Source organism: Gadus morhua, chromosome 2 (genome assembly GCF_902167405.1).
Source record: "Gadus morhua chromosome 2, gadMor3.0, whole genome shotgun sequence".
NCBI lineage: Eukaryota > Metazoa > Chordata > Actinopteri > Gadiformes > Gadidae > Gadus > Gadus morhua.
This window is the reverse complement of record NC_044049.1, coordinates 10920004-11038602: the sequence shown is the minus strand read 5'-3', so window position 1 is coordinate 11038602 and position 118599 is coordinate 10920004. Positions and strand designations below refer to the sequence as shown.

Genomic DNA, 118599 nt, shown 5'->3' with positions numbered 1-118599 from the left:
AGTCAGTGAAGGAAACAGTGGAGAGGCAGTGCAGGAGGAGAAAGCAGGAAGCTTTTAGTAGAACAGCCTCCTATGGGTTTACTTTTAAAAGTGAGTGCTCAACCAGGTGTCCATTCATCACTCACTCACGCACGCACACAGGTACTCACACACACACACGCGCGCGCGCGCACACACACGCACACACACACACACACACACACACACACACACACACACACACACACACACACACACACACACACAAAAACACACACAGACTAGCTGAAAAAGGGCTGATTTGATTTATTCCTTAACCCCCTCCAATTTGTCTTGTATTATCAGATTCCATTATCACATTACATTTTTTACTAATCAATTATGAACAATATGTAAAATTGCAGGACACTGTTCAGGTTTCAACAATAATTGTTTGGGGTGAAGGTTTTCTTTTTGGGTCAATTGATTTTGAAACATGATTTGGTGAAGCTTCTCAAATGTCATGTCTTTCGAACCTATTCATTCTCATATGAACAGGGCAGGCAAAGGGATCCCGTGCCTACCTGCGTCCACTAAACACACTAGGGGAAGCTCAAGCAACCTTGGGTAGTCCACTAGCTAGCCAGGGCCAGAGCCTTTAAGAAAGGCTCGAGATCTCGAGCCTACCCTGCGTAGTATGTGATATCCACTCATTGACCTATAAGAATTTTACTGTCAATCATTGCACCTCTCGAAAATGTTTATTTCAGCACTTGAAATTGTTGAAAAATGTAACTTAACTTCTGTTACTTTTTAGACCTCATATTTGATATATTGCAGGGTAGGCTGTGCTTGATAGACATCACTGATTGTATCATAATGTGTTGTTTGCAGGTCGTTGTTAAACCCAATGGAATGAGGCCTGCAAGCCTGTGTCTCTAGTCTAGAGCCACACCCCATTGTGTTATCTGAGTGTATGTGTCTGTGTGCATGCGTATGCGTGTGTGCATTTATGTATGCCTCAGTTGATGTAGGTTTGTCTTTGGGTTGTTATTGGATACCTATTCTGATCAGGCTGGGTTACATCACCACAAACTTTGTCTGGTTTGTGTGTTTCCGACCTTTTCCGACACCACCATCGTCCCCCACCATGTAAGAATAAGAGATTTTAGGCCATATATGCATATGAACTCTGTAGTGGGATGGTTTAAATAAAGTAAGAATGTAAATGGAAGAAAACAGAACCTCTTTTAAGATTCTTTACCTACTGAAAAACGATTTGCTGAAAAAACCAAACTAGTTTCCTTGAATAACCAAGATTGACAATGCGTGTCAACACCTTAGCCTGAAGGATCACTTTAATAAAATGTTTAATTAAACTGGGGAAAAAAAGGACATAGCAAACTTTCGCATTAAAATAGGGTGGAGGAGTGTTCTAAAAGGAAAAAAAAAGCTATTTCAAAGTGCAAGCTTCACGCTGTGGTTTTATTTCCCACTAGGACACCGTAAATAGCATTACCTCTCTTACGCTCTCTCTCTAAGTGTGCAGGCCCTGCGGTGTTGATTTGCCGTGCTACGTTTCTGGTTGGCCGTGTATACTGTGCTATAGAAATAACTAAGGCCGGCCAGGAAGCGCTCGTGACAATCTGCATTTCAGCGATTTTATCCAACATGTCGCGTTCTTCATTACCCCTTTGTCTCTTTGCTTCAGTTTTTTTTTAGGATTTTATGCACACACAAACACCCACATGCACACACACAAGAAACACCCACATACAAACACACAAACACTGTGAAACAGTGGGGGAGCCATGTAGGAGAGAGAGATAGAGAGGTGGTGGCGATACCAAACGATATACATTGAAAAGCCAGGAAAGACAAAAAAGCAATACGGCAAGTCTTTGTAGATAAAAGGGAGTGCACAACATGTCAGCACAGCCGACATAAGCATATTCCCAACTTCCTCTCTCCTAACTAAGGACAACCTTTAACTAGGAACAACAAAAGATCAAAGAATATTTTTGTGTTATTTATTTTAATCATTTCACTTTCGTTCCACTTTATTATTCAATGAATGCAAATATTGCTGCAAACAAATGCCTTACAAATTTGAGAAATGTCTTGTGTTTGAATCAATACAAACTTGTTTGAAGGAAATTGTACACTTACAGAAGGCTATGTATGTACATGAAGTGGCATAGCAAATTAGCAAGAACATCAACAAAATAGATTAAGGCAGAAAGCATCTTAAATTGAGTATTCCCAAAGTCAAACAAGGTTGAGTCAATGCCAACCTTTGAAGCGTTTGCTGGCCCATCACAGTGAATATGTGCTTGATATCTGCTGAATGGTTAAAACTAAAACTCACTTAAAGTAAAAGAAACGTCAGAGAAGAAAAAATCCTGAAGTTCAATCAACTTTAATTTGCTTACAGAGAGGCGTAGCACAATTACTATTTTTGAGTGTTCACATCCTGATAAGAGTGAGAGTGTGTTAGACTATGGCCCCTCGACTGCGAGCAACAGTGACCTTATCGAGCTGTTACTTGTTTAACTAAATTATCTTAGAATTTCTTTAACTTGTTGGCTTGCATCGAGTGCAATGTTGAGACAAAAAGGATAGAGAAAGAAAAAAGAAAAGAAAAAATCTTGCCAACTAGAAACGAGCATAGTTCCCTGGATAAGCTAGGTTGGTACAACATTAGCTGCATGAATTGGGCTCCGGCCAATAAGCCTTTGATGTAGAGGAGGAGCTAGAACCTAGATTTATACTTGAAAATGTTTGTGATTATTTTCAGTTCCATGAAACCCTGGTTTGTTCCAGAAAACGACCAACAACCTCAAATCCACCCATGTATGCATTTACAGATGATCCAAAACGGCATGTTTAACTTGGTGAGAGACACAACTTTGTATAGCACAGAAAATAGCAACAAACGATTATTTGTTTTTCACAGATTAGTCCTAAATACAATACATTATAGTATACCAATATTTCTACAGTGCATTTTCATCCATCTATATAGGCATCTACTCTCTATATAACACAATTCACAACCACAAGGATTTGTTTAAGTTTCGCAAACTCAGTGAGATTGCATCATGTAAGGCCATTGTGAGAGGATAGTCCATGGAGAACACATTGGCAAAAGTACTGATGCAGTACAAGAACAGACATTGTCTAGATTATTACAATACATACGAATTAAGTGTTTTACAAAAATACAGCATGGGTAAAACGCCATATATACCCTCCTTTGCTATCTCTATTTTTGTATGGGGTGTGTGTGGGCATGTCGTGTGTGTGTAACTTAATGACACATGCGTGCGCATGCACACACACACACACACACACACACACACACACACACACACACACACACACACACACACACACACACACGCACACACACACACACAGTGAAACCACAAATCTGGTGGTAAAAATAAGCAGCACCCTATCAACATAAAATATTTATTTGTATTTTACAGCATGCACCATTCTGTGTAAGATTTAAGTTCATGAACGAAAACCCTATTGTGCTATTTTTTCTTTATTTTTTTACATTCAGGAGAATTAAATTGCATAATCAGTAATAATTAAGTAAGACCATGAGCTTTAAATGATGGCATGCTAAAAATATATTCTGGCTGCAAAAGCTTGATGCTCATAAAACGAAATCCTTCTGCTTCACAAAGAATTAACTTTGCGGTCATTTTAATCATCGGGATAATTTACCAAAATGCAAACGAATAAGCATGAAAAAAACAAATGATACATATGATCAAAAGTTTTGCAGGTTAATAACTTAGTAAATGAATGTATCAAATTATAAAAGGTCTCTCGCTAAATTTGATTCCTTTCCATAATACGTTTGTAATTATGTATTGTTTGTGATACATTCACTGTTAATGAAGATAAAATACAACACAAGTTAAACACAGAGTTTTCCACTCTTATGGCTTATGGCTACATTGTAAAACTGCACTGGTGTGACTGTGGCAGCTATTTTCAACAACCCAGTATTGATACCCCATGAACCCATTGAGGACTTTGGTGTTCTCCTTTGTAAACTTTGTGTGTTAAAGCTGTTTGACGTCATTTGATTGACAGTGGGAGGAAAGTGCAAATAGGCTGAAATATATCAAGCCTCCACAACCAGTCCGTTAGGGAGCATTTGTGGATAACAAACCAACTGATAAGAGTCCTAAATGTAGATTATCAATCGATAGCTGAGTTAAACACGAAAATTGGACTTATAATCACACAGACCACACATCCTGTCTGCATTTAAAACTTGCCAAGGATAAGGCCTTGTCTTAGGCAATCATCAAGAGTGCTGACGCTGCTGCATTTCTAACAAGATGAGCTGTTTTTTCCTGAAAGGAAATTAGAAAAGGTTAATGGCGCTGTATTGAAATGTCTGAATGTGACCTGAAGTTTTGGGGCCCTTTCAAACTCCAACATGAATCATTTCTGTAAAGTCACTACTAATTAATCTGATTAAGGACCGTAGAACCTGCCTGAAAAGTATTGTCAGACATTGCATAATCGAGTGCATGATATTGCTTTACTGAAAGGTACAGACCAACTATTGTGATTCAACGTTTTATATTCTCCTGCATGTGTTCCTGTACAGAAGACCTGAAAAAGGACTGTCCATATATGGGCGGTACTCCATAAGTGATGGCAGTGGAACCATTCTGACTTCTGCTAGAAACAAACTAGTGAGATACGTTTACATAGAATGGTTGCATAGTTTTGCACTCCTCAATTTTGGGAATTAAGATTTACAGTTATAATAGGACAAGAAACAGGTCCAACTTGAACTTTATACAGTAGGAAAATATGTAATTTGACTTACTTTCTGTATGAGACACAAATCATTAACATTGATTGGCCGAGATGATTGACAACACAGCGAATCACAGGCCTTCTCCGAGGACCCCATTGACTGTTGCAAGTGCTGCTCCCTTACAAGCATGAATCCCATCCCATCTGCAGGTCTGAGATGTTGAGGAAATCTGCGGAGAAGACGCTTACGGGCGTGGGCGGGGCCAACGGAGCCAAGTCGGTTGGGAGCGTGTCCTCGCTAAGCCCCTCCCCCGTGCCCATTGTGAGATCCAGCCACTCCATCACGTCCACCATCTGACCCCCGGGGGCCTCGAAGCGAGTCGGGCCAGGGTGGGGGTCGGCCAGGCAGCCGTGCAGGTCAAAGGTGTCCATGGGGGAGGGCGGGTGCTCCAGGAGGCTGGAGGAGCTCAGCAGTTGGCTGTGGAGGTCGTCAATCAAGGTCAACGGGCTGCCAGGCTCCGCCCCCAGCAGGGGGGTCCCCGTGGCGCTCTCCAGGAAGTCCTCCAAGCGCCCGCTGCTGTGGAAGGCTCCCCGCACCTCCTCCTCCTCCTCCTCTTCTTCCACCAGTGTTTCCTCTTTGATGGTGATGGAGGAGGGGATGGGGGTTGTGTTAGAGGCCGGTCCAGGCACCTCTTGGGGACATAAGGTCGGATGTTGCCGAGTGTTAAGATAAGATAACACTTTGTTTATCGCATGTGGGAAATGAAGGTGGTCGAAGGGTGGTGTTGAGGCAGGTGAGGACAGCTCCCGCTGTAGGGGGGAGAGAGGAGGAGGAATAGGGGGAAGGGGGGGGCTGGTGTGCAGGCCATCCAGGGAGGGGTCTGGAGAGGGTTTGAAGGAGGATGATATTTCTGAAAAAATAAATTAATAATAATAAATAGCAAACAATATCCAGAATTAGACTTCACTTCTTTTTGTTTCGAGCTACAAAATTGTATTCACTCTCACCTCCGGTTTGAAACAGGATGTCGAAGAGGTCGTCTGGGTTTTCCTACAACGCAGGAATCAACGTGTGAGTGCGGGATACATGATAAAAGGTATGGGCTGGTAGGATCAGCAGAGAGATGGACACCTACTCTGTAACCAGGAGAGGAGGCTGGCGTCCTCAGAGAGGCTGGAGACAGAGGGCTGAACAGGAGGCTGTGGTCCAGGACTGAGAACACCTCCTCCTCCTCCTCCTGGAGGGGATCAGATCAGTGAGGACCAGACGAGACGAGAGGATACGAGAGGAGAGGAGTTTAGAGAAGATTATAGGAGAGGAGAGAAGATTAGAGGAAAGGCGAGGAGAGGCGAGGCGAGGAGAGGAGAGAATATGCGAGAAGGGGGGAGGAGAGGAGATTATAGGAGAGGGGGGTAGGGGAGGAGAGGAGAAGAGAGACGAGAGGAGAGGAGAGGAGAGGGTAGGGGAGGGGAGGAGAGGAGAGGAAAGGAGAGGGTAGGGGAGGGGAGGAGAGGAGAGGAGAGGGTAGGGGAGGAGAAAAGGAAAGGAAAGGAAAGGAGAGGAGAGACGATGACAGAAAACAGAGAGGAGACTAATCAAATAAGTAGAACAGCTGCTTTGAATATCAAACCATCCTGGTATGTAAGGCCTTTAAACAGTGTTTCCTCATTGTGGTAATCATTGTTTTTGGAACTGTGGAACGCATACCGTTTTTACCGAGGGTAACAACGCGTCTTTCTCCAAAGTCTCATTGTCAAAGAATGATGACAGGGAATGGATGCCCTCCTGCTGGGATTGGTCGATTGCAACTTCAGGTCCCACGTCCTATTTAAAACAAACCAATCATAACAGATAATGAGTTACAATACAAGGCAAAGTTACCTTGGAAGGAGCATATACAAGAAAGAGTTGTTTTCAGACAAAAGAAAAGTAATCAACCTTTCTGTTTGGTACTTTTAAGGACCCTGGGTATGTCCTGTCTTCTGATTGGTTGTGAGGACAATCTGGCTGAGGAGCTAACTGGCCAGGGAGCCAAGGTGTAGCTTGGAGTCCCTAAAAAAAGGATAAAAATTGCTGTAAGACAATCACCTCCCCAATTATATAAAAGTAAGTACACAAACAGTAAGTATGTGTACCTTTGGAGTGTTTTGTGTGGTTGCAATGTTTTCTGATGGGCTGGTCTTTTGTAACTCGGACACATGATTGGTCAGTGCAACCAGGAAGTGGTTTCCGTTGCCGTCGGTAAGCAGGGCCGGGGATACGACCGTATTCAGGTAGTCCAGGTTGAAGGAGGTGGCGGAGCCATTCTGCTGGTTGAGGAGAAGTTGAGAACCCTTGAGAGGAAACACAATTTTCTGTTACGGCATCCATGTTTCTCCAATATACACGATTTAAGCGTTGACGGTTGTCGTTCTCTTATCTTTGTTTTCGATAAATTAAATTATTGGGAAGGTAGGTTAAGTATCTTGTTCAAGGATGACTACAGGAATACTTTGGGGTACAGACCCAGAACCATTCTTCCAGTTTGGGAATTCAACACCCTAACCACTAGAATAGCCTGCTCCAAGTGTTAGAACAATACTCTCAAATCGACCACAGTCACAAAACCCGGGTAATGGATCTGTTTTTGAGGTGTGGGGGAGCCTCAGCGGACCTGATTCTCCTGCTGTGGTGTCTGTTGCACCAGCGTTTGCTGCTGCTTGGCGTGCAGCAACTGTTGAACCTTGGCCTGAATGGGGCTCTGGTGGCACCGCGGCGCCGCTGTCTGCTGCATCGGCTGCTGCTGCTGCTGCTGGGTGCAACTCTGCAGCCTCACTGACTGCTGCGGCCTCAGCGGCACCTGTTGCTTGGGCTGGGTTTGGCTCTGCCTGGGCTGTGGCTGCTGCTGCTGCTGCTGTGGCTGTGATTGAGAAAGTAGCTGTTGTTGTTGTTGTTGTTGTTGTTGTTGTTGCTGTTGTTTGAGCTGCTGCTTGTGGGACTTCTTCTTCCTCTGCTGGGAGCGTTGCTGGAGGTTCTGCTGGTTCTGTTGGCCGGGGCTCTGAAGCAAGTGCTGCTGGGTCTGTTGGTTCTTTGGCTGTAGGAGGAGCTTCTGAATAGCCCTCTGCTGGGCCAGCTGGAGCGCCGCCTGCTGCAGACGTGTCTGCTGCTCGGGCCCGTTGGCGTGGTTTCCCGACCCGTCCGGAGGGCCTCCAGGTCCCGGGGGACCCCCAGGACCCAGGGTGGGGAAGGCAGCGAGGGACGGCCCCCCCGCGGGACACGGCGGCAGCTGCGTCTCCATGACGTCCGTCGCCGCCGCGCTTTCCTGCTTGACCGCCACGCGGTGCGGCGTCGCGTGGGGAGGCCCCGACCTCAGGGGCTGGTGGTCTGGCGGGGAAGCGAGGCAGACTGGGGAGGTCTCGCCGGGCTCCTTCTTGATATGGAGGAGGACCTTGGCTTCTGGAACCTTTGCCCTACCGCCACCCCCACCACCACCTAGCCGGCCTCCTCGGTTGCCCTGCTCCAGCTGCATCCGGAGCAGCTCCACCAGCCTCTGCTTCTGGTTCAGCATCCGGGTCAGCATTTCAATCTGCCGGTCCTTGTCCCGCAGCATCCTGTCCCGGTCCCCGCAGGGCGAGGCGGTCGCCCCGCTCCCCGTCGCACTCTGAGCGCCCGCACCACTGCGGGCGCTCAGAGTAGGAGTGCTGATCGACGCGGGGATAGTGGCGGCCGCCATGGTACTGCTGGGAGGAGAGAACGCTGCATTGGAGTCGGTGGGGGAGTACACAAAGAGTTTCTGGGTGGAGTAGGCCGTAGGGAGACAGGAAGTGGGTTCTTCTTTGATGGTGGCGACGGGAGCATGGGTGTGGAGGCACCGCTGCACTGGAGGGGACCTCGACTAAAGGGGGGGGGGATGGCAAAGAGAGAGACAGAAGGGATTGGGAGGAAATAAAAGGGGGAGGAAATAAGATAGTTGGAAGTGATATGAGGGTCTAAAAGTCAGTTTCAATTCGGTTTGCAAGAGATGAAAATTTTAACTTTATTCATTCCTGAGGGGAACTCCAGGATGATGAAATAGAGGCCCACAGCTTTGTATGTGAGAGGTAAAATGTTAAGGAAATCTTATGCCCGTGCTTTGACAATTACAAGGAAAGACAAACGTCGACAGAGGATTCACTGGACCAGCATCTAAGCAAGATGTCAGTTTTGTTAAATGAGGTTGAAAATATGAACATGGAGGAGGATGAAGGGAAAATGACTTAATGGGCCATTCAGTTTAACAGGCTACACGCTGGTGTAAGTGTCTAATAATGACGTACCGACGCACTGATCCATGACTATGGAGTGAAATGAATCAAATGTCCTCTGTGTTGCAACGAAAAAAACTTAAAACTTAAAACACAAACACACAAGCACAAACTGCAAACACAAGTTTGGCACTGCAGTTGATTGATTGGACACCATTTTTCAAGTTCAAAAAGCTGATTTCACTCCATGCAATTTTTAATTGAATGGATGTATCTACCAGACCCAATATCCACTAACCATCTCGTCCAGCCCATTGGTGGTGGTGTTGGTGTAGTCGTTCTCTGGACTCATGGCAGACGGAGAGCCGGCGTGAGGTGATGGAGAAACAGGAGAGGAGGGGTGGAGGCAGCCAAAGGTCATGACTTGCTGTGGTGGTGGTGGTGGTGGTGGTGGTGGTGGTGGTGGTGGTAGTGGGGTCGCAGTGTGGCTGAGGGAGGGGCTGGTGCTAGAGCCTGGGACAGTCCAATGAGCTGGGTAAATGAGAACGTCATCAGAGCGTAACAACGGAGATAGCATGAAGCTAGCTAGCATGGCAATGGGTTGTACATTTGTTTGACTGCTGCATTTGGAGCTCAAGTTTTCTACAAAGTACATTTTGGACGGTAAATTCAAAAACATTATGTTACGTCCCTCCTGACGCAACCTTGTGTTTTGGGGTTAAGGTTTTTGGTACAAAAAAATAAATGTAAGTGTAAAGTAAAAAATGGAATTGCTATGCTTGATAGATAGGTGAACAGCACTATGGTCAGAGCAGAATCTCCTTCTAAACCAGCCTGGAAACATGTGATAACCAGGCCACCTCTCAAGCCATTATACTGCTGTGGTTATAACTCTGGTAAATGGTTTAACATTACAGAAGCAAAGATATTACAACTTAACCAAAAATATCAATTATAACTTAACCAGATAAGCAGGCCCATATCAGCACGGTTGGGTTTAATTGGATGATTACACTCGGGGAGAGTTACACGCACCAGGTAGCAACAATGTAATTAGACACCTAAATGAGGTCTAATCTTCTGCAATTATACCTGCAGCAGGAGATGGATGGATGTGTCCCTGCTGGGATGGGGGTGGTGGTGGTGTAGGGTTACCGAGAGCTCCTCCACCCACGCCCCGGGCCTCTGGCTCTGCGGCTCCCCCTGCTGGCAGGAGTGAGGAGGGGGAGGGGACGGTGAGGGTGATGGTGGCGGAGGGGGTGCCCGGGACAATGCCCCCGCCCATGCCTGCCGCGGCGTGCAGCTCCTGATAGGCCTTGAGACGCTCGATGAGGTCGCTCTTGGTGCCCGAGACGGTCAGGTGACGCTGCTTCAGCTCCGCTTTCAGCTCCGCCACCTGAGACAGAAAGACAGACAGACAGACAGACAGACAGAGAGACGGACAGACAGAAAGACAGACAGACAGAAAGAGAGAGAGAGAGAAAGATTTAGAGAGAGAGGAAATAAATAGCGAGAGAGGAAATAAAAGGAGGGAGAGAGGTGACGAGAGAGGGAGAGGGATGGAGAAAAAAAGGAGAAAGCGGGTTGAACACAAAGCATAGGCAACAATGGGTAAAGGGAAGTGGAGGAGGAGCGAATAAAAATATCTTTAAATACAGAAAGGAAGGAAAAGGAAGCAAACTCTAGGCAGAGCAACAACACAGATAATCCATCAACCTTTCCATGTGTCAGCTCTGGGTAGACAGGCCATTTCTCAATGTGCGCACAACTCAGTGGAGTGGCAGCTCTGGTATCAAACAGTCAAGTCCTAGCCACCAATGAAATAAAGGCAGGGTTCTAACCTCGCCCACTTATTAGAGCATTGAGATTTATATTCAGATGTATCAAGGGGAACAGATCCCTCTGACCCAATGAAATTTGTTGCCTCACAAATGTCCACAAGCAGCCATTCGATTTGCTTGGTGTCTGAATAATCCCCGCCATTGCGGAATTTAAGTCATCTTCAATCTCCCTGAGAGATATATCCTTTGTCATTAAGTATGACAACACCATGCGCTGTGTCTCTGCCATTTGAAATGCAGATCATCACCTCGAATATCAACAAGTCATCAACTGACAAGTCTGCACTCTGATGTTCGATTTCTGGAGAAAATCGATCTAGTAAAAAGCACTTCCATTTGGTTGCTCCAATATCAACAGTTTACTTTGATTGTCCTCAGCCTCATTTATAAATTGCTTTGGTTAAAATAATATGCTAAATTAAATCAAATGTCGAATGAAATAAATTGCATTTATAAATATAAATGTGCATTTCAGAGAGAGGACAGTCTGGCTGGATGATGTCATCTCACAAACTTTGGCAACACATAAGGAGAAAATGGCATAAAGACCGGTGGATAACTAGAGGAGAACTGCCGACCTTCATCTCATCCAGGTTGGAGGGCAGAGTCTGGGGCATGGTCTCCCCAGCCGAGGCAGCCCTCAGGTGGGTCAGAGTGCTCTGGCTGGCAGGGGGAGCACTGGGGTTTCTGGGTGGGGAGGAGGGGGCGGTAGCAGAGGTGGGGATGATGGCGGAGGAGGAAGAGGAGGAGGAAGAGGAGGTGGCCGGGGGTGACTGGTGATCCCTGCACGGAGACAGATTAAAGGGGAGACGATATTGTCAGTGCTTCTGTGCTATGACATATGTGTGCCCACACAGATACATAAACACCACCACCTGCCCTCCAAAAAAGGCATCCAGGTATCAAGAACATACCTGTACATCCCCAGTCCCCTGCACTCACTTTCCCTTCCACTTCAATCACCATTGAATACACTCCCCTTACCCCCTGCCATCCATCCCCTCACCCCAATCCACTCCACTCACCCTGCCATCCACTCCACTCACCCTGCCATCCACTCCTCTCACCCTGCCATCCACTCCTCTCACCCTGCCATCCACTCCTCTCACCCTGCCATCCACTCCACTCACCCTGCCATCCATTCTCCTCCTCCCTCATCGACTACCCTCGCCCAGCCATCCAATCCACTAGAAAGACTAATGCAGGATAGTGTAATGGCTCTGGTGTTGGACTCCAAGTCAAATTAGCTGGGTTTGCCCCCCCCCCCCCCCCCCCCATGTCTGAATTTACCTGTAAGAAGCCCCATCCCACCAAATTCTTGTTAATGACATGCATCTAAAACTGATACCCTAATGTGCGTCGCGTTGCATCACTTGTACGTCAACTTGCCTGTACATGCGCTTAAAATGATCAGACAGAAAATGACATCATCCTTTAGGAGGGAAAGTGTTTGCGATGGTGTTCGCTATTGAAATTTGATGCTGACTGATGTTTTGGTTTGGACAGAGAAAACTAAAAAAAAAAAAAGACAAAGACAAGTTTAGACGCATTAGACTTAGCCGAGGTCCCTTTGGATAGAACGGTGTCAATAACTCCATGGTAAATAACAAACTAGGGACTGACTTGGGCCTGGCAGGGAGGATGGTGGCGTAGTTGACGCTGTTGGTGTTATGGTTCTGCTGCTGCTGTAGTTTCTGCTGGAGCTTCTGCTGGCTGAGAATCTGCAGCTGTAGGAAGAGCTGCTGTTGCTGGAGCAGCTTGGCGTAGGACGAGTCCAGCTGGGGGGTAGCGGGGGGCTCCTTGCCGCCCCTCTGGTCCGGCGGGACGTACTGGTGGTACTTCAGCTTCCTGATCTGGAGACGAGTGAAGGTCAAATGAACGTCATTAATTCCGGATGGTACACTCAGGAGGTTTACAGAAGAGAACTTTAGTCGATTGTAAATCTTCCCCGACGGCGGACTTTGGTGGGGGGGGGGGGATATTTTGGGTGGTGGGGGAAGTTTTCTCTGTGTCTTATTGATTGGCATCTGGTCATGTTTTCTGAAGGATGAAAATGCCTATATTTTACTTTAGTCTATAAAATAAAGATGAAACATAGGGGACACAAGACTCCTAAGGCTCTTTATTGGCCCAGGCATTGGGAGACATGGAAGCGACCTTGGGCTGGTCCTTGAGCTTCTTGGGTCTGTAGGCCAAAGAGGTCATCTTATGCTGGGACTGGAGGAGAAGAGAGGGATGAAGACAATGGGTTTATTGCATCGTATTGATATCTGTCTTGCTATAAAAAGAACAGAACAACAGCCCTAGGTCCACAGCGCACACTTGCTGATTAAGCTTTGGCTACATTTGAAACGTGGTGCTTAAACTCTTGCAGCAAGGGAAATCATATTTTTGGAAACAAACCCAAGGCTATGGGTAGGTCATTCTGTCAAAATCTCATTAGAAACTCTTGACAGGCTTGCCATGATGTGATTGGATGGCTGACCTTCATTGATGTTGGACTGGGATCTCTGTGAGGAGGCAGCGCTGCCGTTTCATTGGTCAGATTCGTGGTGGAGGCGGGTTTGGTCGGGATAGAAGAGGCTGATGGCGGGACCTGATTGAGGAACTGGAAAGGACATTTTGGATGAATGGATCCAGAATGGATGAAGCCCACTTTAAATATTCAGTCTCACAAAATAAGCTCATCAATAAGAATAAAAAAGTAGTAGTATTAGAAGAGGCATTCTTAGTATTGCCAGTGGTAGTAAAAGTAGTAACAACTATAAATAGTATTATTAATAGTTATTAATATTATTAATAGTTATAAATAAAACAAAATAAACGCCCTATTGGGATCGTTCTGTGTCAAATTACCTCCACCCAGCATAACAAACTATGAGTGGCCTACATACTTGCTGCTGGCTAACAGTGGGCTCTAGCTCGGCCAGGGTGGTAGGCCTGTGTCTTGGCTGGCGGATGTGGTACCTGCGTGGGGGAGGGTGTAAGGCTTCCCAGGGGAGACAGCAGAGGTCCCGGAGCCTCGGGGAGTTCCTGGGAGCAGAGCGGCTCCGGGGAGAGACTGCCACTACTGTCCTCGTCGAAGGATGAGCTCTCGCCCGACGCCTTGGGGAAGTCTGTCCGCCATGGAGGAAGGAAGCAGCGGAGGGAGAGGAAGGAGAGGAAGGAGAGGAGGGAGAGGAAGGAGAGGACGGAGAGGAGGGAGAGGAAGGAGAGGAAGGAGAGGATGAGAGGTGGACAAAAGGTGAGGAACACTTTAACTCGTAGTCACAACATAAATGCATTTTTTTTAACCCTAAACTAGTGAGTACCCTCATGTATAACACCCACAAACGCACACGAACACCACACACACTGACACAAGCACAGACACACACACACACACAGACACACACACACACACACACACACACACACACAGACACACTTATCTTTATCTTTGTCATTACCAGGACACCTATAAGTTATTACCTGGATCTCTTTATCACTCACAACATGTCACTCATTACCTTTAGTAGTGATGATTACCATAACATTAAACCATCATTACTATTTTCCATTCACTATTTGATCGTTTACCAGACACTTTAATACAAAGCTGCTTGCCGTGAATCAAGATAAAAAGTCATTAAGGAACAGGTAAGGTTTTGGGAGCTCATGTTCCAAGGAAGCCTACAGGTAGACTGCGGACAAGGGGTAATTGAACACAGATCCTTTTTTGACTAGGAGTGTCAGTTGAACAACATGGCCACTGCCCCATCCCCTAACCCCTCCCTCCTCACAAGAACATCTAACGTTCATTAGCAGGACCTTCAGTCCCCCTGAGAGGAAACTATAGCAGCCACCTCACACATGAATTCCTGCCTTACCTGTGGAGTGTGAACTGTGGCACCTGTTTCTAGCATTTATTTCTGTATGTGTGTCTGTGTGAGTTACTGCTGGCCGGTAATCTGCCATCAGCAGGAGATGATGAACACACAACATGGGGCTGATTAAACATCCTCCCCACCCATAACGTGGAGCCGCTCCACCACTGAGCCAGGCCGCTCTGGGCCCCGGCCCACGTGTCAAGGTCTTAATTCTGTGTGTGCACACACACACACACACACACACACACACACACACACACACACACACACATTAGCCTTGCCTCTGTCGGGGTTTGCCTGCTTATCTATTTCTTAATTCTGCATAGTCAAACACACAAACACACACACACACACACACACATACACCTGCAAACACACACACTCGCACACCCCTCCAAAACACACACACAAATAAAAAGGGTTTTATATTTATTGTGCATGCAAACAGTTCAAAGCATGTGTACATTACAAGTCTGCATGGGTGTTATTTATACCTTTTTGACTTCCGGAAATAATATATTATTATTATTTGTATGTGTTGCCTACTATTGTATGCCTCTATGCCATGCCCGTGTTCATGCGTATAAATCTATATACATGTACATGTAAATATTTATAAACATACTATAAAAACACATATGAATATACAAACATATACATATATGTATACATTCATGTACATAAAAATATGCACACATGTATTGTATTGCCACTAGAGATCACACAGTGCCATAATGAATTCTCTGAGGCTTTAATGAAATTGCTGTTATTATTGTTGGCCAGGAAATGATCCTCCTCAGACACTGTACCTTTATTGAATCTGAGCTTTCACACCTCTACACATCAATCAAGCAGGCAGACCTCTTGTCTCTAAAGTCATAATCTTACATCTGAGGGGAAGGGGCGGCAAAAATAAACAAATCATTGTTCATGGTAAGATGACCACCAGGCTTGGTATTTTGCCAGTCTCTTCCTTAATCCTCTCCTTCCCCATCTCCCGCCCACTGCTTAGGGAAATATATTTTATCCATTTGACATTTGCCCGTTCATTTGAAGGACATAATGGGGTTTTAATGAAATTACAAGCACACATCCCCCGGTGAGGACGTGGGGGTCAATTCTAATATCTGGGTTATGAGGCCAACTGGCATTTCTACTAAAAGACACCTGAATATTTCAGAACTTGGTTCTCCATAGCAATTATTATCTAATCCTTTCGACACATTAAACCTTTATAATGTTTATGGTGTCAGTTCAGGATGTAAATGAGATCTAAGATGCAGTCAGAAGAAGCATATTGCACGACGTGAAATATTAAAACACTGCTTCTTGTTGCTGCAAGCTTGTTGTGGTGGCAATATCAAAAGGATTGACAACGCTAGCAATAACAATGTCAGCAGGAAGAGGATGATGTAGTGGGCTGGGGTTTTCGACTCCCAACCGAAACGTACTGGATTCAATAATCCAGGACAATAGTCTATCTGTAGGCATCCTTGAGAAAGATAACCCGAATGGCTGCTCCTAAATAATGTATATGACTTCAAAGCCTGCTTAAATGAATACAATAGCAGAATAGCAATAACAAAAATCAAAACACGCTCACATAGCGTGAAACAGTACGCTAACGGCTGTTAGCATTCCCCCAGGTTCCCCCATCTCCTCCGCCGGGGTGTCAGTACTCGCCTATGATGGCCCGCTTGATGCTGGAGTGGACGGGGAGGATGTTCTTGTGGATGAGCTCCATAGGCCCGGGACGGTGGGAGAGCTTGACGTTGAGGTCATCGGCCAGGCGCGCCCTTTTCAGCTGCAGCTGCGTGGCTTGCAGGCAGGGCTCCGCACGTGTCTCTGCATTGGAGAACATGGAGACGGCGGGCATGTTAAAGGGCCCCTCGTTTACCCTAGCAGGTGTGACGTTGAGCCATTTTGAACAGCTACGCTAGGCTGACGTCCCGCGTTGGGGTGTTACCTGTTTCACGGTTGAGGATGCCTGAAATTCAAGCTTTTCGGTCACTCATGACTGTGAGATGTCTACTCATCCTCTGAATCCCATGATCAATTTGAAAGCTATCCACCTAGAACAGCCTACACATTGGAACTGTCCATTAGCTAGGCTTGTCTATCCTACTGTTACGCCTGAGTAGACTCCCCCATGAGATCCCATGGGACCAGCAAAAGAAAGCGACTATGATATCTGTAGCTCTAAGTGGAGAGGGGAGTTGTGGCGTCATTTGGGATCGCTAATGAAGTGTTTAGCAGACACTTCTTTCCCAAGCGACTTACAGGCAAGGCTGAGAACAATTAAAAAGGCATACAATGGAGTATGAGATGCACATTGTCCAACGAAAGGGGTTGATGTAGTGGCCCATTGTGGAGGATAGAGGGCACTGTGTGTGCGTGCGCGTGTGCGCGCACGCGTGCGTGTGTGCGTGTGTGCGTGCATGCGTGCGTGTGTGTGTGTGTGTGTGTGTGTGTGCGTGTGTGTGAGACTTACGCTCCAGGATGTGCATCCTGATTAGCTCCGATCGCTCTGGACGGCAGCGGAACTTGGTCTTCAGGAAGTCCTCCGTCTGTTGACCAGATCCAGGATTGGCAGTTATCATTCGATATTCATTGCATCAAAAAGCAGTAAATTCAAACAGAATCTCAACGGGTCAGTAGAAAACAGATTCTGCAAATTCTGCAGTTTCAACGTCATTAACACATTTTATCACGATTTTGTGATGCATCTGTAAGCAAATACACACAAACACGCTTTTCCAGTCATGTGGGGAATCAGCATCATTCCCATGATGATGATAAAATGGTACACTAATGCCATACCAGGGCTTGTCCTATGCCAAGCCTACCAAACCCAGACCTTTTATGGATTCAAAATATGTTGTTGCAATAAATACCAACGCACTGAGACTCCTTGGAATCGGTTGGTTTAGTTCCATGAAATCTTTTGATCCACTGAGATGGTCAAGCATCTCATACATTAGTATGCCAATATCGTCAACGGCAAAAAAGGAAGCAATTTCCTGTTTCAAGGGGCGATTTCTGGCCACATTGAACTCACACATAATGACTTATATTATAAATGGCTTTATTTCAAAGATCTCTTCCATCCCGGCACTCTCGCTTTCATTATAAGATGTGAGAGATTAACATCTAAGATTTGTCTGCTGAAGAATATTAATGAAGAATATTGAAGAATATCTGAAGAAGGTATATATTATACCATATATGGATTGTTTGATTCCACACATGATATATGCTAAGAATGCACCATACATGTGTTACATGTTTGATGTCTTCTAATCATGGTTAATATTGGGGGGGGTGGGGGGAGATAGGTTTTGGGGGAGGTCGCTGGCGTGGTTAGAGTACTCACGCGGGCTCGCTCCAGGCTTCTCCTGTGATCATGGAAGGCTGCTGAACCTTTTAATGCTGGAAGACATGAAGTCGGAACACACTGAGGTTAAAATACAGAATATGATATTTTGATAGATGGTCCGATAGAGAGAGAGAGAGAGAGAGAGAGAGAGACAGAGACAGAGACAGAGACAGAGACAGAGACAGAGACAGAGACAGAGACAGAGACAGAGAGAGAGAGAGAGAGAGCGCGAGAGAGAGAGAGAGAGAGAGAGAGAGAGAGAGAGAGAGAGAGAGAGAGAGAGAGAGAGGACAGAGATGGAGAGTGAGAGATATTCAGAGGTCAGCAACACAAAATAAAACCGACCTCCCCTTAACGTTTGCATGTGTACGTGTGATTATGTGAACGAGTGTGTGGTAGGAGGGAAGGGGATAGGGGCTTCTGCACTCCAGCTTTCTGTATTCTAGCATAACAAAAAGACAAGCTAGTATTTGTTTGTTTGTGTGATTGTTGTGTTTTTTATGTGTTTTTTTGCGTGTATGACAGAACAAGACGGCTTGGAAAAACACTAGGAGCCAAGAGAGGGCTGAGGAGAGGAAATAAGGACACACTGGCATGATAAATGTGCTCCAATTAAACCTGCTGTCAGAGTGTATTTTTTGTTTCAGCCTGGCTGTATTTCCTTAGTGTCGTCCAGGTTCACACAAGGTCCCGTCATCGCTGGTCTCATTGTTCTCTCAGTGTTTGTTCCGGTCCCAGAGCTGTGAGGCCACAGGAACATCACTCACTCTCTGGATGTTGTCACTTCCTATTCATTTGCATAATGACAAACATCCCAATGTTCTTGCCTGCTTTGAATCATTCTATTGTCTATACTTTACACAACTCTGAATCCACAACCGAGGTGTGGATTGTCTGTCTGTCCGCGCTTCCCCCAAACTGTCTCAACTCATACCTTCTTTTATGTTCAGGTCCACTGATGTCTGGGTGACACGATAGTTATATGTCATCATTTTCAAAAATAGATGTTTTTCCCACCCCAAAGCAGCAACATCAGAAAGAAATGTCAGGGCACGGCCAGCAAAATGTATCATTGGTCTCTCACACACACAAGAATACATGTTGCAGTTGTCCTATATTCAATAGCTAGCCTGAGTGTTTGAAGTAAACTGGCATTCATAGCAAGGAATGAGGACTAGAGTTACCAGTTTTCACAAGCAAGAAATACATGCATACACATGTGGTTAAACCTATGTAACTTTTTCACTGCAGCTATGGTCTTTGTTCTAACTTATTTCCAAATAATTTCTAAAATAATAAGAATAAAACCAGTGCTTTGTTCACAATTAGTCAATTTGTTTTGTGGAATTCTCTCATTCAAATTTTGAATGAGAGATGTTAAAAATATGTTTAAAGCAGGTCTCTTTCAAATAGAGAGGCTCCATTATATGGTTGACAGACAGGGATATCTTTTTAACTTGCTCTGCTTTACGTCTCTGCTCTTGGTTGAGCTTCTACAACTGATTTAACACATAATTATCCTGGGGATTTGGGAGTTTAAGTGTCTTATTAACTGATTGGATCGCTCACTCCCTTGTTCAACAGTGCCGCTCTGTACTCAAAGCTTTGCTTATCACGGCGAATGGATATAAAGTGAACAGAAAGAAGTACATGGGGTTGAAGGGAAACAGCAGGATATTATTTTAGAACATTGCATTCAAATACACTCTTTCTATTTTAAGCTCTCTAATTTTCTCGTTCTCCCCATATCCAGATCTCTTTTCTGCCCATCTTCAAGCCCATGATTCAGATCAGTGTTGCGTTCCCATAAAAGGGGGACATTTCCAATTTTGGGTTTCCTCATTAAAAAGCCCTACAGTGTATAATCCATATTATAAATCCTAGTTGCAACAATACAAAGCTCTAGTCAATATCAACAACTTGTAAGCTATAAGGCTGGTAGAACATAGGTATTACAAGTTGCAAATCCATACTCTCTACTGGCTCTGAATGCAGCATTGCCAGTTGCCTGGAATATGAAGATCATTCTCTATCCAGCAGGCCTAAGGTTAACATACATTACTGATATCAATAGACAGCTCCTTCCCTTTAGCCTTGCACTGAAAGGAAAGAGCACATCTTTAGCTTACAATAAAGGTCATGCTTTAATCCTAAAGGATAGCAAGAGACTATAGCTCTGGCAAAGCAGAATAGGTAGCTTTAGCTTCAGTGACCTAGCACTGTTGGCATTAGTGGAGAACAAGACAAAGGCTGGGTATATGAATTGGGTTGCATTTTACGTCTATAAAATTAATTGTGCTTCTCAATAAATAATAATTGACTCAACATTTGACCAATACTGTTGAGTACTGAGTACTGTGATCCATGCATTAGCCCAAAAATAGAATAGTTCACTGTTTGAAGGTCAGGGTCAACAGGAAACAAGACCAGTGAGGGAATCAGACAACTCGTGTCTCATGTCAGAAAATCAACACCCTGTCAATAGATGCTTCTTGCTCCTTCATCAGCTTGGGGTAAGCCAGAAACTGATGAAATGGATGGAAAACCAATACGTCTTCATCATCTGTCAGTGTGTGTCAGAATGCTTAAAATATTTCTACCTGTATACCTCTGTAAATATACTATGGTTCTGAATTCAACTTAAAAATCTGTTTTTGAACAGTGTTATAGATAATGGCATTAGCTCTATCTATGTTTTCATGGGCTTTTATGCTATACTGGACAGGAACCTGTAGAGAAACAGCAAAGTGGGTCAAAATAGGTTCATTAAGATACTTTGCAAGGGACTTCCGGATGGAATCAAACCTGGGTTATTACAACAGATTTCCTACATGGTTAGCGCAGTACCGAGTTGAGCCACCGATTCGCACCCCCTGAATCTGTTTTCGATTTGAAGGATGCAAAATCTGCTTTATCTCTGCTTGGCCACAAATTGTGGTTTTGAGAATAGACGCGAGTACACATGCCAGAGTGACACATTTATTTACTAACAGCCTCGGTGCAAAACAGCTGAGACGTTGCGACCGCGGGGCTGAGAGCTGAGAAGCTGAGAGGGGGGAGGAGGAAGGACAGCAGAAGGCGATTCAGGAGCCAATGGGAGGAGGTGTTAAGAACAACAGGAGATGTCAGTTGCCCTAGTAATCAGAGCAGCAGAGTTTTCACAGTTACGGTTGTAACCATCAACCCTTATTGTTTTCATGGTGGCGAAGGACACATAAACACACACTCACAGAAACAGCTCATCTCAACATCCAATCTAATAAATATCACTTAGATTGGCTACATAATGGCAGCATAGTTGTAAAAGAGATACAATTCAGTTGAAGGACATTACAAGCGTCAAGCGTTTAAAAAAAAAAACGTCCCTCAAGCACAAACCAAATTCTAAAGAGACTTTACACGGCCAGTTTTGGTTAGGCTTTGCGGCTATAAAACTCTAGGCCAGTGGCGCTACAAGGTGATGGAAAAAATACAGTTGTGAGGCTATAGGGCTCTGAGGCCATAGGGCTATGGGGCTATAAGGCAATGGGGCTATATGGCTATGGGGCTGAGAGGCTATATGGCTGAGAGGCTATCAGGCTATGAAGCTATGGGGCTAGAGGATATTGGGCTAAGAGGCTAAAGGGCAATGGGTCTTATGGTGTCTACTTACGAGGCATGATCCCCTGGTTGATCAGCTCCTGTCTGGACCTCCTCTGCTGAAGCTTCAGCTGGAGGACTGTGGAGAAGAGAGAGGAGGGAGAGACATCAGGAGGGTGGAGGAGAGAGAGAGAGAGAGAGAGAGAGAGAGAGAGAGAGAGAGAGAGAGAGAGAGAGAGAGAGAGAGAGAGAGAGAGAGAGAGAGAGACATCAGGAGGTTGGACATAGAGAGATATCAAGAGGTTGGACATATCAGGAGGTTGGAGAGAACGAGAAATCAAATGGGTGGAGTGAGAGAGAGAGACATCAGGAGAGTAGAGTGAGAAAGAGAGACTTCAGGTGGGTGGAGAGAGAAAGAGAGACTTGAGGTGGGTGGAGAGAGAGACATCAGCAGGGAGGAGAGAGAGCCATCAGGAGGGAGGAGAGAGAGACATCAGGAGGGAGGAGAGAGAGACATCAGGAGGGAGGAGAGAGAGAAAGCAGGAGGGAGGAGAGAGAGACATCAGGAGGGAGGAGAGAGAGACATCAGGAGGGATGAGAGAGAGACATCAGGAGGGAGGAGAGAGAGACATCAGGAGGGAGGAGAGAGAGACATCAGGAGGGAGGAGAGACAGACATCAGGAGGGAGGAGAGAGAGACATCAGGAGGGAGGAGAGAGAGACATCAGGAGGGAGGAGAGAGAGACATCAGGAGGGAGGAGAGAGAGAGAAAACAGTGGATTGAGGCAGACATCAGGAGGTTAGTGTGTGAGAGAGAGATATTGAAACCACACGTCTTGTTTTTTACCAGCTCTGAGATCTTTTTCCCCTGAGCACAAGTCACACACTTTCACAGCCTCAAAAGTGAATGCTTGAAAACCTCCTCCAGTGAGATAATTCATACACATCCTAACAGACAGCCAACAGGAATGCTTTGCCGTACATTTCCATGCAACTGAATTGAAACCTTTTAATTAAAAAACTATTTGCAAAAAAGTCAAAAGTAGGCCTATTCTATGCAGGGGTTTCAATTATTTTCATACATTATACATTACAGTTTGCAAATAATCACCAAGGAATTGCTCCAAAGCTCTACTAAAGCTAAGAGTAATCAGTGACAGCTCACAGAGGGATTACACACACAAATAAACCAACATTTCTCAACAGTGTTATACTTTTAGAGCTAAATCAGAACCGGCTGAGAGAAGGAACAATTCTGTTGATGCCTTTTCCATTATGAAATACGAAAAGGTTCCAGGCGCCACCTACTGTTAACTATGGAGCATAGTAGGCGTAAAAATCTATTATTTTATGGTCAGTGTAGGGAAAAATAAAGTCTTGTTGATTACATTTCCCGTTTGTCCTAGTATCTCTTGTGGATTCTAACAAGGTAACAAAGATGAGATCTCACTTGATTGGAGAAAGAATACAAAAAATATAAACATTACCAGCGTTGTTTCGAAACAAATAATAATTAATAGCAGGGTGAATAATTTTAAAGGACCTACCAGAAGCTAAGAGAGAAAAAAAAAACGTAATATACATTATGCGGTTAGTAAGCTAACCGCATTTTCTCCAAAATAAAACAAATATTTAATTTTAATTTAATCATATTAATACAATCATATTGTGAAAATATCCGTACAACAGTAGGAGATTTTCTGGGCCATTGTGGCACAGAACCTAGGCCTGAAGTCTCCATACGAAAAGGGGCAAAATGACGCCTTCCTTCCTGTTTTGATTTGGAGAATTGAATTGAAGCTGTACCCTTGTCTACCGCAATAAAACACAATTTCCGTTCTCAAACTTTCTATGAGCTGTGGTTGGCCGTTAACAGTCCGGGAGTGAGAAGATTAACAACAAGACAAGGAAAACCACAACAAAGTCATGCATAATAATTATTTGTTTTATTTATGACAAAGAATTGGACAAAGTAATATCAAAAATATGTCATGGAGACAGATATCCCTCTACCAGAAGTCCCTCCCTTTCTCTCGTCCACCAAAACCAAGTGACTAAAACAGATATCGCTCACTCCGACCTCCCACCCTCTCTCGGCAATAATGCATATTGTGTGTGTATGTGTAACACTCCCAATTCAAAAAAATCTCTTTCTCTCTCTTGCCCTATCCGTCTCTGTCTCTCTCTCTCTCACTCTCTGCTGACATCTTGCTCTTTCGCCCTCTCTTGCCTGCTTCTATTTGTATCCATGCTGTAACAGTCTGGAACCCTATCCCTCTGGATCCCTCTGGAGTTATAGGAGGTACTACTGTAATAAACACACACAGGGCCACACTGGCACACACAAACACACACAGGGGCACCCATGCACTGTTCATGCACAAACATACATACACACACACACAAACACACACACACACTTAGATACACGTTTTCACAAACCCATACACACTCACTCACTCACACACACACACACACACACACACACACACACACACACACACACACACACACACACACACACACACACACACACACACACACACACACACACACACACACACACACCACCTTGTAATGAGATAATGTAATTTAAAGGAAAAAGATGATATAAAAACAAATCACTCACATACACATACTCAAAGACAAACCCACACTTGCACACAGACAGCAGCAATATACCATTTGATAATTTTCTAGGTTGCATTTACTGATCGCTTTATTCTATACTTCATATGAATTCAGCTGCTCTAAGAACAACGGCTGGGAAAAAAAAGGGTCAATAACTGATGTATGGCAGACAACAGTTGTCTGCCTATACTGGAGCATAGGCAGACAACTGTCGATAAGTGGATGGAAACAGACCAAAGACGATAGAATAATTTCCGCGGTGGACTGGTTTGTTTGGTTTGGCAAACTCAAACAAGTTGATTTGAGTTTTCCACTTGCAACGACTTCTAATCCATTACTGCAGTCAATACATTGCATGTGTAATATCTAACAAGCCTCTGTTTACAGTTGAAAAAGAAACAGAAACAGAAACGGAAACAGTAAACCACCAGTGAACCGCAAATCTGACTACAGTGGAGTCGTCATTCCGAGTTGATGTATGGTAATGAAGACTACCGTACCCAACATCCATAGGCTCCTACTCTGATAACACTATGTCTTGAATAGAGAGCTTCTACACATCATAAATTGTTCTAAAAAACAGCCAATCTAATCTACAGCCATCTAATGCCTTTATAGATATATTATAGTCAAACTACACAGTCAGACTCCAAAGGAAGACTCTATAGTCAAGTCAAACTCTAGTCAAACTCTACGGACAAACTAGTCAAATTATAAAGGCAAACTGCAAACAAACGGCAGACAAACTCTACAGTCAAATTCTACAGACAAACAACAGTCAAACCCTACAGCCAAACTCAACAATACACTCACTCTTGTCATGCTGGTTATTGGGTTCATGGGGGGGGTGTTGAGGACTGAGTGTGACCGTGGTAGACGCTGGCTAAGCTCCAGCCACTCTCCATCTGATATCCTGTAGGACCCCTTGGCCCAGAATAAACCAGACCTGGATGACATCCTGCATGGGAGGCCTAGAAAGACCCCAAAGAGCTGGGTATTTTTCTACCTTCATAAAGTGAACTAAATTCAAGGACTAATGTTAACTGACAATAAGTTGTCTGACATTTAGTTAGCAGATGTATTAATAACTTACAATTTGTACAAATGGATCAACATTAATTTGGCATTAAATGAGCTCTGTAAAAAAAAAGGACAGTGGATAGTGCAAATGCCATAGGAAAAAGTTGAATTCAATGCTTAACAACAATCAGAAAGACTATGACAGTGACCATACTTGTCCGTAAACACAATAAAGCTATTTCTGTTTTATGAGCAGAGAGAGAACTAAGAAATCACGCTGGATAATCGCTTTATTAACACACCCATGGGTGCTTGTTACTGAGAATATGGTTCTCTAGCGGGCCCTAATGGGGCGAGATGTACCAGAGTTTCCATAAACACCCAAAAGAAGGCTTTGAAGATATTACAATACATTGCTTAGCAATAAGAGTCTCATTAATTTCTTCCAGAGGGATATACTTCTATACAGTGGTTGTTCAGTTGCGCAAACAGTGGACATATACACCATGTTAATGTGGACATGGTGGGACCAATAAGAAGATCATCAAATCAATCCAACAAATGTTTTTGCTTCCCTTCCTTCATGACAATAAAATACCAATCAAACATGTGTAAAGGGAGGGTAAGAATCACATGGTAGAGAGGGTACTGTGCATGTTAAACTGGTTCCAACCTGGACTGTTTGGGAAAGAGGATTCCCAGGGCTTCCAATGGAGTCTTACAGGGGGAAATAAAGGAGGATGAGACGGAGGAACAGTTGTTGTGGCATTTAAAAACAAATGGTTGATTACAGCTTACGTGTGCTCAGGCTCTATGATTGACCCTCTATCTGTGTTCTACCCTCAATGTATACAAACTGTGTGCTTTAACTACTGTCTTTATCATCAAACCAACCGCTATTAAATACAATGTGATTGAGAATGTATATACTTTTTTACACTGTTTACAGTTTTAGAATTTACTTATATATTTTAATATCTATGCAAATTCATCTTTAGTAAACAGAAACACCTTAAACGTTTAGGAGAAGGTAAGAAGGCACGTCAAAGTACCATTCCCTCAGGACCTTTTTCACTATATTTAAGTCTAGTTGGATTGGGATGTATCTGGGTTTCCTGCCCCCGTTAATAAATTACTGATTTCACGGCACACTTGTATCAAGCATAACACAGGTATACATACAGGTGTCTCAAACCAAGAGTCTCACCTTGTCTGATGCTCTGACAGGCCTGCCGTATGGCTCGTTTATCCATACCGTTCCCCATTGGTTGAGCCCTAAAGGGGGCGGGGTCAACACAAAGGTGTGCTGGAGGCTCCAACATGGCGAACCGCAATCAGAGCTGATGAAGTGATTAAAGTTCTCAGAATTGGCAGCAATGGCTGATACAGATGAGAGAGGAGATGGCTATAAAGTCCCCTCAAAAAACATTACTCAATTGTAACTCGATTAAGTGTAGGCTTAATCGGAAAAATAACACCTCCCTCAGGTTCCACTTCACAAATACAGCCTGCCAAGTAAGAATTTGGTTGTTAAAAGTGGGTTTAAAAAAATTCTTTGTTCAAGGCTCAAACAGCAATTTAGTCCACCAGCCATAACAGCAATTGGAAAAAGCGGGTGGAAACACAGAAAAAAAAATTGAAATGTCTCACTGGTTTACATGGAAAGGAAAAGAGGACTGACGTACAACTCAGTAGGAACAGCTCTGATGCATCTACAGCAGAGAGAGAACTGGCTCCCCGGGAAATCTGTGTGTGTGTGTGTGTGTGTGTGTGTGTGTGTGTGTGTCTGTGTGTGTGTGTGTGTGTGTGTGTGTGTGTGTGTGTGTGTGTGTGTGTGTGTGTGTGTGTGTGTGTGTGTGTGTGTGTGTGTGTGTGTGAGTGTGTGTGTATGCTCATACGCCTGTGCGTGTCGGATGCCAACTAATACCTTGTTCAAGCAGTTTGTCGCAGCTGTTGCTGTGCTCAGTCATTTCTTCTGGTTGACGGACACAAGCATAGGGGGACATGCGCACACACACACAGACACACACAAACACACCGCTCGCTAGATTCCTCCCACTTTGCACCTATGATCTCAGCCCTGCTGGTGTCAAAAGGGTGCTGTTGCACCTGCAGGCGGACCTTACAGCTTTGAACCGTTAGCCTAGTTGCTAGGCTTACGGTGTGAGCTGTTGGGCCACCTTTAGCCTAGCGACTAGGTTAAAGGGGTTGGCTGGTAGGCCATCTAGCTTCTAAGCTAAAGGTGTGAAGTGGTTTGCCATCTTTAGCCTAGCAGCTAGGCTGAAGGGTTAAGATGGTATGAAAACTAGCTGCTAGGCTAAAGGTGTGAGCTGGTTGGCCAACTTTAGCTTAGTGGCCGGGCTAAAGGAGTGTGCTTGTGGACCACCTAGCTGCTAGTCTAAAGCTGTGCGATGCCGGGCCACCATTAGCCTAGGCTAATGGTGGGTTCGAGATGCATCGTACACCACCCGCACAAATTAGTAAGTGTAGTATCGCTACACAACGAGTTAGGTAAGAACAGTCATTGGCTAGACATTGTTATTGTTAGCTAAATTACCCACTTTAGCAAACCAGCTCGAAAACAAACAACAAAACTTGGCATTGTGTTGCAAAAACAGCAAAATGTGTGCAATGCATAAATTGGTGGCCAGATTAAAGCAGCAATGTAATGAAATGTGTAGGAGCATTTCAAATCGACATTAAAACGATCAACGTGATACAAATACAAAAACAACTCGTCACGATATTCGTTTGTCGAGTCGTACGGTCAACCTCACTGAACTCGTTGGACTCTCAGAAGGACGAGTGGGACAGGTAAAAAGGGGGCGTGCTTCGATGAAATTTCACATGAAAGCTGGGAGATTTCAGATTTCCCATCTGCCACTAGTGCGGGTGGTGTACGATGCATCTCGAACACACCATTAATGTGTGAGTCAGTATGCCAGGCTATGTATACACTAGGCCCTAGCACATACATAGCACCTGGCACATACATCATTTCCAACCAACATAATACATCCATCTGACATCTGTGTTGTGTACGTTGAACCGTTTTGAATCTGGCTATTCAGTATTTGTAGTATTTGTAGTAATTTTGTGCAGTCTAGTATTTATTATACCTCTTAACCCACATAATAAACACTTTATAGCAATGCAGTACATATATCAGATTCCACTGACGGTTTTTAATATTTGCAAAGCATTCCTACCTACAAATAAAATGTGGGTTCCCGTCGTAGACCTAAATGACAAATCTAAACTATTTCAGGATCAAATTACAATTCTGCATTGGTTTATTGCCTCATTGTTTTTGTAGGTCACACCACCTGTCTCTCTTCATCTACCGAGAAGCCGCACAATCTGTCTCTCTGTCTATCTGTCTGTCTATCCATCTATTCCTTTGGCATGATCCTGGCTTTAACATGACAACCTGCTCCAAATCGCTGACCATTTGCAGTCTCGTCCCCATGACCAGACATTCTGTCAGGGAGAGACAGAATAACATGATGTGAAAGAATAACAAAATAGGACATGGAACTATGCTCCTCTCCCTGTCCGTCAGCTATGTGTTGAGTATTGTGTTGACAGGGAAATGTGTGCGTGTGTGTGTGTGTGTGCGTGCGTGCGTGCGTGCGTGTTGTGTTTCGGGGGTACCAATAACGGAGCATAAATACTTTGTCATAATGCAGTTACTATTGATTATTTTCATAGTCCATTTATCAATTGATTCATCAGAATTAAAGCCTAAAATTATATTTAGACAAAGTGCTTGCATTTCAGAAACTATTAAACTATTAACAGGGAATGTTGTGTCATTTTACTAGATCAATTGCTAAAAACAATTGTTGCTATCTAAGAACATAGTCCTTTATCTGTAGATTGATTCAGCATTCCATATTTTAACGAATGATAATCTTCGTGATCTTGATACACATCTAAACCACCCTTTCTAATGGTTCTTAACCAAATTCATATCATTTCACACTTGACTTTATTTAGCCTCAGGACAGGAAACACTGCGGCGTATCCTTTCAACTTTCTGCAGAAGTTGAAGATCAGAGGTGTCTCTGTGTAGTTTTCATAGTACCCCTTAGAAGCCTGTCTCCATGGCTGTTGACAAAAGCAATAGCCCTGATGATGTCAGCCTAACTTATAGGCATCCTTAAGCAAGATGCCCTTTACCCCCTAACTGCTCCTTGAAGGGGAATCGTCACGCTTGCTACTTTCTAATTTAAGAGTGTTGCTTCAAGCGTGTTGTCCAAAGAAATCTGCAACATGAGTCTGAAATATCAACACCATTTTCTCTCAGGGATCATAGTAAAGTTGGACTATTGGTACCATTGGTCCAGAATATGCGTTCTCGATTGGTTTGATACAGAAAAATTACAGAAGATGTTGCAGTCTGACACATTTTCACAGCATGGGTAGAAAACGGTAGTGTCCTTTATTAGAAATTAGCAGAGGGTGAGGGTTCCCCTTTAATGAAATGTATCTGAATTCACTGTATGTATCTTTGGATAAAAGCATCTGCTCAACAACTAGTAAATAGTGTTATGCATATCATGTTCCATCTTGTTTAAAAAAAACATGCATACATGACAGGTTGCTACTGGGTTCAATCCTCCAAGTCCGCAATTTAAGGTCCCCCTGTAGGTATCCTATAGGGGGATTATTTGTTTATTAACACGGTGGATGCGCACGTAGAAAGATGGCAAAAATGGTTAATTTGCAGTTGCGGTGTTAATTAGCAATTTTGTCAGCTTACTGTTACATTAAACTGTAATCAGAAAACGCGGTTATAGACCCTATAGTATCTGTGGTATGAAGGCTGGAACGAATTTCGAATTATGAATATGTACACTTTATGTTGAAAGTATTGACCGTTGTGATTTCCATTGAAACAAATGGCGAGGTGATTATTCTTCAAACGAGAGCTGGTAAATTGTGAAAAATTAATTAAACTGTAATCAGACAACGTGGTTATATACTCTAGGCTGGGACGAATTTCGAATTATAAATATGTACAATCAATAACGTTAGCTCTCTGGCTCGTAGCTCAATGGACTAGGATACCTCCCGTTGCCAAGTCGTAGCTACGGTCCGTCCTATTTATGTGAAAAACATTATATTTGGATTGTAAGACGCATGAAAATATAAATGAATGATCTTAATTTCTTTTCCTTGGCAAGTGACCATGGTATAAGCGGGATAATGCCCTTCGAGGTGTCAAAAACATGTTTGATCGATCGCAATTAAAGGGGACTACTTTTTGAGGGAGATATACTCAGACAGAGTATACATTTAATAAGCATGCAATACGAATAAGGAAAAGCATTATTATTTATGTATTTTAATTGTTTTATTGTTGGCAAGCAAGAAGTAGAAAATGGGATAATCAGTCTTATTAAAAGAGTTTGTGCAACCAACCGCACAACAAGACATGATTGCGGCTCTTGTCGCTCTGGTCTCTTTCTGCCAACGACATGCGCGTAGAGCGGGGAGTGGCGTAGAGTGACGTAGACTGATTATCCCTCTATAGCAAGATGCCCTTACCCCTACCCGCTGCTTAATGTCATGTATCAGACTTTAAAGTAAGTCTTTCGATAACAACATCAACTTAATACATTCCAACAACATATAACTTTGAAAGAGTGGCAGGAGCGCTAAGGATAACACCACAGGTCAAAGGCCATTGTCAAAAACAGCAGCTGCTGTGTGTGTGTGTGTGTGTGTGTGTGTGTGTGTGTGTGTGTGTGTGTGTGTGTGTGTGTGTGTGTGTGTGTGTGTGTGTGTGTGTGTGTGTGTGTGTGTGTGTGTGTTTGAGCGAGAGACAGCATGTTTGGCCCTGCATTAGTAAAAAACCAGACTCAGCAACGTGACCTTGTCATTGGCTGATCGCACTGAGCTTAACCATTCAGTTCTGCATGTCAGTAGTCCTGCACTGGTGGAGATGGAAAATAAATAAGTAATAAAATAAATAATAATCCATCAAAGGCTTAATGTCTTACAAAGATTTGATGGGCCACTTGGTCATTAAAAGCTTTGATTTATGTGAAGACATCAGAATCCAAAATTGTCTTTGTGATGGTCGAATAAAATGAAAATACTTTGGCACAGGAAAAACATTTCGATTGATTCAAAGAAGATATAGAAGAAGACCAGTACTTAGTTTGAATGTTATATAAATTCTTTGACGGAGCTAGACCTTCCCTCAATTAAAGAAAACCTGAAATGAAAACACCTCTCTCTTCCTTGGTAGCTAAATGCCCTAGTCATTTTATGCATCTGTCTAAAAGCGCTGTTATTATTAGGCTGCATGTGATGCTCTGCTGACAGGTTACCATCTGAGCAGACTTCCCAGCCAGAAGCAATTGGCCTGCGGTTCATCACAGGTAGCCTAATACTCAATGGGCAGAAAATAGTGCAGAATTATCTGCGCCTGTATCTCATTTTGAATAAGCGCCTATCCGGAACACATTAGACATCTTTGGGAAGTAATTTAAAGTTTATTCCCCTCACATGAACAGGAACTAGGGAAACATATCTCTGCATGACAAAGGAAGTGGCTAACAGAAAGGAAATGCTAACCCAGCAACATCCCATATTCTGGATGCATAATGATGAATTTAGACTTGTCTGAATCTGAGATATCTTGGAATAGCCCATTAATTATCAACACATTGAGTCCAAATGGGGACAGACATAACATTCCAACAAATTATAATGCAATGTGCATGATTTCATCATCTGAGTCAACCGATGACCAAGTATCAAAAGGTCATAGCCTGGCCTGCCCAAAATTCAACGTCTTTAAAAAGTAACCTTGTGTCGTCGCCAACCATGGGTTTCCATGAACTGTTGTTCTGTTTCTAAATTAACTTCCCGGGCGCAGCCCCTTCTGTGCAGCACCTTCACCTCAATGTAGCCTCCCCCTCCTCTCCCTTCTATCCATCTTTTAATGTTAACTATTTAGGGGTAGGGGCATCTTGCTCAAAGGTTGCCTTCAGACAGACATTTGGGATCAAACCCAGTACCTTTCAGCTTGGACTCAAACACCCAGACAACTGCCCTCTCCTGATCCCTTCACCTGCTCCTTACACTGCAGATGATCTCAATCTAACTTTCCGGCTTTTGCCCTAGCAATCTTCGTCTTAGTAGTAGCTGCAACTCTAAACACGAGGTTTCACGCTGCACCTTTCACTTATACTAAAATATACTAACACCACTCACACACACACACACACACTACTCCCCTGCCCCCTAAGTCATAAAACTGATGGCATTTCAATACCCCTCCTCCTCTACAGTATTCCCTCCCTCTGGTTTAAATGGCAGACCCAGCTGGTCGCACGGCTAAATCTAGGACCTCCTCCCGGGTGCAAACTGGGGCTAAGGTTACTAGCAGCGGATAGCCTAGCCAGTAGAGACACACATTCACTCACACACACACACACACACACACACACACACACACACACACATATATAAAACACACACACACACACACACACACACACACACACACCCGCACACATACATATACACACAAACACACACTACCACACACACGCACACAAACACACATACATACAAACACACGCAAACACACAAACACATACAAACACACACACACACACGCGTGTACAAACACACACACACACTCACACACACACACACACACACACACACAGACACACACACACACACACACACACACACACACACACAAACACACACACACACACATACACAAACACACGCTACCACACACACACCCGCACACATACATATACACAAAAACACACACACACACACTACCACACACACAAACAAATAAAACAAAATAAATAACTTAATAAGGAATAATAAGGAATTTGTTAAATTCATGAATGAGCTAAGCTAGCCAGCCACGCTAGCTTGTTCCCTAATTAACACCTGATCCATCTGCCTTTGGTCTTAACTAGCAATGAGCCAAACACCTGCTGGTATTAGGTATCAGTCGACTAGTCACCAAATTAGTGTCTGTGTGACTATCCCAGAAACAAATCATGGCATCCCCCTTTATTTATTATTATTGTTCACAGAATTATTGTTATGATTATTATTCAATATATTCAAGATGGAATTCATATTTAGTTTAGTTTTGAAACACTGACTGTATGTGTTGAGAAAGCGTTTATAATTATCATTTTTCTGAATGTCCATGAATAGCTACTGTTCAAACAACTACTGTATACTACATCTATGTTATATTTGCATTGTACATTGTATTCTATTGTAATTGTATAATTGTAAGTACTGACTTTTATTCTTAAATCAATACTTTTTCTCTGCGTCTTTATTACGGAGGCATGTTGCGATGCTCACATCGGCCAAAGGGTGGCGGCAAACCTCTGGTGAAATCAACGTTAACAGCTTGTCAAATTATTTAATTTAATACCCTTGTTATAACGTTAAAATACGCTCTTTGAGTTGTGATGCTTAATCGTTAATATCAGGTACAATTTCAATGGGATGTTACAAGTAATTGTTTGGTTTGAAAACCTTTTGATTTGTTAATGGACTGCGATAAGACACAGAAAAGGCACATAGCGACCCACGTTTATCTCACTGAACAATGAAAACATTCACACCTGCTCACAAAGAAGCCCCAATTTGGTCCATTTCAAGGGCAGCTGTACTGTAAAGTTTCTCTCCCTAAAGAGACTACTTGGTTCATTATACACATTCAATTGACATGCTTACCACACACACACACACACACACACACACACACACACACACACACACACACACACACACACACACACACACACACACACACACACACACACACACACACATGATGAACACTCAGACACACAGGCCCTGAGTCATCTTTGTCATTTAACCAGCTGTTCAATAAACCCTGAAAAGTGAAGTGTTTACAATAACATACAGACTGTATGCCTTAGAGTTTGGTATGTTTGAGAGTGAGATCTAGAGAAAGACAGTTGCTTAAGTGCTACTACAAAAGATACACACACACACGCACACACCTATTTATCCGTTGGCACTATTTGTAATTCGCTGATAGCAAGGTCCACCTGGTAAGTAACACAGTGCTCATGTATTTGTGTGACAGTCTTTTCTGCTGAGCATGAGGTAATGCAGGGAGCAGTCGAGGTATGCCTGCTATGTAAACACAATGTGATGGCCATGGTACTATGACAACCCACTGGTTGTAAACACCTATTCTCTCTGTCTACGTCTCTCTCTTTCTTTCTCCCTCTCATTTCTTCCGCAGGAAGAGATGTAGAGAAAAACAAAACACACATGTCCTCCAATGAAATAGACTCATTTCCATTGGACGTTTGTCGTGGGTTTTATTTGCATGTGCTCTACGATAATTATCTCACAGATAATAAACGGTTCACACCTAATTTTATCAACACTGTATCCAATGTTTAACCAAATGTCTGTCATGTTTGAAACGTTTGTAAAGTGTGTAACGTGTGCTCGACACCAAAACAACCCGATTTTTCACACGGTTCTGCAGCTGTATCTTTCCCAGCACGGGTGAGGAGTATAATTGCTAGAGTTAATGCTAGCCTGCACTGCTTTGCTTCAAATTCAACATAGTAGAGTTTGAAAATAATAATAAATAAACAACAAACCAAATTGAGAACTGCACAACTGTCAACAAATTCATGACAGCATCATCTATTTGATCTTTAAAGTGTGGAAAAGGTAAAAATATTTCTAAAATTGTCAAAACAAATTCCAGGGATTTATCTGAATTTCATTTTAATTCATAGAATTTCAATGTGGGCTGTCACTCACTGTTCTTCCTCTCTCTGATTGGCAGAAGCTTGTTTGCAGGTTGAAGGGTCAACTCCTGCAGTTCATTGACTACTGCCTCGCTCTTCGGGCTTGCAACTCCAGCCCCTGAGGTGGTCATCGCCATGGTTACAGACACAGAGTCAGAACTATAGAAGAGCAAAACACACACACAATTACTTTATTTAACTTTAAATAAAGTATATACAATGTAGAATATAAATAATAGCATAAATGGAACTATGTTTAAAATATATTATGCCTGCTATCCCCTTCCCTCCGAAACATTACCCTAAGAACGGAATGTAGGTTTTTAGTTAGTTAAAATCGTTATCTGCAAAGTAGAGGAGGGTGAGTGAGCTGACAGAGAAAACATGCATTGGGCTGTTGTAGAGGTATGTGTGTTTGGAGGGGTTATTCGGTCATTGATGGGTCGATCTCAAAGCAGTCCATTTCTGACCCATGCGTTCTCTGCAGCCTTTCACTCTCTCTCAAGTGACACACTGCAGAACAGTCACAGGCCTCTACATAAAGTCAATTACATGCAGAGAAGGAGTTTGTGAAGTAAAATAATATACTTTTTCCATGGTTGGAAGTTCCTGGAAGAGTGGAGTCTTCATATGTTTTTTGTAACATGGAATGGTTAAAAAATGACAAAGGTGTAGCTTGACCTGTTTGTCAACCCCATTTGTTATATCAATGCCAAGACAACAGCAGGAAAAGATAAATTATAGAAACGCTTCAAAGTAATTGAAAACAATATCTTAATTGAAAACAACGCTTCAAAGTAGGGATGTCCGATATTGGCTTTTTTGCCGATATCCGATATGCGATATTGTCCAACTCTAAATTTTCGATTCCGATATCAGCCGATACCGATGTCGATATTTGGGTTATTTATTTTTCCTCAAACCTAATTTAGGTAACATTACATATCTCCTGTTGTGGAATTAACACAACATGCTTAATGTTATTGTGATGCCCCACTGGATGCATTCTTGAATGCAACAAGGCTTTCCAAATGTTAACATTGTCTGTGCAAAATAAGAAAAATACTTCAACTTAATTTAAGGGAAAAGTGCCATGTTTATTTTTATTTTTTTAATGGTCTCAGACAACAGTTTGGATTACACTCTCCCTGAGATAATCTTGACAATGCCCACAACAAATAGGGCAAACTTGACTTCACAAATGATAAAACATTGTACCTGAACAACTATGTGCAACATAGCAGTATGTTTCTTTAACTAAAACTCAATAACCTTAATTGAATAAATGCACAAATATGAGTCAATTACAATGTGCACTGTACTGCACAATTTTGAAAACATTTATTTGAGCTATAAATAAAAAAAAAAAAAAAAAAAAAAAAAAAAAAAATCGGTTTTAAGGCAAAAAAAATCCAATACCGATATTGACCGATATTACATTTTTATGCTAATATCGGGCCGATAATATCGGTGGGCCGATAATATCGGACATCTCTACTTCGAAGTAATTGAAAACAAACAAAGTAATGATTCAACATGCTCTGTTGAATTAGGTTGGCTCCTCTATAATAACTTTCCCTAAGACTATTTGGATTCTCCAAGGGATGATGTCATTGCTGCCAGACACAATGTCATCATGGCACCATCACAAGAGGCATTAACGTGCAAAAATATGACAGCAATTTGATTAATCACATGCCAACAACTTTCGGACCATGTAGCATTGAGGGATTGGACCACTTCTGAGGGTGGTGAGGTTAAATCAAGGCCCCTTTACACAGAAAAGTTATTTTTAGGCACTGGTCTAAGCCAATGCTAATATTTAAAAATAAATAGCAACGTAGTTTGCAGTGCATGAGGAATGGGAAACATCTCTTTATTTATGGCTGAGAAAGTATCCAAGGAAAACGGCTTTGTCTATATTAACATTACGGTTTTCCCTTTTGGATGGGACCTAATATACAAAGAGTAAAAGAGTAATTTATTTTAGGACACTAAGGTTAATTTTGACATGAACTCCTTTGAGCATGAGTCATGTAATGTTTGAAGAAAACCCTCCCAGATAAATAGGGTAAAAGTTTATTTTATGTATCAACAAAACCACAGTGGAAAATTAGTGATGAATTTCTGGATAACCACTAAAGGTTAACAAACTCCTATGCATTTCCTTTTACTATTTACTACTATCATTTACACTTTAATCTAAAGCAAATTACAGAGAATTCTGATGCATGTGTTGCATGGAAAGGTTAGGGCATCCAAGAAGGTATACAGGTTAAGGTTAGGATGCAGATGTTGGAGATCCAACCACCTTAGGGGTAGGAGTTGAACCGCATACCACACAATGTAAAACAACAACTAACTCATTTAGCTTTCCAGATATGGTCAATTCCATCCTAAACTTAGACCACCCCAATTTTCTACTGCTATCAACAGATCCTTTATGTATGACCTTAGATCGAATCGCCTAAGCAATCCGTGTTTGGCAGTGTTAAAGTAAATGAATGTACCGTTTTAATCGAGCTCTATGATTTTTCATTTTTTTCTATATTTATTAACTCTCAATTCAATATATTCAGTGAATGAACTTCTTGGTTAATCGTTGTGTATAAGAATTAGCATAACTGATGCTTAAACTAAGTTATCCTCGACTTATAATAGCCATCAAGTAGGCCCTATTACTATTGTTTCATATAATAAAGATGCTTTTGTAGTTTTCTTCTCGACATGGTCTGTTATGTATGCTGTAAGGGTCTATCTACCTATTAACTACCTATCTGAAAAATACTTATTTGGGAATTAATCCAGATATCTGGTTCACACATTTAACTAACGTTAACCACTTTTCTTGGACTCAACGGGAATTCACACAGTATCAAACCGGAGAAAAATCCTACGATGAAGAAGGAAAATAAACGTTATAGGCCTACCTTATTATGCCGTTGCCCACTTGATGTCGTGATCAAAACCAATTCCTATTCATTGTTAACAACTAAACACGAGTTTACTGGTCCTTTATATATTTTGACAGCCCGCTTTGCCAACGGTCGCTTCGCCTTCTTCGACCCTGCCATTTATCAATCGGTAAACTCCCTGCAGTTTCCAGCTTTACCTTGTGTTGGTAACACCATTTTATGCCATTATTATTTGAACGATAGTGTCCGTTCCAATGCATGGCAGCGGAACTTCAATCACCTGGGTGCTGATCAGTGACGGACTGGGATAAAAAAACGGCCATGGCATTTGTACCCGCGGGGCGCGCGCGCAACTCGCAGTAGCAGATACAACCTTTCACGAACGGAAATAGAAACGCACTTTTGATAGTCCCAGTGATGGTGACCTTCACTTGAGCATAAACAATGCACCAACTGCATAAAAAATGAATAGATCATCAGAGCCAGCTGCTCCATAATAAAAACATGTCTTACCGTCATGCAGTTAAAGTACAAATGAGCTCGCTCTTCTCCGCAACCCTGTCTATCACGTCAATAGAATCCAAGTTAACACGGACCTCTTTCTCTGTCGCCATCACTGATGGCGACAGAGTATAGCTTCCAACTTCCAAAGTAGGCCTATAGCTTCAAACTTCCAACAACCCCAAACACGCAGAGGCGGTCTATCCTACTCGATTCGGTCTTGAAATCCCCACAAGTCATTGCTTCATTTAAACTTTTGCAAACAAATAATCAAGGTTTCAGGGACTTGGAGAAATGTGGCTTTCAGATGGCCATAGAAAATTATTGTCGCTTGAAAGTGGGCCGAGATGTTATGGGGCCGCCGATTGCGATGAAGGGGCCGCAAGGCTGTGACAATAATGCCGCTCTCTGATTGGCCGACCGACTCAAACGGCCCACGAGGGCCCACGAGAGCCCGCGGCCCCCCCGGCATTCGCCAGAATAAAGAACAGACCGCAAGAACGTCAGTGGTGCTGATACCGTCTAGTTCTTTCGTGTCGGGACTCTCCACGTTTGCGTGGAGTCGTACACATTACAATTGCTTCCTTCTATAGAAAATTGTAGAGCGACTAACTCGGTCACTCGTACAAGCTTTTTCATGCAAATAAAGCACATTTGCATTTGAGAAGGAGAAAAGAGACACTTGTTCACTTGTAAACAATACTTGAATCACCTTTTATTAAGACTGCTTTTCCTGCAAATAAAGCTAATTTAAATGAATATTTCAGCGAGAGAATGTCATTGATACACTACAGAAAGGTACACCATACATAATTATTACAGTCCTGGTCAAAGATTTACAACAGATGAAATATATAAAATGTTTTACAATGTTTGAATACCGTTCTGAATTATGAGTTCAACCAATGTGAACCTTTCTATTCTGTCATACACTCATCTCCATCTTTATTTTTACGCTGATACTCTTCGCCTTCTTCTTCTTCTTCTTCCTCCTCCTCCTCTTCTTCTTCCTCCTCACCATCATCATAGTCATCATCAAAGTACTTCTCCTCTGCATCTCTGCTCACTATGTCCAGGTTGTCATAGTCTGGGTTCTCGTCCACTTCACTGTAATGGGTAAGGAACATGCGTTTGCACCAGTACACATATGTGTGTACACACACACACACGCACGCACGCACGCACGCACGCACGCACACACACACACACACACACACACACACACACACACACACACACACACACACACACACACACACACACACACACACACACACACACACACACACACACACACACACACACACACACCAATTAAATTGTTTGGGGCAAAAACGCCCTATCAATGTACGTCCTCTAAAGGTTTTTGTCACTGACCACTTAGATTATAACATTCTGGAAAGGATCCCGACAGAGAAATACAACTTTTCTATAACAAACACACCGGGATCTAGTGATAGGTAACGAAAAGGCATCTTTTCAATAATGTTAGAATATATTCTGAGCCTTTCCGTGGCAAAGCAAGCACTTTGAGAGGAAATACATTGACAAGGCACTATTTCCTCAAAGGATTACATTACAGCTCGTTTTCCGCGGATAACGGCTGCACCCTTCTCGCTCAATATTTGTCGTCTGCATTAGACCCTAAATGATGGTAAAAGAGAGTCCATTTGGTAAATGTTTTCCTTTAATGCCATGTTTTCCCTGTTGAGCCAGACAGGATCCATTTTGAGACCATAGCAAAAATACTAACACCAATTCATCTGCAGACGGGCTCAGTCTGACCTGTAGTTGAAGTCCTTGTCTTGGCCGGATAGGAAGCGCTGGTGCATCTGTCCGATGAACTCCTCGCGGAGCAGGGCTTTCTCCTCCTGCGAGGGCCCTCCCTGCCGCTCCTCCTGCCCAGCGTCTGGATGGAGACAGAGACGTTGGTTTACTCGGTTACCGATATCCATGCCACACAGCATTTGTAGTTAGATTCATCTACATGAATCCCTTCCTGTTTGGATGTGATCCGGCATTCTGTATGCTCTACACCTGTTTTTTGTTTTTTTCAGAGTCAAATAGCAGCAGGGAAGTGGATTGCAAATTGGCCTGGCCACAATATGTATATAATACACACATTTCTTGTCTGTTTCATATGATTATTAGATGATGTTCAAAAGCATTTGCTTGTCCGAATTAGTAAATCTAATGTGTTTGTGTCTATACAATTTGATGGTAACTATACAAAAATATATATAAAAAAAAAAATAGAAAATTTGTTGTTTTTTCCGCATGGAATTTTAATTGCATACGTTTTCGTATCATGATATCGTGTTTGAAGTTTTATCGCCCTTTGAACAGCATGTGTGAGTGTGACGTATTTACCGTTGAGGTCTTCATCATCCTTACGTTCATCGTCTTCCTCCTCCTCTTCCTTGGCGCCGTCCTCCTTCTCCTGCTCCTCCTCCAGACGGCTCTGAAGGAGTCGCTCTTGGTAGGAGTTGAGGAGGATGTGGGCCAGCCCCCCGGAAGCACACCCCTCTGGCCCGTCCGACCTTCCCTGAGCAGCACCGTCCTGCATCAACTCCTGGGATCGCTCCAGTATCTACGCCGGCGGTGATGGCTTCAGATTACATTCAACACTAAAACATGCACTGTGTGACCCTTTGGTGTCACTGCAAGCAGACAGCATTTATTGATACAATTTCAAACCAGAGTGTCTAAAATAATTAAAGTCATACACGCTTCAGAAAATTCTGTCTTTGAACCCTGATGTTCATCATCTACCCGCAGACATCATTGGGACATCCTCATAAAGACCCCAGCAGGTAAGTTGCTTCGGATAAAAGAGTTTGCTAATTTACTAAATAGCTCAGTAGTACGTAGTAGTAGTAGTAGTAGTATACGAGGCTAATGAAGTTAAATTTAAGACCCTGACAAGCTGTGGCACCCTGGTCTCACCTCATCATCTGTCAGGTACTGGCCGATGTACTGCTCATACAGTAGCAGCTCCCTGTTTCTCATCTGCTCCTCGCTGAAGTACTGACCCTCTGGAGAACCGACACCAAACACACAAATAAAAGGGTACACAATAGAGTTTACTGCCAATGACTTTGCTGGGATTAGATCAACTTTCATTTTAGTCAGTCGCTTTGAGTCTATAAAAGCATCTGCAAAATAGTTAATAGGACGGAAGGAACGTATATGGACACAGAGCAACTTTCAAAGATATGTAACAGATTAACTAAACTGATTTCCACTTAACAGCAGGACAAATAAGTTTACCTCTCTGCAGGGCTCTAAGGGCCGCATAGCGATGATTTCGAACCCTCGTCCTGTCGGCATGCCCTCCAGGCCTTCTTTGTATCACCCGGCAGTAGTGCTTGGCCCTTGGGTCAGAACCGAGGTGGGAGAACGCAGCCAGATGCTGAGGCTTCAGATGGGCCTTGGAATAAGAGGATGTCAAAACAACTATGAACGCAATAATAGCGGTTACAGCAATGAGCAGTCAATTTGGAATAACATGATTATGTCATGTGAATGGTTATGCCGTGTGAGTAATGCACTGGCAGTTTCGATGACAACAATGTCTGCCAAAAATGACAAATCCTTTGACGATGAACGACTAAAAAATTACACAAAAAACATTACGACTAACAGAATAAATAACATTCCATTGCTCCTCAATGCTTCCACAATGGAGGCGGCCATTGCGAGGTCACGGTGGCATCCCACGCCTATCATTTAAGCATCTTTCAGCAAGATGCTTAACCCCTACTTGCTCCTTAATTACATGAATCCGAAGTTGACATGTTTATAGAGTCTGCTAAATGACCCCATGATGTAAAGTTAATTTAAACAGGCATTGGTTTATGCCGAATCACGCAACAGAAACATATCTTATATCTTATGGAGAAAAACGACGACAGCAAAGGCTTACCTGGTACCTTTCAAGGAAAACAAGCGGTTTGCTCTTGTACTGTTGTAACAGCTCCTCTCGACGCTGATCTAGAGTCAGGTCTGCTTCTCCTATTTGCTGGCTCTTGACCGGGCTCCCACTCAAAGCGACAGCCTCCAACATGGCATTCACACTGGGGGATAAGACCTGAAAATCCTTTATGGTAGAATAAAATAGGTAGAGGTATAAGTAAGCCAAGCATCACTTGTAAGAAGAAAAAATTGTCGAACAGAAGAAGTTCATAAAATGTATGGATCCGAACCTGTTTGTCCTGCGGGCTATCTTTGGGGCTCGTTGGCTTTTTCAACACAAATGCAGGGAACATTTGAGTCTCCAAATCCATGCGTGTGTTGTCAGGTGTTTCAGTTCTGTCATTTTTCTCAGAAGGACCTGGAATGGGTTTTGTTAATGGAGGATCTATTTCCCCCCACATGACGAATTAAAAAAATAGTTATAGATGTCCAGCAGATGTTTGTTTGTTAACAAGAGGTTTGCTGACCCGGGAAAAGGCAGATAGCACTTTACTCATGAAGTATATTTATTAATAACAATGTAATTCCGATGGAATAGAATAGTTTCTTGTTTCGGTATGGCATTTGCATTGAATTCAAACAAGACCGCCATATTGGTCCGTCATTGTTATTGGTCCCCTCCAGCATCAGACGAATATTCATTCCGTGTTCGTGCTTTGGTTTTCTCCAGGCCCCCAGGATAGGCGCATACTTCCGCAATCCACCAGTGCTCAGAGGCCAAGCCTGGTATTGCAACTGTTTGGGCTGGCTGTGGATGGGGGTCCGTCCTTTCATGTGGCCCAGAAGTAGATATCGCCGTCCACTCCAATACAAGTGGGGAACAGGATTGTGTCTCCGCAAAAAATCTCTGGATATCAATCAAAGGCTCATAATTATATTTCTACCCTGTTCTAAAAAAAAATAAGTTTTCTTCTTTTCAAAACGCCTCCTCACGCGTTTTATTAGCAGTTTATGTTGGGTGGGCAGCTGAAAGGAGTCGTACTGAAACAAACGGCTCCTTGCTATGGACCTATTTTGAAGTGCACGGCTCCATTAACTTCCGAATTAAATTAAATTCAGTCTGAGATTTGTCCTTTTACTTAACATGAATGGCGTATAACACGGATATATAACACACATATCATTGAAATAGCTGTAACAGGCACGGACGTATTGATTACCTGAATGATTATGGGTGACCTTCATCATTTGTGTAGGCTACTCCAACTTCGTTGCTGGTCGATATGTAAACATTTACTTTTATATAAATTATTGATTGCATTTTTCGTAAATAGTTAGTTGGAAGGAATCTGTTTCTTAAGCAATAACATTGAACTAAATTTGTTAGGCCTACATACGTTTACTATGTTACTATATGGAGCAATCTCACATATTTATGAAGTTTCCAGATCAATAAAGTTCTATCTCTTTTTATTTGAACTGCCTGTATGTCCTCTTGATTATAGTATTACAGTGTGTACCTTGGTTATCAGCTATCATAGAATGGTGTCAATGTGGTATTGGCATATATATTCCAGAATTTGAAAAAGGATATGGATATAGAGTGGGTGACTTTATGAGTATACTCAATCGAGATGGCCACAATAATAACCGCTCTTAGATGGGTTGTAGATACTAAGTTGGTGACAATGTGGTATTGGCATATATATTCCAGAATTTGAAAAAGGATACGAATATAGAGTGGGTGACTTTATCAGTATACTCAATCAAGATGGCCACAATAATAACCGCTCTTAGATGGGTTGTAGATACTAAGTTTTATAACAGATAATTCAATACGTGAAGATTTGGTGATAGAGGTAAAGCATCTTCTTTTAAATATTATAAGCCTTGGTTTAGTTATTCAGTTCTGTTGGATTCCAGCCCACCATGGAATATATGGCAATGCAATTGCTGATAAATTAGCTAAAAGATACTAACCTAATTAGAAGAATTTAACCTTAAGTATATATATATATATTATTTATTATTTATTTTTATTTATTCATTTCTTTTGTTAGTTTGTTTTATTTTGTTTATTTTGTTTCGTTAGTTTGGTTTTTTCTTTGAATTTATTTTTATGATTTAAAGTATCATTTGCCAACGTCCTTGTCACAAACTCCTGTATAGTAGTCCAGTAGGTGGGGGTATATGGGGAAAAACTATGATCCTCCACTAAACTAGAAGAAGAAGATCTCTGCATCCGGTACGTCACGGACTAGGCCCCATAACCTCCTTTACTATGTCCATGGTTTTCTCTCACTGGCATTTTTCATTATTTTTGTTCAGTATTTCCTCTGTAATTTAAGAAGCCCATCCGCCTGTAAAATAAAAAACGTAGCCTTGTTAATAAAAAATGTTTTTGTTAAATTACAATTATGAGATAATCCTATAAAGCCAGAATTATGAGATACAGTCAATATTTTTCTATGATAAAGTTTAATTTTGATTTTGTTTAATTGTGGATGTATGGGCTTACATATAATGCAAGTCTTGTGTTTGTGAAAACTCTTTCTTAAACTGCACTTTTGTCCTTATCCTTAATTTAATATTTTAACTTTCAACTTTGCTAGTATTCATGCCTATCAAGCACTTATTCCACTTCTTGAACTAAAATGATGCTCCTTGGATGAAAATATGCCTTCCCTTGGCTCATTCCTTGCAACAGATCCTAGGATAAAGCAGGACAAAGAATACATAGATAACACGAAAGCTTTGGGGCCTGTTGCTGCCTTCACATATATGGAAAAGATGATCCTTTCCATTTGTGCACTGGAAATTATGAGTGTGTTGTGTTCGAGTGCCTTTGTTGTTGTACTGAAATGAAACATGGCGGACCCACAGATCCTGAGCTGTTACTTGGGTAAAACAATTTTAGGCCCCGTTTACACGAAGGGAAAACGCTGATATTTCCAGGCGGTTTGGCCTCTCCTTTACAAAAAAACGCTGTTTTTGTCACAGAAAACTATCATTGCTAAAAACTCCGGCCAAAGTGGAGATTTCTGAAAACGCCGGTTATGAGTTGTCGTGTCAACGGGGAGAAACAGGGTTTTAGGTTCTGAAGCGTTACATTATGCGCCAGGAAATGCTTAACGTCATATGAGCGCCCTATGTTTACAGTTTGTTTGTTACAGGAAGACGCTCGTGTTATTCGTTGTTGTTGATTCTGAGGATTCTGATTGGCTTGCACGGCTTTATCCTTCACTCTACTTGAGTTTAGATTCTCTGCCCGAGATAATACATAGGTTATACACTATCCTCGGGCCGGGCCTTTGATCAAGGTTTTTTTTTGTTTGTTTTTTAGTCATTGGTTTATTGGCCTGATCTGAGGAAAAATCTATGCCATAAACAGAAATTTTATATGCCTTTATTACACGGGTCTTCTCGATGCCGTGGAACGCTCCGTTCATTTGCATGGGTAGTAGTCCGGTGACTTGTCAAGCCCAGCGTCTTCCGTTGCTAAGCGACGTCACCGTCTTTGCGGACAAATTATTTCTCTACTGATCAACACTAAGAATGGTGGTAACGAATAAATTGTAAAAAGACCATGTGAAGTTATTTTTTCGTTTTGGCAAGTAGCCGTGTAATAAGCGGGATAATGCATAGAACGTCGCCGGTTATTGTCGAAAATAAGCCCCTTCAGGGCGAAGCAAGACAACTTCGCTGCGCGACGGTCGGTGTACTGTTCGCCCTGTCGGGGCTTATTTTCCCGATAATGACCGGCGTTCTATGCATTATCCCTTACATATATATTTAGCAGAGTAGGCCTAGTAACAAATGTGTACAAAGTTACATGTGTATTAAAAAAAAAAGTTGGGTTGAAATCGGGCTCGGGCTCATAATTACGGTTAATGTGTCGGGTCGGTCCGGGCTCGGGCCCGGGCTCGTTTTGATGTAAACTACAACTTTGTTAAAAACGATGCTGTGTGCACAATGTTATTTTGGAAAACGGAGGGGGGGAAATATTTGTTTCTATAAATACCCTGCTACATATAAACGTGGCCTTAGACTGTCTATTTACGGCCACACCACCATAAACACGCCTGATCCCGTTCAGGTGCGCAATCAGGAAGTTGATGAGCAGAGAGAGCAGGTGGAGAGAGCAGGTGGACTTTTTTGTTTGTTGGTCAGTCTGTTTTTTTGTTTGGTTTTCAACATTTTGTATTGTGTCCCCCAATAGTATCTTACTGGTGGGGGGACGTACTTCCTTTTATTTTCGGGTTTGTCCCGTGTATGGACATTATGGCGAGACAAAGCCTCGGCAATGGTCTGAGAAAAAGGCAGTTGAACAAGGGACAGGAGGGAGACGGGATGGTGAAAGAAGGAAGAGAAAAAAAGGAGTTGAGTCTCATCGTCGAAATGGTTGGAGAGGAGAAGATATCGGCAATGGAGCTGATGAGAAATATTAAAGAAATGTGCGGAGCTCCTGGCGTGCCGTAGCGTCGGTGACAGGTCGTATGAGATCACAAGGAGTGTGCCTAGCGGGAAGGAAAAGGTGATGGATGGATTTACAATTAGGGAAGTGAGTATCATGGGGAAATAACAATCCAATGATGAGGTGAGGGTGTCATTTATGGGGCTACCGACTTACACCACGGAGGAGGAGATTAATGCAAAGCTTAATTTGTGGGGAGACTTGGCTGTATCGCCATTCAAAAGGAGGATGTGGCCGGGCACTCAAATTGCGGATGGGACGAGGTTTTTCAAGGTGAAATTCAATAATGCCGTGCAATCGTTACCCTACTCCACCCAATTTAATACTGTTACAGGGCCGGAGTACTTTCGGGTTATCCACGACAGACGGGTGAGAGTGTGCAGATTGTGCATTCAGCCCGGCCATATCCTGCGAGATTGCCCCGAGTTCACCTGCTTCAAAGGCCTTAAGCAGGGACATTATGCTAGGGAGTGCGTCAGGGGAGATTGAAGAGGAAGAGAGGAAGGTGGAGACGGGAGGGAGGATGACAGAGAGGCGGCGTGCGGTGACGAGCGGAGTGGCGGAAATTACGACGTGAGGGTTATTCATGTGCAACTTTCACGTCGGCTTTTGGTATTTACCATTATTTCCATGTGTTGCTAATGTGGAATTGTGATGCCCAAAGAGTTATGGCGCGCTCAGATCACCGAGAATTATGGAGAAAACATTTTCGCAACCTCGGAAAGTTCTCGTGAAAGACATCCCATGATGCTCTGATGATTCTAATTCCTTTCAGCAACTCGGACCAGATTTTGAGAGTTGCCCAGTTGGTGACATATTGTTTACCAGTGACTTGTATGAACATGGACATGAACATGGAAGTTTTACTCAATATAAAATAATCAACCATCATATCACATACTTTACTATTGATTGTTGTTAAACGTTGTGTACCAACCTTCCATACAGTGGCAATAGTATTGCCAATGTATGGAACATGGAGCACAGCACATTGTATTGCCACAATTCTCATAAATAAAAGCAAAAGGATAGTAGGTTATAGGCTACAAGGAAATAAAGTTGTGCAAACTTGAAACTGATCCTACTAAGTTCTGTTTAGTTCGGATTGTTTTTATCGGATAAAAAACCCTGCTGTGAAGAACTTTAAGATATCGAACGCAGTGCACATGGACGGTTGCTGTCGGGACACCCGTAAGCATTAGCGTCATCATTGACGAGGTGTCTCGTTATTACCAGGACACATGAATGTGACATTAGTATGGGCCTAGGAGGCTAACAAAAAAGTTAAAAAATAAATAAATAAATGCAACTAAAGTGAATATAAAATGTGCATAGAACACGTAATAGATAAATATAGACAACAGCTACCATCTCATTACACATATTTATCGATATTTTATTTAAGTGTAAAAACATATGCCGCATAACAGGCTGATTATATGAGAGGCTGCTAAATGATATAAAACGATGTCTACATTATTCTTGACCAAATGTCAAGGGTGGAGGGCGATGCTATCCTGTCAAATATCTTATTTTTCACCTTGTCCAAATTCTCATTTTAATCAGGCCTACAAAGGCGACCGCGGCTATTTCTGCGAGGAACCGCACAGCATAACTACCAAGTAGGATAGTCAAGACCTGGAGAAATACAACCATCCAAATTAATGACTTAATTAAGTAAGGTACGATAATGCATACAACACTGATAAGAAACAATGTTTATAATATATTGGGTATATCATTAAATAGAACCACAGTTACCCATATCATGTTATATTATAAGTTTTCTTTGCCGAAATTTATTTGAGGACTCAACTGAAGTTGTGGAAGAAAACCTTATTCCATGTGTAAATTAGGCCATACTATTTGGCCATAAACTGAGGCATTTGAAGTTTGAAATTCATGTGCATCTGTCTCATCGGAGACTGCATGACGCGCTGTCAAAATATCAACTCGTCAGATTCAAATGCGCTCATGGCTCTTAAAGGCCCACTATGCAACTTTTTTAGCCAAAATTACATTAAGTATGCAGGTTGAGAGTTATGCTGATGGTTCTGCATCCATTTCTGGGTCGATTGGTGGGTGTGTCATTTTCCCATGTGGCCTCTACAGTGAAAAAGCGCATATGCAACTTGATGTGTTCGGACCGAGCGCTTCCGGATGTGACGCGGAGGAAGTATCCTCGAAAATGTAGTCAGATTGTAGTTTCGAAAATGCTTTACGGCACAGACACACACCCAAACATGGCACCGGCTAGATATAAACAGCCTGTTGCGAGGCAATTTGGCTTGATTTACCTTAATATAACAGGCTAGGAGTCATTGCGATGGTTCCATTATACATTTTTGTTCGATTGTTCGTTGTTTCAACTCCCCGTTGCGCATCTTGGCGGAGAAAATGAATATGTTTCTGCCGGCGACCCGCCGCCCACTCTCGCGGGAGTCTCGGGTCTCGCGAAGTAACGAATTGCTTTGCGGCACAGACCCCGAAACACGGAACCGGCTCGATATAAACACAAGTAACTAAGGGATTGTTACATTCATCATCGATCAGCCGACTAAAAAGAGTCAGAGAAACCCAATGTCGGAGGAACAGAAGAAGAGAAAGGGGAGACTGACCGACAGAGAGGCCAGACACGAGTAAACGTTGGGCAAGCTTTTCAGGAATAGCGTGAACTGAAAGAAAAAGAAGACTTCAAATCAGACTCCGACTTGGCCGTGTTGCTTTTGAAATTGAAAGTACCCTTTGGTGAACTTTGTCCTCGTGGTATTCTTGATGTTGATAGTCTCTGTACAAATGTGTTTGCTCAACCATTTTGTTGTGAGCCCTGTAAAAATTGTTTTCTCGACCGTTTTGTTGTGAGCCCTGGATGTTTCTAGCTTGCTTGGTTGCAGCCATATAAACACCTTTGTTTCCATTGGTGTTTTGCTGTTCGTCTGTCTCGTCCCCCAGATACAGACTGAATCCCCGAATCCAGGTTCTTGTTTATTTTGATTATTATGTTGGCCAACACTCTCACACTGATTGTTCTGTTCAACCTAAGATAAAACAATTATAATCTAGGATATAAATTCTCCCCGTCAACTATAAAAAGGATGGCTTTGTGTTTATTGCAATACAAATACACCATTTTAAAAATGTATAACCTTGCCTACACTTTATGAACATTTACTTCGGACATGGCTCCACGCATTCGCCGGCTTCTTTGAAAACAAATGCACATGGCTCGCGTAGAAGTGCATGGGGAAGGGTCGTCAACGAGTTGTTACGACAGTGTTGTAAAATATCTACTACGAAGCTGTAGGGGGCGCTGTGTAGAGAAATGTGCGTGCCAAAACCAAGAAGACAGCGAAGAAATTCCCGAAGTTGCATAGTGGGCCTTTAAAGGAGATGGCACTCTCATTGGTTTATTGCACGTTACGCCCAAACCACACCTACGGGTAATTAGGCTACTTCAGACCAACCCTTTTTAGATTTGCGCCGTGCGCAACAGTCATTTTTTGCGCCGGTAAAATAGCGACATCGCCATCGAACCGCCCACAAAGCTACTTGCGCTTGGCGCTTCTCACTTGCGTTTCAGACCGTTAAAATAGGGCCCAAGATGTGTTGTCCTTAACTAAACACATGGATGCGTCAAGAATATGTTGTTTCCAACACATCCTTTTTGAGAGTGAAGCAATGTATAACTGTGAGGGGTATCCTCAGGGATTAAAGTGAAAAAAAATCTTCTGACTGAAATTTTATTCGCGCTACAGCCAAGTCACGTGCAGTGTGTGAAACATGTTCCAGGTTAGGTTACTTGACACCTGCTTAAGAAATACAAATGTATAAGACGTCAGCACCAAATGCAGCCATCACCTTTAAATGCTCGACCAATACTGTTTTACAGGAGGAGGATTTTAAACAGCTGTTCTTTTGCATCTATTGCAATTTTTTTGTTGTCTTTTCAATTAGACTAAGATTTTTTTTTTGCAAAGCTTGTCTCATATTTTACCCTCTAAAAAAGGCTTGCCATCGTTCCCCGTTTCCGTCAGCCATGCCCATCTCCATTTATTTTTTTGTGTTTTATCAATATCCGATACATCAGAGCCGTCAATCATTATAAGGGAGTTCATACTAGCTTAACTTTCGCTCTGACACTCAACACTAACACAACAAAGAGACGTAAGATGTGGCGCGAAAATGGTGTGTATATATATACATTTGTATATAATATATTTAATATATATTTAATATATAATCGGGATGTACATTAAAATGCTTGTGTTTTCAGTCAATTTTAACGGTAGACCTTTTAAATACTCGCTATATAATTTGACAATTTTACCGGCGTTGACGTATGACGACATAATACACGCGTGTGCGTTTTAATATCCATCCTTCTCGGAGCTCCGAGGACGTTGCCTAGCGACACGCACAAACACGCCCCTTTTCCTCGGAAGTCGATCTCGCCATCTCGTTTGAACTCAGCGGTGACCGAGCGAGGCTTCCGAGATAGAATTGAAGATGGATGCGCCCAGTGTGACATTCAGTGAACTGTTTTCATTGTGTTTGGACCGCTTTGGTGGTTTAAATCGCAATTTCAATCACTCGTATTGCTGTAATAACTTACATATGCAGAAGATGCATTGAAACATGAAATTAAGTGAAAATTGTAGAAGTTCAAATGGCTGCGTTTTCGTACGGTGAAAACGCACCGTTTCATTTATATTATTTCGTAGTCCTGAAATAATATAAATGACAATAGTAGTAGTAGTCGGCCAATGCTACCGCAACAATAGCTTTCCGGGTGGTGTCCATGTTTTTCTCCGACGACCTACGCTCAAAACATAATAAAACGATTTTAGTGTGGGCGTGGCGTCCGATCCGAGATCCGAGTCGGCTCGCAGAGTATACTCGAACGCACCGTCCATGTTCGAAACTGCATACTACCGTACTGCCGACTACATACTGCGCGGTATGTACTGTATACTGCATACTGAATGTGGGATTCAGTATGCAGTATACAGCAGACCGACTGCACCGCAGTATACAGTATGCAAGTTTCCCAGAATGCATTTCGCGGCAGCGGTAAAGCTGCTAAAAGCTGTTTTAATTCTCGCTTCAGTGCTGTTAATACATCACTTTCTTAAGTTTTAATATTTTTTTATGCGAGAAAGTACCTATTTAGATCCTTAATATGCGATTAGTTTATCCAAATGACGCCTGTTTGTAAATTTGTCCCGACGTTATCGGAGATGTGAAGTGGCCTCTGTGAACTCCAAATGACGGAAATCCGTCGTAGCGACGGAGAACTTTAATCCATGGGTATCCTAGAAGCCAATTCATTCTATGATATCACATTTAGCACCCCCATCCTACCAATGGAATGTCCTCACAATTATCCTGGTAAATTATCAGACTATTAACTTGATGTTGACTGAGGCCCGTTCACACGAAGCCGATTTCATGGCGAAACCGCGAAGGTCTTGTAGGTGGTTTCAAATCTACCCGGTTTCGTTTTGGATTCGTATGTATGCCTGAAACCAACTGAAACCGCAAACCATGACGTCATCGGCCCACCCCTCGACCTCCTAGCCAATGGCTCTTAAGCCCGCGGAGTCTCAGAAATCACATGCGAGCATGCGCATAAGGGCAGCCTTTATGCGCATGCTCGCCTCTTCTTATTTAATTTCTTCTGGATTTCTGTACCAGAAGCAGCGCCCCTTATGGGCCTGGAATGGTTACTACAGCGTTTCTACAGATCTACCCGGTTTCGCTTGGCTTCGTCTTTACGGAGATACTTCGAAACCGGATAGTTCGAAACCGTAACGGTTTCGCCCGTTTCGGCTTCGTGTGAACGGGGCCTAAATATCTTCATCCTGAGATGTTGAAAATCTCCATTAGTTATGTTTATACTTTGGCTGTGATTTTTGCTTACAATTCCCAAATCTGTGGCGCTACTTAAGTGAACTTCACTTGTAGTAACTGTTGGTTTACAATTGTACTAGGTAACTTCCCGTTTACAATTCCCAAATTTGTTGTGTTCTATAAGTTTCATATTCAACCCACACTGAGTCAATAAAACCCCCTCAAAATCACTTGGTCTAGTTTTTATTTATGAAGTATATTTTGTATTAATGATAATGTGTCATTCCATTTGATAATATTTGACAGCCCTATTTCTATACATTAAAGACCAGAACATTATAAAAAAGTTATTTTAGGTTAAAGTAAGGAATGTTATGCCTTTCACACAGACGAGTACCCGTTCTTATTGCTAAACTGCCTTGTTCCTTAACGTGGTAAACGCAGCACGGTGACAAATCCACGCATTTAATTCTAGCATGTCCAAGGTCCATCAGCACGTTGCATTTTTCTGCTACTGCCTGCGAAAAACCTTTTCCACAAATTGTTCATAGACCTCTTTCAGCTTGATTCCCATGTCCCGGAACTCTGGTTTATTCTGAAAAAACAAAACAAATCTATTAAACATTACCAAAGAACTTTAACATGCATGGCAAAAATAACAAATGAAAAAAAACAATGACTTGTCTAGCTCACATATCTAACTCGCACGGCCGGTGGTAATGCCGTGTTCGGGATGCATCGTACACCTCCTGCCCGAGCTACAAAGTGGATAATCTACCAGCTTTCTTTCGACTTTTCAGAGGCCTTTTGGTCGTAATATAACCTGTCCCACTCGAAGTCCTGAGAGTCCACCAAGTTCAGCGAGGTTAACTGTACGACTGGTTTGCTAAAGAGGCTAATGTAGCTAACAATAAAAATGAATAGCCAATGACTGTTCTTCCCCGATTGCCCACAAAGAGAAACGGGAATGCTATAAGTGCTACAAGCCAGGAAATTATATCAGAAGAGCAACTCAGGCGGGTGGTGTACGATGCATCTCGAACGCAGCATTATTTGTGAGCCGGGAGGGAGGAGTCCTACTCACTAACCTGGTTAAATGTATCGCAGTTGGAGAAAATGAGTTGGATATCGGTTAATAACATTCCGATGGTGTACTGCTGGTCTAGGAGCTGCTCTGTGATCTTGTCCAGCCACATAGGAGTCACGATATGAGAGCTGTATCCCCTCACCTGAAGTGAGGGAGGGGGGAGATAAAGTGAGAGCGAGAGAGAAACTGAAAATCTTTCTGATTTGGTCACAATTGCCAGTATGTTTGTTTATATCTGTCTGCTAGAGAGTTAAGGAGGGAGGGAGGGAGGAATGGAAGCAGGGAAGGAGGGAGGGACAGAGAGATCGTGCAAGATCACATACATACACAATAGAGAATAATGTTGAAAACAGTGATACTTACATCGATGCATGGATCTTTTGCAAAAATGTGATCCTTGTCTGCATGGTACAGAGACAGGAGCAGGTAGTGGCACGGCTGTTAGGGCACAAAGGCAGCTTTTATATTACCAATTACGATATGAATACTGTATGTTGCTATTTCGGAAATGCAATGTTACCATGAGCTGTGTCACAGCTAAAAAAAACCACACTTTTATTTTAAACCTTGGGATGCAGCAAATGGTTCTATTTTCCTTATAGCCAAATACGTTAATTAAAGGAGACATATCATGGTGTTTTCCAAACAAGTAAACATAGTATTTGAGTTCCAGAAAACATGTTTCTGAAGCTGTTTGGTGGAAATAGCTTTTAGGAAAAGAAATATCGTCTACCGCTAATCCCCTGTTTCAGTCCCTTCAGAATGCGCTGTTTCTGGTGTCTGTAGCATTGATGCAAATGAGCTGCTGCCCATTGACCAATGAGCTGTCAGACTGAACCACAGCATGGAGGAGAAGGGATTGTTGCCGTTTGCTGACTCCTGGAGCTCTATATAATATAACATAATCATAATATAAACGGGTATTTATATAATCCATCTAATATCACGGCCAAAAGCAATGTTCGCCTCGGATGATATTATGAATAATAAAGACTGTCTGACGTCTCTGGTACTTCCACAAGTAAAGACTCATAGTTGGGGATATCTCTGCCATGGTTGAGAAGAATTGGGGGGAAGGAACTTTGGCATTGACTTTCTGAAGTCCATGAACCGCGACATGGAGAAGAAAAGGATTGTACTCCGGGAGCTGAGCTGCCGGACTGCCTCCTAAATGAGCTCCCCGCGCCGGAGCTGCCGGCCACCGTTGAAGCCGTCCGGCCGCAGTCCGGCAGCTCCGGCGGTGTACTCCGGGAGCAGAACTGGCGCCGAAGCTAGGTGGCAGCTCCAGCGGACTAGCAGCTCTGGCTGTGGTAGCTCGGCCTAGTCCGGCAGCTCAGCTCCGGGAGTACAATCCCTTTCTACTCCATGTCTCCTCCTACCGGCTTCCCCTCAGCGGCAGCTCCGGCGGGGTGAGCTCGGCGCCAGAGTAAGGGATTGTACTCCCGGAGCTTAGCTGCAGGGCTAGCGCCGAGTTCCCCCCCGCCGGAGCTGCTCGTCCACTGGTCGCAAAATCTTAGCGATGCTATGATTGGAGGGGAGTGGGGAAGTGGGAGTTAATATTCAAATGTGCCCCCTTCCTACGTAGGAGGGGGCGCTGAAACTGACTCGCTCGTTTGGTAGCTGGAGACGGGCTGCTTCCAGAAATGCGTATCTCACTCAAAAAACCATGTACAGACTTATTTCAAAGTTGGTATGCGTGTGGGAGCACCATCTACCCACAACAACACCCCAAATCACAGGAAAAGTGCTGTTTTCATAATATGTCCCCTTTAAATATGCTGTTACTTTACTGTTTTATGTATGGATTTGAGACAGAGTTGTTGACCCTATTTGCCAATCATTTTCTTTTCCATATTGCCAGGGACAAAAAAAGGCCCCTGCCAAACCTTAATCCTGGGTGGCACTGGCCACATGTCTTTAGCACCAAAAAATAGGCTACACTAGCAGGGAGCGCTAGTAGGACGATCTGGCCGAAGAGCTAGCACTTGATATTCAAGGACTTAGTGTGAAGAGTTAGCATGGGAGCTAGAAGAGAGTTAGCATGGAAGCTAGTGTGTGAGGTAGGATGAAGGCTAGCAAGAGAGTTAGATAAATGACCAGGGTGGTTACCAGCATGTGGTTGGAGACAGGAATCATGAGGGTCTCTTCGTACGTCGTTCGAGGGAGATACTCATTCCTATTCCAGATGCAGAATGTACACATCCATTTACTGTCGTCCCTTTTCTCACACACAAAAACACACAGGCAAACATGCACACACACAAGGTTAGGATGTTTTACTTTTTGGGGGAGGCAATGTTTGTGTGCCTGTGTATATGTGTCAGTCCGTGCGTCGTGTGCTTTTGTGTGTTTGTGTAAATACCAAATGTGTACCTAGGTGTCCCTGTGTGTGTGTGTGTGTGGCTGTGGGTTTGTGTGCACATGCATGTTGTGTGTGTGCTTGCACCACATCGTATGAACAGTGATATCTTAGCGTGTGTGTGTGTGTGTGTGTGTGTGTGTGTGTGAGAGTGCTCACTCCACTATATAGGGGTCCAGCTGGGGCAGGTGACACTTATGGTGGAAGGAGCGTGGACAGTGGTCACACATCACCAGGTCACCCAGTCCCCCACACGAGAAAAAGCAATCATCATCGTTCTTCTGTTCCTTCTGCACACACACACAGTGGTAAGTGATATAGTTTGAACCTATGTCTAGTACCGTAATTTTCGGACTATAAGCCGCGCCTTTTTCCCCATTTTTCGAGTCTGCGGCTTATATAACGGTGCGGCTAATCTATGGATTTTACAGGTTACAGACGAGTCCACCGACTTTAACTCTATGGGCTCTATGACCGGTCCGCGCCCCGCCACCAGTGGCGGGCTCCAGCAGGAAACGCTGGAAGTAGTAGTGGGGACAGAAAATGCAGCTGCAATAGTTTGCTGACCTGCAATAGGTTTCATCTTTTTCTTTGGTGGCATTTTTGCGTTCTCTCTTCTCTGCCTGTTTCTCGAGAAAAACGGGATCTTGTTGGAAGCGCGATGTATGCGCAGGCGCCGTTTGGGCATAACAATATGGCGGCTGCCGTTCAATGTAGTTTTCATCACCACCACCGGATTATGTTTCATTTATTTCATTACAGCACGTCCCCTAAACGTTACAACATAATCGACATGAATGAGCACAGCATCGAGCAGTGGAAACGTGGGTTTATTTACTATGAAGTTTGTATTTTTAATTGTTGAAATGAAATCAGCGGTGACGAGCTGTTGTTTTGGTAGCGGCTAAATTAGCATGTCGCGATACTTTGTACAGGGGATCACGTCTGCGCCGAGTAGATGCGCAGAGGGTTGAAACAGCGCTTGTCCGGTCTGCTCACAATAAGGTTTCTTTGGCCAGTTACTGTGATTAAACACGAGTTGTTTAATGTTCACAATGTATCGTTTTTCATGGGGAAAATGAGATGCGTCCCCGGGACGCATGGATAGTGAGTTTAGTGCGTCCTTTCAGATTTTAATGCGTCAGGGACGCAGGACGCGTACCTAGCAACATCACTGCACCCGCGGCTTATAGTCCAGTGCGGCTTATCTATGTACACATCATTCAATTTAGCTGCTGCGGCTTATACTCAGGTGCGCCTTATAGTGCGGAAAATACGGTAGCATGATTAGCATTAGTTTAGTAGTAGTATAAGGATGATAAGTAAGCCTAACAGAAGTAATACGTGTATAATGCATAATAGTATCGGAATGATTCCTTATAAGTACTAGTATAAGTAAAGGTACTACAAGTATGAATCATAGTAGTATTGCTATGATACCTTATTAGTATTTTAAGTATTAGTAGTAGAATTAGTACTACGGTAGTCTGATAGATAGTAGCATTGGTATGAAAACTTACAAGTAGTAGCATTTGTCTGATAAATAGTAGAAGTAGTACTAGTAAGATACATAGAAGTATTGGTTTGAAAACGTATAAGTAGTAATATAAGTATGATAAGTAGCATTTAAATGAGCGGAAATAGAATAATATTAGTATTTTGTATGATAAATAGAAGTAATGGTATGATAAGTAGTCCTGAACAGCCTTCCCAGCTGTTTAGGATCTTTTCTTTGACCAATCAAACATGTTGCAACTATCTCCAACAGACAGAGGGACTCACCAGGGCTTGAGGGTCTGGATGGCACAGTCCACAAAAACACTGCTCAGGGTGTAAGTGCAACATCTTCCTCTGGAAGGATCAAGAACACACGCTCTCAGAAATATGTAAAGGGTATGAATGATACTAACGTGAACTCTCACATAAACCCACACCTATTCCATATTTTATATATTTTGCTGTACACACAAACACACACACTTACATAGGGCTGGGAAAAATCGATATAGGAGCAACTACATAAAAAGTTGTTTGTGGCCCTGAGCAGCTTGCAGCCACGGTACCATGCGCTCTGTTTACATTGGATGTATCGCAACGGCGAGGCGCACACAGCCTTTTAGCCGCGTTCTGTAGGTATTCTAGAACACACGGGAGTCCTGGAGCTCTATATATAAATAATATCATATTATACATAGATATCTATGTCATATAATATTATCACGGCCAAAGCTGTGTTAGCCTCCACGATATTATGAATCTCAAACGGCCGCGTCGGGTTCTCCAACGTCTCTGGTTCTTCCATGTCCACATCAATCTGAAGTAGACTGAACCACGACATGGAGAACAAAGGGATTTTTGCCCGCGATTATTGACAGCGGTTGTCTCCCGCCGGAGCCTCGCCGCCTCGGCAGCGGTCAGCGCTTAGGCACCACCGCGGTCCCTCGGCAGCGGGAAGCGGGGCTCAAGCGGGAGTCATTTGCGGCCAACAATCCCTTTCTCCTCCATGCCGTGGTTCATGTACTTCAGGGAGTCAAAGCCAAAGTTCCTTTCCCCCAATTCCTTCTCAACCATGGCTGAGATAACCCCAACGACAGTCTCGCTGTAGAAATACAAGATACGTCAAAGAACCGGCTTGTTATGCGCCATAACACCAACAGTAAACACTTGCGTTACAGTGGCGCTCGCAAGGTCGTGTCTCATTGGCGGACCAAATTCTCTGGTCGGGCAAGGCAGAGAAACGGGAGGAGCTTAGATCCTTTATGACGACATATGGGACCACATTCCAAATCAGTAAAAAAAAAATATGGCATAGGTGTGGGTGTGAGTTCACATTAGTATCATTCACGCACACACAGAAAGTGTGTTACCTCAATGAGACTGTCGAGCGGCTGTCCTTCCCATTGGATGTCCCTCCTCCAGAGGGCGTTAGCCATTGCTGAACCCTGCGCCACGAACTCCGCTGGACTCATCCAACGGTCCTCCGTCCGAATACTGTTCCCACACCTCCCTGGAGAAAGAGGACCTTCAGCCATCCGACCACGCCTGACCAGACCATAACTCCCCTCACTTTCCTACAGCGTTCATAATGCCACGCAACATTTAACAAATGCTGTTCTTGATGCCATGATCATAATCGATGTGTATGCATTTGCCATGTCTTTTTTAAATAAGTTCATCTAAGTTCATTAAATTAGCTATATTTTGGTCCAGGAAGACAATTGGCAGTCAGGAATAGGTAGACAGATAGACCCTGATACCTGAGGCAAAGCGGCTCTTGTGCAGCATCCCACTCAGAGCTCCACATATCACTCTGAACTCATTCTGGCCGACCCTGGGCCTCTCGTCTGTCACTTCCTCCAGATTATCTCCTTGGTCTGGATATATATATATATATATACACATACAACATTTGAATGAATAATTAAGTCAACAATGCTAATAATTCCATTGCTCAAAATGCTAATTCTAGTATAGGGTTGCTGCAGGTCTCAACAAGATAAATTTAAGACCTGTTGAAGACTTATGAATGCAATTTAAGACTTATTTAACCTACATACTGGCAAAAAAGTATAAAGGATATGAAGGAAAATCAAAGTACCATAATTACTTGCAAAGTAAATAAATGTATTTGCATTCAAAATTACAAGACTACACAGAACTGTGTGTACGTAAGAGTATAATATGCAATGCTACATTCAACAAAAACATAGATCCCAGACATAAAATGTCTGCATATGGTGGTTAATCTAACTGATTAGCCACATACAGTGAGTCACATAATATATCAGAGAGCGTGATTCATATAATCGCGTGTTATAGGTGCCTATAATGTAGTACTCTATAAGACATATCTGTTTACAATTAGGAGATACGATAGATACAAACCAAAGTTAGGTTTGTGGAATTTCGCCGAATATGCTGACGTGAGCTATGCCTCATTTAGGTAAATATGCTTGTGTCTGCCACATACAACCGTTTGTGAACCATTAGAGTTAGAGTTTGCCGATGGCTTTTAACAGCGGTTTTATTTTTTTCTGACTTCCCATGCGACTCTAATGCCGTTATACCAAAAGTTCCTAATTTTGAGTTTTCTTGCACAAGGTACAGAGCTGTTAAAGTTGCACTTAGCCATAGTAGATGAAATTAATGTTAACGCAAACATGTATCCATTTTTTGGACGAGAGGAGACGCCACTAGGCCCTGCAACACACTGTTTTGGGGCACATGACGCTGGATGTGCTCTGATAAATTCTAACCTGATTGAAGCGTTTTACTGGCATTACTGGTTATTGGTTCCAATACATTTTGGAACCAATAACCATACATACATACGTCATAATCGTATCTAAAGAGCCAGTGAACTTGAAACCACTTTGTTTTAAACGTGGTTGTTTGTCTTATATGATCATCAACATAATAATCAATGTAATTTTATCACTGTTACTGGAAAAAAGCAAAACATTCGACGTCAGACTACTTTTTCCGAGGTAGTCTGATGTCACGATGAAGGGGCTCCGGCGGCGCGCTGTGTGTGGATTTGTGGAGCTCTGTCTGGGAAGCGGTTGACTGTGGTGTCGCAAGAAAGTTGGGCTTTTCAGAGACTCATAGCAGATTGACACGATGTGTGTGGCTGGTGAAGCTCCATCTGAGCAGCAATGTATTCATATCTGAAGATAAGGCTTCCCGGACACATACAGCATAACGCTACTGTGTATGTTAGGGCTGGGTAAAAATATAGATTCATCAATGCATTGCAAATTATTTGTTCTCGATTCAATTTCGATTCCGATTTTCTTTTAAATCGATTATATTTTTATTATATTTTCATCCGTTCTTTTTTTCAATATGTTGCTGTGAGCTATTATTTTTTTTATTTTGAACATTGAGCCCCCTTTCTGGTTTGTCTAGGATGAAATAGAGTGGTTGAATCAAGTATCGTAGGGAAATACAGTTTCTATCGTGTTTTATTGCACATTTAGCGCATATTGTAAATCCCATTGATTTCTTTTGGAAGACTCATTGCTCGTTGGCCGGAAATGGAAAGGGGGGGTGTTCACGTTTGGTTGTAGTCTTTTTGCTCGGTTCTAGCCCTACTGTTAAGACGGAGAACCGAGCGAAAAGACTACAACCAAACGTAAACAGAGAAAATGCGGTAAAAATACCTAAACTTTACAAGTAAAATGTCAAATAAATTAAATAGAATAACCGCAACAAACCGGTGTTTGAGCTGCAGGGGAGCGTTGATTTCTTAGCCTAGACATGAGAACAAACGAGCAGAAGGAGGACAAACAGCCAAGCATGAATCCTGAGAAAACACAAACCAGCAATCCAAATAATTTTTGATTTTTTTGGATTAATCAATAATTGATTTATGGAAAGTTACCTTGCTCTTATTATATCCCGGGCATGTCAGGTGTCCGTCCTGCAACGGGGTTGCACAACACACACGCACGCACGCACGCACGCACGCACACACACACACACACACACACACACACACACACACACACACACACACACACACACACACACACACACACACACACACACACACACATTAAGCTACTGGAAAAAGGTTCCCCATATTAGGATATAAACTCCCCTATGTCTTACCAGGCTGGGCTGATTGTCGGTGTGTTTAGCCTTTTGTGTTAACAGATAAGTTATTAAATCTAGATTCAAACACGGTTGTAGAATTTAGATATTTTAAACAGAACCAAAGTGATTGATCACTAGTAGTTTGCTCATGCAGGCATGAACTTTCAAACCTTACACCCAACTCTCTTGCCCCTAACACCCTGTTTGACCTTGTCCCTGCCCACAACCAAAATTGTGAAACATGCCGTCTCACAGACACCTTTTTAAGTGGTGGCTTTATTACTGTTCAGGCATAGGTGTCTGCACTTTCTACTCGAGTCGTGATTCCATACATAAATTAGTATTTTAATATTATATCATATATTTATTATATGAATTATCCTATGTTTTGAAAACTTTATGCATTAATGTCAAGATTTAGAGATCCTAAGATATAGATATTCCTAACATCACTTCTGTCATCTGATAGATTTAACGATTTTTTGCATGAAGTGGTAATAATTTTAGTTTTGGGGTAGGGTTCTACTCCTTTATGGTTTTCCCTGCAGTAAGATTTTAAGCAGGACACATAGATGTCAGATACATAATACCAACATTTGACAACAGGGGGCACTAAACAAATCCTCCATGTGGTACCTCAGATATCTCAACATTATCATTGTGGTGATGTATAATACACAGCAGAACCAAAGCAGGTGGAGGCTGGGTTTGTGGTGGGCCAAAGCCATCACAGCCCACTTTACCTTGAGTGTGTGGGAGGTGAAAGCTCTTAAATCTGTGGATGTGTGCTTGACTGGACCAAGTCTGCCATCAATTGATAACGCGGCTAATGACTAGCGGGTCCTTCAGTTCGTCCCCTATAATAATTGTTTTTAGGGTTTGGTTCTCCTTTTAAATACCTTCAATAGCTTTTCTAACGTGGTGTCGTTGCAACGGATACTCTTCTTCCAGTTACTGCGGCTGCCCTTGCCGCTAAGCTTCTGAAACGCGCGGGGTGTGTACCACTCATTGTTCCTCAGGATGCACGCCTCTCCTGAAACCACAGAGACAGTCATAAGGTAAAGACTGCTTGAAGGAGGAAAATAGGTTTAAAAAATAAACTAAATCTCTGCTCAAGCCCACTCTGTTTAACCTGAAGAGACAAATAAAAACCCCATCTTGTTTGGTTTTTCCCTTTCCTCCAGTTGGTTACTGTTTCCAGTGTAACCAATGTCTTTTAAATTTTAAATTTTATATATTTATTTATTTTCAAATGCAATACCTGGTTTGATTTTCAACATTTCCAATGAAAACCATAATAATTAATCTTTAATGTTAATAATACAGAAAGTTGAATCATGAATCCCCGGGCCTAAACCAAGGAGTAAATCAGGCTTTTACTCCTTTATGGCTCATTTTGTAGGCTTAATAGTTCATTACCTCAAACGCCAAACTGAAAACGTCATTACCAATTCCTTCACATAAATAACAAAACATAAATTCCGTCGCTGTGTTTCTGTACACAACTTTGTATAAACTCAACCCTTGGAACAGGAATAAATTGATCACCGATTCCAGCCTCTAATCAGGCTATTACCGGCTCACCTTTTGCCAGTTTGTCGCGGTAGAGCGTCCCCTGCTCGTCACCACAGGTAACAGGCAGCTGGTGCCTGTACTTATCCAACGTCCCGATCTCCACATTTTCCCCCTTCGGCAGAGAGCCTAGGCTCAGGAATATAACACAAACCATATTAATATATTCAGGGTGAAGATTAATTCAATGATACATTATAATGTACCACTGTCTTTCTGGTACTTTATATCAAAGAGACAACCCTGGCTGAATGAAATACATAATTTCAGTCAATAACTCAAGAGAGGCGAGTGGCTTGAACTATACCTAATACCGGATTCAAGGTATTTCAACCAATCAGGACACAGTATTAAGCAATGCATCACAATGCCTGGCTCGTTTATGTTTCAGAGGGGATTTATTTTCTTGAACACCGTGTTGTGAATGGTCCAAAATACCTTGGTTCTGGTTATGGATTTCTGGACTGCTTACTCAAAGTTTACCCAAAGTACACCTAAAGTACATATGTGTAGGCTTGAACTTTTAAAACAAATGTGCAAGCCACTCCGTCTGGACTAGCCTCACTGGATGTATATCTGGATTAAAGGGTTTCGCTTTTTTCCCTGTGTTGGTTTCGACCAATCATGTTGCTGGAGACAGGGATCTGTAAGCGCATAATAACCCAGAACTCGGCTAGCATTAGTAAACGGTAAAGTGTCAATAAATATTCCCTTTAGACTAGCCACTGTAGAAATCCCCTAATATATATCTCCCTAATGAGGCATAACTTGCTTGTTCTGCCATATCACAGAAGGACTGCAGATTCCAACATTAGGGCTGAGACGGTGGTTGTTTCTTTATAACATGTGGCCTCACTCTCACCTATTCACACACACAAAGGACAGTGGGGGACAATGTCTACTCTAAATTAACGGGGTAGTTCGGAATTTTGGACATAGGGCCTGATTCCCAAGTGAACATTGGTATTCTATATCACTGGAGACAGTTTTCAACACATTTCATTCAGTCCTTCTAGTTCATTGGTTCTCAAAGTGCGGCCCGCGGGCCAATGGCGGCCCGTGGAATCATTCCTGGAAGCCCGCAATGACATACATAATTATGTAAGTTAGATTAAAAAAAAAAAGAAAAAAAAAAAGAAAAACTTTTTTTTTGTATTATTATGTCAATATTAATTTAAAGAAAAATAAATGATTATAAAGAGAAAAGAGAAAAGGGACTTGACCTCACTCCCAGAGGTCCACGGTGCAACGTTTTTTTTTACCACTGGGATGCTGGCGGCGTTTCCCGCCAATTTTTTTTTCCTTTGGCGGCCCTCAGTCAAATTTTGGGTTCCTAAATTGGCCCTCAGTTGTCAAAACTTTGAGAACCCCTGTTCTAGTTGCAGAGTTCGCTCGTGCTAGGCTAGCGCACGGCAACGGGCAATGCTAGCCTGCTATTAAAAACAGTCTTACCCACTCCACAGTACACCCGAGGTAAATCAATTATAACGCCAGACTATAGATTTAAATGTCTGTGTTGATAGAATAATGTTAGAAATAAAACTAACCTTGCATCGCATGAATCAACGAGGGACTACTTTCTCAGCAGAAGCGGAATTTTACTATGCGCTGGTTAGGTTTGTAACCGAATCACGACAGAAGAACGTAAACAGAGAAGCGTGGGACAGAAGCGCAATTGAACGACTAGGCAACATGATGGTTCAGTGTGCTTTTAGAAATTGTAGAAATAAACGGTACAGATGGGCACCACAAAGTTTCCACCAATTTCCAGTGCGAGATCCAGAAAGGACTCAACTGTGGCTTGTTGCGGCTGGCTTGGACATCAAAACACCGGCTCATACATGTACGGTTCGTTGGATACAACAAATTCCTCATAATCGTCTTCAAAAGCAGATACATCGCTAACTCCTCCAAACGTGGGCATATCTTGTTAATTGAATACGCTTATAGAATTCCTTCGTTCACTGTACTCTGCGTTTGCGGCAATGACAGCGGCAGGTAACCTAGGTATCAGTCCGCTGCTGCCGTAGCCTACGTACAGGAATATAAACACTGCTGCTGAGACCCCGCAATTCCCTCAAAATGCAATGCAATGCAAGGTTGGTTTTATTTCTAACATTATTCTATAAACAGACATTTCGATTTATAGTCTGTCGTTATAATTGATTTACCTCAGGTGTACTGTGGAGTGGGTAAGACTGTTTTTAATAGCAGGCTAGCATTGCCCGTTGACGTGCGCTAGCCTAGCACGAGCGAACTCTGCAACTAGAAGGACTGTATGAAATGTGTTGAAAACGGTCTCCAGTGATATAGAATACCAATGCTCACTTGGGAATCAGGCCCTATGTCCAAAATTCCGAACTACCCCTTTAATGACATTATGATCAGAGAATCAGGGTATATATTCCTATTTGCAATGAACACTGATCAGCAGGTGATCTCTTTCGTACTTAATCCCTCCCTCAACCCAAACACCATGCACAATTGTTTGAACATCAAACAAATATAAATCAAAGCACCATAATTGTACTGTAAAGTACAGTTCGCAATTTATGCCAGTCATGATTACTGATATTTTGTGTTCCTAATATACTGCTCCATAATAACGTAGGCCTATTTGTAGTTAAACTTCATTGGTGCTAGGTTTATGCCACGAACATCCCATTCTTAATTCTCACTGCAAGTTGTTCCTCGCCCCTCTATAATTTGGGTTAAGATCGATTTACAGTACTACTTTTCGATATAGTTCTACATTTTTATATCTGTCGGTTTTCTCAAGGCAGTATATTAGGGCTATACAAACAGGGACTTGACTTAATAAGGGATTTCACAACATCAACCAGGCATAGCACCCCTGGTGGTGAAGGACAGTATACCGAAGGTTGGCTTCCTCTTCCTTGGAGAAGCCTGAGAAGAAGAGTGTCCCTGCTGCTCGTCCCGGTCACAGAAACTCCCAAGTTTATCTCTCCCCCCTCTCTCTTTCCCTATGGACTTGTCTTCCGAGAGTCCTTCCCTTGCATGTTCGCCACTGCTCTCCTCATCAGAAAGTGGGAAGGAGCCTAGAACAGTGAGAAACGCAAAGCCATTTAGTTCTAAATTTTCTTGGAAGCACTCTTAAAAAAAATTCTACTTTAAGAAGAGTACATCCCTTTAGCATATTTAGGGATCCACCGATTCCACTTTTGCTCAGACCATTACAAGTACAAGTTCTTACATTTGGGTATTCGCAGATATATACAGAGTACCGATACGAGAACTTAAAAATAACATTACAGTTTAAAGAACCAATGAACTCACTATTTCACCGGGAAATCTAAAACTTTGAGGTCTTGAAAAATGTGTTTTATGTTGAGAGTTCTAGGAGAGGGGCATGTTATCGCCTTGGTTACGGCCCAGGGCAACATTGTGACACTTCTTTAGTGCCGTCGTTTTGTATGAGAGTTATAATGACCTGTTTTTCAAATGACATGCGCCACACCGTAGCGTTATACTATATCGGTCCGGGAAGCCTAACCTTCGGACACGGGTATTAAATAAAACGATGCTCCGATGGAGCTTCACTATCCAACACACTGTACCGGTATACAATAAGTTTCCTGAAAAGCTCAGCTTTCTCTAGGATGCCGCAGTCAACCACTGCCCAGGCAGAGCTGCAGAAGTCCACACAAACCATGCCGCTGGTGCCCCTTAATCGTGACGCCACCTGCAAAACATTGTATTTTTCCCCCTTTCCTTGACTTATAAATTCAATTCATCAATGCATTGCAAATTATTTGTTCTCGATTCAATTTCGATTCCGATTTTCTTTTAAATCGATTATATTTTTTATTATATTTCCATCCGTTCTTTTTTTCATTATGTTGCTGTGAGCTATTATTTTTTTTATTTTGAACATTGAGCCCCCTTTCTGGTTTGTATAGGTTGAGATAGAGTGGTTGAATCAAGTATCGTAGCGAAATACAGTTTCTATCATGTTTTATTGCACATTTAGCGCATTTTGTAAATCCCATGGATTTCTGTTGGAAGAGTCATTGCTCGTTGGCCGGAAACGTAAAGGGGGGGTGTCCACATTTGGTTGTAGTCTTTTTGCTCGGTTCTAGCCCTACTGTTAAGACGGAGAACCGAGCGAAAAGACTACAACCAAACGTAAACAGCCCCCCTTTCCGTTTCCGGCCAACAAGCAATGATTCTAGGAGGTATTCTAGTCTGCTGATCGAGCCAGAGAGCTAATGTAATGGATTGTACATATTTATAATTTGAAATTCGTCCCAGCCTTTATACCAGATACTATAGGGTCTATAGTAGGGGCGGGAAAAATTATCGATTCTTCGATGCATCGCGATTCTCGCTAGAACGATTCTGTCTCGATGCAGATACATTAATAATCAGATTATTATTATTTTTTGCCTGCTGCAACATTATGTTCGTCAGAGAGGGATAATTTTTGTAATTTTTGAAATTATTGAATTTATCTTCAGTGTGTATTGGCCAATCTGATTTGTCTTGACACGATTGCGATTCAGCCTACGCATAGCATGCGCGCAAACTCACAGCCAGACACAGGAACTCCTTCTAATTCAAGAGCAGCTTTTCCTTTAATGACATAGAAAAGATTAGAAATAAAATAAAACTGAAACCTATTTTTTGCATGCTTCCATATTGTGTTATTATAACGCAAGCTGCATTGATCATTGCATTGTTCATAGAGTCATATTTGTGACAAAAGCGTTCTCTCTTATGAAATATTAGATAAGTTAATTCATCTGTTGATGTCTTTAATGATCATCACAAAAGTAGGAAGTGATTAGCAAACTGAGTAGCAAACCCAGATGTATATATACATTTTTGAAAATCACAAATGGAAATGTACATAAAAAGAATTGTTGCATCGAGATGCATCGAGATGCATCGATAATCGCTTCAGAATCGAATCGTTGATCTCATAATCGGAATCGAATCGTGAGGTGCCAAGAGATTCCCACCCCTAGTCTATAGCATATAACCGCGTTTTCTGATTACAGTTTAATGTAACAGTAAGCTGACAGCACCGCAACTGCAAATGAACCACACGGAGACACTTAATACAGTACGTTCAGTTCACGTTCGCCCAAAATATGAACGAGTAACATATCACTGGCTAACCGCACCGCTCAATGGAATTGGCCATTTAAATTGGCATGGGTCGTAACCATGTGGATAACATGCCCCCTCTTTCCAAAAACTCCTTAAAACACATTTGAAGGCTTAAAATTCTGATAATGGACTTTAGCCTGTAATAGCTAATAATCCTTATAATATAAATTAATACTACAATAGTGGTAATACATTTTAATGTGTCCATATGTGGCACTGTCTCATGTACCTGTATCGGAACGCTGGGTAGAGCTGTCATTCCCCTGCAGTTCCACTTCGTCCTCAATGCTGACCTCCTCTTCATCCGGGTTGGCCTGCAGCTCCTCCTCCTCCCCCTCCTCTTCCTCCATCTCTTCTTCGCTTTCAGAGATAGCTGAAACTGACAATAGAAAAAATGGTCATGTAAATGTTTGATTTTAATTTGAAGACCAATTCATTATCATCTCTGGTCATATTGATTGCATGCTTTGACTGTTCTCAGCCTCACCTGTTCAGTCACTTAAGAGATAAATGCGGTAAAAATACCTAAACTTTACAAGTAAAATGTCAAATAAATGAAGCAGAATAACCGCAACAAACCGGTATTTGAGCTGCAGGGGAGCGTTGATTTCTTAGCCTAGACATGAGAAAAAACGAGCAGAAGGAGGATAAACAGCCAGCATTAATCCTGAGAAAACTCAAACCAGCAATCCAAATAATTTTTGATTTATTTAATCAATAATTGATTTATTGAAAGTTACCTTGCTCTTATTATATCCCGGGCATGTCAGGTGTCCGTGCTGCAACGGGGTTGCACAACACACACACACACACACACACACACACACACACACACACACACACACACACACACACACACACACACACACACACACACACACACACACACACACACACACACACACATTAAGCTACTGGAAAAAGGTTCCTCATATAGGATATAAGCTCCCCTATGTCTAAACAGGCTGGGCTGATTGTGAGTGTGTTTAGCCTTTTGTGTTAACAGATAAGTTATTAAATCTAGATTCAAACACGGTTGTAGAATCTAGATATTTTAAACATAGCCAAAGTGATTGATCACTAGTAGTTTGCTCATGCAGGCATGAACTTTCAAACCTTACACCCAACTCTCTTGCCTCCAACTCCCTGCCCACAACCAAAAGTTACATTTATATTTGTCTTTAAAGAGCCCATGCCATTAAAATCACATTTTTCCTATTGTTTGTTAAATAACATAGGTCAGAATAAGTTTGTGACCTGTGGTAAATTTGAAATCTATGCAGTTTGTCTGCTGTATGCAATAGCCAATGAAAGGAAAAAGGCAGAAGAAATTAGCCAATCTGGATAAGGTGACACTGCTACGTAGCGTTGTCAAATTATTAATCATGGCCCTGCCCACTTGGTTGGTTCGTAACCACTAGGGCTGTCAATCCTCCCCTCAAATCATATTCGAATTTCTAATGCTTCTTATGTTGAATATTCGAATAATATTCGAATATTTTAATGTTTTTTTATTTTATTTTTATTATATCATTATATACACCGATACCATCTTATTATTAGGCCTACGTCCCGCGTCCACTAGAGGGCGCGTCAACCAAATCTGTTATGTAACATTTACAACAAGTTTTACCAAATCAATACAAAACTTATGTTCAATCATTCAAATACACACACACACTGCTATTTTACGATGTTATTCTTGGCTGTTTTGACCGTGGCTCTTCCTCAGCCGCTAACTGTTCTGCGTACTCCGAGTAATGCACTGAATGGAGGTGTGCGCTCATGTTGCTCGTAGTCGAGTGGTACTTTAACGATTTACAGCATAATTTGCAAATGACGGTTTCTCTGGACGTAATCTTCCCGTTTCTCGATGGAAATCCGAAAGTTATGCTTTCCATCTCTGTGTCTGCTCGCGCGCTGCTTCCCACCATCTTGTAAGCATACAATGCCGAACGTCACGACGCACGACGTTGACTTTGATTTGCGTCGTTGCTAGGCAAAAGTTGAATGTAATTCTTGAGTTCGAACGTTAGTTGCCGCACTCGAATGTTCTCCTTTTTTAAAAATTCGAATTATATTCGAATAGCGAAGTTCGTTTTGACAGCCCTAGTAACCACCCACAGAAATTCTGAAGGAGTCGTGATTGAGCTAGTGCTAAATGCTAATACGTGTACGGTAGTTGCTAACTTCGTAGTAACAGGCTAGTTACAGAATTTTGAATGCAATGGCAGAACGACATCGAAGTGCATGAACTGCGACATGCTGCCTGCTGCCGGTTGCCGCGAGGCACCGCCGCCGCGAGGCACCGCCGCCGCGAAGCACCACCGCCCGACAGAGGGCAGCCGGGTATGGCAAGCCATCCCCGCCAGAAAGCGGCATCATTTAGACGTGTATCACCTTCATTACGCCGTAAAATACGCCGTAAAATGTAGAAAAACTGCGTATTTTACGCCGTCATGCGCAAAAAAGCGCCGCTTTTTACGCCGCAATTAAGCCTTTCAAGAGCGCGCGTAAAATACGCGCGTTTTGGACACCAAAACGCGCGTAAAATACGCGTGTTTTGAACATCAAAACGCGCGTAAAATACGGCGTCCCTCTAGTATGCTAATAATCTCCGCCTTCTTTTCTCTCAGCCAATGCATTTGAAGTGTTTGCGCCCAATCGCTGACCAAGACAAGCAGACCAAATCAGTTCAGCACAGATCTGCTTTGAGAATTTCTCCTCTCATTTGGCGTTAGTTGTAGCGTCATTTAGATATATATATTAGTAAATGCAATTGCAACTGTGTGGTTCCCGTGGCCCATTTGATAGAGACGCTTGACCTGTAGGCAGGAGATTGTCGGATCGAATCCATTTATTACCATATTTCTGCTTTTTGTCAGATGGTCACGCTTTTATGATCGCAATGCTTTTTCGTCGGCAAGCCAGACCTCCTGTGTTATAAGTTCCAAAGACAGTGCCTTTTTAGTCAGCCAGCCAGATCATCTTGGTGTCTTGTAACACGCTTTATAAGTTAATTATATTTAAATTATTATAGCCATCGAGCCTTTATTTTCGTGGAGTTATCGTTACATCCTCTCGTTCAATCGATATAAATACACAGTGGAAAGGAGTGAGAGGGAGCCACAGTTACAAAAGTGGCAAACAAGCTGTCCTCTAAAACACCATTTCCCTAGGCCTATATGTTTTCATGCCGACAAATGGTTGAAATAAAGTAACGTTGTGACCCGGCGTATATTAGACTTGTTAAATGCAGAAATGCTTGCTGGCAGTGTCTATTCAGTTTCAACACTCCAATTCCAAAATTATGTTTTCATGTCGTCAAATGCGCGAAATAAAGTCAGGTTGTGACTCGACATCTACTTGACTTATACACCTCAACGCAGGTCGAGGAAATGTTTGCTGGTTGGCGTGCCACTGCTTGGATAGGGAAAAACCTACCTTTGCCATACGACTACTACATTGCTGTTACAACTGACTCGTTAGCCCCTAACCCCTAAGAAGTTAGAAAGCATTTATATTAAGATTTAATTATTAACTACAGTGATATGTCAATTAAATATGATTTGTGTTAAAACTCGGTACATTAATGAAGTGAAATAGCACCATAGACCACCATCTAGAGTTCTAAATTAAAGCACATTACTTTAACTTCTGCCACATTGCACTCTCTCCCTACAAGCTTTAAACTTGGTGTGACTCATTCCCATGGATAGGGGTACTGATTGATAGAGGTTTTGGTATAGGCCTACTATGTTATGTTTCCAAGCTGATATTCACTTTGAAAACTGGTTCTCTTTAGGTAGAGATTTATTTTTTTATGTTCTAGTTGGCAAGACCAGCAGCATGAGGAGGGGCAAGGCCAGCAGCATGACACCCTCACTCAATCCACTCTGAACTTCACCCTTAACGTTGACGGCTCCACCATCACCCCCTCCACCAAAATCCGTAACCTTGGAGTTATCCTGGACCCCACTCTCTCCTTCCTCCCCCATGTTAACCATATTACCAAAACTGCCTTTTTCCACCTTCGAAACATCGCCCGCCTCCGCCCCAACCTGTCAACTACCGCTGCTGTGACACTCATCCACGCTTTCATTTCATCCAGGCTTGACTACTGCAATGGTCTTCTCTACGGCACCACCAACAAAGTCCTCAAAAAACTTCAATATGTCCAGAACTCAGCTGCACGCCTCCTCACTGGTACTCGCTCCAGAGAACACATCACACCTGTCCTCCGTGAACTCCATTGGCTTCCAATTAAACACAGAATCGACTACAACATCTTACTCATCACCTACAAGGCCCTCAACAGCCTAGCCCCCCCCTACCTTGCCGACCTCCTTCATCACCACGCCCCCTCCCGATTCCTCAGGTCCATCTCTGCCAACCTGCTACAAGTTCCACGGACTGAGCGACGGACTTGGGGTGATCGGGCCTTCTCAGTTGCTGCCCCCAACCTTTGGAATTCACTCCCCTCCCACATCAAAGTCTCTCCAACCCTCTCTTCTTTCAAATCTGCCCTCAAAACACACCTTTTCACACTAGCCTTCCCCACCTAACTACCAGCTTATTCTTCATGTTTAACCTCTGTTTTTCTTTTATTCCTAGTCTATTTCTCTTGATAGGGCAATATGTAAAGCGTCTTAGAGTACCATATTAAGCGCTATATCAATTTAATTTATTATTATTTATTATTAACATTTAAGTAAGATGTACCTTGGGGTCTCTTATCCATCAAAGGGGCTCGCAAAGGACGCATACGCTTCCACCTGTGGCTCCAGCCCTACAGGAAATGACTCAGCAAGTGCTCCATCTCGTTGCACCTGCACCCAGCGGCTCGCTTGTAAGATTTTGGCCTGAAGTTCTTCCCAGACCTACACCCTAGCCATCCAACACGCATATCTGAGAATCAGGCTTCTCTTTAATAATGACAAAAAGTTATTAGAGAAATACACATTAACTTTTTGTTATCTCATAAGCGGCGTGGTGCCGGCTCCTTTTGACCTTTTGACCCCAGACTTCAAAAACGTGGCCACAGGCCAGCTGTGTCTACACACCTTAAGCCACAAATGTACACCTCCATCCCACAAAAAATGGGGACTAGAAACTAACCTCTGTCTTATGTACATTTACTGTACTGTTGGAGGTCATGCCCCTTTTCCGGCCTTTTCGAGATAGCTAGGGATGCTAAAATGTTTACACACATTTCCCGGGGCCCCGAGAACGACATATCCGAGATTTGGAGTTCTAGCCCTTAGAGAAAAAAAGTTTTCCCAAATGGACTGTCATTTGGACCAAGCCCCTCAGAAGTGTTACCTGCAAGACCTAATGGTTCAGAATGTGGTGGAAAAACAGTTTTTGAGATAGGAAGGTCCTACCGCCCTGAAATTTGAATACCTTATTCTAAGGCCTTACTGGGACCCCCGCACCGAAACTTGGCCCGGTCGGACCCCGAGTGCAGGAAGGGGGGGCCTGGACTTTCATAAACCTCGCTCGGTGACTGTAAAGGATGTTTGGTCGGATGTTATGACGAAGAATCATAATGTGAATGGGAATATTCTATAAATGTCTTGATATCATCTTTCGTCTCAACACTTCTGCTGCAGCCGCTTAAAGTCTCACTCCGAGAACCTTAAAATATGAATCAATCCATTAGAAGTATGAAAATATCTTCCCGGTTGCGTAACGGGGCAAACAAGGTGTCCTTTGACATCTACGTTTCGAGGCGATTGCAACAGTGCCACACATGATCATATTTGAATATGTTTCGGGGTAGTAATTAGCTGTCGATTTTGGAGGCCTTTATCAATAATGACCAGCTATAGATTTGCTTCCCGATGGAGATTTCTGACAAATTACATGTTATTTAGCATCTACACGTTAAGCTCTCTTACGCCACCGGGAAGATATTTACATGCTTCTGATTGACTAATGAATTGATTCAGCTATTCCCCCAGAAGTCTGGGGTCAAAAGGTAAAAAGGAGCCGGCACCACGCCGCTTATGAGATAACAAAAAGTTAATGTGTATTTCTCTAATAACTTTTTGTCATTATTAAAGAGAAGCCTGATTCTCAGATATGTGTGTTGGATGGCTAGGGTGTAGGTCTGGGAAGAACTTCAGACCAAAATCTTGCAAGCGAGCCGCTGGGTGCAGGTGCAACGAGATGGAGCACTTGCTGAGTCATTTCCTGTAGGGCTGGAGCCACAGGTGGAAGCGTATGCGTCCTTTGCGAGCCCCTTTGATGGATAAGAGACCCCAAGGTACATCTTACTTAAATGATAATAATAAATAATAATAAATTAAATTGATATAGCGCTTAATATGGTACTCTAAGACGCTTTACATATTGCCCTATCAAAACTATGTAAGACAGACTAGGAATAAAAGAAAAACAGAGGTTAAACATGAAGAATAAGGTGGTAGTTAGGTGGGGAAGGCTAGTGTGAAAAGGTGTGTTTTGAGGGCAGATTTGAAAGAAGAGAGGGTTGGAGAGACTTTGATGTGGGAGGGGAGTGAATTCCAAAGGGTGGGGGCAGCAACTGAGAAGGCCCGATCACCCCAGGTCCGTCGCTCAGTCCGTGGAACTTGTAGCAGGTTGGCAGAGATGGACCTGAGGAATCGGGAGGGGGCGTGGTGATGGAGGAGGTCGGCAAGGTAGGGGGGGGCTAGGCTGTTGAGGGCCTTGTAGGTGATGAGTAAGATTTTGCAGTTGATTCTGTGTTTAATTGGAAGCCAATGGAGTTCACGGAGGACAGGTGTGATGTGTTCTCTGGAGCGAGTACCAGTGAGGAGGCGTGCAGCTGAGTTCTGGACATATTGAAGTTTTTTGAGGACTTTGTTGGTGGTGCCGTAGAGAAGACCATTGCAGTAGTCAAGCCTGGATGAAATGAAAGCGTGGATGAGTGTCACAGCAGCGGTAGTTGACAGGTTGGGGCGGAGGCGGGCGATGTTTCGAAGGTGGAAAAAGGCAGTTTTGGTAATATGGTTAACATGGGGGAGGAAGGAGAGAGTGGGGTCCAGGATAACTCCAAGGTTACGGATTTTGGTGGAGGGGGTGATGGTGGAGCCGTCAATGTTAAGGGTGAAGTTCAGAGTGGATTGAGTGAGGGTGTCATGCTGCTGGCCTTGCCCCTCCTCATGCTGCTGGTCTTGCCAACTAGAACATAAAAAAATAAATCTCTACCTAAAGAGAACCAGTTTTCAAAGTGAATATCAGCTTGGAAACATAACATAGTAGGCCTATACCAAAACCTCTATCAATCAGTACCCCTATCCATGGGAATGAGTCACACCAAGTTTAAAGCTTGTAGGGAGAGAGTGCAATGTGGCAGAAGTTAAAGTAATGTGCTTTAATTTAGAACTCTAGATGGTGGTCTATGGTGCTATTTCACTTCATTAATGTACCGATTAATGTACCGTCAAAACGACCTAAGTCACCAGAACACATTAAGACTCAAAAAAAGCCAAGGATGTGTAAAACACAACAGCTTAATAAAAAACTAATTCCTCCTAGATCAAGCAAGGCAATGATCAAGGGAAAAAAGTGAGTCTGTAAAGACTCCGGCTCCAATCCGTGCTTCATGGAACCCATGAAAAGGAAAGGAAAAACCAGAGCAACACGGTTTCCATTAGGTCCGCTACTACCGGGGGCGGAGCCATAGAATCCGACTCTCCAATAAGGGGACTCTCTCGGCCGTTTTTTTTTTTTTTTTTTGAAGAAACAACGGCGGGATTGCCACACTGGTAAACAAAACCACCAGACGATTGGCGAGCCAATAGAAAACCCTCATAGCCTGTTTTTCATTTGAAAAAAGGTGGAAGAGTAAGACTGGTAATCAAGTCCAAATCGCCAGCCGGCGAGAGGAAATCCAACCACGGCGCTTTAAAGAACATGTTTATATTCTTAAGCCGTATAAGGGGTCCCGGACTCCAGCACAGAGTTGCCGAGTGAGCCCCTGGACATGTCTAACATGTAAAAACGGACAAAGGGGCCGGGGGAAGACCATGACGCAGTCGCGCAGATGTCTTCCACCGAAACGCCCTTGAGTAGAGCCGTTGAAGCGGCCACGCTCCGTGTGGAGTGAGCTTTAACACCCAACGGTGGCGCCAAGCCCTGCCGAGAGTAGGCTAAGCGAACACCCTCACATACCCAGCGAGAAAACCGCTGCTTAGAGAGAGCGCGGCCCCTGCTAGCGTCGCTATAACACACAAACAACTGTTGTGTGGAGCGGAACGCGGCCGAGCGATTCACGTACATAGCCAACGCCCGAACCGGGCACAGGAGATGCAACTCCGCCTCCGCCTCACTAGAATGAGGCGGGGGGTGAAAAGCCTTAAGCACAATATCCCTCGACCGAAAAGAACTATTAATGTTCTTCGGGAGGAACGCAGGATTAGGTCTGAGCAACGCGAAGGAGCTGTCCTCGATTAGCAACAAGCAACTCGGGCTGACAGACAGAGCGGTTAGCTCACCGGCCCGCTTGGCAGAGACCAAGGCCAACAAGAGCGCCGTCTTAAATGACAGGGCATCCAAAGGGGCCTGAGAAAGAGGCTCGAAAGGATCCCTGGACAATCCGCGCAACACGGTGGGGAGATCCCAGCGTGGTGTAAGCACGCGTGAAACAGGCCTAACCCGTCTAGCCCCACGCAAGAATCTCTTGACCAGTGGATGGCTGAAGATCGGTCCACCATCACAGCCTGCATGGCCAGCCGAAACGGCTGCCGCATAGACCTTGATAGTGGAGAAGGCCAAACCTTTTTCCAATAAGTTTTGCAGAAACGAAAGCACGCTTCCCACCTCGCATTGAGAAGGGACAGCGTGGTTCTTCACACACCAATTAGAGAAGGCGCACCACTTCGCCGCATAGAGGGAAGAAGTAGAAGGCGCACGAGCGCTCTGAATAGTGTTGATAACCGTCTCAGGTAAACCTTTGCCCTGCAGGATCAACCTCTCAGGAGCCAAACCAACAGCCGTCCCGAGACATCGGGCGGGTGGTGCACCGTCCCGTGGGCCTGTGAAAGCGCATCCGGCCTGAACGGTACTGGCCACGGTGCTGACCGTGAGAGCGCCGCCAGCTCTGGAAACCACAGAGCTGAACGGTTCTCCGGGGCCACTAATATCAGGGACAGACCCTCCTGTCTGACCCGTTCCAGAAGAGGAAGGATCAGCTGGAGCGGGGGAAACGCATACAAAAGAGCCCGCGGCCAAGGTGTGTGTGCCAACGCATCTACCCCCAACGGGGGAAGATCCCGAGGGCTGAGGGAGAACCACCACCTGCAGTGCGTGTTCTCCCTGGACACGAAGAGGTCCACCTGCGCTGTCCCGAACCTCTGCCAGATCAGTCTGACAATGTCGGGATGTAACCGCCACTCGTCTCGGCGGGGACCGCCTCGAGACATGAGGTCCGCACCAAAGTTCTGGGCGCCCGCGATATGCAGGGCTCTCAGACTGAGGAGATACTGATGAGCCCAAAGCCAGAGCTCGACCGCCTTTCGGTGGAGAGCAGGGGAGCGGACTCCCCCCTGTCTGTTGATGTACGCCGCCGCCGACACGCTGTCTGTCCTGATCAGAACGTGGCGGTCGCGCACCAGGTGAAAGAAATGCAACAGCACTTTCCTCACAGCGTCGAGCTCCAACACATTTATGTGTGCTGTAGGGGGCGTGTGCCACTCGTCTCCGACCGAGTGAGAGAGGCACGTTCCTCCCCAACCCGTCAACGAGGCGTCCGTGAAGACCACTACGTAGGACGCCACCCTGCCAAGGGGAACACCCTTGAGAAGGGCGGAGGGTCCTTTCCAATATTCCAGGTCTGGCGACACCGAACGGGGAACGAGGAGCACCCTGAGCTTGTGTCGCCTGGGGTCCAACCGTTGGCGAGCAAACCACCGCTGGAGTCTGCGCATAAAAAGCAGACCCAGGGGGACCACGGGGTGGGCAGCTGCCATCAGCCCCAACAGGCGCATGGTGGACAGTGCGGTCACGTTTCTGCGAACGTGAAAACGGGAGAGCGCAGACAGGATGGCGTCTCGCCGAGGAGGCGAAAGCATCGCAGTCATGGTGGCTGAGTCTAGGCAAAGCCCCAAGTAGACTGTCTGCCGGCTGGGGAGCGGGGAGCTTTTCTCCCAGTTGATGGCAAAACCCAGGAAGGAGAGATGGTTTATCACCAGCATGGTGTCCCTTCTCGCGGTCTCTTCTGAGTTGCTCAGAATAAGCAGATCGTCTAGGTAGAAGAGAATCCTCTTTCCCTGACGCCTGAGCGGTTCCAACGCCGTCTCCACACACTTCGAGAAGGTGCGCGGAGCCAGGGAATAGCCGAACGGCAGACACTGGTACTCGTACGCCATCCCCATAAAGGCAAAGCGGAGAAACTTCCTGTGCGCCTGCCGAACAGGGACGTGGAAGTAAGCATCCTTGAGATCCAGGGATGTGAACCAATCGCCCTCTCTCACACACCGGAACAATGCTCCGACCGTGAGCATTCTGAACTTCCTCGTGGCAACGAATCTGTTGAACACGCGAAGATCCAGAATAGGTCTCATTCCCCCTGACTTCTTGGAAACCAGGAAGTAGCGGGAATAAAAACCTAGGTGAGACTCGTGGGGGGGAACGACAGTGATGGCTCCCTTTACCAAGAGACGTGCCACCTCTGCTGCCAGAGCCGTGCTCGCAGCCGGGTCCCGTAGCGTGGTCTCCACCAACCCCATAAAGGGTGGGGGACGACGCTTGAACTGTATGGGATGGCCCCATCTCAACGTGGTGTCCAACCACGATGGCAGAACGCACCGCTCTTGCCAACACGCATAGCGGTTGGAGAGAGGGCGAGCCGACAGCTGAGGAAGACCGTCCAGGAATAACCCGTATTCCTCTGCCCCTACCGCCTCCACACTGCGTGTGAACCAAGGGGGGCTTCCCATGAAAGGGAGGAGGCTCAGCGAGCGTAGGAGACGTACCAGAACCAGCCGCTGTAAAAACAACGAGCTGTCTAGACGTTGCACTCGTGACCGCTGAACAGGGAGCGAGCCGTCCGGCCGCCGCACCTATGCGAATGCGCTGTCCGCAGGCTGTAGCCACAGCGCGCGGACCTGTCTCCTCACCTTTAATGTGGGGAACCAGGGGATCGGTACAAGCGGCCGCATCCACGGGCTCGTGCAACGAGTCTCTGATCCGTCCACGAGGCTCCAAGGATCGCCGCTTCTTAGAAGCAGGTGAACCAGAGGCCATGTGAACACGCCGTCCGACCGCCACCCTACAGCCACCGGGCTGAGGGGGGGAAAGAGGCAACATGGAGGGACGCGCCACAAGCGTAGGACGCAGGTGGCCTAAGGAATATCGCTCTTTGGGTACCATGTACTGCCGTTCAGTCGAACGGTCTTTATTTTTTTCTTTATTGGGGAAGGAAAAAGTCGGAGCCAGCTTCCGGAACTTCCCGGTCCGTGGCGCTGCTCCACCCGTCCGCGGTGGCGGCGGCCGCGGCTGCTGCTGCGGCACCGGGGCTGGAGTCGGAGGCGGTCCCCTGGAACGCTGGGCCCGGCCTGGACCCCGCTTCCTCCCGGCCTGCTGGTGGGAGGAGCCCGTGAGAATCGCCCCGAACCGGGAACGATTCTCACGGACAGACTGCTGGTGCGCGAGAACCTCGGAAAACCGGGGTCCAAATAGGCCATCCGGCGCTAGTGGACCCTGGACCAGGCTGGCCCGCTCCCGTTCCGGCACCGCAGTGTGGGAGAGCCATATGATTCGCAGAATCATGGTTGCCCACGCCATATGCCGGACGGCCGAAACGGTTATCGGCTGGCATAGCTGGAGGATGGCGCTGGAAAAGCGGGAAACCGCCAGCCATCTTGCGGCTTCCTCTGGGCCGTAGGCCTCCCGGTCAGCCGACAAGGAGACCATGGCGGAGGAGAGCATGGCGATGTTGTTGACCGCCGCCGCAGATTGAGAGGCACAAACGAACACCCTGTCCGTTAGGCCGACAATCTGTTTCTGGAGGCGGTCGGGGGGCAGCGGCTTTTCGTTAGGGCGCTATCCGGCGCCCGGACAGAGAAGCGCTGCCAGGGGAGGCTCCAGGCGAGGGATCCCCCTCGCCTGAGTGTCCACCCTTCCACGTTGGTGAAGTCCGTGTAGGACTTCACCGGGGCCTTCAGTGTAGAAGGGTCCCCACCGGCAGCACTAAAAAAGTGCTGCACAGGCGGGAACAAGGGGCACTGGGTAACCCTTCGGGAAGACGATGGGGTGCGAAAGCACTCGCCCTGCATATCATCCGATATGGGGGCGAGAGGCGGGGCCGGCATAGGAATCCCTTTGATGGCCGCCGCCTCAGCCATGATCTCCCCGAAGAGATCGGTCATCCGGCGCGGTCTCTCTCGTTCCACGGCGGTGACGGTTGAAACCCGGGAGTGGGAAACACCGGACGCCGAGTCGTCGAAGACGTCGTCCATTGAGACAGCGTCGCCGTCGGTGACGCCATCGTGGTAGTCCGGGCTGGCCCTGAACAGGTCAATGGCGTCAGCCAGGTCCACCGCCGGGGAGAAGTAGAGGTGCCTGGAGAGGATCCCTTCTTCAGACAGCTCCCGGCATGAGACACAGGTGTCGGAGGGCGCCATAGCAGCCGCGGCGTGGTCGGCGCCGAGGCACCGAAAACACGCCACGTGCCCGTCACCCGGTGCCAGGGAGGCGGGACAGGAGGCGCAAAGGAGTCCTGCGAAGGACTTAGCCCCAGGAGCGCTCTTAGGTGGCCCTGAAAAGGGCCGTTTGTCCGAGGCCTCTCCCGGGCCGCTGCCACCGGCCTGGGAGATCCGTTGTTCCGTTGAATACATCTTAGGTAGTTCTCTAATCTGCTGACAAGCACAAGTGCTGAAAGAAAAGGGAGGATGAGCGACGGTATGCACCGTGCTATATACACGATACCGTGGGAAATGTGGGCGGTGCCCACGCTGATAGGTGCACAGTTTGAATTTTCAGCGCGCACGCACGCGCACGGGACAAGCCCATAAGGCGAAGCCTAGACGGCGTAGCCTACATGAAATAGAACACGTCAGACTCTCGTCTCTGGTATTTCCACAACGAGACTCGTAGTGGGGGTTATCTCAGCCATGGTTGAGAATGAATTGGGGGAAAGGAACTTTGGCTTTGACTCCCTGAAGTAGGCATGAACCACGACATCAGGAGAAAGGGATTGTTGACCGCGGTCGTCTCCCACCGGAGCCTCGCTGCCGATGGACCACCGCCTCGGCTGCAGGAGGCGGTGATTAGCGCTGACCGCTGCCGAGGCGGCGGGAAGCAGGGCTCAAGCGGGATACATTCGCGGGATACATTCGCGGCCAACAATCCCTTTCTCCTCCATGTCTTGGTTCATGTACTTCAGGGAGTCAAAGCCAAAGTTCCTTTCCCCCAATTCATTCTCAACCATGGCTGAGATAACTCCCACTACGAGTCTCGTTGTAGAAATACCAGAGACGAGAGTCCGACGTGTTATGCGCCATCACACCAACAGCAGAACGGTTATCCAAATAACAAGGAAGTGTACAACACTTGCGTTACAGTCCTGGAGCTCTATATCTAAATAATATCATATAATACATAGATATCTATATCAAATAATACATATTATCACGGCCAAAAGCTGTGTGCACGTCCAGACGATATAATGAATCACAAAGGACTTCGTCGGGTTCTCCGACGTCTCTGGTTCTTCCACTTCCACATCAATCTGAAGTAGACGCGGCCGTTTGAGATTCATAATAGCCTATCATCTGGAGGCTCACACAGCTTTTGGCCGTGATAATATATATTATATATTATATGATATAGATATCTATGCATAATATGGGTTTCTAAGAGCCACTGCGATACATCCACCGTAAACAGAGCGCATGGTACCGTGGCTACAAGCTGCTCAGAGCCAGGTGATAATATATATTATATATTATATGATATAGATATCTATGTATAATATGGGTTTCTACGAGCCATTGCGATACATCCACCGTAAACAGAGCGCATGGTACTGTGGCTACAAGCTGCTCAGGGCCACACCCCCACCCCCCTCCTTGACACGCCCACCGAAACAGCGCATTTGGGGGAAGCTCAATGTGCGACTGGTTCAGAGTGGCTGTAACTCTGCACCACGGCTGAATTTCGGGAACGTCTTTGAATACTGTGTTTGTGGCCCACTAATACCTATATTAAAGCATCCATAAAATAGCATGGCATGGGATCTTTAAGAAGGTTGTGTCATATCTGGCTGTAGGTGAGTCTTGAAACTAAGAACTCTAGTGTTTAGCATTACAATTGGTTGTACTAACTTTAACCCTATTGCCGCTGTGTTAGTTTTGGCTGCCGTCGTTGTTTTTTACTAAGAGGTCGTTGAGACTAGTTTCAGTCACAAGGTGACAACAATAGGCTTGCATGGTGGGCGGAGCTACGGCTGCCTGAGCTACCTTGTGCATTTAAAGGCTAGCTATTACACCCTATTGTAGCTATGTGTCGTACTTTACTCATCGTCAGGACTTCCACTCATAGACGACGCCACCATAGATCCTCTGCTCAGCACAGCAACCCATCCAATCTGTGCCATCCACCGACCCTTGCCTACACTGACCTTGAAGTGATGGGAGGACTCTGGAACTGCCAATCAGCGGTCAAGAAGGCAGACGCCATTTCGGCCTACGCGTCCTTCATGACCCTCCACTTCCTGGCCTTGACAGACCTGGATCACTCCAGAGAACTCTGCTACTCCTGCTGCCCTCTCCACCGTCTACTCATTCTCACACACCCCAAGACCATCAGGGCGAGGAGGACGGACCGGACTCCTCATCTCGCCGATTTAGTCCTACCAGGTCCTTCCCCTAGAACACTTCTGGGGAAGGATCTGCATTTGAACTCCACGCTGTCACTGTCACCCTTCCTATCAAGCTCTTCATTTTGGTGATCTACCGTCCCTCCAGGTCCCCTTCATGAACCAACTTGACCTGATATTCACAAGGTCCTGCGGCACCTCTGCTCTCTCTGTTACCCCGCTCCCCGTGTCTGACCCTGACTTTATTGCTTTTTCTCTCCCCTTGAAGTCCTCTCCCCTCCCCTGCAATCAAGCATCAGAATGCGGCAGCGCGCCTTGTGTACAACCTACCGAGGTTTTCCCATGTGACCCCCCTCTTCCGGGACCTCCACTGGCTCCCTGTAGTAGCTCGCATCAGATTCAAGATGATGGTACTGGCATACAAGGCAGTCGATTGGAACTGCCCCTGCCTACCTCCAAGCATTGGTAAAGCCACACATCCCAGCTCGATCCCTCCGCTCAACTACCTCAGCTCGACGTCTGGTACCGTCAAGCAAATGTCGATCAACAAAGTCACAACTTTTCTCTGTTTTGGTACCTCAGTGGTGGAACGAGCTCCCTGCCGATGTCAGGATCACAGAGTCGCTCACCAGCTTCCGCAAAAGACTCAAAACTCACCTGTTCAGAGTTCACCTCGACTCTGCATAGCTACCCAGCCCCTTCCGGCCACCATTGTATGTTGTACGTCCTGGCACTTAATGTACGCACTTATTGTACGCACTTATTCATAGTACTTAATTGTGTAACATCTGCAATAGCTGCTAGCATTGCTGTACACGGGGAACGGGTTAGCCTAGCGATTGTTAGTACTTGCACTTGGCTCTATGAACATCTTTACTGTACTGACAGCGATATATTGTTTCACTTCTTATGACAAATGTACTTATTGCAAGTCGCTTCGGATAAAAGTGTCTGCTAAATGCCCTAAATGTAAACGTAAATGTAAAATTGTGAAACATGCCGTCTCACAGACACTTTTTTTTTTAATTAGGGGTGGCTTTATTGCTGTTCAGGCATAGGTGTCTTCACTTTTTACTTGAGTCGTGAGTCCATATATGAATTAGTATTTTAATACATTATTATTATATTAATTATCCTTTTATGTCAAGATTTCGAGATCCATATACTTAACATCACTTCTGTCATCTGATAGATTTAACAATTTTTTGCATGAAATAGTAATAATTTTAGTTTTGGGGTAGGCTTCTACTCCTTTATGGTTTTCCCTGCAGTACGACTTTAAGCAGGACATAAATGTCGAATACATAATACCAACATTTGACAACTGGGGGCACTAAACAAATCCTCCATGTGGTACATCAGATATCTCAACATTATCATTGTGGTACCAAAGCAGGTGGAGGCTGGGTTTGTGGTGGGCCAAAGCCATCACAGCCCACTTTACATTGAGTGTGTGGGAGGAGAAAGGTCTTAAATGTGTGCTTGACTGGACCAAGTCTGCCATCAATTAATAACGTGGCACAAGACTAGAGGGTCCTTCGTCCCCTACAATCATTTGTTTTAGGGTTTGGCTTTCCTTTTAAATACCTCCAATAGCTCTTTTAACGGGGGGCCCTGGAAATGGATACTCTGCTTCCAGTTCCTTGAGCTCTCCTTGCCGCCCAGCTTCTCAAACTCTATGGGTGTGTACCACTCGTTGTTGCTCCGGATGCACGGCTCCCCTGAAACCACAGACAGTCATAAGGTAAAAACTGCTTGAAGGTGGAAAATAGGTTTAAAAAATAAACTACAACTTAACTTTGCATTTCTTTTAGGGATGCACCGAAATGAAAATTCTTGGCCAAAACCGAAACCGAATATACTGAAACAGTTGGCCGAAGGCCGAAGCCGAATACCGAATGTGTCTTTTAATGTTTTTCATTCATTTTGCTTTAATTTTTCACCATTGCATAAATCTAACAATTAAATGTCCTTTATAAACTTTTTTGTCTTGCTTTTCTATAAAAAAAATCGATTACAAAATTGATACAAAATATTAATTTAATACTGAACGTTTTCTAACATTCCAGCAGACATTATTAAGTATTTAAGAACAATGTACCTTTTTACTTTTAACTCCTTTTTACTCCTTCGGCCAAAACCGAACATTACGTTTTGGGCCATTTTCGTCCGAACTTGTTCGGTGGCCGAATATTCGGTGCATCCCTAATTTCTTTGTTTTTCAAACCCCTGTAAACTGCGTTTAAATCTCTGGTCAAGCCCACTCTGTTTAACCTGAAGAGACAAATAAGAACCCCATCTTGTTTGGTTTTTCCATTTCCTCCAGTTGGTTACTGTTTCCAGTGTAACCAATGTCTTTTCATTTTTTAATGTTATAGATTTTTTTATTTTCAAATGCAATACCTGGTTTGATTTTCAACATTTCCAATGAAAACCATAATAATTAATCTTTATTGTTAATAATACAGAAAGTTGACTCATGAATCCCCTAAAACAAGGAGGAAAACAGTCTTTTACTCCTTTATGGCTAATTTTGTAGTCTTATTAGTTCATTAACTCAAACACCACACTGAAAACTTCAAGACTAGTTCCTTCACATAAATAACAAAACATAAATTCCATTGCTGTGTTTCTGGACACAACTTTGTATAAACTAAACCCTTGGAACAGGAATAAAATGATCACACATTCCAGCCCCTAATCAGGCTGTTACCGGCTCACCTTTTGCCAGTTTGTCGCGGTCGAGCGTCCCCTGCTTGTCACCACAGGTAACAGGCAGATGGTGCCTGTACTTATCCAACGTCCAAATCTCCGCATTTTCCCCGTTCGGCAGAGAGCCTAGGCTCAGGATTATAACAAAAACCATATTAATTCATATTATTCAGGGTGAAAAAATATGACAAATTCAATGATACATAATAATGTACCACCGTCTTTCTCTTAAAGTGGTACTTTATAGCAAAGCGACAAACCTGACTGCATGAAACACATCATTTCAGTCAATAACAGTGGCGGTGGGTCAATAGAGGGCGCTTGCTAACTTTTTGCTGTCTATCAAGCAGAGACAGCTTTTCATTGGCGCAAGAAAATTCGCCCTCGGGTCGCGCCAGTATGCGCCCCAGGCCAATGGTATCGCTTTTCTTTTTTGTTATCACCACATGATTGGACACTTCAGCGAATCTATCAAATAGGCTACCTCCCTCAGCAGCATTCGCGCAACACAACTACATGTAGAGAAGAGATAGATCGCTAACTAGCAGAGAGTTGTAAGCACGTTCCACCCTTTTCAGTGGAGGAATTGGACTCCCCAAGCAATGTTATACTTAAAAGGAGCAAATAAGTTACATATCAATTTAGCCCACGGCATGCGTTAGTGGCGCCGCACAGAAAATTGATACATTTGCTTCAGAAAACTTTGTTTTTGTGTGTATATGCAAACTCGAGTTTGCCTGTCTTAGAAATGACAATGCAATAAATACAATAAATACAGAGTGCTAATAAAATTAAAATAGGGACAAAAACCAGACAAACAGAACCAACATCATGATGGGTGATGGATACACACATATATACGTGTACATATATCAGTAACGGGGACGCTGGCGAGTCTAACGCCGCTCTGTATGGCTTGTTTTTATTCAGTATTTCCGATATTTCTCACGATTGCATTGAACATTTTGCCGTTTTTTTTTTGGTCTTTAGTAGTTTAGCTAAGTCTGCTAGTTATATATAGTCACTTTTCGCTATTGTCAGTGCGCCAGTTTTCTTTATTTCTACGTGTTTTTACGTGAGGTCGTACAGTTGGTGGACGCTGTTGCCTTTTGAACGCTGTTGCTGCTGCTGCTCACCGGAACGTCATTTTTGAACATTATTTTTTCGCGATTTTCTTTTTCTTTCTAGTCTTTTAACTTTTTCATCAGTTTTCTTTTGCTTACTTTCAACACCTTCTGTCTGAAACCCTTCTGGACCTCGGATCGGACTACAAAGTTAAGTTAAGTAATTGCGTCAGTTTTCTTGATTTATTTATTTATTTCTGAACGTTAAACGTCTGCGTGTTTTGTTTTGTGTTTTGTGCATGGAGTCGTGCAGCTGTTGGTGGATGACACCTGCTGGCCGGCTAGACTGCTGATAACCCCCGGCGCCGGCGCCGTCCAACTGGCTTCCCCGTCTCCAGCGTAGCTACAACCGGCTTTCTCCACTCCTCTGCCTCCGCTGTGCTGGCTCTGTGGCTTCACCATAATCGCCTGGATCTACCGCTGGCTTCTTCCGACTTCACAACCTGTGGATTTTAACCTGTTCCTCTGGATTGCGCTATGTTTGACTCTCACGTAACGAGCGCATCTCTGCCGCTCAGTTACTCGGTAACGGAGATGTTACGTCTACGGATCTTCTCAAGGACCCAACCACCTCAGCTTGCATCCCACCAGGACATTCTCAAACGACCAAAATACATCCACCGAGGCTCTGGACGGAATTTTCAGTACACTCACACCAGCAACAAAAACATCCGCTCCTTCTGGTCCACTGGGCCCCGCCCCCTTCCTCGCACAGCCCGTACGGTCAGTCCCGTCAATCACAGTGTCCTGTCCCCTCTGCTCAAAGCAACCTGCTACACTCCACTCACCTGTCTGAAACTCTGTCTGCTGAACACCAGATCCCTCAGTAATAAGGCCCTTTTGATAAATGACTTTATTGTTGACCAGAGCCTAGACATTCTCTGCCTCACTGAGACCTGGCAACAACCAAATGACTTCTCCCATCTAAATGAAGCTGTCCCACCAGGTTTTTCTTTTATTAGCAAACCCCGGGTTAATGGGAGGGGGGGTGGCCTCGCTCTCCTCCATCGTGATAACATCAAAGTCACCACTGTCACAGTCCCCCTTCACTCCTCCTTTGAATGTCTAGCTGTAAAACTCTCCGGCCCCAAACCCACTATCATTGTCACCATTTACAGACCACCAAAACCCTCCGCCGTTTTCCTCAATGAATTCTCATCACTACTTACATCTGTATGTGCAATGTCCCCCACTGTTATCCTCCTTGGTGATTTCAACATCCACATTGACAACCCATCCTGTACTTTTGCTAATGACTTCACATCACTTCTGGACTGTCTTGGCATCACACAACATGTCAACCTCCCAACCCATAACAAAGGTCACATTCTGGATTTAATCTGCTGCACTGACATCACTCCCACTAACCTTGATGTCATTGATTTCCCCATCTCCGACCACAAAGCTATACTTTTTGACATTCATACCCAACTACACAAAACCAAGGAACAACGGACCATCTCCTTCAGAAACATCAAACTTATCAACACCACAGACCTCTCCACCATGATCAGCTCCTACCCCAACCCTCCCCCAGCTTCCTCCCTGACTGACCTGGTGACTCACTACAATAACTGCCTCTCCTCCTCCCTCACCACCCTGGCCCCCCTGAAACCCGCTCAGTCTCATTCACCCACACTGCTCCCTGGTTCACTCCTCATCTGCGCCAGCTCAAAGCCACTGGTCGTCGACTGGAGCGACTCTACAATAAGACTCAACTCACTGTACACCGCCAAATGTATTCGGACCACCTCCATCACTACAAGAATGCCCTCACCACTGCCAAAACCTCATACTACTCCAACCTCATCAACACTGGTACAGGCAACAGCAGAGTCCTCTTCTCAACAGTCAACCACTTACTTCAGCCTCCTAAATCTCTCCCTCCAGATATTTCCACCACCCAATGCACTGCGTTCCTTGACTTCTTCAGCTCTAAAATCAACACCATTCACCAACAACTGGCCTCATCTCGCACCCCCTCTGATGACCCACCCTGGATGATCACCTCTGGCCAACCTCTCATCAGCTCCCTCTCTGACTTCACCCTAGTAACAGAACAGACCGTCTCAGAACTCATCCGCAAAGCCAAAACCACCACCTGTCAGCTCGATCCTCTTCCCACCTCCCTTGTCAAAGCATGTCTTCCGTCCATCTCCCCCATGATCACCAACATAATTAACTCCTCCCTCACTACTGGTACTGTACCCCTCACTCTCAAGCTGGCTGCCATCACTCCCATCCTGAAAAAACCTGGTGCTGACCCATCTGACCTTAACCATTACCGGCCCATCTCCAATCTCCCTTTCATCTCCAAAACACTTGAAAGGGTGGTTGCCGCACAACTACAGTCCCACCTCGACATTAACAATCTCCACGAACCGTTCCAATCTGGCTTCCGTCCAAAACACAGCACTGAAACAGCCCTAGTCAAAATCACCAACGACCTCCTCCTTGCAGCCGACTCTGGATTACTCACCATTCTCATCCTCCTCGATCTCAGCGCAGCATTCGACACCATCTCCCACCCTCTGCTCCTGGACCGCCTAGCTGGTATTGGGATCACTGGTGCTGCACTCTCCTGGTTTACATCCTACCTCACCGGCCGTCAACAATTTGTTCAACTAAGCAACCACAAGTCTGGGTGTTCAGGTGTCTCACTGGGTGTCCCCCAGGGGTCAGTCTTGGGTCCACTCCTCTTCACCACTTACCTCCTCCCGCTGGGCACACTCCTCCGTCACCATGGTGTCCATTTTCACTGCTACGCTGACGACACACAGGTCTACATCTCCACCAAACCCACCGCTGCCATCCCCCCCACCTCCCTCATCACGTGCCTGGAAGAGATCCGGAGCTGGTTGAGCAGGAACTTCCTGAAACTCAATGGAAACAAGACCGAGGCCCTGCTCATCGGATCCAAATCCACCCTCACTAAATCACAACACACCCCAGCTCCACTCATAATTATCGATGGATTCCCAGTACCCTTCTCCTCCAAAGTCAAGAGCCTCGGTGTCATCCTGGACAACACCCTCTCATTCGCACCCCATATTCACAACATCACCCGGACTGCATTCTTCCACCTCCGCAACATCGCCAGACTCCGCCCATCACTGACCCAATCCAGCACTGAAATCCTAGTTCACTCATTTGTCACATCACGCATAGACTACTGCAACGCCCTCCTCACCGGACTCCCCACCAAACTCATCAACACACTGCAGATCATTCAGAACTCAGCCGCCCGGATCATCACCCGCACCAAATCATCTGACCACATCACCCCTGTCCTCATTCAACTTCACTGGCTCCCAGTACACTACCGTATCCAATACAAAACCCTACTCCTCACCTACAAAGCTCTCCACAACCTAGCCCCCAGTTATCTCTGTGACCTCCTCCAAGAATACACTCCCTCCCGCTCCCTCCGCTCAACCTCTGCTGGACTACTATGTATCCCCACATCACGACTCACTACAATGGGTGCCCGGTCATTCAGCTGTTCAGCACCCAGGCTCTGGAACTCCCTCCCCCCACACATAAAACAATCAGACACCATTACAACCTTCAAGTCACAACTCAAAACTCACCTGTTCAAACTCGCACACAACGTCTAACTGATCACTGTTTTGATTGTTTTTTTTGTTTTGTTTTGTCTTGTTTTTGTTTTATTTATTTCTTATTGCTTATGTTTATTTATTTTTACACAATGTCTTGTTTTTTAAATAATGTATGATGACTATATGCTCTGTAAGGTGACCTTGGGTGTCTTGAAAGGCGCCTCTAAATTAAATGTATTATTATTATTATTATTATATACTAGGGATGGGCGTGAGGAATCGAGTACTCGAGTACTCCTCGCTACAAATGAACTCTAGTTCACCGTCATGCAGGCTGTGTACAGTAAAATAAATTGCAATCTGTTTTCAGCGCATGTAGGCCTATCAGCCTAAGCCCACGTTGACATAATTTTGATGTTGAATGTGTATGGCGCAGTTGTTGAAATAAACAGATTGATTTCAAACAAATCATTAAAGATGAATGGAACTGAAAATTGAAGTTTAGTTGATGTAACAGATGTATTTTCTGCCTTCTCATTGGTACAATTACTAAAAATGACTGAACTTACTAAAAGGGATACAATTGTTCGATGAAAGTGTTGTTTAAGTTACAGGGCGCCGCCATGTTGGATTTCGACAATCAGCTACGTCATTGGCATGGTAACCTACTCCAACTCTGTGGCTCTAGCAGCCGTAGCAGGCAATGAGTCAGACTCCGAGGCTCGCTGAAATTGCTACGGAAAAGCAAACAACCAGGTCTACAGGAGGATCATACTGCATTCCCCCTGGCTGCAGTAATGAATTATATAGGGCCAAGGCAGCTGGGGTAATCATAGATTTCCACAGGTTACCTTTGAATAGGAAACCAGCCCCTGTCATGACAATCTCCACAAGCTAGCACTCCGACCATTAAGTGTATAAACTATTACTCAGACGATATCACAGATCTGTTTCCAAGCTGCGCCGATTGCTGATGCAGAGGGAGTTACACTCAAAGAAGTAGTTTCATAGTAAGATGTATCTGTGCAATATCCATCAACATCCACGAGAAAGTAAACCTCCAACATCCACCTAAAGTAAACACCCGCTCATCCGCGGGGGTTTTCTTCATAAAAAAACAGATTTCCGATTTTAATCGATTTACATAAAAAGGCATTATGGCAAGCCCTGCCATTGTAAACAGTGTAACCTGTAACATAACATGAAATGTAAAATATATAAAATATAAATTAAATATTTCTGTAAACATAAAATATTACTAATGATAAGAGGCAGTTCTGATAAAGTGCCCACATAACATTCAAACTTTCAACATGTGTTCATAAATATACATTGTTTTGCAAACGGTAATTACCGTAAAAAAGGGAATAGTAACGGGAGAAGAAAGAGAAAAACACACACACAGCTCTTTCCTTCACTCGTCTGTATTGAATGAGGAAGAGGAGCGAGATGGACCGCCGTGTGTGATATCTATTGGTGCGTACGTGGACCGGGCACAATCACACCCCCCCCCCCATCCACAGCAGGGTTCTGACCATCGAAGAGACTTACGAAGAGAGTCTTGTAGCTGCTTCAGAGTGGGGTACTGGGTCATGATGAATTCCTTGAAGACGCAGATCCAGAACAACCTGATGTCCAAGGGTCGCTCTGTCTCGATCCAGTTCAGAAGTTCATATACGTTGTCCTGCATTACTTCCTTGCTCTTTATACGGATCATCTCCTGGAGATGGGAGGAAGAAAAGTTTTTCATTAACATCGAGGGGTATGAAATTGAGGTAACAGATTTTCGTGGACGTTTGCGATGTTATATTCATATAAAATAAAATAGAGGAAGCACTAAAATAACATAAAAAGTGGTGTGTCCTATTCTCAGGGTTAAGTTCTACAATTGGATACTGGTTTGGAGTCACTGGGTGTCATGGCATGGAAGCTATAGAAAGAAATATGATAATTCCTGCATATTAATATTCATATAAAATAGAGATGAAGCACTAAAATAACATAAAAAGTGGTGTGTCCTATTCTCAGGGTTTATTTCTACAATTGGATACTGGTTTGGAGTCACTGGGTCACATGGCATGGAAGCTATTGAAAGAAATATGATCATTCCTGCATATTAATATTAATATAAAATAGAGGAAGCATTAAAATAACATAAAAAGTGGTGTGTCCTATTCTCAGGGTTTAGTTCTACAATTGGATACTGGTTTGGAGTCACTGGGTCACATGGCATTGAAGCTATTGAAAGAAATATGATAATTCCTGCATATAAATATTCATATAAAATAGAGATGAAGCACTAAAATAACATAAAAAGTGGTGTGTCCTATTCTCAGGGTTTAGTTCTACAATTCGATACTGGTTTGGAGTCACTGGGTCACATGGCATGGAAGCTATTGGAAAAACTTAAAGTGGAAAGGAAGCAATCAAATAAACAGATGTCTATAGCACTAGTTAAATATTTCAATATACCATAAATACAAATAAAGTCGGAAATATGAACCATTATTCAGAATAAAGCACAAACAAGTTGCATAAATTATAATGTTTTCAGCCTGTGCGCCGCCATCTCTGTTTTCAGAATACGATGACGTCACGGGAATGGTTGGTAACATTCTATGTTGTTTACATAGCGGCTCATAGCCTCACTAGCCGCGTTTACATGGCACATCTGATCCGCATAGATTTCTATGCGGCATAGATCTGTTCCTAAAATGTGTTCCGAATGTACTGTATACATGGCAGTAACAAAAGTGTCCGTTATGTCTCTCGCGCACACCTGACACAACTCTGGACCGGCGGTGACATAATGGATGTCTTATCACTATCGGGGATTTTAAATTTGATTTTAATGAAAGCACAGCAGGAGAGAGCTTTTCTCTGCCTGCTGCTTCAATTAAGAAGGAGGAGGACAGCGCAGCAACGTATTATTATATATTAACCCTAAGCTCCGCCGCAAACATGAGGAATTTGGATGCGAGTCCGCAGCCAAGACTGGTGGGAGAGAGTGGTCTTACGGGAATTTAGTGACCAGGAATCCTCGAAGGTCCAATTGCGAACTACTGCAGATGCCATCTCTAAAGTTAAGAAGTATTTTAACGTTCAGCCTACAAAAGTACAAGTAGTAGCCTACTCATTTACAGTTATCTCGGACGCACGCGGACACTACGATACGCAAACACGTCATTAATAAACACCCATGTCCCGTCGCTTAGCAACCGGACACGCTTACCGGACTACTTTTACGGAGTGATAACAAAGACGTGAATCAGGCAATAAATCCACTTTCCTTGACAGCGGTGAAGTTTGGTGTGCTTAAAAGTACCGACGGAGCTCAGTGGACCAATTGCGAACTACTGCGGCTGCTCTAAGTTAAACCCCAATCTATTCGGAATAAGAGTACATGGCGATTAAAACGGACTACACCACCTCTTCTACTCGGCATAGAATCTATGCCGAACAGATAATTGTATTCCGAATGAGGCGTATACATGATCATTTTCTGTTCCGCATAGAAATCTATGCGGAACAGATGTGTCCATGTAAACGCGGCTACTGGAGGTGATAATAACTGACATCTCCCGGCTCTGCCCGTCCACAGGATGTTGTTTACAGCTATGAAAAGTAGTACACGGGTGCAGCAGCTGGGCTACCACGCTGTCTTACAGTTCGTTCATTTCATGATACATGTAATTGTCGTGCCATTTGGGTGTGCACATGAATATGCGAAAATAGTGCAACCGACGGTGTTTGCAAATGGATTATTTCCGAAATCAATGGATTATTTTGGCGATGGATTAGAAATGATCAAGAGCATGGAGCGAGTCTGCAAACAAGACAATCTTCAAACAGTGAGTGTACTAATTTCTCTGTTTCTCTAGTACTAGAAGCTAAGTTTAACTCTCGTTCCTCTGCCTGGCAAGCGCGTTTCTGCACTCTTTCTCTGCGCATAAGAGCAGCGCCCGGGTCCGATTTGACAGGTCTGTCCGTGTCTCCAGCACTATAGCCACTATAATTAAAAATTGTTGGCACAGCATCTGGCTTCAGCCGATTGGTGGGACAGCAAAAGCTCCCTCTTCAATGTAATCAGCCTCTATAAAGTGGTCGCTACATACTCTCTGCCATCATCCCATTCGGGGGCTGAGGCGTTTCAATGCAGCTAACCATTTTTGGAGCAGTTTAGGCTTCCTGACAGGAATGACATGGCAATGAACTATTTTACCACTCTCTTTTACCCGATAATATTTGTTTGAACATCCAGGGGCAATACAAAATGACCCCCCTGTTCTTCTTCCAAGATTTGACATGTTTATTTGAAAGCGCTAACCATTTTGATGACGTAGCGCCTGCATTTTTAAAACATGGCCGCGCCCTAGTTGCGAAAGTCGTTATCAACATTTCATTTTCCAGTGAAACGACTTGAATTTCAGGTTTAATGAAAATCCATGTATTCTCAAAAATGAAAAAGCAACCAAAAAATGGTCACAGTTCTCATTGCTTCATTTCCACTTTAAGTATTTTGTATTTATATATTACGTGAAGTAATTTATTGACGGTCCCTAAATCAGTTTCCAGCGATTCACCGCGAGGCTCTGCGCGGTGTGCTAACCGTTCTCCTGCAGCTATTGCCGGGCAAATCTCCGTGACGTCGCGGCTGGAACTGGACTGAATATCCGTCGAATATCCAACCTAAAACTAACTTCACCGCGGTGGGTTGTGGACTAAATAAATATATATGTCATGAAGATTGATTTGAGGCAAGCAAACTAATGGACAAAAAAATAACTGGGGATAACAAATAAGGATCGGAGCCTAAAATCGATAATATCTCTGTCTCTGTCTAACATTCAGATGAGTGGTGTAGGCGGCCATACTTGGCAAGATCGGTCGTGCAAATGCTCATGTGCAAATGGCGGCGCTCCAGAAAACGTGACGTAGATGAACCGGATGAATATGGAGCAGAACATAGTGGGTCATATGTCAACGTTTTTTGTATGCATTTTATTCATTAGTAAGCTACATGGATATGCCATCTTTCAGAACCTTTTATTACCAATAAAAGAGTGCATCCTCATTGTTTGATTTTGGTCGTAGGTGTTGTTGCTGATGCTGAGTTGCCACTGAAATCAGTGGGTCAGTGGGTGGGATCGTTCGTCAAGATGGCGGTGCAAAGCTACAGTGACGTCACGTGAACCAAACGAATATTTACGTATTGTAACTCTAGATTCTATGAGTATAGGCGCAGCCTTTTAAGTGTCGGCCTCGTTGTCCTTTAAATAGCTAAAGAAAATCTGTTTATTGGGCGCAGAACGTCCGCCTGCGCTCGCCTATATATGCAAGCTGCGGACGTCGTTGAGGTCCGCGGACGTAATTGAGGTCCACGCTGTTGCAGGGCGGGGATTTCAAAAACATTTTTTTACCGCCTTAAAAGGCTGCGCCTATACTCATAGAATCTAGAGTTACAATACGTAACTATGCTCACACTCATGGCTCTTTGATCCGAGATACTTTTAGTCTCACCTGAAATTTCTCCTCAAGAATGAGCTCGTGGTCCCGCAGTTGCTTTAAAAGTGATTGTGGCTTATCCATGCAAGACATTTCTGTCTTACTGCGCCTGAAAAACCCTTGAAGTTGGCGGTCGTCAAGTGTATCCAAAGGGTTCATTTTGATAGTTCCGTCTGCAATTCCGTCTGTAGTTACAAATATGATAACCATGTGACACGTATAGTCTCAAGTAGACGTCTACGTAGGCTATGTACTTACAAACTCACAACAACAAGCAACCTGCGAAAATATGACGGAAAATCCAATTCAATTGCTTACGGACTGAAACACAACTGGTGCTAAACGATTCATTTCCTTACGCAGTGATGTTTCGAAAGTGAAACTTGGAGGCGTGGTTTATTCAGAAGCAGCTAGGGGGCACCCTTGCGTAGGCTACACACACAGTAGTATATATTTACATGGCTATAATTGCTCCCTGACAAGGATGTGAGCTATGGTTTGATCAGACAGACGCGTGTGTGTTTGTGTCTTCGGTTTTTGTTGAGTGGATCTTTGTGTGTGTGTGTGTGTGTGTGTGTGTGTGTGTGTGTGTGTGTGTGTGTGTGTGTGTGTGTGTGTGTGTGTGTGTGTGTGTGTGTGTGTGTGTGTGTGTGTGTGTGTGTTGGAATTCTAAATAAAAAATATATGTTTGGAACTGATTTTAAAATACTTGCGATATTTCTTAATAATACTGTGTGATTTTAAAGTAAACAGAAATTAGTTTTGAAGATAAATGTCATGGGTCACGGGTCGGGTCGGGAACCAATGGCTCGCGAGCATGTCTGGGTCATTGTAAAAGACGATGATTACCGTGCATTCCAGGCTGCGTGGCACGCTATTCCCCTACAGCAGCGGTCGGGAACCTATGGCTCGCGAGCCATATATGGCTCTTCAGGTGACGGCATATGGCTCCCAGACAATTTTGAGTGGAAAAAAAAAAAAAAAAATTCTAAAAAAAAAAAAAATGTTTGGAACTGATTTTAAAATACTTGCGATATTTCTTAATAATACTGTGTGATTTTAAAGTAAACAGAAATTAGTTTTGAAGATAAATGTCATGGGTCACGGGTCGGGTCGGGAACCATGGGTCATTGTAAAGGTGAAAATTAGCAATTAGCAACAAAAACAATACAACACATTTATCAGATAGCCAACCAGTTTATCCGCTTAAACCCTTGTAACGGAAAAGATGGCGAAAAGAAAATCGGCCTGACATGCATCCCCGGGGTCTCTATTGGAGACTTTGAGCTGGAAGTTGCGGACCTGAAGGCATCAGACATGTGGACGAGTAAGTTCAAGACACTTAATGGGGAGTTGGAAAGTCTTGCGCGACAGCGAGCAGAGCTGGCGAGGGAACACAAGTGGACAGAAATTAAAAATCTTCAACCTGAAGACCAGCTGATTCTTAAAACTTGGAACGAGCTTCCTGTGACATACCACACAATGCAGCGTGTGAGTATTGCCGTATTGACCATGTTTGGCTCTACATATGCATGTGAGCAGTCATTCTCGCATATGAGGAACATTAAGAGCAACCTACGCTCACGTTTAACTGATGGAGGCCTCAACGCCTGCATGAAGCTCAACCTCACCACGTATGAACCAGACTACAAGACCATCAGCAAAACCATGCAACACCAGAAGTCGCATTAAAAGTAAGACATATTTCATTTATTATATGTTAAAAATACAATATGGCTCTCAATGAAATATATTTAGAAATATTTGGGTTTTAAGGCTCTCCCAGTCAAAAAGGTTCCCGACCTCTGCCCTACAGGCTGAACGAGGCAAAACAAAAGTAATCGAATACAGACCATGTAGAGATTGAACTCAAAATGAGGTGAAATAAAGAAACACTGCAATAACTTTCCTAATTTAGCTCTTCAGAATAATGTTGTAGCAAATAAACAAGAATGCATTTCTTAGATAACCATGGGAATAAACAAAAACATATTTTACCAGCATCCCATTATACCTGATAAGGGCGGAGCAATGGGAAACATAGAGTGTAATAGAGTATTACAGTGAAATGTCAGTTTTTGCATATTTTTTTACTTATTTACTGCATTAAGCATTTCTAAAAATTTTACTGCAACACATCTTTATAACCATAACGTGTGTGTGTGTGTGTGTGTGTGTGTGTGTGTGTGTGTGTGTGTGTGTGTGTGTGTGTGTGTGTGTGTGTGTGTGTGTGTGTGTGTGTGTGTGTGTGTGTGTGTGTGGTGGTGTAGTAATTTACAACTTAAGTTATCTTGGGCCTCATCACCCAATCTGACAACACTGCTAGAACTTCCTCACCCACTAGCCTCATTGAGTTATTTATCTTTTGAGGTTTATATATAGTCAGCATAATCACAAACCATTTACTGACCCACTCTCGAATGAATAGTCACTGAAATATAACACATAACAGCAAAAAACATATAATAATAATAATAATAGCCACCATGGTCATCATTAAAAACATACTAAAGTTTAAAGGTTTCGAAGTCCAGCATTGATTGTATTCAGCATCATTGAGTCGGGGCCGGTGGAGTTTTCAAAATAAACGTTGAAAAACTCGACTGGGGCAGCTAGGGCCTGAAGTATAATGCCGAAAAAAATTGACCTGCCTCACCACAGGCCCCGTTGCTTCACCACAGGACACGGCTCCGGTTCTGCAACTTGATGTAGTAGCTAGGGGTTTTTAAGATAAGGTTTTGCTAACCATGCTACTAGTCAGAATCAGAATCTCTTTATTGTCATTGCACAAAGTGCCACGAAATTGGGGTAGAAGCTCTCAAAATAAGTGTTTTTTAAAACAAAAACTAAATGAGAAAAGGGTTATTTTTTTAAAATAAAAATAGAATGTTAAAGAACTCAAACAAATATATACACTTTAAAATGTCAGCCAATTTTAAAGGTCAGATTGGTATGATAATGCAATAATTTATAATTCTGCATTATTTAGAGAAATAACAGCTCTGGGGTAGAAACTGTTTTTAAGCCTATTTGTTCTTGATCTGATTGCCCTGTAGCGCCTGCAGAGGGCAACAGTTCAAACAGGTTATGGCCTGGGTGGGATGAGTCTCTCAGGATGCTATGAGCTCTCCTGAGGCAGTGTCTATTGTAGACATCCTCAAGAGAGAGAAGAGCAGAGGTGGGGGTAAGTCACTCATGTCAGGGATGCAAACAGGTGAAGGGTCAAAAAAGTGAGTACATCGCGGCGACTTGTTGGGTGCGCGCGCCGATCCCACATGAGACCATGGAAGGGGCGCAATGATGAAAAGTGCCAAAGATTTCTACTCCATTCTTTATTGAATTGTAAACATATTAGCAATAGCTAGAGTAACGGATTAATACAACAAACAAAACCACATTTTCATTGTCATTTTGACAGAATTACTTCTTTTTTTTTGCCACCAGGATCTCGAGTGCCCGACGCCTTTGTTTGGCCGCATGCTTCATTCTTGCCCTCTTTTCGGCTTCAAGTGCAGCCCTTTTACTATCCTCTGCAGTTTGTGCTTTCTCGTACCCATATTATTTAGCCCTCTCCATTGCTGAAATCCGGTTCTTTTGGCGTCTAGCCGCATCCCTTGCCCCAGCAGACTTGATGTTTTGACACAGCTTTTGATCCAATTTCCCATATTTGGGATTGTCCCTCTTAAAAATTTGAGTGGCGGACATGTTGCCTGATTTTAGTGTGTATTTAACAGTTTGGAATGCATTAAATGTAGGGATAGCCATGTTGCTGCTCTTTGGGTCAATAATGTCCCCCATAAGGTTGAAGGGGGCCTCCACCAATGGGCCATGAAAGATGGAGATGGCGGCTTTCACGACTTTGCTTGTATGTATACAATTATATTATATACCATTATAAATAGAGCTCCGGGAGTCGCAAACGGCAACAATCACTTTATCCTCCATGCTGCAGTTCACCCCGGACTGCACTGCACTGAGTTTGACGGTTGAACGCTGATTTGCTGTTACGTTACACATGTCACTCAGTGGCCACGCTGTTGAACGCTGATTGGCTGTCATCACACGAAATTCGCGTCAAAGTTTAAATATTTCAAGTCGAGCGAATTTGTCGCGCCACAAATCCTCATGAACGCGCTCGCCTGTGCACGGCGAAAGTATGGTGTGACAAATCAAAACTTATCGCCGGTTTTCCCTCGCAAAAAAGTTGCCCGATACGCCTCACTTTGTATGGGATCCTGTCGCCCCGTCGCGTTTGGTGCGAACGCACACATCGCAAGCTTTCAGGTTCCCTAGGCCTAGATTACCTACGCCAAACTTAATTGGTAACAGTGTTATCTCTAACTATGCAGGTCTATACGCTAGCTAACATCAGCTCAAGTTAACTGATATCATGGATGAAAATGACCAGTCGTCCGATGTTCAATACCAGGACATAAATCCCAAAAAGGCGGAGAGAAACGGGGAGATTTCCTGTGTGGCCATCAGTTTGATTGATATCGGCCTTCCTTAATTTTTTATCTTAAAAAAAAACGGGGACAGAGTTTTATTTTTACTTTCCCGGGGATAGGCAACCAAAAGCTGCGACTGTCCCCTGAAATCGGGAACGTCTGGTCACTCCATCATGGATACTTCCAAGACAAATAATATTCATGTTAAACTTTCAGCTAAAGACTGCAACCTTACCTTAAGCTCTCATTCTTTACTTTCAGAAACTGGTCGAAAATTGTGAAATTCCCCAACCATTCAGGAGTTACGGTACATAGAAGCTCACGTTACAAATACTTCAGGTGCTGGTGAATCTTGTCTCTGTGATTTGACGGTAGTTCTGCGGAAGTGGTGTGGGCTACCGTAATGATTAATATACAGTCGCAAGCTCTATTTCTTAGTCACGGGAATGAGGAGCAAATTAGACCCCCCCCCCCCCCAAACAAAAACTCCTTGGATCTGCATGAACCACACAAGTGACCCATTTGGCCGTCGAGTCTCACTTAAAAAGTGAGCTGTTTGCATCCCTGTCATGTGCAAGTCACAAGCAAGTCTCAAGTCATAACCTTCAAGTCTCAAGCAAGTCCCAAGTCACTGTGGTGAGAATCAAGCAAGTCACAAGTCAAGTCATTGCTCAGGTCAAGCAAGTCACAAGTCAAGTCATTGCTCAGGTCAAGCAAGTCACAAGTGAAGTCATACAAAAATCTGATGATCTAACCAAGTTTCCACATTTAAAAATCGGTAAAGAGAGTTCATAAGTTGAGTTTTATTTCAACATTAACAATAACAATGTCTTAACATTAACAATAACTTAAACTATTCAAAACATTCCAAAACCATTATGTGAATAGTTTGAAAATGGTTTCATGATCATTACCTCCAACCTATGAACAGAATCAAATATAACCTCTAGGTGGCTGTATACGAGAACAGTTCAAGTCAATCACTCAATCTCCCTACATGTTGTAGAATATTATGACATATCATGGCATCAGACATGAAAAAAAAGAAAATTTCAAAAGTAATATCACATACACATACTGTAGGAAGGGGAAATAGTAATAAACAAGCTTGAAAGCTGGTAGCAATCTTGCTGCCTCTTACAATGGAAGAGGCAGTGCATTGTATCGACTTACAATGCATTGCATTTGCAAAAAATTTAATTTGACAGTACTTTGTCACTGAGTTGTGAATGATGGGGTCACATCATCACCCCACCATAGCTGAACACACGTTCAACAGGTGCACTTGATGCAGGGACTGCCATAACTCTTACCTCCACCTTGAACAAAGAGGGGAGGGTGCACCTGTTCATGACCCAAAACTGAAGGTGGCTCTGTCCATCACAAATGTCCAGGTAGTGGTTCAACTGAATTTGGGGACTTGAACTTGAACCCTCTTCATTTTTTTGCGGTATGCTGAGAACAGCCCAGTCTGACGCTCTGGCTCTGACGGTGTAATTTTACTTGAAAATTACTTGAAATCCTTATCATAACCCCCTTACAGCTACTGAGTTAGAAGTAGCCTACTGACATGAAAATTAAACAAATCAATCATCTGTGGAACGGGCAGGGCTCGAAAAACTCCAGCCAATGATTTTCAGAACCACCGAGTGGCATTGGAGAGTAAGTACGTCAATCAAACAGTCGTACTGCACTCCCCCTCCCCCGCTCCCCGCGAGTGACCCCTTTGTGCACGTGCACGTACTCAAAGCTCGTGACCCAGAGCATGCTTCTGTTTGTTGTTATCCTGCGGTAGCTACGGGAGCTAGCTAACTAGCTAATCCACATTTGGACCTAGCACTAGAAGACAACCCTAAACTCCAAACTAGCTAGCCTGGCTCACTCTCGCGCATCTGTGTTCACGCTCGTGCGTGCTTGCGCGTCCATGTACTTGGAAGGGGTGGAGTCAGAGTCAGCGTTGAAGGAGAGGGGGTAGGACCATTTGAGTTGTGTATTTTCAAAATCTGCTGGTGTATCGCAAATCCCATATCCAACCTTTAATCTAACTTAAAAAAAAGTCATTTCGAGTCATCTGTATCAAGTCTAAGTCAAGTCTGAAGTCATGAAGACCAAGTCAAAGTCAAGTCGAGTCTTTTATCAGTGTTAGTCAAGCAAGTCTCAAGTCCTCAAATGGCAAGTGGCTATGGCGTCCTCTGTAGACCTGTTTGCGCTGTATGCGAACTGGTGGGGGTCAGAAGTGGTTGGCAGGCTTGTTGTGATGTGGCTCCGGACTAGTTTCTCGAAACACTTCATGATGACTGGTGTAAGGGCCACCGGCCGGTAGTCGTTGAGGCTGCTGACAGTAGTCTTTTTTGGTAGAGGAATGATTGTGGAGGACTTCAGGCAGGGTGGGATCTTGCACTGGGACAGGGACTGGTTGAATATATCAGTGAAGACATCAGCCAGTTGGTCAACGCAGTCTCTCAGCACTCTCCCCGTCACAGCATCCGGTCCAGCAGCTTTCCTAGGATTCACTGCCCGTAGTGTGCGCCTCACCTCATGTGCCTGCACTGTGAAGATGTCGTTGCTGGGGGCTGGTGGATGTGATTGAGCCACCTCCAGTGTCTCAGCCTCGAAGCGGGCAAAGAAGCAGTTTAGTTCCTCAGATAGCGAGGCATCAACGTTGGTTACTGTGAGGTTGCTGGACTTGTAGTTTGTGATGTGTTGGACCCCCTGCCACACCTGCCGTGAGTTGTTGCTGCTGAAGTGGTCCTCAATCTTCCTCTTATATGCTGTCTTCAGTGGCGGCTGGTAGTTTTTAAAATGAGGGAGGAAGGACCGCGCACTTGGTTGCCATTGGCCTGCTTGAACTGTTGGTGTATGGTGGCATAAGAATGTGAGACTCAAGTTGTTTCAGGGTGTTTTGGTGAACTACAAAATAGTAGGGAGGGATAGTTATGTGAATAAATAAATTTGATACAAAGCCACCAGTGGCATCAATGTATTTTGAAAGCTGGTGGGCAGCATGTCTTTGAAATGGACTACAAGGGCAGAAGGAAAGGATGCAAAGCCCATTACCGGCAGTCAAATCAGGCCTACTCTTTTTTGTAAAAGTAAATAAAAAAATCTGGGCCTATTTTTGCCCTCAATGACTGAAGTTATTGGTTGTAATTTAGCTATATTTATTTTCAGGTACAATTGTTTTAAGAAAAGACTGACCAAAAGTGATGCCATTTAAAATGCATCATGCTCTGAATCATTCACCCATTCCACACCATTTCCACAATATCAAACAGAAAAACCCTGTCTCATCAAAATTACGTTCCCAGAGAACTATTCGGCATTCTCAATTACGTTTGGCAAAAAACGTATTTTGTCCGTGATTACGTTTTATTGAACGTATCGCAAATACGTTCGGTCTCAGCCTATTTTTTGCCATTTATTTACTTCTAGGATTATGTTTGGTTGAAACGTATCCCAGATATGTTGAATGTCAACGTATAGCACATTATTGTCATTAAGGCATATTTCCCTTTCGGGGAACGTTTCATTTAACGTATTTAGTCTGAAACACGTATCTTGGCCGTGAATACGTTTTATTGAACAACCAACAAGGTTATAAAATGCATAAATTCCTTGTTATATAGCCTACATGAATTATAATTATTTGACAACTTCCCATCACTGCCAGTACTACGGCGAAGGTGACGGTGATGCAGGGTTGCGAGCTTCACGGGTTGTTTTAAAAACGGATTTGCGGGTGTAAACATCAAAGGCGCGGGTCAAGGTTTTCTTGGGTATTTCAAAACCCAGCGCAGAAACAGTTGGGGTGTAATATGTATTGTATAATCTTCTTGGAAACTCAGTCAGAATTATTAAAAACCAGAGGATGGGCGGGGTTGGGCAGTGGACACACACCAGGGATGGACTGGCCCAAAAATTTGGCCCGGGACTTTGGGATGGAGAGGCCTTTTATGAGACCGCAGGAATGCGCGCGTAGAATTTTGCCCTGGTGTAAAATAATACAAATGAGTCCTTATCCGTGGATATGTGCATTGCAACTGCATGTCAATGTTGGGATGTGCATGTGTTTAGAATATTGTGAAGATCACTGGGAAATATTTTATAAGCAATCTTGTCCATGTACAAAATATTAGAAATTGCATGTGCCTAGAAAGGTAAATCAAGGCTGAAAATGATCTAAATAGTGCAAGATAGAATTATTTTAGTGGAAAAAAATTGTCATTGACACATACACAGGGTTTGGGAGATGAGGGCGGGCCGGGGTTTGTTGTCCGTTGCTGTGGTTACCGGTGTTGAAGTGTTCCAATGGTGTATTAGCGGTGGTATCTAATAAATCGCTCTCTAATCAATACTTCATTCACTGCCTCTTCCGTGGGCATTACAATATTATGAATAGTTCTCTGACGTCTCTGGTACTTCCATAATTAGTTTAAGTCATTATTATATTGCCAAACATGCTCGCTAGTGCACCTGTCATAGCTATGTTGCTGTGTCCTGTTCCCGCCTCACCATTGGTCTCGCTGACAGGGGCGTCGCCGTCAACCTTGGCTTTTCCACGGAAATGGTCGGTTAATTTAGCACATTTGGCTGCGTCTTGCTCTAACATTTTTTTCCTTTTCAACCTCAACTTCTGAGTGCAACCCAATTCTTTTTCCTCTCCACCACCTTTTTGACATTTTCGTATTTCGGTGTAACTTCAGTGAGACCAACGAGAAGTAAGTGACCCGGCCGTGTGTCAGGCTGAGCCAATCAGAAATTATAGACCGCGGAGCAGTCCAAGTTGGGAGGGGCCGTTCGGCCGCTCGCTTTGGCCGCTCGCTTTGACCCCATACACTGTGGGGGTGCTCCCCCCTCTAAATTGACAGTAATACACCGGCCCCGTTTCACCGTCAGGCAAGAGCTCCGTTTCGCGCTGTAAGCAAATATCCGGCCGCAGGCCGTCCCAAATCACGGCTTACTTAACTTTTTCATTTTTTTTTTACATCTTTTACAACAAAAAATATAATATAAATATGTAATAAAAAAAATATATATATATATATATAATAATTATAGAAAATCTAAAAGAATTACGGCCGGCCGGCTCGGCCTGAAATCGACCGGTCGTTAGGGAAATCTCCCGAACCTCCCGATGGCCAGTCCGCCCCTGACACACACACACACACACACCAACCCGGTATCACGCCAAGGCGTGAAATAGATACGTTGGTCCACATCGCAAGGTGTGTTCAGGGTCACGCTTTGCCTGACCAAAGCGTGAGGAGTACACGCTTTCTTCTCCATTCTAAATGAATGGAGGAATAGCACCAACAGGGTGCGAGACGTTCTCCTAGCATTTGGTGAAATTGTTACGTACAGCCAGTGGTGCATAAAGTACTCAAAAGCCATACTTAAGTAAAAGTACAGATACCTTACTGGAAAATTACTTAAGTAAAAGTAAAAGTCACCTTTTAGAATAGTACTTAAGTAAAAGTATTAAAGTATCTGATCTTTACTGTACTTAAGTATCAAAAGTACTTTTCTGATATTAAATGTACTTAAGTACTGAAAGTAAAAGTACAAGTAACTGCTGTTAATAAAAAAGCAAAGGGTCAGAATTTTGAGAATAAGTAAGGAATAATCACCGAGAGGCCGGGCAATAAACAGTTTGATATGCCCGGCTCGTGGACGGCTTACCTTCCGCGAGCCGGGCATATCAAACTGTTTATTGCCCTGCCTTGAGGTGATTATTCCGTTTATTCTACTTCGCGCCAATACGCACATATACAGCGTATTGAAGTGTATAAGATAGTGTTGTAATACTGCGTGTACAAACCAGCCTGATACAAATAGTAGAATTTTGATAGCCCTTGCCCTCGTCCTAGCCATGCATTTGTGTGGTGACAGTCGTAGGAGTTTTGATCGACGTAGCAACAGTAACTAAGCAAGGGGGCTTTGCGAACGTGCGCTGGGACAGCTGATTCGCCAAACAGGCTCGCAGTCTGTGTTCTACCACAGTCCCCGACGTTATTCTCATATCTCTCATGATTCATTTTTTTTTTTCTAAAGATGAGTTGATTTTGTAACGAGTAACGAAGGTTTCAAGGGAAATGTAGCGGAGTAAAAGTAAAAGTACAGAGAAATATAAGTAGTAAAGTAAAGTACAAATATCCAAAAAAACTACTTAAGTACAGTAACGAAGTATTTCTACTTCGCTACTATACAACACTGCGTACAGCCTATATTAATCTTTATTATCTGAATGAGAAATGCAATATTTTAGGACAGATACACCATTAAACGTGTTTCTAATAACATTTCTAGCGAGAAATATACCTTTTCCTTGCATAATCTCCAGTAAGTGAATGTGTATGATCTTTATTAATCTTTATTATCTGAATGGGAAATGCAATATTTTAGGACAGAATCACCATTAAACGTGTTTCTAATGACATTTCTAGCGAGAAATGCACTTTTTCCTTGAAAAGTCTTCAGTCAGTGAATGTGCATGATCTTTAGTTTTATAGTTATTAGGAAGATTTTATAGGCTCGCTCGCATGTTTCAACGACGTCAGGTTGCTAGGGACGCTGCTTTCGCTAAACTAGAAGCTCACGTGTTTCCTGCGTTTGTGTTATTAAACCGTTACTTTATGTAACTTTTAATGCCTATCATCTTGTTAGAAACACGTATATCTGACCCAGCCAACCAAGTCGCTAAAAGCATACGTTGACAACGTCAACACAGTCGCATTTCAACATAAAATAGCGTGTTATACACACACACACACACACACACACACACACACACACACACACACACACACACACACACACACACACACACACACACACACACACACACACACACACACACACACACACACAATGCATTTCGCTGCTTAAACAACAACAACAAATATTCCCTCAAATATTATTACTTTCAAAACATTGGCCAAAGTGGAATATCTTTTTTTCATTTTCATTTGGGCTGCTTAAGTTATAGGACATTTTGGGTGGATTTTGAACGGTATTTTGGCAGGAGGTTTTTTGCAGGACCTGGCAACCCTGCGCTGTTGCCCGAGGTGCTGAAAGGTTCCGGAACAGATCTGTATCCACTATGGCCAAAAGACTTGTATGCCCCGCCTCCCCCATTAAATAAATACTATGCCAGAATAAAGAATAAATTCATGCATTCAACTTGAACATGTGTTTTTACAGTATAGCGTGGTGGAGGGATGACGTATGTTGGCCAACCCGGAAGCATCGCCCTGGGTTCCCTTGACATAAATCAAACAGGTTTTTCCATTGGATTTTGGATTATTGCCGAAAAATTAGCATCTTTGAAGCACCCCCTCAAAAACTGAAAATAAATAAATAAATAAAAATATCCGTGCTCCAAAGAACGAAACGTAAACCAATGCATTCTGAATGGGAGTGTTTCTCAGATTTTTCCATGCTACACAGAACGAAATGTAAACCCATGCAAATAAAGACTTCATGTTCATAATAATTTAAATATCATTAATCTCCTGAGTGTGTAGGGTGGTATTCTATCTTTTTCAACGGGGCTGCATCCAGTCACTTGACCGTCATGGTTGCTATGGTGGTTGCTATCGACCGCCCCCTCTTATCCTTACATGGCTCTAAAAACCACGCGGCAAAGGAGCTGCCGTCAATTGTGTTGTTTTTGTCGTAAACTAGGGTCTGATGGTTAAAAAATAGACAGATAATCCAAGGTATCCTTAAAAGGCAGCTTGGATGTTTTTATTTTCTGCAGTTTAGACTTCTTCTATAACCTATTTTTGAAAGCAAAACACCAAGTTCATTGATTTAACAAGGCAGGGTTATTTGAAACAATATATTAAATAAATATTTGTGAGAGGTCATTCCTTCTCCTGAGTTTGCTTCCAATTTATGTCTAGTGTACAACCTTACTGTCCACTAGCATCACCCCCCCCTCCCCATATGGATTTGGAGAATTGTTGCCACGTCCCAGTGGTGGAGGTATCATATATATGAAAGAGGGCATTCAATTATACTACAATGATCAATTAGGAGGCCGAAGTCCTAAAGGAAGTGATGAAATAGGTGACTGGGTCGACAACATTTAAGTAAGCTGTTACTTGAGGTCTCTTATATATCAAAGGGGGTCTCAAAGGATGCATACGCTTCAACCTGTGGCTCCAGCCCTACAGGAAATGACTCAGCAAGTGCTCCATCTCGTTGCACCAGCACCCAGCGGCTCGCTTGCAAGATTTTGGCCTGAAGTTCTTCCCAGACCTACACCCTAACAGTCCAACATGCATATCTGAGAATCAGGCCTCTCTTCAATAATGACAAAAAGTTATGAGAGAAATACACATTAACCTTTTGTTATCTCATAAGCGGCGTGGTGCCGGCTCCTTTTGACCCCAGACTTCAAAGACGTGGCCACAGGTCAGCTGTGTCTACACACATTAAGCCACAAATGTACACCTCCATCCCGCAAAAAATGGGGCCTAGAAACTAACCTCTGTCTTATGTACCCAAATAGTAAACCATGGGTGACGAAAGCACTCAGGGCACTGCTATACAGGAAAAGACAGGCATTCAGAGCAGGGAACCTTCCGGAGTTTGAAATACTAAAAAAGGAAGTTAAACATGAAATCGCAAGAGCAAAGCGAAGCTATAAAGAAAAGCTAGAGGACCAATTGGGGAACAACAATTTAGGCTCTGCTTGGGATAGCATAAAAACAATAATTGGCACAAAGAAAACAAGAAATCCTAAATTGGTGCTGGATGGGTTCACATGTGATAGAAAGCTGGCACAGACGCTGAATGATTTTAACTGAGGTTTGACTCACCCACATTAAGGATGCCATTTTAGAGCAAAAAAACTACCTTAAGGATACTGCCCCAGCGCCCTTTGCAGGGGCGTAGGAACGTGTTTAACATTGGAGGGGACACATATCGGAAACCTGACAGATTCATTGATGGTTCGAAGAGAAATATGTCATAAATGAACTACACTGCAAAACATTCACAAATGTTTTTTATTATTCTAAAAATATACATTTGTAAAGGAAAACACATTTTGAATGGCAGTATTGAACTGATACATATCAAATCAATTATTTAATTGCAGGCCTTATCATACAGTTTTGTAGACTGATAAATAACATGTGAAAAATATTGATCTAAATTTGAATTCGTATTTTCTGAATACCTTTTCTTTTCTTAGTTGTAGCCTATCTTATGCCTCAATGAACACACAGGCAAAGGTTAAGGTTAAAGGGAAAAACAGCATCAATAATTTTAACATATACACCAACGGTTCTATCAACATCCTTTCTGTACCGACAGCGATATATTGATGCACTTCTTATGACAAATGTACTTATTGTAAGTAGCTTTGGATAAAAGCGGCTGCTAAATGCCCTAAATGTAAACGTAAATGTAACTTGTTTTTAATCTCGAGTAGGCCTATGTGATATTATTCGAACATTTCCACTAACTGATTGGTGTGTGAAGGCAAACGAAAACGACATTAGAATGGATGTAATGAACTGATAAATGTAAATTAGTGTGTAGAACTGATACAAATAAAAGCTAGATAGCACTGTAGTGTAATCCAACAGTGTCAAACGTGCCGTGACACACAAAAGGTTGAAAAACTATGGCCTAGGCAAAAGAGCCAAAATGTTTTCTTCTCCTGTCATTTGCCGCCACGAAATGCTTGCAAATTGACTTCTTGTCAGTAAGTCAAGTCTATCCTGATGGACATGACAGACAGCAACATGGTTGAGTCTGTTTTGAGACATTGTGGACCGGAGCCAGGTTTTGAGCCTGCGGAGGACACTAAAACTTCTCTGCTATTCTACTGCCGTCTTTTCATTTTAACAGCTCTAACCTGTTGCGTTAGCTGCAGACACCCGCATCTCAAACAGTCTGAGCCGTTGATGGGATGCGGCAGCTTATGGCTGTCTTGCGAGACAGCCGTATTCACGCGAGATCACGAGATCACGCGATTAGAGTTGCAGGCTGCCAGCGATCAGCAGCGGTGACAGCGGCGCTTACGTCCCCGATGGAAAGCAGGCAACTATTCTTCTAGGCAGCGATTCGAAGGCGTTTCCAGCCTGAAGTCCTTAGCCTGAACTTCCAACCGCCCCCAACCCTACGCGCTGCCATACATGTGGCAGGTGACAAGACGCTGTATTGCGCTTTCAAAATAAAAGCGAGTAAAATATAAAAAAAATATATATATATTTTGCGGTATAATTTTTGGGGGGGACAAATGCGCCTGTCTCGAAAATTGGAGGGGACACGTCCCCTCCGTCCCCCCCGGTTCCTACGCCCTTGGCCCTTTGATTTGCAGTACGTAGTAGATACCTTTGTGGTGGAATTAACCGAGATCTAATCACTTAGACTAACTAAGAGAGAGGAAAATAAATCAAAGGGGTCCGGAGCAAGTATGACAAAAAATACTTTATCGTTAAAAAAGGCAACAACAAAGCCTAGTAGTTTGCAAAGCACTGCCGGTCAACAGATCCCGGCGTCCTTTTTATCCACACACACAAAGCAGTTTCTTGTTTGGGGTGTCCGCCCACAATTCCTCTAAGAGAATGGTCAACAAGATAATCTAGAACACCAGGCTGAGGTCAGCACGCATTGACCCCGTAGCTTCCTGCTCCTGTGGGGGGTTCCAATTTACGCTCTGACCCCAGACTCCCTGGCACCGTGTCAAGCCCTGGATCAGAATCCAGAGGCGCTTTAGATGTTTTCTACCATTAGATATATAGGCCTAATAATAATAATGGTTTACCATAGAATATAATCATTAATTTCACTCAAAGGTTAAGAAGAGCCCCGGGCCAGATAACATAGGGGGTCACCGGCTCTCCTTGTGCGTTGAACAACTTGGTCCAATATTTCATTACATATTTAAGCTCTCCCAGAAGCCACAGAGAGTCCCTGACATTTGGAAAAACTCGACCATTGTACCAGTGGCAAAACTCAGTCGCCCCTCAGGTTTTAAATGATTTTAGACCAATTTGTGATGAAATGTTTTGAAAAACTAATGAAAAGGGTGCACTTAAGCACCTTGAAGGTAGCAACACTCATGCCAAAATTTTATTTGTTGATTTTTCATCAGCATTTAATACTATTCAACCACACATTTTGGTTGATAAGCTGTTAAGAAATTGTAATTTAGATTTTAGTTTAGTGGGTTGGATTTTGGATTTTTTAACGGACAGAACTCAGAGAGTGAGGGTGAATGGGGTACTCTCGGAAGCAGTGGCGGAGCCAGAATAATTTTATAGGGGTGGCCAGACTGGGACCAAAATTCTCATAGTGGTGGCCACATAAATCCGAAACATGATTGTTTTCATTAAGCATCTAAAGTCGGCTTTACCTGATAGTATTAGGCCTTTTCATACCACTGACATGGTTACCAGGCAGCGGAAAAAACGACTCGTTTATTCTAACTATTCTAGTACTCCCAGTCCCCAATCCCATTATACTAAATTGATGGAGTTAACTTAAACATACCCATCTAGAGGGTACATCTAGAGAAAATAAGTCCATTATTTTAGTGTCTCATTTTTTTTGTTGCGATTTTCACTGACTACAATATTGCATCTGTCAGTTGTCAAATTTGCTGAAGAAAATGTTAAACTTCAATAATTGTTCATAGTCAACTTATATAGTGCATTTATTTAAGCCATCAACAGCATAACCATACAGCTTCGCCTTCGCCACATCGCCGGGAAAACACGGCACAAGCAAAGTACATCCATGGAATCAGCCGTTCAAAACCAGTCTGCATGAATCGTATGACAACTGGATGGCAGGGGATGCGGACAAGGAATACACCGCAGGGGAGAACATGAGAGCCCCAGCTCGCCGCATAGTAGCCTGGGTGCTTTAAGCGTGGAACAAGCTGGATACGGAGTGGGTGAAAAACTGTGTGCGTGTGTGTGTTTTGTGTGTCACTCTGTTCGAGCCTGCATGAGAGTTCAATGATGTCATTAGCTGTTACGTCTTTCTGACCAATCGCAGTTCAAGGCCGACCTGGGCTGTATATTCGGGAGGGGGCGGTCATGGTTACTCCCCTCTAGACAAAATCGAATTGGTTGCGACGTTGACCCGGCGCCCCCCGAAAAGTTAAGTGAATTCTCCCAACTCTCCCGATTACCACACAGGCACACACTGCGTGTGCGTGCGTGCCTGTGTTTGTGTGCAGGGCAGGCGTTATTCAATTGCCTGGTAAACATGTAGGCCTACGGTAATATTCATACTGGTTTAAATAATGCATTTGATAGGCTATTTCCCATCGTTGCTGAGCAAGAGTTTTGTTCGAAAGTTCAGTGATAGAAAACAAATAATAGCCCGGGCTATTTACGTTTTACGGTAGGCCTACCTGTCGTGCACCTACCCGATGTCAAGTGGACCGGGTTGAATTCACTGCGGGTCTCTCTTATATCCATCTTACCAAAGATATTTTGGTACTGTCCTTCTCAACACTCTCTGATCTCACTAAAAGGCTGCAGCACGAAACAGCATAATCGACGAGATGCGCTATGCATAGAGAAGAAAGAATACCAACGTTGAATTTGCAACATTTTGCAACTAATTATTCTAAATCTGTCCATACATGGACACGGCAGAATTTTGCGGTTTTCACACGCTACAATGTTGCATCTGTGGCTGCTGGTAATTCAATCACAAAGAAGTAAACTCTACTCACATTGGAAGCTCCCGTTTTATGTTGCAGTAAAATGCGTCCTTAAGGGAACGACAGCTATGCGAAAATAGCGTTTCGATTTTTTTTTTTTTTTTTTTGGCCCGGTCGTAGGGGTGGCCAGCAGGGTGGCCGAAGTTTGACCAATGGTGGCCACGGCCACCCCTGGCCACCACGTGGCTCCGCCACTGCTCGGAAGAGATACTGTCCTCTACAGGGTCACCACAGGGTTGTATCCTGTCCCCTCTTTTATGCATCCTATACACTGATGACTGTCGTAGCCAGCACACAAACAGACATATTTTAAAGTTTGCAGATGACTCAGCTATTGTTAGTCTTTTAAATGGAAAATAATATGAGCATGGTCCTGTCTTAAACGATTTTATAGCCTGGTGTGATAGTGCTCACTTACAATTGAATGCATCAAAAACGAAGGACATGGTCATTGATTATAGGCGCAAGTCCCCGCCTACCCAGGTCACTGCTATAAACAGGTTGTTGGCTCATATAAATACCTGGGAAGCATAATTGATTACAGGCTAAATTTTAATCTTAACACAGAGAATATATGTAAGAAAGACCAACAGCGACTTCTCTGCCTCCGTAAATTGGCAAAATTCAATGTGGATAAAACCATTATGAGAATATTATATAAATCATACATTGAATCTGTTTCATCTTTTTCTATAATATGCTGGGATGGAAATCTTAATGTAAAGGATAAAGCCTCACTCGCCAAAATAGTGAAGGCCGGTGGCAAAATCATAGGTGCCAAGCAAAGCAGTCTAACAGACCTTTACAATAGATTTGTCCAAAAAAAGGCAGAATCTATTTTATCAGCAAATGGTCAACCTCTTCATCCTGAGTTTCAGTTGTTACCTTCTAAGTCACGTTTCAGATTCCCTGCAATTAAAACCAATAGATATAGACTCTCATTTGTTCCCAGTGCCATTTCTCTACTGAACTCAGATTTTGGAGCTCTGGGCCGACATGGTGTTTTTGGTGCACAGTGCGAGGTATGATTACCTGCTGTATGAAAGGTACTCCATGGAGAGCAGAAAGTGTTTCCTGTTTTCATTTTTTATTTATTTGACACATAGTAGTTATTATTATTATTCTGATTTACATGGGTATGTCATGCAGGGATGCTTATCAGCATGCCTGCATACACACTGCACTATTTATACTATCTGCATGTGTGTTTGGTCTGTCATGTTGTACTTTCTGTCCTATGTTGTCTATTGATGTCTTGCTGCAAACCAAATCGCCCTTAGGGGACAATAAAAGCATTAACTAACTAATTCACTAAGTCACTGAGTACATGTCATGACCCATTAATGCAGAAAACCTAATAATTCCAAGGGGTTCAAAAAGTTACAATTATGACTGTGTTATGTAAAAAAAGTATTATTGATTTCGGAAATGTATTTGGAACAATGAATATGTGTAATGTTGACTAGCTTTTGTTCTTGTTTGATAATTAAATAAAAAAAATATTGGAACCAGCTTTTCCAATGCGCTGAACGATCCTGCAAGCCTCGTTGAACATCACCAGTCCCACCTGCTGTGTATTGGACATCCCAACATCTCTGCTCAATACATCCTACTAGCCGAAAAAGAAAAAGTCGCCATCCTTCTTGAAAATAAAATGTATATTTGTCCCAGGTGTAAAATCAACTTTCAGAATGTAAGAAAACTGATTAACCTTCTTGGACAAATGCACGCATTGTCTGATGAACAAGATGACACAATCATTTGTAATCAAAACCATTGTCAACGAACTATGGAAGCATATTTGTAGCAAAATTCAAATGGAAATGCAATTTGCAATTCAATAAGTCATTAGATTATGCCATTGACAATTTATTATCCAATTTAATAATGTAATTAGTAAATACGTTATTCAAAGTGTATTTCAATATGCAAAGTGACCATGAAATCAATTAAATTTGCGAATAGGAATAGAATAACATTTTGTCACATTTTTGGAGTTCCTTTATTCAAATTGAAAAGCTATAGCATCCCCGTGATTTCATTGCACTTCGCCACGCTCGGTATGTTGCGAAATTAAAATTACATTTCAATCCGCAAAACGCCTTGCAAAAGATTTTGCAAAAGTTTTTCCAAAATCAGCCAATTGCGTCTGGGCGGGAACTACGTCACTTCCTCGTCAGACCAGCTGATCTTCCACGAACTAGCGCTAGGCACTTTCTTTCCTATGCCTAGCATTGTGCCACGTTTGACTAAGTTGACGTATATAGTAATAATGTGAAAATGGCGGAAAAGACGGTCGCGGAGATTTTGCGGGAGGCTGCTGCAGTTCTAGAGGATCAGCGTGATGCAGAGTCCGAAACAGCGACCAACATGCCTGCACCGGATCGCACCGGAGAAGGATAACCGCGTGTGCCACTTTTCTCCCGTATAAGCTAACTTTACTGAAATAACTAGTCAGGGGCGTTATCATCCCTTGGACGATCTGTGTGCTTTGTTGATCTGAATAAGCGTTGTGTTCTATTGCCGCATTTCCATTGCAGGGTGCGGTACAGCTCGGTTCGCCTCAGTCCGGTAGGGAGGGGGCGCTATAGCCCAGCTCAGTTCCGAGGTCGCGTTTCCACCGCCGACAGTACCCTTTATGGTAGGCCGGATGCCGATCGCCGCGGCAGCTACGTATACATCGTGACATCATAGCAGCGCGACACAGTGTAGCCTGCTCAATAAAAACAATGGAAAAGTTGAACGCGACACATTAAACCAAGAGCTACTATGGAAGTCGTCCAGCAACAGTTCCTGGCCTTTATGCAGAGGAACGTCTCCACCTCCTTGTTCGCCCAAGCAAGCGTTTTACGCGACATGTTCATTGTAAAGAATAATACCTCGAGGCTACTGTTTGTTTGTATTTATCCCTACGTCGCCCGGAAGTGACAATTCTGTCGACAAATCAACGGAGGGGGTGTGTAGCTCGAATTTTCCGGCACCCTTTCAGGCGTCTCAGTACCCCAACGGAGGAGTACTGAAGACACGGGCAAAACGATTACGGCTCAGTCCGGGTCACGCCCACTTTTGGCGGTGGAAACGCAATCCGTACCGCACCTTTGCAAACCGAACCGTACCGCACCCTGCAGTGGAAACGCGCCATTAGTCGTATAGGCTTCGCCTTTTAAGGCTATCGCAATTGGGTTTTCCCAAGGCGCGAGCCGTAGCACTGAAAAATTTGTAATCCCCGCCCACCAACAGCGTGGGCCTCAATCACGTCCGCAGGGCCTCAATAACGACGGCAGTTCGCAGATACAAGCGGGTTCCGGCTGACGTTCTGCTCCCATTTTCTTCAGGACGATCATGTATCATACTGAAGTAACTAAATAGATATTATGGACTCAAAGATGGTCCGCATCTGCAAGACATGTAACACGGGTTACATCTTGCCGTATGACGGCCATGAGGTGTGCCAGGGCTGCCTTGGGCATGAACATGGTGTCTTGGGGCTCCCGCCACTCTGCCTGTGTCGGCATTGTGCGGCGCTGCCGGTGGACGACAGACAGCGCAGAGCCGACACTGCCACCGTCATTGCTGAATGGGCCGACGACTATACCGTCCCCCTTAGCCCCTTCTTGTCTTATAATACAAGGAGACGGCAGTTCGGCCATATTACGCCCGAACCCGGCTTTTACACCAAAGAGTATTACTAGCTCGTTCAGATCGAGAGTAATAACACTCAATGGTTTCTCTCTCCCTCCTCATCAATCTGAGGCGGAAGCAACAGCCCATCTCTTGTGCCCCGTATGCGCGCTTGCCTGTAATGTGATGCGCATGGAGGCTCTGCGCAAATCTCAACAGTTATTTGTGCATTACAGAGAACATTCCCAGGGCCTCCCCCTGACGAAACAATTGTTGTAACATTTGCTGTGTGAAGCTATAACATATGCTTATGTCTCAGCGGGGGTAGAGCCGCCTGAGACTATCGGAGCTCACTCGACCAGAGGAATATCGTCCTCTGTCGCTCTGCAATGAGGGATGCCTATGGAGGATATCTGCAAAGCAGCCTCCTGGGCTTCCCCATGCTCTTTTATTAGGTTTTACCTAAGAGACATGTCACGCCTCTCCATGACACACTCAGTACTAGGTCCTTTGTCAGAGTGAGTGTGATTGTGTGACTATTCCACCCGCATATTAACACAATGTGAGGTGGAGTCAAATAGGTGCCATGCCGTCAGTGGCGGTTCTACGTCCAGTTACGCCCCGGGCAAGACTTCCTCCAAGCGGGGGGGGGCACACCTTCTCAACGAGCAGGTGGACGCCTGCAGCCAAAAGGGGCGCCAAAATACCTATTCCCCACACGATGTCAGGTAGTACTTCATTGGTAACCGCTACGCAGCGCGATTTATTTTTTTACTGCTCGTGGCGCCCCCCATGTGATTTGGCGCCCCCCACAAATATGCCGCCCCCGGGCGGCTGCCTGGTTCGCCCGTACCTAAAACCGCCACTGCATGCCGTAATTCCAACGCCTCATTGTTCCGACGTCCCAATGGTCCAAAATTTTTCCCATTAGATCGACATGCCACTATGCCGATGGTTCAATATTACGAAAATGGAACCCATTGTTCCGAAGGGCCGTTTGTCCGATAAGTCAAACCAGAGGCGCATCAGGCCGACGGTTCAATATGCTGAATAGGCCTACATATAAGGAGTTCTCTCTCTCTCTCTCTCTCTCTCTCTCTCTCTCTCTCTCTCTCTCTCTCTCTCTCTCTCTCTCTCTCTCTCTCTCTCTCTCTCTCTCTCTCTCTCTCTCTCTCTCTCTCTCTCTCTCTCTCTCTCTCTCTCTCTCTCTCTCTCTCTCTCTCTCTCTCTCTCTCTCTCTCTCTCTCTCTCTCTCTCTCTCTCTCTCTCTCTCTCTCTCTCTCTCAGCTCCAAAATACAACATTGGCCTACATATCATGTTAACGATGAATATTGGAGAGCAAAGTGACAAAAGATAGAGAGCGCGAGCGAGGTATAAAAATCTTTATGTAGGCCTATTCGGCATATTGAGCTGTCTGTCGGCCTAATGCGCCTCCTTTTTGAAAAGTCGGACAAACGGCCCTTCGGACCAATGGATTCCGTTTTCGTAACATTGAACCGTCGGCATAGTGGCATGTCGATCTAATGGGAAGTATTTCGGACCATTGACGTCGGAACAATGAGGTGTCGGAATTACGGGCAGGCCCCATCAAATATTCATGCTGAGAGTTCTTGTGTCTTGTCAG

General features: G+C 43.7%; 3 protein-coding genes across 8 annotated transcripts; all 3 read right to left on the bottom strand.

Moving 5' to 3' along the window:
• Nucleotides 1–2565: 2565 nt before the first annotated feature.
• LOC115530619 (myocardin-related transcription factor A) lies at nucleotides 2566–39102 on the bottom strand. 3 transcript variants are annotated; one of them, XM_030339279.1, is made up of 20 exons: nucleotides 38031–39102; nucleotides 35114–35259; nucleotides 21715–21780; nucleotides 18060–18115; nucleotides 17178–17253; nucleotides 16370–16531; nucleotides 13785–13933; nucleotides 13303–13425; nucleotides 12975–13034; nucleotides 12441–12670; nucleotides 11396–11600; nucleotides 10069–10372; nucleotides 9275–9507; nucleotides 7407–8627; nucleotides 6889–7086; nucleotides 6692–6805; nucleotides 6461–6577; nucleotides 5889–5990; nucleotides 5761–5803; nucleotides 2566–5663 (listed from the first exon to the last, which is right to left on the bottom strand). In XM_030339279.1, the coding sequence occupies exons 2-20, from the start codon at nucleotides 35235–35237 to the stop codon at nucleotides 4933–4935; spliced, it is 4314 nt and encodes a 1437-aa protein (XP_030195139.1). In that variant the 5' UTR covers nucleotides 35238–35259; nucleotides 38031–39102; the 3' UTR covers nucleotides 2566–4932. The 3 variants fall into 3 exon arrangements, with proteins under 3 accessions (XP_030195139.1, XP_030195155.1, XP_030195147.1); XM_030339295.1 differs by having other exon boundaries at nucleotides 9275–9489; XM_030339287.1 differs by lacking the exons at nucleotides 35114–35259; nucleotides 38031–39102 and adding an exon at nucleotides 26499–28913.
• Nucleotides 39103–39209: 107 nt separating this feature from the next.
• Nucleotides 39210–43133, bottom strand: ccdc97 (coiled-coil domain containing 97). The gene is made up of 7 exons (XM_030339306.1): nucleotides 42722–43133; nucleotides 42442–42615; nucleotides 41787–41946; nucleotides 41463–41551; nucleotides 40887–41106; nucleotides 40302–40425; nucleotides 39210–39623 (listed from the first exon to the last, which is right to left on the bottom strand). Exons 1-7 carry the CDS (start codon nucleotides 42890–42892, stop codon nucleotides 39434–39436), a joined length of 1128 nt encoding a protein of 375 aa, XP_030195166.1. The 5' UTR covers nucleotides 42893–43133; the 3' UTR covers nucleotides 39210–39433.
• A 9848-nt stretch (nucleotides 43134–52981) lies between these two features.
• LOC115558983 (nuclear body protein SP140) lies at nucleotides 52982–96585 on the bottom strand. Of its 4 annotated transcripts, XM_030377568.1 has the most exons (21): nucleotides 96224–96584; nucleotides 92255–92423; nucleotides 86029–86145; nucleotides 84895–85028; nucleotides 69245–69283; nucleotides 69084–69120; nucleotides 68734–68883; nucleotides 66248–66430; nucleotides 63384–63500; nucleotides 62699–62832; nucleotides 61585–61623; nucleotides 61418–61454; nucleotides 59459–59575; nucleotides 59069–59208; nucleotides 58042–58052; nucleotides 57984–58005; nucleotides 56361–56491; nucleotides 55952–56060; nucleotides 54206–54280; nucleotides 53844–53984; nucleotides 52982–53350 (listed from the first exon to the last, which is right to left on the bottom strand). In XM_030377568.1, the coding sequence occupies exons 1-21, from the start codon at nucleotides 96416–96418 to the stop codon at nucleotides 53267–53269; spliced, it is 2181 nt and encodes a 726-aa protein (XP_030233428.1). In that variant the 5' UTR covers nucleotides 96419–96584; the 3' UTR covers nucleotides 52982–53266. The 4 variants fall into 4 exon arrangements, with proteins under 4 accessions (XP_030233428.1, XP_030233421.1, XP_030233437.1 ...); XM_030377561.1 differs by having other exon boundaries at nucleotides 57984–58052; nucleotides 96224–96585; XM_030377577.1 differs by having other exon boundaries at nucleotides 55952–56018; nucleotides 57984–58052; nucleotides 96224–96585.
• Between the last annotated feature and the right edge of the window lie 22014 nt (nucleotides 96586–118599).

Bases quoted from the DNA above. Each gene is read 5' to 3' on its own strand.
- LOC115558983 (XM_030377561.1), bottom strand. From the start codon at position 96,418: ATGGTTATCATATTTGTAACTACAGACGGAATTGCAGACGGAACTATC. The intron at 69,284-84,894 runs GTATTTAAAAGG...ACCCCGTTGCAG, and splicing joins CGTTAAAAGAGCTATTGGAG to CACGGACACCTGACATGCCC. The intron at 68,884-69,083 runs GTTTGTTGCGGT...TTCTATTGTCAG, and splicing joins CCCCTGCAGCTCAAATACCG to TTTCAGCTATCTCTGAAAGC.
- LOC115530619 (XM_030339279.1), bottom strand. From the start codon at position 35,237: ATGGCGATGACCACCTCAGGGGCTGGAGTTGCAAGCCCGAAGAGCGAG. The intron at 9,508-10,068 runs GTATAATTGCAG...TCATTTACCCAG, and splicing joins CCATCCATCTCCTGCTGCAG to CTCATTGGACTGTCCCAGGC. The intron at 8,628-9,274 runs GTTAGTGGATAT...CCCCCCCTTTAG, and splicing joins CCAATGGGCTGGACGAGATG to TCGAGGTCCCCTCCAGTGCA.
- ccdc97 (XM_030339306.1), bottom strand. From the start codon at position 42,892: ATGTGGGGGGAAATAGATCCTCCATTAACAAAACCCATTCCAGGTCCT. The intron at 41,947-42,441 runs GTAAGCCTTTGC...TCTTATTCCAAG, and splicing joins TTTTCCTTGAAAGGTACCAG to GCCCATCTGAAGCCTCAGCA. The intron at 41,107-41,462 runs GTGAGACCAGGG...CCGCCGGCGTAG, and splicing joins AGTACCTGACAGATGATGAG to ATACTGGAGCGATCCCAGGA.